The 136,405-nt window shown below is 44.7% G+C and overlaps 1 protein-coding gene across 1 annotated transcript; it reads right to left on the minus strand.

The window, feature by feature from the left end:
* Nucleotides 1-21,944: 21,944 nt before the first annotated feature.
* On the minus strand, nt 21,945-106,682 carry LOC149438564 (tyrosine-protein kinase Src42A-like). Its single transcript, XM_089659691.1, has 9 exons — nt 106,076-106,682; nt 78,192-78,310; nt 76,565-76,725; nt 58,898-59,063; nt 55,257-55,421; nt 47,676-47,731; nt 46,171-46,324; nt 42,637-42,768; nt 21,945-24,057 (listed from the first exon to the last, which is right to left on the minus strand). The coding sequence occupies exons 1-9, from the start codon at nt 106,645-106,647 to the stop codon at nt 23,858-23,860; spliced, it is 1,725 nt and encodes a 574-aa protein (XP_089515817.1). The 5' UTR covers nt 106,648-106,682; the 3' UTR covers nt 21,945-23,857.
* Between the last annotated feature and the right edge of the window lie 29,723 nt (nt 106,683-136,405).

The raw sequence follows: 136,405 nt of genomic DNA on the forward strand, positions 1-136,405 counted from the left end.
CCTCACACACTGCTGGTGTGTTCAATTTTTTGACATAGGGTGCTGGCAGATTACGGGCCTCCCATAGCTGCTGCCAGGCCCCTAATCTGCCATGGGCCCCTATACCGCCTCCTCATGCTGCTGCCAAGTCCAGAGTCTCTCATGGGTCCCTGTACGGCCTCCCATTGCTGCTGTCTCCATCGCCACACTCTGCCATGTGCCACTTTCAGGTCTCCTCACACACTGCTGGTGTGTTGAATTTTTTGACATAGGGTGCTGGCAGATTACGGGCCTCCCATAGCTGCTGCCAGGCCCCTAATCTGCCATGGGCCCCTATATACCACCTCCTCATGCTGCTGCCAGGTCCAGAGTCTCTCATGGGTCCCTGTACGGCCTCCCATTGCTGCTGTCTCCATCGCCACACTCTGCCATGTGCCACTTTCAAGTCTCCTCACACACTGCTGGTGTGTTGAATTTTTTGACATAGGGTGCTGGCAGATTACGGGCCTCCTATAGCTGCTGCCAGGCCCCTAATCTGCCATGGGCCCCTATATACCACCTCCTCATGCTGCTGCCAGGTCCAGAGTCTCTCATGCGTCCCTGTACGGCCTCCCATTGCTGCTGTCTCCATCGCCACACTCTGCCATGTGCCACTTTCAGGTCTCCTCACACACTGCTGGTGTGTTGAATTTTTTGACATAGGGTGCTGGCAGATTACGGGCCTCCTATAGCTGCTCCCAGGCCCCTAATCTGCCATGGGCCCCTATATACCGCCTCCTCATGCTGCTGCCAGGTCCAGAGTCTCTCATGGGTCCCTGTACGGCCTCCCATTGCTGCTGTCTCCATCGCCACACTCTGCCATGTGCCACTTTCAGGTCTCCTCACACACTGCTGGTGTGTTGAATTTTTTGACATAGGGTGCTGGCAGATTACGGGCCTCCTATAGCTGCTGCCAGGCCCCTAATCTGCCATGGGCCCCTATATACCGCCTCCTCATGCTGCTGCCAGGTCCAGAGTCTCTCATGGGTCCCTGTACGGCCTCCCATTGCTGCTGTCTCCATCGCCACACTCTGCCATGTGCCACTTTCAGGTCTCCTCACACACTGCTGGTGTGTTCAATTTTTTGACATAGGGTGCTGGCAGATTACGGGCCTCCTATAGCTGCTCCCAGGCCCCTAATCTGCCATGGGCCCCTATATAACACCTCCTCATGCTGCTGCCAGGTCCAGAGTCTCTCATGCGTCCCTGTACGGCCTCCCATTGCTGCTGTCTCCATCGCCACACTCTGCCATGTGCCACTTTCAGGTCTCCTCACACACTGCTGGTGTGTTGAATTTTTTGACATAGGGTGCTGGCAGATTACGGGCCTCCTATAGCTGCTCCCAGGCCCCTAATCTGCCATGGGCCCCTATATACCGCCTCCTCATGCTGCTGCCAGGTCCAGAGTCTCTCATGGGTCCCTGTACGGCCTCCCATTGCTGCTGTCTCCATCGCCACACTCTGCCATGTGCCACTTTCAGGTCTCCTCACACACTGCTGGTGTGTTCAATTTTTTGACATAGGGTGCTGGTAGATTACGGGCCTCCCATTGCTGCTGCCAGGCCCCTAATCTGCCATGGGCCCCCGTACCGACTCCTCATGCTGTGATGTTGCAACAAGGTGGAATTCAACCCTACATATGTTAGACCGCCTTTACGAACAGCAAAAGGCCATCACAGATTTCCTGATGTTACAAGCGGATAAAGGTACTCCCCTGTGTAACTTCGATGTCAGCCATTGGCAGCTCATGCGTGACACCTGCGCTTGCTCAGGCCCTTTGAGGAGGCCACGCTATTCGTGAGTCGGCAGGACTATGGGATGAACGACGTCATTCCTCTGTTGCACGTCCTGGAACAAATGCTGTTAATAATGGCTGGTCAGGGTGCGGTAGACGTGGCGCACAGATCTCAACGCCACATGACCCCTGTGGGGGCAGGACAGGAAGAAGAGGAGGAGGTAGAGGAGGACATTGGTGCTCAGGAATTATTGAGTGAAATGGGTGGTTTTTCCACTCAGCGGACAGGAGTGGAGGAGCAGGAGCATCTGGTAGAGGAGGAGGAAGAGGAGACAGAGGACCCAGACGCACCGTGGCAGTATGCTGTGGAGATGGAGGCAGGGAGTCCCTCGCATTCCTTGGCACAAATGGCCCATAGCATGCTCGGTTGCTTGCGTAGCGACAGGCGAATAATAACCATCAGACAGAGGGATGACTTTTGGCTGTCCACCTTGTTGGACCCTCGCTACCGTTCAAAAATGGTGGCCTTTTTCACACCTGCTGAGAGGGAGGCCAAAATAACGTACTATAAAAACCACCTATGTAGTCAGCTGGTCTCTGCCTGTCTGCGCCAACGTCCATCCTCAGACACTGTGGGCCCTGTGCGCTCGCGTTACGCTGCCATGGCAGCAGGGGAGGGGTGGGGTGGTAGGAGCAGTGGCAGCTCCACCAGCAGCAGCTGCCTCAGTCTGCAGTCGATGATGAGTAGCTTTCTTCACCAGCGCAGTGAGGAAACTAATAACCAGCCGCAGCAGCATCAGGTGGACCTGGAGCAGGACCTCAAACAACATGCTTAGGCCTACTTGGACAGCACCCTGCCAACCGAGGTAGACAATCCCCTTGACTACTGGGCAACGAAACTTGACCTTTGGCCCCAACTAGCTGAATTTGCCCTTGAAAGGCTGTCATGCCCGGCCAGTAGCGTGGCATCGGAGCGCGTGTTTAGTGCGGCAGGAGGTATTGTAACTCCGCGGAGGACACGACTGTCCACCCAAAGTGTGGAGAGACTCACGTTTGTGAAAATGAATCAGGCGTGGATTAGTCTGGATTTCAAACCACCAGTTACTGACACAACTGACTAAATCCGCCATGAATCATGCCCCAAACATGTGCCACTTTCAGGTCTCCTCACACTGCTGGTGTGTTCCATTTTTTGTCATAGGGTGCTGGCAGATTACGGGCCTCCCATAGCTGCTGCCAGGCCCCTAATCTGCCATGGGCCCCTATACCGCCTCCTCATGCTGCTGCCAAGTCCAGAGTCTCTCATGGGTCCCTGTACGGCCTCCCATTGCTGCTGTCTCCATCGCCACACTCTGCCATGTGCCACTTTCAGGTCTCCTCCCACTGCTGGTGTGTTCAATTTTTTGTCATAGGGTGCTGGCAGATTACGGGCCTCCTATAGCTGCTGCCAGGCCTGTAATCTGCCATGGGCCCCCGTACCGCCTGGTCACGCTGCTGCTGGGTCCACAGTGTGACATGGGTCCCTGTACCGCCTCCCATTGCTCCCACTCTGCCATGTGCCACTTTCAGGTCTCCTCACACTCCTGCTGGTTTCCATTTTGTCATAGGTTGCTGGCAGATTACAGGCCTCCCATAGGTGCTGCCAGGCCCCAAATCTGCCATGCTCCCCCGTACCGCCTCGTCACGCTGCTGCTGGGTCCACAGTGTGACATGGGTCCCTGTACCGCCTCCCATTGCTCCCACTCTGCCATGTGCCACTTTGAGGTCTCCTCACACTCCTGCTGGTTTCCATTTTGTCATAGGGTGCTGTATGGCCTCCCATTGCTGCTGCCTCCACCGCCACACTGTGGCTCCACACTCTGGTTTTGGCCCCGTGACTGGCCAAATGAGTGAAGTGTGCGGTGATTCTAAGATCGACGGCACTCATCTGCATGTCATACTGACTGACAGTATTATTTCTCTTCCCCAGCAGACTCCAAGTGCATTTAAATTAAAGGTACAGTGTTCTGCACTAATATAAAGGCTCTCTGAAGCCTAGAAACACCCTTTTTTAAGTTAAATTCACAGCGAATATATTCGACTCGAATCGAATATTTTCCAATAATTCGCCGAATCAGTCGAATCGAATTTTTGAATACTTCGCTCATCTCTAGTATTATTTTGTTAAAAAAAAAAGCCAAATGTGAGAATATTAATTGGTTTGTGTGAAAGTTATAGAATCTACAAACTACGGTATATGTTTTTGAAAAATGATCAATCCTGATGTACTGACGGCTGATGTCATTTCTTGAGGCCCAAAAACACCATGACCAGGGGCGGACTGACCATTTGGAAATTTGTGCACTGCCCGAGGGCCCGGGGTCAGTAGGAGGCCCCATGAGATGCCCCTGGTACCTTTTTCATAGGCTTTTTTGAGTTGGGGCAAGGACATGGGCCCCATGATTCCCCTATTGCCCGAGGGCCCCATGAGTTGTCAGTCCGCCCCTGGCCAGGACAGTACAGATACTCCCCCAAATGACCCCTTTTTGGAAAGTAGACAGTCCAAGGTATTTAGTAAGAGGCGTGGCAAGTTTTTTAAAGCTGTAATTTTGGTCATAAATTTTTGGGAAAATTAAGAAGTTAATTAATTTTTGTCCACAATTTTTTTTTTAACATACTGTCACCAGTGCAGTACAGCAGCATCATATAACTGGTGTAGCGGTGATCAGGGTCTAGTGATAGTATGTTAAAAAATAAAATACGTTTTAATAATTTTTTTATTCAATTCTTTTTATTCTTTTTTTATCTTTTAACATTTTTTATTTTGTACTATATACAAGCGTACCTCGGTTTACAAACGCCTCGGTTAAAATAATTTTCAATTTACGAATGAAAATCCATTGTAAATAATGCCTCGTTTTACAAATTTTTTTGCAATACGAACAGATTAATTGGTTTTCAATGCATTTACAATTTTTTTTTAATCATGTCCCTGTACAGCACTATCCCTTTAACCACTTTCACCCCCTTCCTGCCCAGGGCAATTTTCAGCTTTCAGCGCTATCACACTTTGAATGACAATTGCGCGGTCATGCAACACTGTACCCATATGAAATTTTTATCATGTTTTTGAGACCGATAGAGCTTTCTTTTGGTGGTATTTAATCACCTCTGGGTTTTTTATTTTTTGTGAAAAAAAAACAACTGAAAATTTTGAAAAAAAAAGTTTTTTTCTTAGTTTTTGTTATAAAATTTTGTAAATAAGTGATTTTTCTCCTTCACTGATATTCATGTACTGTATATCTAGGTGACTGTGCCTGTACCTGCCTCCATCCCACCATGTACTGTGGCGGGTAGGCAGGACGTCCACCTACTGAGGACGGTGTCTCTCTAGGGGCGGGTTGCCGTTCAAAAACGCCACCCACATTTTCTAGTTGTGCGCGCTCCCTCGGAGCGCGCAGCACCGCGATCCGGTGCCCGCTGTGTCCTCCGGACACAGTGGAACACCAATCGTCGGACGGGACCTCTGTGTGAGGTCCCGATCATGTGATCACTGATTGGCCAATCAGTGATCATATGCAGAGTAGTAAGCAAGATGTTACTTGTGACATCATTGCTTACTACGTGTGAAATCTGTGAATGATCACATGGTACAAGGCTATTCACAACAGCCTTGTACCATGTGACAAGCTGTGACCAATCACAGCTTACTGAGTAGTTCTCAATGGCTGTAAGAATGCAGACAGAGAGAAGTAGAAATGATTGCTTTTACAGCATTTATGGGTGTAAAAGCAATCAGTGTAAAAAAAAAAAAAAAAATTCTTCATCACCCCCCACAAGTAGTACAGTGTCACCATGGCAACACTGTACTGCTAGGGTGACAGTATGTAAAAAAAAAAACATAAATAATATAAAAAAAATGTAAAACATTTTTTTAAATATTATAATTTTTGGTTATAAACTAATTTGTGGTATTTTTGTTTTTTTTTACTAGAAAGATAACAGAATACATTTTGGCCAAGATTTATGATGAAATATTATTTATTTGCAAAATGTTATAAAGAAAAACACTTTTTTTCAACATTTTTGGACTTTTTCATTTACATAGCAAAAAAATTAAAAATCCCAGCGATGAATAAATACCACCAAAATAAAGCTTTATCTGTCTCAAAAAATGCTAAAAAATTCATTTGGGTACAGTGTTGCATGACCGCGCAATTGTCATTCAAAGTGTGATAGCGCTGAAAGCTGAAAATTGGCCTGGACAGGGAGGGGGTGAAAGTGTCCGGACAGGAAGTGGTTAATAATATGTTCCTCTTACTCATTCATAAAGGGCAGGGAGAGTATCTTGGTGCCCCCTTATTGTTAAAGGGGGGCTTCCAGATTTCCAGAAGAAATCCAGAAGAAGACCCTCGACCACCATTGAGCCAGGGTTGTAGGGGAGAGACCCTTGTCCTCATAGATGAATGGAATCCCCAGGCATTTGGTTTACAAACAGAACATTGCTGCCAGGATGCCGGCGGGCGCCATTTTTGTTTTTATTTCAACGAGTCGGCATCATCGTGACAACGCTGGATGCCGTGATTGATGATGCATTACAACGATGCGACCATTTTTTTGGCTTTTTTTTTTTTCATAAAGGAGTTGTAAAAAACTTGTTTTTTGTTCAATTAAGCAATTTTTCAAAAGTTTGGTGTCTTTATTTTTTCTAAATGTAACCCATTAGTGAGTGGGTAGGGGAACAAGTACCTCTTATTCATTCACGAGGGGGGGGCAGCATATTTTTACAACCTGTGATTGTAAGATCTTGTTAATAAACTCAACATTACATTTAACGAGCACAGAATGTGTGCAGATCCAGGATCTCAGTTTTGGGATTGTAGGAACCCCTCATAATGGACACGGCATGTATGCAAACTCAAGAACTTGGGTGAAGGGTACGCTCATAATGCACACAGCAGGTATGTAGACTTGGAAAATAAGTGCAGGGATGGTGGGAACTCATCATAATAGGAACAGTGGGCGTACAGACCTGGGAACTCAGCACAGGGATGGTGGAAACCCCTCATAATGGGCACAGTGGCCGTACAGACCTGGAAATTCAGAGCAGGGATGGTGGGAACTCCTCATAATTGGCACAGCAGGCATACAGACCTGGTAACTCAGCACAGGGATGGTGGGGAGCAGGGGCGGACTGACAACTCATGGGGCCCCCGGGCAATAGGGGATTATGGGGCCCCTGTGTCCTTGCCCAAACTCAAAAAAGCCTATGAAAAAGGTACCAGGGGCATCTCATGGGGACCCCTACTGACCCCGGTCCCGCGAGCAGTGCCCAAGTTTCCAAATGGTCAGTCCGCCCCTGGTGGGGACCCCTCATAATGGGCACAGCAGATGTACAGACTCGGGAACTCAACACAGGAATGGTGGAAACTCCTCATAATGGGCACAACAGGTGTACAGACCTGGGAACTCAGCAGAGGGATGGTGGAACCCCTCATAATAGGTACAGCAAGTGAGCAAACCTGGGAACTCAATACAGGAGTGGTGGGAACAGAAGATGTGCAGGACTTGAAAATTATGGTGGTGAGATCCCCTCATATTGGGTACAGCAAGTGTGCGGAATTAGGAACACCACATAATGGGAACAGCAGTTATGTAGACCTGAGAACTTAGAACATGGATGATGGGAACCCCACATAATGGGCACAGCAGATATGCAGACTCCAGAACATAGAGCATAGATGGAGGGAAGTCTTCCTAATGTAAGCAGCAGGTATGTAGACCCAGAAATTCAGCATAGGGATGGTGGGAGACCCTTGTAATAGGCATGGCAGGAATGCAGATGCAGAAACTCATTAAAGGCATGGTGAGACCCCCTCATATTGGGTACAGCAAGTATGTAGATCTAGTAACATAGTGCAGGGATAGTAATAGACCCTCACAATGAGAATGGAAGATGTGCAGACCTGGAAGCTTAGCATAAGGATGGAGAAAACTCCTCATACTTGCTTCAGCAGATGTGCAGAACCTAGCATAGGGATGGTGAGAACCCCTCATAATGGGCACAGCAGGTGTAAAGAGCTGGGAACTCAGAGCAGGGATGGTGAGAGCCCCTCATAATGGGAACAGCAGGTGTACAGACCTGGGAACTCAGCACAGGGATGGTGAGAACCCCTCATAATGGGCACAGCAGGTATACAGAGCCAGAAGCTTAACATAGGGATGGTGATAACCCCTTATAATAGGCACAGCAGTTGTAAAGACCCGGGAACTTAACATAGGGATGGTGAGGACCCCTCATAATGGGCACAGCAGGTGTACAGACCAGGGAACTTAACATAGGGATGGTGAGGACCCCTCATAATGGACACAGCAGGTGTACAGACCAGGGAACTTAACATAGGGATGGTGAGGACCCCTCATAATAGGCACAGCAGGTGTACAGACCCGAGAACTTAACATAGGGATGGTGAGGACCCCTTATAATGGGCACAGCAGGTGTACAGACCCGGAAATTTAATATAGGGATAGTGAGGACCCCTTATATGGGGCACAGCAGATGTACAGACCCAGAAATTTAACATAGGGATGGTGGTAACCCCTGGGCACAGCGGGTGTGCAGACCTGGAAGTCCAAGAGAGAGAGAAGAGACTAGTAGGCGGTTTAACTCTCCAGAATTCCAGAATTCACCAATTGCTGAAAAATCTGTTAGGGCTGAATAAACCTTTAGCTGCAGTCCTTTCAGCATATGATAACCATTGCATGGTGTGTCAGGAACATAATTCAGTATATGTATCCACACAAGTAGCTTCATCAATCACCAAGGAAAGTCAAGGCAGATATTGGTGGTCCAAGAACAGGATCGGTGCGAACGTTTGTACAGCCATGCTGTTATATCTTCCAAATCCAATCCCCGTAGTATCATGACCTCAGGTGATGGTTGTTCACATCTTACATGGGTGAAGGTGAGTCATTTTGAGATGTTAAAAAAGCGCTCTATGTGGGTAACAGATGGGGTCGTAGGTCTCCTCTATAGTTTTAGGCAATAGGAGATGTCTGCCTCTCCAAGATGGCCACCTGGAGCCCATAACAGGGGACACATTCGTCCCCATTGGTTTCCTTCAGGTCAGTGTAAAAATTGTAGCCCGACACCTGCCAGCAATCTGTGTGGTTATAAATTCTGGGGTGTATTCCTGACACTTTAGAGCCAAGGAAGCTACTTGGATACAGTTTACATAATACAGAACAAGTCTAATTGAATGTGACTAATACTAGGTATACCATGACTTGTGTAGCACTACCCCTTTGGGAGCTGCTGAAGATTTTGGGTTCCCCTATTGTCCTGCACAGGCAGGCAACACTCTATTACTTTCCCAAAATTCACAAAAATGCAGAAAAGCCTCCTGGTAGACCTAACATGAGTGGTATCAATTCTATTTCATCACGTATAGGAAAATACATCGATTTTTTTATTTTTCTTACAAACTTTGGTTAATAAGACCCCTGCTTTTTTAAAAGACACCGCTCAGATCATTAATGAACTTTTGGAATTGAGTATAGAAGGGCCCATTTTGATGGTGACAGCCGACATGTCCTCTCTGTATACGATCATTCCCCATGATAAAGGATATGAGGCGGCGGAGTATTTTTTGTGATTGGATGATCAGCTGTCTGAGAAACAGATCCTTTTTGTTTTGGATCTGTTAAAATTTGGGATGGAGCATAATTATTTTTAATATGGAAAACAGTTTTTACAACGAACGGGTGTGGCAATGGGAGCCAAATTCACTCCCAGCCTCTAAACCTCTTTGGGAGGTTGAGGCCGTTCATATGGTGAGACATGACCATCCAATTTTTTTGCCATCGCTACATCGACGATGCCTTTTTTTCTGTGGCCGGGGGTATGTCACATCTTTGCATTCCTTTATTTCTACACTCAACTCTGATACACGGGGTATTCGTTTCACCTATGAATGGAGTGACACAAGTATTCATTTTCTAGCTCTGACCATCTATAGTGAGAATTATTATTTTCTCACCAAAACGTATTTTAAATCCACCGATCGTAATGGTTTTATCCCGATTGAAAGCTGTCATCACCCCACGTGGCTTAAGGGGATCCCGAAAGGACAGTTTTGACGGATTCATTGAAACTGTTCCAAGCGGGAGGATCTCTTTACCCAGGCGGGAATCCTTCAGAATCGTTTCTTGGAGGAAGGATATTCTTCTGAACTGTTGACTAAGGAGATACAGGTGGTTTCCCTTCTTGACAGGGAATCCCTTTTGTCATCTCAGAGAAAACAGGAACATCAGAATACTTTGGAGTGGGCCTTCCTTACCATTTTCTTCCCAGCATTGTTGGATTAAAAACACCTTGAGAAAATATTGGAACATCTTGAGGGAGGATCCTATATTGGGACCGTCCCTTCCAGTACACCCGTCAGTTATTCACAAAACAACAAGGGCTCTGAGGGACACTGTTGCACCCAATATGATTGATCAACCCCATAGAAAACAGATGTTTGAAAACCTTCATGGGTTTTACCCTTGTAAAAAGTGTAATGTATTATGTAGGAGTGCACATACCATCCGTACATCCACTTTTACATCTAACATCACGAATGTTAACTATAATATTCAGGATTTCATCACATGTAGTACTAAGGGGGTTATATATCTCCTGAGTTGTAACTGTGGTCTCCAGTACGTTGGGAGGACCATTCGTCCTCTCAGAGTTCATATTGGGGAACATTTAGCCAACATTAGGAAGGGGTTTCCTTCTCACAGCTTGTCCAAACATTTTGATCTATACCATGGTAGGGATCCATCTACCCTTCAGATCATAGGTATAGAAAAATACACTCCCCATTGGAGGGGGAGTAACATGAAAAGACATATTTCTCGTAGAGAAACACGCTGGATTTTTTACTTCAAGTTCTATCAACCCCTAGGCCTTAACGTTGAATGCGATATTAATTTTTTTAATAATAACAATAATTAAGTTGTGAAATGTATCTATTGTGTACATTGATTTGAATGCTGAGTTATTTCCCATATCGTGTATAGTTATACTCAGGGGCGGACTGACCATTTGGGAACTCGGGCACTGCCTGAGGGCCTGGGGTCAATACGGGGCCCCATGAGATGCCCCTGGTACCTTTCATAGGCTTTTTTGGGTGTGGTTTGAGTGTGGGCGAGGACACAGGGGCCCCATGATCCCCTATTGCCAGAGGGCCCCATGAGTTGTCAGTCCGCCCCTGGTTATACTACCCAATATGTTTCATGAGTTCATTTTAATTTTATTTTTATTTGTATTGTTTATTATTTTTTGGTATATTTTTAATATGAATACTTTGTATCATTTACCGTATTTATGCGAGTATAACGCGCAAAATTTTCAACCAAAAAAAGAAATCAAAGTTTGGGTGCGCGTTATAAACGAGGGTTGGTGTGTGGCGGCCGATCCATTGAGGGCACAGGCGCTCACTGTACGCGAAGAAAAAAAAAAGTCCCCTGTGCCGGCCCCGCCCCTTTAAGGGGCGGCGAAAACAGGGGATCGTTTTTTTTTTCTACGTCCCCTTGTCGCGTACAGTGGGCGGCCCGAACTGGCGAGATGCACTGGTGGGGTGACGCAGTGGCGGCCGGTCCATTGAGGGCGCATGCGCTCACTGTAGAAAGAAAGAAGAAGAAAAAACGTCCCCTGTGCCTCTTCATTTCGTATGGTCGCTTCTTCATTTCCTTTCCTCGCCCACACGTTACGGTAAGCATTGCTGTTTTGCTGTGTTCTTCATTTTATAATCATATTCAGTGTTCTTCATATTATTTATTGATATACTGGTACCTCTACACTGTCTATACTGGTTAGATGGCAACTCAGGGAATCAAGAGAAAACGTTCTGCATATGACGCTTCATTCAAGCTCAAAGTTGTTGGTCATGCTGAAATTCACGGAAATCGAGCAGCTAGCCGAGAATTCACTGTACCAGAGACGAATGTTAGAGAATGGAGAAAACAGAAAGTCGTCCTGAAAGATATGAATAAAACCAAAAAAGCACAACGAGGGTGACAAGCCATGTACCCAGACATGGAGAAGGAACTTTATGAATGGATCATTGACCAAAGAAGTAGTGGGTACATCGTCACATCACTCCACATTAGACTTCAAGCCCAAAAGTTTTGCAAAGATTCAACCTTCAAAGCCTCTAATGGATGGACACAAAAGTTTATGAAAAGGCATGGACTTGTAATACGCCAGAAAACAAAGATAGCGCAGAAGCTGCCAAGTGATTTAGCAGAGAAGATCACTTCATTCCATACCTTTATAATCAACCAACGCAAGCAGATTAATTTTGAACTTTCACAGATAGGCAATATGGATGAGACCCCCATGTGTTTTGACCTACCAGGCAACAGGACAATTGACAGCAAAGGGAAGCACACAGTCCAGATTAAAACCACAGGCCATGAGAAAACTCATTTTACGGTTGCGTTATCCTGTATGGCAGACGGTTTTAAACTTAAACCAATGGTGATTTTTAAAAGAAAGACTATTCCAAAAGGAGTTAAATTTCCACCAGGTGTCGTGATCCATTGTCATCCTAAAGGATGGATGGATGAGAAGGGCATCATTTTATGGTTAAATAAAGTTTGGAATACTAGACCAGGCGCACTACTGAAGAAATCCATGCTTGCATGGGACCAGTTCCGCTCACACCTGACAGACACTGTGAAAGACAAACTGAAAAGTCTAAAGACATTTCAAGCTGTGATTCCAGGTGGACTAACCTCTATTCTTCAGCCACTCGATGTTGTTTTAAACAAACCCTTCAAAGACAGAGTCAGGGAAAAGTGGATTACCTGGATGAAATCCGAAGACAAAGAATTGACTGCAAAAGGAAACCTCAAGAAACCTGGCCTATCTCTCGTGACATCTTGGATTAAAACATCATGGGAAGACATGCCAAAAGAAATGATCATCAAGAGTTTTTTAAAGACAGGCATCAGCAATAAAATGGACGGCACAGAAGACGACCTGCTGTGGAATTCAGACTCAGAAGAAAGCGAAGAAGCTGGAGAAACAGATGTTCCTGCCAACTGGGACACTGATGATAAATTAACTCTAGAAGAATGGGAACAACTCTTTAGTGTATCTGATGATGATGAATCTGACTTTGAAGCATTTTAAATAAATATTGTTACCGGTAATTTTATGTCGGTATTGTGTTTACCTTGTCAATAAATGATTTTTATCATGGCCGCACGTGTTCAACAACGTTTGTCAATTACAATGCTTGGTCTGAGCCGAGGAAAAGTGAAACAAAATTTTATACCGATTTTTAATCGAAAATTAGGGGTGCGCATTATACACGTGTGCGCGTTATACTCGAATAAATACGGTAATTATTTTTAATGTTTTTTAGTACATTTCCGATGTATACTGTATACATGTATTTATGTTTTTGTGGTAACGCAGTTCACCTCTTTTAATTAATTATTATTTTTTATGTTCAGTGAATTTGTTTATTTTACCCATTTGTAGCGTCCTGGTGTATCCACAAGATGACGATATCAGCAATTCTGATTCCCATCAGTTGAGGTAAAAAACACAAAACTAGGACAATGACCTGTAAAGGGATGGGGGAGGAGGAGGCTGGGGACTTATCCAGAAGAACCATCCTAAATGCAGTGTGACCTACCTTTGTAGCCCCTTAAGTAGCTCTGCTAGCTCCAAACTCTAGCTAGCCTAGTCAATAGGTTTACCTTTGTCTGCATGTTGTAGAAACCTGAGCCAAGAAGAACTTCTATGCCTGAATTCTGCAACAACCAAGAATTCCTTCCACTTACCGGGCACTTATACCCCCTTCTTTACCAGGCCAATTTTCAGCTTTCAGCGCTGTCGCACTTTGACAATTGCGCGGTCATGCAACATTGTACCCATATGAAATTTGTATCATTTTTTTCTCACAAATAGAGCTTTCTTTTGGTGGTATTTAATCACTGCTGGGCACTTTACTTTTTGCGATATAAACAAAAAAATTTCAAAAAATGTAAAAAAAAAAATTTCTTTGTTTCTATTATAAAATTTTTCAAACGGGTAATTTTTCTCCTTCACTGATGTGCGTTGATGAGGCAGCACTGATGGGCACTGATAGTCGGCACTGATGGGCACTGATAGGCAGCACTGATGGGCACTGATAGGCAGCACTAATGAGGTGTCACGGATAGGCAGCACTGATAGGCAACACTAATGAGGTGTCATGGATAGGCGGCACTAATAGGTGGCACTGATAGACAGCACTGATAGGTGGCACTGACTGGCATCACTGCTGGGCACTGACTGGCACTGCTAGGCATTGACTGGCGCAACTGATGGGCACTGACTGGCACAACTGGTGGGCACTGACTGGTGGCACTGACTGGCAGCACTGATGGGCACTGGTGGGCAGAGGTGGGTGGCACTGGTGCGCACAGGTGGGTGGGCACAGGTGGGTGGCACTGCTGGGAACAGCTAGGTGGCACTTCTGGGCACAGGTGTGTGGCACTGCTGGGTGGCACAGGTGGGTGCACTGCTGGGCACAGGTGGGTGCACTGCTGGGCACAGGTGGGCGCACTGCTGGGCACAGGTGGGCGGAACTTCTGGGAACAGGTGGGTGGAACTGGTGGGTGGCACTGCCGGGGACCGATCATCAGGGCACTGATCATCAGTGCCGATCCCTGCTCTGACTACTGCCGGTTCTCGGCAGTACGTTCCTCATGCTCTGACAGCGCGAGGAAAGTGCAGCCGAGAACCGGCAATTGCATTTCCCGGTGATCAGCGTGTCATTGGACATGGCTGATCACGTGGTAAAAGGCCGCTGTGATTGGCCTTTTATCACATCACGTCATCAGCTGTGTCCGTAGGACACAGCGATCACGGAGATCGCCAAGTGCGCGCCCCCAGGGGCATGCAGGAGAGTGCGTTCTGGGAGGACATCATATGACGCCCTCCCAGAACTGGCCGGCCGCAGTGTAGCCGTCATTCAGTAGTTAAAGCAAAGTCTTATTGATATATCGTAGATACACAGGTATATGGAATTACAGTGATAGGAGTACCATCTACGCTGATTATCACTAAGTGGAGCTGTGAGATCATTATGTAAACCAAGCATAGCTCTTTCCTATAATAATATAGAACACTAAGGCTCGGTTCACACTGCCGTGAATTGGGATCCGACTTGTGAGAGCCCAAGTCACATGACATGTGAAATCCCATGTTAGTCAATGAGAGCCGTCTTAATTAGCACGACTGAAGTCGCTCCGACTTTAGAAAAGGTTCCTGTACTACTTCAAGGCGATGTCTATCCAACTTGTGCCCATAGACTTTAATGGAAGTCGCCTCCAAGTCGGATCCTCATCTATATTGATGTGATTTGGATCCAACACTACAGTAAGACTATCCAGGCATTCCCTGAAAGTTGCTTCAGAGTAGTTAGTGCTCAAGCCGGCTGTCAAAGTCGCACTGCGGGTCTCAGTAGTGTGAACCAAGAGTACGGGCTTTATTTACTAAAGCTAGTTCACTCAGAATCTGGAGCAGCTGTGCATGGTAGCCAATCAGCTTCTAACCTCAGTTTGTTCAATTAAGCTTTAGCAATAAAACCTGGAATCTGATTGGTTTATAAGCATTGTGGCCACGGTATGTGTACACCACCTGCCGCTGCCTTTGTAACAAAATGGGGAGCAGTCAAGGCACAGTAAAAACACGTCTCAACTGCAAGGAAATCTCTTTGGGATCCCTGAGGCTAATGGGAAAACCCAAAATCCCAGCGTAGGAGTGTATCATGGAGGTGATCCATTACCTTGTTTTTGCAATTTGAACCAGAGTTGCGGAATATTTTTTTGTGTGATTTTTGTTTGTTTGTTTTTTGCTGAAGACAAGCTGTTTTCCGGTTTGCTTGTTTTGTTTGGAATTAAAAAAGACTGTTTGCTTTTACCAAATGATCTTGGGCTCCTCAGGTCACAGTGCTTATCAAAGTTTACTTCTCAATTTCAAGGTGGACAACCTCAGGGCATACAGTTATAGCATAATGATTTCCGGCCCTCCAATTCCAGAGCAAACGTGTAGGTCATATATCACTTCAGAGCAAAATATATTCCATACTTGATCTTGTTGATTGACCACAGTTGGCGTGTTTCCCAACTGGACACACTGCTAGTCCTTTCCACAGTTTCAGTGCTACTTAGGGTGTCAGGACCTCACCAGGTATTTCTCAGATGGGGATCACCAGACACTGGAGTCTTTATGTCTTTGCAGGAAATTCACCACCAAGTCCCACGGGGGTCGACTATGGAGCCCAGCTCCTATATCCTTAGACTCTCCACCCAAACTCTTTCCACCCTGCAACCCACTTACTTTAAAACCTTAAGAGTGCGACTACCCATTGTCCATGTCAGGCATAAATAAGAAGCATATTAACCGCTGGTGAGGTAAAAAACACAAAACTAGGACAATAACCTGGGAAGCGATGCAGGAGGAGGAGGCTGGGGACTTGTCCATAAGAACCATCCTAAATGCAGTGTGACCAACCATTGTAGCCCCTTAAGTAGATCTGATAGCTCCAACCTCTAGCTAGCCTAGTCAATAGGTTTACCTTTCTCTGCATGTTGTAGAAACCTGCTCCCTCTATCCCATCATATTCCTCCAGACGCCGGTCTACTACATTCCCTTATTTACGTATCCCAGTTGGGACCTCACAGGGAAAAAGTCAATGAGGGCTGGCAGCTGGGTAGGCAGAGGACCAAGAGAGAGAGAGAAGGAAAAAAAAATGGGGGGAACCCCAAACCAACCCTACAGTGGTTTCCTATTACCATACAATTACCAGACATTAAGTCCCTTACATTTCCTCCCTAAAACCTTCACATTCCTTCCTCCCCCCTTCACTCCTCCCTCTCTCCACCTACCCCCCCCCCCCCACTATCTCCCCCTTTTATTCACTTACTGCCAACTTTCTTCTCTTAATGCCAGTCTCTCATTAGACCCCACCGACCACCCTGCCATGTCCATCATCTGTAGATCTAATTTATCACAGAAGTCTCTTAATTCTTCTGGAAATCTTAGCCTGGCCGATTTCCCATCTTTCCACCCAATCAAACAAGCTGTAAACCCCCAGTTATATCGGACCCTCTTCTTTCTCATCTGATCTAATAACGGTTTCAATGTTTTTCTTCTGATCAGAGTCTCGGCAGCTATATCCACAAAAACTTGCAACTTCACCTCCCCAAATTTAATTTCGGTAATGTCTCGCAACCTTCTCCATATTTTCTCTCTATCTTCATGATATTGAAAGTGGATGATTACATCTTTTGGAAGTTCTGACGCAGTTCTTTGAATACTTCCAATAATGTACTCTCTCTATTTTTAGGAATTCAGAGTCTGGTATTCCAATCAAAGGTTTAAAGACACTTCATTTTATTGCCTTAGATCTTCTTCACCATGAACTTCTGGAAGTTCTCGTATCCTCAGATTATTTCTTCTCTCTCTGTTCTCCTGATCCTCTAATTTATATGATAGATTCCTCTGTTCCCTTCTCATCTCTTCCACCTGCATTTCCAATTTAGTGATCTGCTGGGCCTGGGTTTCCATCTTCTCTTCAACTTCCTCCACCCTAGTTAGCATTCGACCCAGATCACTATGAATCGCCGCCAATTCATTTTCCATGGAGAGTTCTAATTTTGCACACATTTCTGCCATCTCAAATTTTGTGGGAATTTGTAACATTGCTCATTGTTGATCCACCAGATTTTGCACTATTGCATTATCCATACTTATTGATTCGTTCGTCGAATTTCCCTCTCGCACTCCAAATGACAATCTAGTTTGCTCGCTATCATTTTTCCTACTTCCACCCTGTTGTTTCTCAGGACTTTTTTTTCTTGTATTGGCATATATCTCCTGATTGTATTCGAATTTGGATTTGATTGCGGGGTTTTGACCCCACCTCCCTTTAGCAGATCTGCTCCTCATATTGGTTGAGTTTATCTATGGGAATTCTATTGGATGTCTCTTTTACAATTCAACAATACTGTTATTGATCCCTTAGGGGGCAGAGATACAGTCCCAAGTAAGTAATTAAGAGGATAGACAATTAACGCTTACAGTTTAATCTCTGAGATAACCCCATCCTTTAATCTTCTGCTCGCCCGTCCAGTCCTCCCATATATACATTTCACCCATAACAGGGACAATATTAACAAAAAAGAAAAAACTGCAAATTGTTGACCACGACAACACCCCACCACCATTCGAGCCTGATAACCTGACTCTGCTAGTATATGCTATCCTTTTGTGGTCTCCTCTCCCTGGATATAGGGTCACTTCAAAGGGTATGCTAGGCAGGGCTTCTCTTAGTCCATAGTCCCTTGATTAAGGGTATCTCAGAGTCTCTACTCTTAATTCCTTTGGAAATTTCCTAAGATCTCCTTTGTGCCTCTCCTCGGAAGTGTTCCACCTCCTTTCTCTTCCCAGCCTTATCATGTCTCTAATGACCAGTGACCACTGCCTTATCCCTCTTAGAGCTACAGGGATCCACAGCGGTCTCTTTCCTGTGCTGTCTCCTGCTCTCACACTACACAGGCTGCGTGTCAGTCCCAGCTCTCTTCCAGATCAGCCTATCCCGAGGACTCCTCATATGACCGATGTAGTGCTAACACAGCCTCCCCGGGAACCCTCTTCACTCACCACCTCCACAGCTCTCAGCCTCATATCTCTGCCTCTCTCCCACATCTCTGGCAGCTCCAATGCAGAATGGTGGTATTCCCTGACCACCGGCGACCTGGGCACTTCACTCACCCAGATAAGCGGGATACAAAAGGATACCTCCTCCAGCCACTTCTCTCCCGTGACCGGGAGCTGGTACACGAAAGAGAAAATAAAAGAATAGAAAATAAAATAAAATAGAAAAAAAGGACTAGAGTCAAATAAAGTAGAATACAGCTGTCTTCCGGAATTCAAATTTTGACTAGAATAGAATAGAACAGAATAGAATATAAAAATTAAAGAATAGAATAGAAAATAAAAGACTAGAATATACAAATGAAAGAATAGAAAATAAAGGAATAGAAAAGAATAAAATAGAAAATAAAGGAATAAAATAAAAAAAATATATATAAAAAAATAATATAGCTGTCTTTCAAATTTTGAATTTTAAAAAGAATAGACTTAAACAGAATAGACTACAAAATAAAAGAATATAAAATATAATAGTGTGCCATAAATGTACAGATCTGAGTAGCTGAAATGTGACCTGTAGCAATATGTAATCATAAGTTTAGTTCAGTCCTTATCATTAAAGAAATATTCAGTCATAGGCAGAGGCATATGGTCACTTATTAGCATCTGAAAAGAGACAGAGCTTCCTCAGGCTGGAAGTAGCACCTGGGTGCTAATAAGAGTTTGTCACCTATATGTAATAAGACTTTGCCATCTTCCTGAAGCTTAAAAGAGAAACGCAGACGTTTTCGCTTCATGACACCAGGGGGGCTCCGATTTGTCTAGGGAGTTCTAAAGTATATACATCAAAGGAGTATGTTTCATCTCTCATACAAGCTATTAGTTGCAGAGAGATGAAAATACTTCCTTCTGATGGGGCACTCTGTAGGCTACATCAGCATATAAAAACTATATTTGTGACCTATGTAGAATGCCAGAAAAATGCAGGAAATGGTTATGTGGTGCTGGAGTGCGATAGCGGAACAGTGATTGGTACTGTCGCGATCGGACTGATGCGCTGGTGTCGGAAATTCAATCCCCGACTTGGTGTTTCAAGCCGGTCTTGGTCCAATTGACTTTGGGCAGTTCAGCACCCAGAACAGCCTGTGGGTGGGTACAGGAACACCCCCCAGAGTCGATTGGCCAAGAAGTAATGTCCCGCCTACGTCCATATTCCGATAAATTGAGGAACCTGACATTTGGACATGGAGATTCGTATGGAACCAGTTCGATTGACTGACGGATTGCTGACTATCCCTGACTTGCTCCAGTCGCAGGATAAACCTTGGTAAAAGTTTTTTATTTCTGTTTTTTATTCCCTTTTATTTTATAGTGAATAGTCTATGTGTGTCTTCTTGTATTTTTTGTATTTTCTGTAACTTTTTATATTTTGTACATATTTTATGCACTGCCCACTTTCGGGATATTAAATCTTAAAATTAATAAGTGACTTCTGTGTATTTAAGCACGGGCTCATATCTCTGGAAAGATAAGATTGTATTGTATTTTAGTGTCTTTATATGCTCGGTCAAGTTTATTGCCTATCTGTATGCAATTGCACTGTGTGTTGGCAGATTGCGTGCAGATTGTAAAGGTAACCGATCTGCCAGATGGAGATCTGTATGTGTGGGGTGTCCCAACAGACCGTTCTGCGGATAAACTGTTACCCCCATTTGTGGTGTGCCTGGTGTGGGGGTGTGTGGACATTGGAAGAGTGATTAACACCGGGGTCCTGACTTGAAGGATAGCTGGAGAGATCCTAGAAGGGTGTGTGATTGCTAAGCTGCTCCTCAACTCTAATAAGTGCACCAGATTGGATATAAGATTTGTATCTGCCAGTGTGTGGGGTTGACCAGCTGGATTGGAGTAGAGTCTCCCTCCGGTGGTGGCCAAGAGGTAGTGCGGGCTGTGAAGGTATATCACGGCCGGTCTTATATACGTAGATATATTTAAAGTTAAGTCCCCTTTATTCCATCTTACCCAAAGTCACGGCCACATGTGCGCACCTCGGTTAGCTAGTCACTGTGGGCGTGGCGTGTGGGTGAATCGTTACAAATAGAATAGAAAAAAAGGACTAGAGTGGTATAAATTATTAAATTAACCACTTGAGCTCCAGAGGATTTACCCCCCTTAATGACCAGGACTCTTTTTGCTACTCGGCGCTGCACTAATTCAACTGATAATTGCGCGGTCATGCAATGCTGCACCCAAACAAAATTTACGTCCTTTTTTTCACACAAATAGAGCTTTCTTTTGGTGGTATTTGATCACCTGTGCGTTTTTTATTTTTCACGCTATAAACAAAAAAAGGCCAAAAATTTTGAAGAAAAACAATATTTTTTATTTTCAGCTATAAAAAATATATAGTAAACTCAAAGTTGGTTATAAATTTAGGCCAAAATGTATTCTGCTCCATGTTTTTGGTAAAAAAAAATCCCAATAAGCTTATATTGATTGCTTTGTGTGAAGTTATAGCGTCTACAATCTATGGTATAGATACTGCAATTTACGCCATTTTTCTGCTATACAGCGCTGCGCTAGTTTAACGGACAATTGCGCGGTCATGCAATACGGTACATAAATGAAATTTACATCCTTTTTTTCCCCACAATTTGAGCTTTCTTTCGGTGGTATTTGATTGCCTGTGCGGTTTTTATTTTTTGCGCTATAAAAAAAAAGGCTGACAATTTTGAGGAAAAAAAAACAATATTTTGGACTTTTTGCTATAAAACATGTCCAGTAAAAAAAAATGCAAAAATCAAATTTAGTCATAAATTTCTGCCAAAATGCATTCTGCGACATGTCTTTGCTAAAAAAAAAAACCCAATACGTGTAAATTAATTGGTTTACGTGAAAGTTATAGCGTTTACAAATGGCGGGAAAGATACTGGGATTTTTAGGGTTTTTTTTAATACTAATAATGGCGGCGATCAGCGAATTATGGCGGCGATCAGGGACTTATGGCAGCGACCACCGACTTATGGCGGGACTGCGGCGGACATTCTGACATTGGGGTACTGACTTGGGGTCACTGACATCCCCAAAAACACCAATACAGTGATCAGTGCAAAAAAAAAAAAACTGAAACTGTACTAATGGCACTGGGGAGGAAGGGGTTAACTTTATTTTGCAGGGAAGGGTTATAGGAGTGAGGGGAGTGTTTTACTAGGGGGCGGGGTGTGTACTGGGCGGGACAAGGCTGATCGAGAAAGAGAAACTCTTCTCTCGATCAGCTCACCCTCGAGCTGACAGGGAAGTGACAGACAGCACAGCTACTGCGGCGGTGATCCGTGGGACAAATAGGGCGGCGGCGCGCCTCGTGCGCGCCCCTTATTTGCTTACAAAACACACGTTTTAAAACGTGGTTTTGCCTGTGAATGCCGCCCTTCCACCGTACATGTACAGTGGCTGGGCGGCATGTGGTTAATAAGTCAATTGCCACTGCCCAGGGGGAATAAAACAAGACAATAAAATGTAGTTATGTTTTAATGACCTTTTATATAATATTAACACGTTTTGTAGAACTTTACAGAGCACACCAAGAATCAGAAAACAGATTATCTATAATGGTTTCCTCTCAAAGTGATAAATACACATATAGATACTGAGAATGACACGCGGCATCCAGGACAGGAGAAGTGGGACTGTGCAGAGACCATACATACAGAATAAGAAGAGATACCGAGAATGATACCCGGCATATGGGACAGCAGAAGTGGGACTGTGCAGAGTCCATTCATACAGAATAAGAATAGATACCAAGAATGACACCCGGCATCCAGGACAGGAGAAGTGGGACTGTGCAGAGACCATACATACAGAATAAGGACAGGTATCCAGAATTACACCTCTCATCCAGGACAGGAGAAGTGGGACTGTGCAGAGTCCATCCATACAGAATAAGAAGAGATACCAAGAATGACACCCGGCATCCGGTACAGGAGAAGTGGGACTGTGCAGAGACCATCCATACAGAATAAGAAGAGATACTGAGAATTACACCAGGCATACTAGACAGGAGAAGTGGGACTGTGCAGAAATTACATACAGAATAAGGACAGATACTGAGATCAACACCCGGCATACAGGACAGGAGAAGGAGAAGTGGGACTATGCAGAGACCATCCATACAGAATAAGAAGAGATACCGAGAATGATACCCGGCATACAGGACAGGAGAAGTGGGACTGTGCAGAGTCCATCCATACAGAATGACAGATACCGAGAATGACACCTGGCATACAGGACAGGAGAAGTGGCACTGTGCAGAGTCCATAAATACAGAATAAGGACAGATACCAAGAATTACACCAGGCATACAGGACAGGAGAAGTGGGACTGTGCAGAGTCCATAAATACAAAATAAGGACAGATACCGAGAATTACACCAGGCATACAGGACAGGAGAAGTGGGACTGTGCAGAGTCCATAAATACAGAATAAGGACAGATACCGAGAATTACACCCAGCATACAGGACAGGAGAAGTGGGACTGTGCAGAGTCCGTACATACAGAATAAGAAGAGATACCGAGAATTACACCCGGTCTCCAGGACAGGAGAAGCAGGACTGTGCAGAGTCCATACATACAGAATAATAACAGATACCAAGAATTCTACCTGGAATTGGAGACAAAAGAAGTGAGACTGTGCAGAGTCCATACATACAAAATAAGAACAAATACTGAATACGAACAGATACTGTGAATTCCACTCAGCGTACATGACAAGATAAGCACTACAGCAGTCCTGTATATATTGTATATCTAATATGCAGGATTCCATAGTCAACCATTGAACAATAACACGATTCTTGTAATTTGGGATTTATCTAGAGCTCGGTGCATTGTCAGAACGTACACTCTTGGTAAGTCACATTACCCACCTGTTATTCTGTCCCACCCCATGCAAGGCCTTTACCCTGAGCTGTAAGCTGCTCATCCATAAAGGTCCTCAGCAGTTCTTCAGAGCGACGTTTAGGGGGGACCTTCTCTTATTCTCATCACAACAACAGAATCCTGAAGACTCCCATTCCTCATCCCTTACAAAGGAAGACCATCGTTCTAAGCCAACCATGCAATATATCTCTTCATGTAACAATGTAACATATTAGAATGTCTGGGCTTTGTCCATGCTCCATCAAAGTGAGAAGATGGCCTCCACATCTCCGCTCATCATAAGGACACCAACAGATGTGGCCAAGACATCAGACAGATCTGCCTAGAAGGAAAGAGCAGTGAGAGGAGAGAGCTGAACAAGTCATGATGGCCGTTTTGTATTATATTCCCTTTCGAAGATAATATCTTGATGTGGGGTTAAACCTGAGTCATACTATTATCCCCCTTATGTTTATTATCATCATCTCAGGATCTTGAGGACTGGTCACTCCACTATATCATCAACCAGAATTGGGTTTAGCAGGTCCATGAGAAATCCCTCAATCTCAAAGAAAGAAGGTCTGCTGCTGGGTTGGTGCCTCCAGCACATCTCCATGATGTGTGATACCTCCGGGGGGCTTTCACTTGGAGGTTCCAGATGTTTTCCAACCAGAATATCTTTACGGTAGTCCCCGTTTGTCTTATCTGTGGAGAGAGCAGAGATTAGGTTGTAAGAGGGCCACATCACTGGTCATTACTACATGTGTAGTGAGTGTAGGGATGTGATCCCCAAGGCCGACTTAAAGCTGCACTTGTTGTTTTCAGTTTTGCTGCAGGATTTGCTTAGGACTCTGATGTCAGCTATGATGTCTGATCTACCAGACTCTGTGTGAAGATCCAAAGTCAGAGATCCAACATGGGTTGGCCTTACATGTTTGTGAATGGATGAGCTTGTTGTTAGTGGTTGGAGATAACTAACAAAACATCCTGAGCATGCTTCCGGAGGGAAAAGCACCTTGTCCCCAAGTTACTGAGGACAAGGGCCTCTTCTCCTCAACACTGTCCCTGTGGTTATGGGAGTCTGCCGGTGTGGGAAGGGGGGAGGTGCTTATTGGAATCTGTAAGTCCCCTTTAAGATGAGGGGCCTCCTAAATGAATACACCGAAAATTAGAAAAAACAACAATAAAAAGTCTTACGATGTAAATCCATCATCAATCTCATCATCCAGTGATGCAGATCAACATCAATCACAGTGAACAATGCCTGACACCCACTGAGAAAAATCCAGTTGTCGCAACCCACCCTGTTACGTACTTGCATTGAAACAAAGGGGCAACATTTCTCAGGGGACATCACTGACCAAATATGGTCATACCCATATTTTTGGTAATTTTTTGTTACTTAAGTGCTTTAAAAGAGTTGTCAAAAAGTGTGTGTGTGTTTGCTTGATTTTTTTGTAAATGGGTACTATGTAGTCTTCATTTGTTCACATGGGGAGGGGGGGGGCAGTATGTGTGGTATCCTTTATTGATAAAGGAGATTTTCAGATTCTGACATGTCCCCCCACCTGCAGATGCCCACAACCAACGGGCAAGGTTTTTTTTAGGAAAGGAATCTTCTCTTCATCCAGATTGGGACAAGGTTCTTGTAAGCTCAGATAGGGTTCTGATATGGACATTGAGACAAGGTTCTTGCCAGGACCTCCCCCATGATGAGGCTATGTGGCATGGTATGGTTTGAGTGGGGGGAACTCAATTTACCTCCCTGGTCAGCCAGGCTGCATGCTCAGATAGGGGTCTGGTGTGGACAATGAGGCAAGGTTCTTGAGTGTGGGGGTGGATGGGCACTCGTCTTCCCCTTCCCTGGCCAGCCAGGCTGCATGCTCAGATCTGTTATGGATCACATAGAGAGAGCAGAGGGCGGGGCCTGAACATGGCAGCAGGGGAGAGCTCAATGTAGGAGCTCGTGGACGGAGCTCCGCTGTCTGACCTCCCCAGGCCTCCAAGCTTATCCCCTGAGACATATTAGAGCCCTGCGGTGGGGGACTTACCCAGCCTGACAGCTCCCGGCAGAGGAGAGGTTGATGCGGGCGAGGGGAGAGAGAGGAGCGGCTGGAGACTGGTGGAGGGAGAGTCCCTGGACGCTGGGAGACGAGAGGGGCCGGCGCGATCACGTGACCGGCCGCAAGGCACCACTGGGAGATCGGGAAGCCGGCCGGCCGGCGTTTTGCAGTGAGAGAGCAACGCCGACCTTTTTTCCGGTGGCCGAAACACTCTCCCCCTATCCCCCTAGTAACCCTTGAGCCTAAAAGAAAGTAGAAGGAGAACTATCGAGACCTGGACAAGGAGTCTGAAGAGACCCTGGGGAGTTCCCCCCCATGAATGGACCCTCAGAGGAATTGAGCGAAAAGGCACTCACTGGAAGAGGACATAGGAGGAGGGTGAGTGACTATGAATGAACTGTGATTTGCATTTGAAGAACTATTGTGCTGACCCCCAAGAAATAGAGTGTAAGTGAAAGGGGGGACCCCTGGAGACTGTATAAAAGGTGGAAGAGGCTCGCAGAGAGAAGAAGAGAGGCTTAGGGGGAAGGATGGGAAGAGGAGGGAAGGAAGAAGAGGAAGAAAAGAGAAAAAGGAAAACCAGCAGGGGGACAGGGCAGAGACTTGAAAGTTTAAAGAAATATTTCCCCTCCCCACCCACGAATTTATAAAGGACTATAAGAAGGATAAGTGTCATAGAGAGAAATGAAAAACAAAAGTGTAAAAGGAAGTGGGCTTAAAGGGTCCCAGACTGGTACAATTAAAAAATACACATCCCAAGGAAATGTAACCCCAGAAAGACCCCAGAGCAGGACTGAAAAAGGAGAAGCAGATCTTAGTATGGAAAGAAGCCCTAGAGTATCAATAGGCCTTGATACTAGTAATCAGCAAATATCAGGCAATATAGAGATGGAAAAAGATCTACAAATACCTAATAAAAAAGAAATGGCAGAAATGTTTAAAGAACTGGAGAAAACAATAAAACAGGAAATGGTAAATATTCGCAGTGATCTGGGACACCTGTTGGAAAGAGTTGAAGAAACGGAGGAGAAAGTTAAAGGTCAGACTCAGGCTATCTCTGAACTTGAAAAAGAACTAACTAATATAGGGAAAGCCCAAGAAAAACTGCTATATAAGGCTGAGATACAAGAAAACAAAGACAGGAAGAGAAACATCTTGATACGTGGGGTCCCAGAAAACTCACAGGGAGAAAGTCTGCAAGAGGTGGTTTGTAAAATATTTAACAATATAACAGACAGCTCTGAAATGGAAAGGTCTAAAATAGAAGGAACCTTTAGAAAAGGAAAAATTCTGAGAAATCTGGGGAAAGAAAGGCCGAGAGATATAATTGTTAAATTCTATGAACTTCGGGATAAAGAAAAAATCTGGAAGAAGACTAAGGGAAAATCAGTAATTAAGTATGAAGGAGGAGACATACAGATATATGCGGATCTGGCTCCAGAGACTTTGTGGAGAAGGAGAACTTTGAGACCCCTATTGGAAAGGTTGAAAGAACAAAAGGTGCAATATAGATGGGAGACTCCCGAATGCTTAATAGGATGGAAAAATGGGACTACAGCATACCTCAGGTTTCCAGAAGATATGAAAAATTTTTGTGACAGTTTAAAAATCCAAAGAATGGAAATCCCTGGCTGGGAAGAAGAACAATGGGAAAATAGAACGAAGAGAAAAGAGGACTGGCAATATGTGGGGGGGAGGAGGGGGAGGGGAGGGGGGGAGAGGGATGGAGGAAGAGAAATAGTTTTTTTTTTTTCTCTTCTCCTCTATCTCCTATCCCCACCCTATCGCCCTCGTTTTTGTTTTTTTTTCCCTGTGCCTGTGATAAATCTAGGTGGGGCTTGGGGGTTATGGGGAGGTTAGACAAGGGGAAAGTCGTCCATGGACAGAGTCTTAGCCCAAGGACCAAATGAAAAGTGGACTTTTTAAGCCATAAATGATTAGTAGGCAAATCTTAGGCCTAAAAAGAGGGGGGAGGGGAGGGGGGAGGGAGGGGGTTGGAAGGTTGGAAGGGTGGGAAATGGGAGAGGGGGGTTGTTTTTTCTGCAAGATAAAAGATGATATAAAAGCAAGTGAGAAGGGAGAAGGAGAGAGAAATGAAAAATATAGATGGAGGAGAAAAGAGGAAATTTAAGGAAGATGGAAGAGATTCAGTTTATAACATATAATATAAATGGGTTGAACTGCCTCGGGAAAAGATATAGATTATTTAAAGAACTACACCATAGAGCTGCCTCAGTGATATTTCTACAGGAGACACATCTTGAGATAAATTCAAATGTTAGGCTGAGGTCTAGAAACCACCCAACATGGTACTATGCAGATTCCCCGGTTAAAAGAGCAAAAGGGGTAGCAATAGGTTTGGCAAAGAACATTAGATTTGAGTTGGAAGATAGAAAAACAGATCCAGATGGGAGATTTTTGTTTTTAAGGGGCAAGTTACAGGAGATCGAGTGTACACTGGCCAATATCTACTGTCCTAATAAAAAACCGGAGGAGTATCTGAAAAAAGTGTTGAGGAAGTTGATGGACTTTAAAAAAGGACGTTTGATCCTGGCAGGGGACTTTAACTTTTGTATGGACCCACAAAGGGACGCCACCTCCCATATAAAGACAGAAGGAAGTAGGGCCCTGAAATTATTGAAAAAAGAATTACACATAAGTCAATTGGTAGATGCCTGGAGAATTACACACATGCAAGATAGAGATTATACTTTTTTCTCAAATATGCATAAGAGATACTCAAGATTAGATCATATATTAATAGAACATCAATTAATTGACCACCTGACCCAGGTAGAAATAGAGACAATATCTTTATCAGACCACGCTCCAGTTATTATGAAAATGGAATGGGGGAGGAGGAAAATCGGAGGGCTGGGATGGAAATTGAATGAGACACTCTTAGTGGAAAAGGAAATAGCTCAGAAAATAGGGGAGGAGATCGAACGCTTTTTTAAGGAGAATGAGAAAGGGGAGGTGTCAACGGCCACAGTGTGGGAGTCTCATAAAGCTTATATAAGAGGAATATTAATGGCGATTGGGGCAAGAAAGAAAAAAGAAAGAAGGGAGAAAATGAATGAGCTCTTAGAAGAAATAGGTAAACTAGAACAAATACATAAGAATAGAATAACAAAAGAAATAGAGCTGAAGTTAAAAAAACAGAAAGAAGAACTGAAAGAAATGATAGAAGAGGAGAGGAGAAAAAGTATATAATAGAGTTTTGAGTGAGAGATATAGATGGGGAGAAAGACCTGGAAAGTATTTGATGAGAGCCCTGAGGAAAAAGAAAAATAGAAATTATATAGAAAAAATAAAAGATGCTAAAGGAAACCTGAAACATTCAAATAAAGATATCATCAAAGCCTTCATAGAATATTACAGGAAACTGTACAATATAAGCCCCTTGGAAGGTTCAGAAACTATAGACAGTGAGAAGAACCAGAAAAGAAAGAAATATTTGGAAACGGCTGGGTTACTAACATTAAGTGAAGATCAATTAAACTCCCTAGATGCAGATATCTCACAGGACGAAATAAAATTAGCATTGAAGGGGACAGTGTCGGGGAAAAGTCCAGGACCAGATGCTTAAAAACTACATGAATGCACTAGGTGGAGAGATGGAAGTAAGAAGAGAATCATTACAAGCCCAACTCGTGCTCATTCAAAAAGAGGGAAAAGATCTATCTCAGTGTTCGAGCTATAGACCTATTTCACTATTGAACACAGACACTAAGTTGTATTCAAAGGTCCTAGCAAATAGATTGAAAGAGCTAATGCCTGAATGGATAAATGAGGATCAGGTGGGCTTTGTTCCAGGGAGGGAGGGAAAAGACAATGGGGTACGATCATTGATGCTAATCCAAAAGAGTAAAAAGGGAAAAGAACCGGTGGTGTTACTTTCTATAGATGCTGAAAAAGCGTTTGATAGGGTGAACTGGAGATTCATGATGGATACTCTGGAAGCCTTGGGAATTGGGCCTAGGATGAGAGAGTGGATAGGAAAGCTGTACAGATACCCCTCTGCGGTTATTGGGGTAAACGGGGAGAGGTCAGAACCCACTGAGATGTCAAACGGAACAAGACAGGGATGCCCATTGTCCCCATTGTTGTATGTTATATCACTAGAACCATTATTGTCAACAATAAGGCTGAATAGAGACGTAAAGGGAATCCTGATAGGAGATACAGAACATAAAGTTGCTGCTTTCGCAGACGACTTGCTGTTCTATGTAGGAAATCCCAGGATAACACTTCCAAACTTAATGAAGTCACTAAAGGAGTATGGAGAACTATCGAATTTATAGATAAATCCAACAAAAACGGAGATTCTAAATATAAACATCTTAAAAAATGAAAAAGAAAAGATACAAAAGGAATTTCCCTTTAAATGGAAAGACAGGGATATAAAATATCTAGGAGTAAAACTTACAGCCTCCCACAAACATCTTTATAAATTAAACTATATTTCATTGATTAATGAGTATAGAGACGAGTTAAAAAGATTGGAGGGAGGAACCCCGACATGGATGGGCCGTATTAATCTGGTAAAAATGGTAATAGTACCAAAAATTATATATAGATATCAAATGATCCCAATTAAACTCCCAGAGATTTTCTTTAAAATAATTAAGAAACTGATAACAAAATACATATGGAGGAATAAAAAACCAAGACTGTCATACGAACTGTTAAGCAGGAGGAAAGAAAGAGGGGGTTTAGGGCTCCCAGACTTTAAAAGATATTACAAAGCGGTAATATTGGCAAGAACCATAGATTGGATATTTAATTATAAAAAAAGCTGGGTGAGAAAATAGAGAATGAACTCAGCGGAATAGACTTGGGAAGAATGATATGGGTACCAACACAGTATAGGGGTTTAGATGATAATGTAAATACACACTTTGAATGTTTTAAAGATTTGGGATAATTTACACAGAAGTATGAAATGGACTTTTAATTCCACACTGATTCCACTAAAAAACACGGAGTTTTTTCCCCCAGGCAGAGAAGAAATAGGAGGGAAGTGGTTTAAAAAAGACAAGGTGCAATTAGGAGATATTTTGGTGGGAGATGAAATAGGAGCATTTGGCGAATTGAAAAAAAAGAGGGAGAGATCTTCACTAAATTAGATGAATGGCGGTATTTCCAATTGAGGTGTTTTGTTGGAAGTTTGCCAAGACCTTTAAGGACAAGAGACAATTGGAACTTGTTCGAAAAGATATTGGGAACACAAGGTGATGGGAAACACGGGATTGCTAGAGTTTATAAAATACTCACTGAATTAGACACAAACACAAAGCCAACATATATAACAAAATGGGAAATGGATATGGGAGTTGTGATAGATGAGGAAAAGCAGAGGAGAATGTATAGATTAACTCACAAAAATGTCTCTATGAGAGAAGTAGAGATGAACTATAAGTGTTTGACAAGATGGCACATTTCACCAACAGTAGAAAATAAGATGTGTGGAGAGAGTACACCGTTGTGTTGGAGGGGATGTGGGGAAATAGGCACAATATACCATATATGGTGGGGATGCCCAAAAATCCAGATATTCTGGAAAACAATAATCCACTTAATAAGAAAATTGACAGAAATAGACAAATCTAGATCCAGAAGTATGTATTTTGCATATCACGGATATAACGGTAAATAAATATAAAAAATCAGGGATATGGTACTATATAAATGCTGCAAAAGCCCTGATACCCAAGTTCTGGCGGCGAATAGAGGCACCAAAGGAAGAGGACTGGAGTGAAAGAGTTGAGCAGATTAAAAAGATGGAAAGGATGTGCCATACCCAAGAAGATAAGATGGAGGTTTACTATGGGAAATGGGAGAACTGGGAAAAAGCTAGATTATATATGAAGTATAGGAAAGAATAAAGAAAACAACAGAAAAATGTCACTTGCTGATATAAGAAGACGCAGAGAAAAGGTAGAATAGGCAGAGGGGATATGGGGTGGGGGGCGGAGGTGGGAGGGAAAGGTAGCATAGAGTATATAAAGTAGAAATGTTAGTTAATATAATATTATAAAATATATTTTTATATATATATATTTATATTGTGATGATGAAATGTAATTAAAATGGAAAATTAATAAATATTTAAATTATAAAAAAAAGAGCTGTTATGGATTTTGGAGGAGACACCACAGTTTTTTTGTATTTGTTTAGTCTAGTATGGTCTAGTATGGTCTAGTAACGGTCTAGTATGGAATTTGGGTGGAACCACATATCATTTTGTTTTTTTTTGCTTGGGGTCCCCCTTGATATCCATATCAGGCCATCATCAAGGGTAAGGGTCTGGAATATATTTTTTATGGGGAATCCCCCACGCTATTTCTTTTCAGAGGGTTCCCCTGTTAACCGCTATATAAAACCCTCATCCACGATAAGGATCTGGTATAGAAAAATAGAATTCCTGACTGCTTTGTGTACAAACTGAAGTAAGTGGCTGGGAGCTGCTATTTGCCAACACTTTAAACAGCATTTTTAAAATAAATGTGTTGCTGTAGTCAGGAGTGTAGTTACAATTTGTGCTGCCCTAGTCAACACAAAAAATCTGTCCCCAACCAAGTTCCCCCCCGTTCCTGTCCCCTGTCAACCACATTTCCCCCAGCACCCACTGCCCACCAGCCCCCTCACCTGCAACCCCACAGCCCCTGCGAACCCCCCAGAGAGAGACTCCCTTCTTATGGGCAAGTCTCATGGGCACTCCAATGGGTCCCATCTCTCCACTCTGCCACCCAGCCACGATGTACAAGAGAACCGGTATGCATTCTTCTGGGGGGCAGTGCTCCCCTCACTCCACTCTGCCACCCAGCCTGGTGCCCCAGCGTCCCTTCTTCCAGGGAGTGGCGCCATCCCCCTCAATTATGCCACCTAGGCAAACACCTTGTTTGCCTCACGGCAAATATGCCCCTAGGTTGTGTACAGCATTTTGGATACTGAAAGTGAGGTAGGTATGGGACATTCATTGGGTTTCCTGCCAGGTATAAAAATGCACACATTCGGTCTTAAGTTGCACATTAAAACTAAAAAAAAAAGTTAGTGTCTGTATCTCTTATGTGTTTATCAAGTAAAAGGGAATCCATTGGGAATGGTCTTTACTTTGCCTGCCCAAAGATGGAAACATATTAGCAGGTTTTATAATGATGACTTTATAATATTCTTGCCAGCTACTGGAAAATCTCAGCTGTTGCTCTCCTTTGTCAGCTCGAGAGCTGGAGGCCACTAGGCTCTCTGCCAGAAGAAGGTTACTGGAAATTCTCTGATACATAAGAGGCTCTTAAGGCTAAAAAGCCTGTTCTGGAATTTAAAACCTTTCTGAATTTCTTAAACAGAAGTGGTGTGTGGAAATCCCGGCTGCACCTGCATATCCGTGTTGACTAATCACAAATAACTGATATTACAATACAATTTTTGCAGGAAACATTGGAGAAGAATATGCTTGGGTCCTTGAGAACCAACATTGAGCTTACTGCTGGTAATGCAGATAGCCTTACTATAGCATCTGGTATACATGAAAGCGAGCACTAAGGGGGCACCTGAGAGGCAGTACTAAAGAGACATCTGGGAGTGAGCACTGAGGGAACATCTCCGAGTGAGCATTGAGGGGACATCTCTGCGTGAGCACTGGGGGGACATCTCCAAATGAGCATTGAGGGGACATCTCCAAATGAGCATTGAGGGGACATCTCCGCATGAGCATTGAGGGGACATCTCCAAATGAGCATTGAGGGGACATCTCCGAGCGAGCGCTGAGGGGACATCTCCGAGCGAGCGCTGAGGGGACATCTCCGAGCGAGCGCTGAAGGGACATCTCCGAGCGAGCGCTGAGGGGACATCTCCGAGCGAGCACTGAGGGGACATCTCCAAATGAGCATTGAGGAGACATCTCCAAATGAGCATTGAGGAGACATCTCCAAATGAGCATTGAGGGGACATCTCCGAATGAGCATTGAGGGGACATCTCCGAGTGAGCGCTGAGGGGACAACTGGGAGTGAGCGCTGAGGGGACATCTCCGAGTGAGCGCTGAGGGGACATCTCCGCGTGAGCGCTGAGGGAACATCTCCACGTGAGCGCTGAGGGGACATCTCCGCGTGAGCATTGAGGAGACATCTCCAAATGAGCATTGAGGGGACATCTCCGAGTGAGCGCTGAGGGGACAACTGGGAGTGAGCACTGAGGGGACATCTCCGAGTGAGCACTGAGGGGACATCTCCGAGTGAGCATTGAGGGGACATCTCCGAGTGAGCACTGAGGGGACATTTCCGAGTGAGCACTGAGGGGACATTTCCGAGTGAGCACTGAAGGGACATTTCCGAGGAGACATTTCCGAGTGAGCACTGAGGGGACATTTCCGAGTGAGCACTGAAGGGACATTTCCGAGTGAGCAATGAGGGGACATCTCTGAGTGAGCAATGAGGGGACATCTCCGAGTGAGCATTGAGAGGACATCTGACAGGCAGGACTGTGGGGACATCTTACAGAATTAGCTGTCAGGACCTGGTTTAACTGTTGGTGGCACTGTTGTTCCCTGGGTGGAAAGTTGTAGTTCCAGTGTCCACTAGCAGGTGTCTCCCAACAGCCAGCAGGTTCTAGTAATCAGTGTCCACCTGATGCTGGCTACTGGGAGGATATTTAAGCCCCTCTTCTGGTTTTGATTTGTTTGCTTTGCTAAGTATGATGCTGTTGCCATTTATCTTGCTTCTGCTCCTGATCTTGGTCCTAATCTTGCTCTAGCCCTGTAACCTGTTCCTGATCTCAGTCCTGATTCAACCCATCCTTGCTTCTCTGGTAGACCCTATGACCTGTGCTCCTCATCTTGTGCACTCACTGGGCCACTTTATTAGGTCCACCTTGCTACTGTCGAGAAAATCTCCCCCACACCATGACACCACTAGCCTGAACTGTTGGTACATGACAGGATGGATCCATGCTTTTATGTTGTTTGTGCCAAATTATGACCCTACCAGCTGAAATCCAGACTCATCAGGCAACGTTTTCCCAATCTTCTATTGCCCAATTTTGGTGAGCCTGTGCGAATTGTAGGCTCCATTTCCTGTTCTTAGCTGACAGGTTTAACGCCCAGTGTGGTCTTCTGCTGCTGTAGCCCATCTGCTCTAAGATTTGACATGTTGTGTGTTCAGAGATGGTATTCTGCATACCTTGGTTGTTGGATTTGGTTATTTGTGTTACTGTTGCCTTTCTATAATCTGGAACCAGTCTGCCCATTCTCCTCTAAACTCTAACATCAACAAGGCATTTTCCTCCACACAACTGCCGCTCATATTTTCTCTTTTTTGGACCATTCTCTGTACACCCTAGAGATTGTTGTGCGTGAAAATCCCAGTAGATCAGCAGTTTTTTAAATGCTCAGACCAGTCCGTCTGGCACCAACAACCATGACGCATTCAAAGTCACTTAAATACCCTTTCTTCCTCATTCTGATGCTCATTTTGAACTTCAGCAAGTCATCTTTACCACGTCTAGATGCCTAAATGCATTGTGTTGCTGCCGTGTGATTGGCTGATCAGCAATTTGTGTTACCAAGCAAACAGGTGGACATAATAAAGTGGCCGGTAAGTGTATATCCACTTAAAGTAGAACTATAGGCAAAACTTTATTGTTAACTTTGGATAACTACTGTCCCCATTGGAAAATTTCCCCTCTATTACTTTTATAGGGACAACCCAAAATTTGGGATTTTCTTTTACTTTCACTTTTAATGATAATGGGGTAAACAGGACAAATAGAGAGGTTGAATCTCCCTAACATGGGCACAGGCAGCAAAAAAACTCTGACAAGCTTTCTAATCCTTCTTAACTCTATCCAAAACTAAATAAAAACTTTGCCTTTAGTTATACTTTAAGCTCTGTTACCTCCTTCATAGCCAGGCCATTTTTTGCTATTCGGCACTGCGCTACTTTAATTGTCAATTGCTCAGTCATGCAACACTGTACTCAAATGTATTTATTTCAGGTACTTATGTAGCATCGTCAAGTGCTTTACATATATATTGTACATTCACATCAGTCCCTAACCCTCAAGGGGTGTACAATCTAAGGTCCCTAACTCAAACTCATACATACACATACTAGGGCCAATTTAGAGAGGAGCCAGTTAACCGACCAGCATGTCTTTGGAGTGTGGGAGAAAACCCACACAGGCACAGGGAGAACATGCAAACTCCAGGCAGGTGGTGCTATGGTTGTGATTTAAACTAGTGACCCTAGTACTGCCAGGCAGAAGTGTAACCATTTAGCCACTGTGCTACTCAAATAAAATGTATCATTTTTCTTTAACCCAAATAGAGCTTTCTTTTGGTGGTATTTGATCACCACTGGGTTTGTTAATTTTTTATTATATAAAAGACAGAAAATTAAAAAATATATTTTTGTTTTACTTTTTGCTATAAAACATATCCCATAAAAAATTCTTCATAAATTTTAAGCCAAAATGTGTTCTGGTACATGTATTTGGTAAAAAACAAATTTATTATTATTATTATACAGTATTTATAAAGCGCCAATAGTTCGCTCAGCGCTGTACATTACAAAGGGAGACAGAACATGTGACAGAACAATACCAATACAATGCAAAACATGAGGGGATCAAGGGCCCTGCTCTTTCGAGCTTACAATCTAGGATGATTGATTTGTGTGAAAGTTATAGCCTCTATAAACTATGAGATATCCAGTATATACTGGAATTTACGCAGCTTATAGAGGGACTGTGGTAGTGCAGTGGGTAATCTCACACTAACTGATATCACCAGTGACAGTAATACAGTGATTAGTGCAAATACTATACACTTTCAAAGTACTGACACTGGCTGGGAAGGGGTTAACATTTAGGGGCAATCAAAGGTTTAACTGTGTGCCTTACAATGTGTCATGTGTGCTGCTTTTACTAAGGGTTGTGTTTGTTTTTTTACCCCTGCTTTGAAGGGAGAGAAAAAACAGGCACATTGCTGCTCTCTGTATAGAGCCTTGTACTCTCAGTAAACAAAAGTGGATATATTGTACACATACATATATTGTATATAGTTTGCTAGGTTTCCTGTTACTTAGACATTTTGGTTATATGGTTGTTGTTCACTTGTATCTTCATGTTTGGTTGCTCCTTGTTTTGTGTGCAGATGTCTTTTGTTTTATTAATACATTTTATTCACTATATATATTCTGGTCTCAGTTCCTAAGTGTAGCCACGCAGGTCTGGCCATCTCTGCTACAGAATTCCTGACATGAGCACTGACTGTAAATCTGAAAGCCAGCATGAAAAGTGATTTATGATTGCCAAAACTAAGTGTACATCTGAGTATCAGAAATCTAAGGGCCAGCACTGGGGAGATATCCGAGAGGCAGCACTGAGGAAACATCTGAGAGGCAGCACTGAGGCGACATCTGAGTGAGCATTGAGTGGACATCTGAGTGCTAGAACTGAGAGAATGTCTGAGAGTTAAGCATTGTGGGGACATCCAAGATCCAGCACTGAGGGGACAACTTGAGGGTGAGCATTGAGGGGACATCTAAGAGGCAACATTGAGAAGGCATCTTAGAGTAAGCACTGAGGGAACATCTGAGAGTCAACACAGAGAGGACATCAGAGAGATGCTTTGCTGAAGGGACACCTGAGAGGCAGCACTAAGGGAGCATCTGGGAGGTAGCAGTGATGACATCCAAGAGGCAGCACTGAGATGACATTTGAGATGCAGCACTGAGGGGACATACTGTATGAATGCTAGCAATAAGGAGACATATGAGAGCCAGCCCTATGGAGACATCTGAGAGGAATCCCTGAGGAGAAATCTGAGAAGCACTGGGAAGACATCTAAGAGGCAGCACTAAGGGGACATCTGAGAGACAGCACAGAGGGCACCTTATAATCTGAGAGGCAGCACTGAGAGGACATCTAAGAGGTAGCACTAAGGGGACATCTGAGAAGCGGCACTGGGGAGAAATCAGAGAGGCAACACTGAGGGGACATCTGAGAGGTAGCACTGAGGGCACATCTGAGAGGTAGCACTGAGGGCACATCTGAGAGGTAGCACTGAGGGCACATCTGAGAGGCAGCAATGAGGGGTCATCTGAGAGGCAGCACTGAGGGGACATCTGAGAGGCAGCAATGAGGGGGTATCTATCTGAGAAGCAGTGCTGAGGAGGCATCAGAGAGGCAGCATTGAGGGAACATCTGAGCAAGGATTGAGTGGACATCTGAGCAGTAGCACTGAAGAAACATCTGAGAGCTAGCACTGTGGTGATATCAAAGATCTAGCATTGAGGGGACAACTGAGGATAAGCATTGAGGGGCCATATGACATGTAGCGCTAAGAGGCAGCATTGAGAAGGCATCTGAGAGCTAGCACTAAAGGGATATCTGAGAGGTAACACTCAGAGGACGTCTGAAAGGCAGCACGGAGGGGACATATGAAATCTAGCACTGAGGCAAACTCTTATAGGCAGAGGTCATCTAATAGGCAGCATGGAGGGGAGATCTGAAATGTAGCCCTGAGGGGACATCAGAGAACCAGCACTGTGGAGACATCTGAGCGGCAACATTGAGGGCACACCTGAGAGTCAACACAGAGGGGACATCAGAGAACCAGTGCTAAAGAGACATCTGAGAGGCAGTGTTAAGGAGACACCTGAGAGGCATTTGGGAGGCAGCAGTGGGATGACATATGAATGCTAGCATTAAGGAGACATATGGCAGTCCTCTGAGAGGCAGCACTGTGAAGAAATCTGAGAGGCAGCACTAAGGAGGCATCAGAGAGGCAGCATTGAGGGGACATCTGAGTGAGTAATGTGTGGACATCTGAACGGTAGCATCAAAGGAACGTTAGAGAGATAGCAGTGTGGGGACATCTAAGATCCAGCAATGAGGGGACAACTGAGGGTGAGCACTGAGAGGACATCTGCGAGACAGCACTGAGAGGACATTTGAGAGGCAACCATGAAGTGACATCTGAAAACCAGCACTGAAAGAACATCTAAAAGCTAACACTTTGGGGACATCTGGGGCTCCTGGAAAGTGTCATAAAAATACTTAAATATTAGAGATAGAGATGAGCGAATTTCTCAAAAATTCGATTCGGCTGATTCGGCGAATTCCAGTGTGAAATTCGATTCGATGTGAATTTCTTCGCTACGAAGATGACTTATAAAAAGGGTTTCTAGGCTTCAGAGAGCCTTTAAATTAGTGCAGAACACTGTACCTTTAATTTAAATGCCCTTGGAGATGAGGAAAGAGAAGGAGAAGGAGAAGGATGAGAAGAAGGAGAAGGATGAGGAGAAGGAGAAGGATGAGAAGAAGGATAAGGAGAAGGAGAAGGATGAGAAGAAGGAGAAGGAGAAGGATGAGGAGAAGGAGAAGGATGAGAAGAAGGATAAGGAGAAGGAGAAGGAGAAGGATGAGAAGAAGGAGAAGGAGAAGGATGAGAAGAAGGAGAAGGATGAGAAGAAGGAGAAGGATGAGAAGAAAGAGAAGGATGAGAAGGAGAAGGATGAGAAGAAGGAGAAGGAGAAGGATGAGAAGAAGGAGAAGGATGAGAAGAAGGAGAAGGATGAGAAGAAGGATGAGAAGAAGGAGAAGGATGAGAAGAAGGAGAAGGATGAGAAGAAGGATGAGAAGAAGGATGAGAAGAAGGAGAAGGATGAGAAGAAGGAGAAGGAGAAGGATGAGAAGGAGAAGGATGAGAAGAAGGAGAAGGATGAGAAGAAGGAGAAGGAGAAGGATGAGAAGAAGGAGAAGGATGAGAAGAAGGATGAGAAGAAGGAGAAGGATGAGAAGAAGGAGAAGGATGAGAAGAAGGAGAAGGATGAGAAGAAGGATGAGAAGAAGGAGAAGGATGAGAAGAAGGAGAAGGATGAGAAGGAGAAGGATGAGAAGACGGAGAAGGAGAAGCAGAAGGAGAAGGATGAGAAGAAGGAAAAGGAGAAGGATGAGAAGATGGAGAAGGAGAAGGATGAGAAGATGGAGAAGGAGAAGGATGAGAAGAAGGAGAAGGATGAGAAGAAGGAGAAGGAGAAGGATGAGAAGAAGGAGAAGGATGAGAAGAAGGAGAAGGAGAAGGATGAGGAGAAGGAGAAGGATGAGAAGAAGGAGAAGGATGAGAAGAAGGAGAAGGAGAAGGAGAAGCAGAAGGAGAAGGATGAGAAGAAGGAAAAGGAGAAGGATGAGAAGATGGAGAAGGAGAAGGATGAGAAGAAGGAGAAGGATGAGAAGAAGGAGAAGGAGAAGGATGAGAAGATGGAGAAGGAGAAGGATGAGAAGAAGGAGAAGGAGAAGGATGAGAAGAAGGAGAAGGAGAAGGATGAGAAGAAGGAGAAGGATGAGAAGAAGGAGAAGGATGAGAAGAAGGAGAAGGAGAAGGATGAGAAGAAGGAGAAGGAGAAGGATGAGAAGAAGGAGAAGGATGAGAAGAAGGAGAAGGAGAAGGATGAGAAGAAGGAGAAGGAGAAGGATGAGAAGAAGGAGAAGGATGAGAAGAAGAAGGATGAGAAGAAGGATGAGAAGAAGGATGAGAAGAAGGATGAGAAGAAGGAGAAGGATGAGAAGAAGGACAGTTCTGTGACAGTTTCTGTCTATTTCTGACAGTTCTGGGACATTCACTCCATACAGCTGTTTCAACCGCTGTATGGAGGGAATGTCATGGAACTGTCAGAAATAGACTATTTATGACAGTTCTGGGACTGTCCTTCCATACAGCGGTTGAAACATTGTATCTATTTTTTTCCATAAATGACATTCTGCAAATACACTTAGAGGAGCGCTGCAGATACACTTTTTGCCGCCGGCTTGGAATTAATCTTATTTTCATCCTACTTCTTCTTCTTCATCCTCATCCTCATAAGAAGAAAAAGAAGAAGTAGGATGAAAATAAGAATAATTCCAAGCCGGCAAAAAGTGTATCTGCAGCGCTCCTCTAAGTGTATCTGCAGAATGTCATTTATGGAAAAAAATAGATACAATGTTTCAACCGCTGTATGGAGTGAATGTCCCAGAACTGTCATAAATAGTCTATTTCTGACAGTTCTGGGACATTCACTCCATACAGCTGTTTCAACCGCTGTATGGAGGGAATGTCATAGAACTGTCAGAAATAGACTATTAATGACAGTTCTGGGACTGTCCTTCCATACAGCGGTTGAAACATTGTATCTATTTGTTTCCATAAATGGATCCATTTATGGAAACAAATAGATACAATGTTTCAACCGCTGTATGGAAGGACAGTCCCAGAACTGTCATTAATAGTCTATTTCTGACAGTTCTATGACATTCCCTCCATACAGCGGTTGAAACAGCTGTATGGAGTGAATGTCCCAGAACTGTCAGAAATAGACTATTTATGACAGTTCTGGGACATTCCCTCCATACAGCGGTTTCCGGCAAAAAGTGTATGTGCTGAGTTCCTCTATTCTGCAGATACACTTAGAGGAGCTCTGCAGATACACTTAGAGGAGCTCTGCACATACACTTTTTGCCAGCTTGGAATTATTCTTATTTTCATCCTACTTCTTCTTCTTCTTCATCCTCATCCTCATCCTCTTCTTCTTCTTCTGAGGATGAGGATGAAGAAGAAGAAGAAGAAGAAGAAGTAGGATGAAAATAAGATTAATTCCAAGCCGGCAAAAAGTGTATGTGCAGAGCTCCTCTAAGTGTATCTGCAGAGCTCCTCTAAGTGTATCTGCAGAATAGAGGAACTCTGCACATACACTTTTTGCCGGCTTGCAATTATTCTTATTTTCATCCTACTTCTTCTTCTTCTTCTTCTTCTTCTTCTTCATCCTCTTCTTCTTCTTCTGAGGATGAGGATAAAGAAGAAGCAGAAGAAGAAGAAGTAGGATGAAAATAAGATTAATTCCAAACAGGCAAAAAGTGTATGTGCAGAGCTCCTCTAAGTGTATCTGCAGAATAGAGGAACTCTGCACATACACTTTTTGCCGGCTTGGAATTATTCTTATTTTCATCCTACTGCTTCTTCTTCTTCTTCATCCTCATCCTCAGAAGAAGAGGATGAGGATGAGGATGAAGAAGAAGAAGAAGAAGAAGAAGTAGGATGAAAAGAAGAATAATTCCAAGCCGGCAAAAAGTGTATGTGCAGAGTTCCTCTATTTCTGACAGTTCTCTCACAGCTTCTTCACATGTACAGCGGTTGAAACATCTGTATCCTAAATAGAAACTAATAGATACAATGTTTCAACCGCTAAACATGTGTTCCTTCTGTCAGAGAACTGTCAGAAATAGCGGAGCTCACTGCAGGGACACTTTTGCCGGCTGATCGGGAAATGTTCGATTCGCGCACCCGAAGTAGGCAAAATTTCGGTTTCGCCGCGAATCGAATATTTCCTGAAATTCGACTCGAATTCCGGTTCGCCTGGTTCGATTCGCTCATCTCTAATTAGAGACACAGAGGGTGTCAGGCATCATGAGTCCCACTTTAACGGCACTGGCCCATTTCAGCCACTCTTATAGCATACTTCATTTACATCAGTATCAATTTACTGCACAATTGTCAAAATTCTTTCTGGAGTAAATTGAGAAATGTCAGAAGACAATTCATATACCTATGAAAGGTCTGTGTTGCAAAGATTCTGTCTTTTAAAGGTATTTTACCTCTTGACTCTTTTTGTTTCTGCTTCCTACATGCCACCTGTCCTGACCTTCCGCTTATTCCTTGAATACGTTTTTTCTTACTGTCTGCCCTTACATTCAGCTCTCTATGATCTACAACCCACCCTTACCTTCAACCCACTCTGACCTACAACCCATCCTACCTTCAACATACCCTGACCTGCAACCCACTTTTACCTTAAACCTGCCCCTACCTCCAGCCTGCTTTGACCTTCAACCTATTCTGATCACCAGCCCTTCTTGACCTCTAGTAGACCCTTACCTTCTATCTACCCTGACCAACAGCCCACCCTTAACTCCAGCCTACTCTGACCTCATTGATAATCTGACCTGGTCCTCTCTGAGCTGTCAACACCAAAGAAGTCCTGAATGTCACATGCTATTATCTGTCTGCAGGATAACATCTGCACCACCAGAAGCTGTAGAGAAGACCAGGCACTGCAAGAGTCTGTTCCTCAGTGAGAGACTTCTGCTGCCTATTGGATTAATGTCTATGCTTGGCAAATCCCCAATGCAGTGCCACTGCCACCAGCCACTGCCACCAGCCATGTCACACAAAGTAGGGATGCTTACCTGGAAAAGGTAATTTGCCATAGGACATTATTTCTCCCAGCAGAACCCCGAAGGACCAGATGTCAGATTTGCAACTGTATTTCTGGTGCTGGAAGACCTCCGGGGCCGTCCATTTGATGGGAATCTGAGCACCTGTTAACGAGAAGACAGTTATCAAACTTAGCTGGAGAAATCAAAACAGAAAATTTCCCCTTGTCACAGTGCTGTAATAAACACTTGTCTATACATTAAAGTTTTAAAAAATATATATCTCTCAGCAATGTGCTTCAAAAACATGCTTTGCGACCTGCCAGCTTCTGAACTCCAAAGCCTGCGTAACACTTTAAAAAAATTGGTCGTATTTGTGAGGAAAAAAGTTAACCAAAGAAAACTCTATATGATACTGCAGATTCAATACTGTTTCCCACATTTTATCAATGGGCTGCAATATGCAAAACAAAGTATAGAAGTAATGGAGAGTAGATAACAATATTAGAAATATATCGGTGGAAAAAATTAATGAAGGGTCTACATGACTGGGGTGGGAAGTAGCCCCCAGACAGATATTAACTGCTGATATAGAAGCAATATGCCTTACTTGATGGGTGGTCGAGGGTCAGGTAGTGGGTTAGAGTTAACTGTGGGGCAACTGGGAATTAATTTCACAAGGTCCCTTGTTTACTGTTGATAACAGATATGGATTTTTACATGAATGTCATGGCAGCTTGGAGGGTTAGCAGGTCTTTGGGATGCAGTGGAAAGGTGATATGGTTACAAAGAGGGGAGCCCATCTGGTGGTACGGTGCTCCCCCATTAGTGCCAGTTGGTTCCTTGGGAAGACAGAAATTGTCAATTCTGAAGCAGTCCTTGAACCAGTGGGATGCACCTGGGGACAAGGGTAGATTTCAGTCAAGCTTTTTGCACTAAGTTGTAGACATGTGCAGTCAACTTTGTCCACTGCAGGTGCAGGGCTCGACAACAGTGGCATTACAAGGGGAAAGGAAGTCAAGAGAAAGCCTATTCCTCTATGGTTTTCTGGATCACAGGGGATGCTTCCACCCCATGTTACTTCAGCAGCCATCTTGGAGCCTGGCTCCGAGGCTTGGTGCACATTTGGCTTGTAGGTAGTGTAGGGACAGGTTACCCATCTGACCTGGACAGTGATTATGAGTAGTGATGGGCTGAACACCCCCACTGTTCAATTTGCGGTCGAACATTCGCACCTACCTAAAGTTTGCAAACTTTGAACAGGGACAATTTACTGAGTGGCAACTTACTAAATCTGAGTATGCGGTATTTTAGTAGTGAAACATTCATTCATGGTTCAGCTGTCAGTGGGGTTCCCCGCTGAAAGCTAAATATCAAAAGAATTGTTGGCCTTGCCCAACAATTAAAAAACAAAACAAAAACAACAGCATGGGGTGCCCCCCTCCCATCTATACGAAGCCCTTCTAGTCTGGTATGGATTTTGAGGGGAACCCCCCATGCCAAAATTTAAAAAAAAGGCGTAGGTGCCCCCCCCAAATCCATACCAGACCCTTATGTAAGCATGCAGCCCAGCAGGAAAGGGGGGGGGCGATGAGCGAGGACTCCTCCCCCTCCTAAACCATGCCAGGCCACATGCCCTCAACATATGGGGGGGTTCTTCGGGGCAAGGGGAACACCTTAGCCCCATGTTGATGGGGGACAGGGGTTTTTTCCCCATAATCCTGGCCGGTGGTTGTGGGGGTCTGCGGGCAAGGGGCAGGAAATATGGAAGGCTCCTTTAACAAGGGGGCTCCCAAATCCCACCCCCCATGTGACTGAGTATGGGGTACATGGAACCTCATTCACAAAAAAAAAATGTGTATTATAAAAAGTTAAAAAAATGTCCCCTGAAGTAGATCCAACATCAATCATGATGCCTACCCCCACCGCTGACCCAAATAAAGAAATCCTTTCCTCCCTCGACGCTGGCTCCCGCCGTCTGACAGCTGCTCCACAGTGACAGTTCTTAAAGCGGAATTCCAGTGAAAATAAAAAAAAAAATAAAAGTCAGCAGCTACAAAAACTGTAGCTGCTGACTTTAAAAAAAAGGACACTTACCTGTCCCTTGATCCTGCAGTGCCCCCTCCCCACAGCCCGTTTTACCGGCCACCCTGTGTTCCCAGAACTTTCAGGGTGAGCACCTGGCTGTGACAGCTTGTGGCTCTACAGCCAGGTGCTCACTGAGAATGTGCGAGTAGTGCTGCACTTTTTGAATGCTCCCGTAGTCTTCTGGGACCTGTCATGTGTCCCAGAAGACTATAGGTCGGGAGGGGGAAGGACAACTTCCGCTTCCAATCGCCTAGGCGATCACAGCTGAAATTGGGAGTGGGTACCTGTCAATTTTGAGTACCCGCTCCTCCCTCCGCTCCCCAATGGTGGCAATCCTTAACAGGGAGTGTGGGACCAGTCCTTAGGGTGATGATGTCACAAGGGGCAGGATCACCCCGCCCCTTGAGTCATCATCATGCCCTGTGCTTTGGCCAATCACAATGCACTGTCAGGGTTCGAACATGCAGCCCATCATTAATTAGGAGCAGGGAGAGGTTCCATACGACTAGGGAAAGGATAGGGACACGCCATCCTTCTAGAGACCTCCCCACTTGGGTTGGGGCCAGCCAGGCCACGTTCCGTCCCTCAGGATGCTGTTGGCACATAAAAGACCTACTCTATTACACATTGCATACACACTTACAATCCGTGAGGCATCCTGGTCTGGTACCTTCATGCCAGGTTTGTTGTGAAGTACTGAATTCTACATGACCAGGGGACTAAAGATGGCTTGTTAGTCCCACTAAACCAATACCTACACCCCATACTTAACCCAAGTAACCACACTGACAACAAATGGAGTTAATGGCCCAAAACCAGCCTGTTATTACAACTATCAATAAATCGCATTTTTAAATAACAGAAAACACAGTATAAACATACACTCTTTCAAGGTCCCACTAGGCATCAAGAAAAACGAATATCTGCATCCTGCTTAACTAGGCCTTCAGCCACAACATCACCGACTCGGAGACATCACCACAGATACCCCCACCAGAACAACTGGAAGCCGTACCTCAGACGGGTTCCTACAAAATGCCTTTTCTTGTCCCCACATTAACCAACAAGGACCTTGCACCCCGCCGGATGTCCCCCAGCACCAATATGGCACAACCACCAGCTAGACAAACCATAAAACAACGGGCGGGTGGGAGGGAAGTTTGCCTTGTAAAAACTCTCTTCAGACTGAAAAACTTTGCCCATATCAACCCCCTTTAACCCCTGTCATCCTGGCCCTTCGTTCAGGTCTTCTTTTCTTCTTACTCTGGGCTTTCCTTTAATTAAAGTTCTGTTTCCTGAAACCTCAGGCTGTGTTTACTGTCCCACCACCACATTGCACCTCCTTCCAAGTTGACACCAAAAGCCCCTTTTGATAATCAACAGTCATTTTCTGATCTATTGGTACATTTTTTTTCTAGAAAAAAAATTCTAGGCCGGAGAAAAAGCAAACAGTTCTAGGCTGGGTGTCACTTCAGTTACCTGCAGAGATGGCGATGGAAGAACTCTCCATGAAACGGGCCAGTCCAAAGTCTCCTATCTTACAGGACATCATGGCGGACAGAAGGATGTTCTCTGAGCGCAGATCCCGATGCACACATCCAATTTGTTCCATGTAGGCCATTCCCTGTGAGATCTGGGGAGAGGAGTTCAGCAAACTATGGTCACATCTTCCTGATATTCACTACGGCCATGTAAGGTTCAGTGGCCATGTGCCAAGACCTAGCAAACTCAAGATAGGTTACTAAGATAAGGTGATAAAAAAAGGTGAAATGTGATTGGCTGTACTTTGTATAGTAAATGCTATTCACCCTAAAGTACCCCACACACCGAATAATCAATCGGTCTATCCATTTTCATCCTGATGAATCAGGTCCTGCATAGAGTGGACTATTCATGGATTCACCATTGATGGAAACTGCTAAAGGGGACTCTTGGACGCTCTAATAACTCATTTCTGCATGCCGAGCTCTGTTGCCTATCCTCAGAGATCAGCGGGATTGGGCTGATAAGAGTTCATCTTAGAGAATCAATTCACTCAAAAGGGATGTTCTCAGTGTTCCATGTATGCTGTAGAGTTGAACCCCCTGATATCCTCAGGGACTCTTGGTGAGTCGAGATCTGTGCACTTTACGCTACATTTACAGCATTGAAGAAGGTTCCCATCATCCCTGCACTGTATCCCAAGGTCTGTACATCCTCTATGTCCATTATGAAGGGTCCCCACCATCTCTGCACTGAGCTCCAGGGTCTGCACGCCTGCTATGCACATTATGAGGGGTTCCCACCATCCTTGTGCTGAGTTCCCAGGTGTGTACACCCACTGTGCCCATTATGAGGTGTTCCCACCATCACTGTGCTGAGCTCCCAGGTGTCTACACCCACTGTGCCCATTATGAGGGGTTCTCACCATCCTTGTGCTGAATTCCGGGTCTGTACACCTGCTGTACCCTTTAGGAGGGGTTCCCACCATCCCTGTGCTGAGTTCCCAGGTTTGTACACCCGCTGTGCCCATTATGAGGGGTTCCCACCATCCCTGTGCTGAGTTCCCGGGTCTGTACACCTACTCTGCCCATTATGAGGGGTTCCCACTATCCTTGTGCTGAGTTCCCGGGTCTACACGCCTGCTATGTCCATTATGAAGGGTTCCCACCATCCCTGTGCTGAGTTCCTTGGCCTGTACACCAGCTGTGCCCATGATGAGGGGTTCCCACCATCCCTGTGCTGAGTTCCCGGGTTTGTACACCTGCTGTGCCCATTATGAGGGGTTCCCACCAGGGGCGGCCTGACAACTCATGGGGCCCCCGGGCAATAGGGAATCATGGGGCCCCTGTGTCCTTGCCCAAACTCAAAAAAGCCTATGAAAAAGGTACCAGGGGCATCTCATGGGGCCCCCTACTGCCCCTGGGCCCTCGGGCAGTGCCCGAGTTTCCAAATGGTCAGTCCGCCCCTGGTTCCCACCACCCCTGTACTGATAGCGTGCTTACCTGTACTGCAAAGTCCACCAGCTGGGGAAACTCCAAATTTCGCAACTTCTGGTGCTCTGCCAAAAGAAAAGAGAGATGGAGGATGAAGATATTGATCTTTCACTATATGTTAGTAGCAGGTCCAAACTAAAGAAGAATAGGATGCCACCAGGGGAATGCTGGGAGCTATACCCGAGGTGTACTATACTACACTACACCAATCAGCCATATGTTTATGACCACTAAATAGTAAAGTGATACCACTGATTATCCCATTACAATGGGTGGGCTATACTGGGCAGTAAAGTAAACATGTTGTCCCTGAAGCTTATGTGTTGAAAGAAGAAAAAAATGGACATCACAATATGTTGTGCATGGGGCTTGGGGCTTCCCATGCTGACCTGTGTCCATTGCCAAAAGTGCCTACAATGGGCATGTGAGCATCAGAATTTGAGCCAGGAGCAATGGAAGAAGGTGGTCTGGTCTGATGAATCACAAATCCCTTTAACCCCTTGGCGCCGGTGCCTCCGGCCCTTTAAGTGTTTCAGAAGCCAGGAGGCGGGGCGGGGTTTAGGGTTGTCACAGCGGTCACATGATCGGGAAAGGTTCCGATCGAAAGAGGAGATCGGGACCTTTCCGTGAGTACTGGACATGTGTGCTGGGAGCGCACATATGTTCTTTTATAATAGAACGCAAATGTGCGGCCGCTCGGCGTCTAGGGCCAGATCCCGGGAGGCCGCACATTTGTGTTCGGCCGGCGTGAAGAGGTTAAGGGCCTATTAATTGGTTTGTGTGAAAATTAGAGCATCTACAAACTATGGGATATATACTGGAATTTTTATTATTTTGTTTACTACTAATGGCAGTGATCAGCAACTTATAGTAGAATGGCGATAGTGCGGATGGCAATCTGACACTAACTTCCACTGGGTAGGAACTGACATCACCAGTGACACTAATACAGCCATCAGTGATAATTCTATACACTGTCACTGTGCTAATGACACTGTGCTGGGAAGGGGCTAGCATCTCGGGATAATCCCTGATGTGCAGGGAGAAGATGTACAGAGCCCTGTGTTGTTTATCAACACAGGGCTCTGGGCTGTGATTGGACACAGCCGATCAGCAGGCCCTGGCCATAAATCATTGGCCGGGACCTGGTGACAAACTCTCTGTGTGTCTAATCACAGCCGGGTCAGTCGGTGAGGGTGCCTGCTTCCTGAACCTGGAAGCAGGGAGTGACGTACAGGTACGTTGCTGTGCCTGTAGACGTTGCCCGTGTGCAGTACAATGCAGCCGGGTGGTCCAGAAGTGGTCATTTTTTGCGTCACGGTGCTGTGTTATTTTAACTGAGACTTGCACGGTCATGCAGCGCTGCACCCAAATAAAATTTACGTCCTTTTTTCCCCACGCATTGAGCTTTCTTTCGATGGTATTTGATCGCCTATGCTACAAAAAAAAGACCGACAATTTTGAGAAAAAAGCAATAGTTTTGACTTTTTACTATTAAAAATGTCCAGTAAAAAAAAACAAAAAAACTAATTTCCTCATAAATGTAGGCCAAAATGTATTCCGCTCCATGTCTTTGCTAAAAAAAAATCCCAATCTGTGTAAATTAATTGGTTTACGTGAAAGTTATAGCGTCTACAAATGGCGGTATAGATACTGGATACAAGCATACTATAGTGAAGCGCTATATACCATAAAAAATATTTTAAAGTGCAACAATGTGCATCAATATATGGTGCCAAACCTATGTGATCGTAGGTCTTATTAAATTATCAAAACTTATATAATAAATACATAAAAACCACTCAAATAAATCACAGTCAAAGTGATACGTGAAAAAAAATGTGACCAAATTAAGTGTATTTACAGTGGGGCAAAAAAGTATTTAGTCAGCCACCAATTGTGCAAGTTCTCCCACTTAAAAAGATGAGAGAGGCCTGTAATTGGCATCATAGGTAGACCTCAACTATGAGAGACAAAATGAGAAAAAAAATCCAGACAATCACATTGGCTGATCTGGAAAGAATTTATTTGCAAATTATGGTGGAAAATAAGTATTTGGTCAATATGAAAAGTTCATCTCAATACTTTGTTATATATCCTTTGTTGGCAATGACAGAGGTCAAACGTTTCCTGTAAGTCTTCACAAGGTTGGCACACACTGTTGCTGGTATGTTGTCCCATCCTCCATGCAGATCTCCTCTAGAGCAGTGATGTTTTGGGGCTGTCGCTGGGCAACACAGACTTTCAACTCCCTCCAAAGGTTTTCTATGGGGTTGAGATCTGGAGACTGGCTAGGCCGCTCCAGGACCTTGAAATGCTTCTTACGAAGCCACTCCTTCGTTGCCCGGGCGGTATGTTTGGGATCATTGTCATGTTGGAAGACCCAGCCACGTTTCATCTTCAATGCCCTTGCTGATGGAAGGAGGTTTGCACTCAAAATCTCACGATACATGGCCCCATTCATTCTGTCCTGTACATGGATCAGTCGTCCTGGTCCCTTTGCGGAGAAACAGCCCCAAAGCATGATGTTGCCACCCCCATGCTTCACAGTAGGTATGGTGTTCTTTGGATGCAACTCAGCATTCTCTCTCCTCCAAACACGACGAGTTGTGTTTCTACCAAACCGTTCTATTTTGGTTTCATCTGACCATATGACATTCTCCCAATCCTCTTCTGGATCATCCAAATGCTCTCTAGCAAACTTCAGACGGGCCCGGACATGTACTGGCTTAAGCGGGGGGACACGTCTGGCACTGCAGGATCTGAGTCCCTGGCAGCGTAGTGTGTTACTGATGGTAGCCTTTGTTACGTTGGTCCCAGCTCTCTGCAGGTCATTCACTAGGTCCCCCCGTGTGGTCCTGGGATTTTTTCTCACCGTTCTTGTGATCATTTTGACCCCACGGGGTGAGATCTTGCGTGGAGCCCCAGATCGAGGGAGATTATCAGTGGTCTTGTATGTCTTCCATTTTCTAATTATTGCTCCCACAGTTGATTTGTTCACACCAAGCTGCTTGCCTATTGCAGATTCAGTCTTCCCAGCCTGGTGCAGGTCTACAATTTGTTTTTGGTGTCCTTTGACAGCTCTTTGGTCTTCACCATAGTGGAGTTTGGAGTGTGACTGTTTGAGGTTGTGGACAGGTGTCTTTTATACTGATAACAAGTTCAAACAGGTGCCAATGATACAGGTAATGAGTGCAGGACAGAGGAGCCTCTTAAAGAAGAAGGTACAGGTCTGTGAGAGCCAGAAATCTTGCTTGTTTGTAGGTGACCAAATACTTATTTTCCACCATAATTTGCAAATAAATTCTTTCCAGATCAGCCAATGTGATTGTCTGGATTTGTTTTCTCATTTTGTCTCTCATAGTTGAGGTCTACCTATGATGCCAATTACAGACCTCTCTCATCTTTGTAAGTGGGAGAACTTGCACAATTGGTGGCTGACTAAATACTTTTTTGCCCCACTGTATCAAATATACACATATATTACACTCTGCAATAAATGTGTGCAATAAATAATTTCAATATTGCACCTTTTCACAATATTCTCATTTTCTGAGATTGTGGATTTGGGGTTTTCATGAGCTGTAAGCCATAATCATCACAATTATGACAAATCACGGCTTGAACTATCTTGCTTTGCATGTAATAAGTCTATCTCATATATTAGTTTCACCTTTTAAGTTAGTGCACTGAAATAAATGAACTTTTCACAATATTCTAATTTTTAGAGTTTCACTTGTATATATATATATATATATATATTTATTGAAATATATTTTTAAATATATTGAATATGGCCAAAATTGTAGTATTTCAAAATATATTTCGATATATTTGGGAAGAATATTTAAAAAATATATTTAATATATATATTTTTTTTTCCATGTGTGTCACAAGCACCGTTGAAAGACAAAAAGCTTTAAAAATGGATATATATCGTTTAATATTTAGTTTTATCATTCTCTTTTTTTTGTATTCCGGCATCTCTTTAAGTGGAAACACTTCAAGCTGCAAAAACCTGAAGTGCAGCATTCTTAAGGTGAAAAGAACATTCACATCTGAATGGAGGAATGCAGTGTATGTGTGGATTGTGGGATGGTGGCAAAAAAGGCCCTGAAGGAGTCATTGTGATAGATGTCACAGAAGGGAAAGTTCGATTGAGGAGCAAGAGCCCATTAGATATGTGACATCATGACAACGTGTCACCTCCACCTGTGTCGGATTTAAAGATAAATTCCTGCTGATATTGGTGGCACCACATAGGAAGTGAGGGAAAAACAAAAACGGGGGCACAGACAGAAATAAAAATCCAACGGTGGTTCTAACTTTCTCCTACTCTATTAAAGAAAAGCCAGTAGTCAGTATAGCAGGAAGTGAAGGGAAATGTCTCCAACAAAGCCCCATATAGCAGTAAAAACCAGACAGGAGTTCCAGTCTTGTCCCCCCATTCAAAACTCAAAAAAACATTTGCTTCCACATACATTTTAACCTCTTCAAGTCCGGACACTTTCACCCCCTTCCTGTCCAGGCCGATTTTCAGCTTTCAGCGCTATCACACTTTGAGTGACAATTGCGCGGTCATGCAACACTGTACCTATATGACATTTTTTAGCATTTTTTTGAGACAGATAAAGCTTTATTTTGGTGGTATTTATTCACCACTGGGATTTTTTATTTTTTTGCTATATAAGTGAACAAGTCCAAACACTGGAAAAAAAAGTGTTTTTCTTATAAAATTGTGCAAATAAATAATCTTTCTTCATAAATCTTGGCCAAAATATATTCCGCTATCTAGCATTTATAGGTAAAGTTGGTCCAGGGAATATCCGATTGCCTCTCGGGGGATCAGGAAGGAATTTTTTAATTTTTTTTTAATGGTTGAACTGGATGGACTTTTGTCTTTTTTCAGCCAGAATAACTATGTAACTATCTTTTAGTAAAAAACAAAAATAACCCAACTTTTTTTTAAACAAAAATTATAATTTTTAAAAAATTTTCTTTTCAATTTTTTTTTATATTATTTATTTTTTTTTTAACATACTGTCACCCTAGCAGTACAGTGTCACCATAATGACTGTACTACTTGTGGGGGAGTGATGAAGATTTTTTTTCTTTTTTTACACTGATTGCTTTTACACCCATAAAGGCTGTAAAAGCAATAATTTCTCCTTCTCTCTGGCTGCATTCCTGCAGCCATTGAGAAATACTGTGTGAGCTGTGATTGGTCACAGCTTGTCATATGGTACAAGGCTGTTGTGAATAGCCCTGTACCATGTGACCTCGGTGATCATTCACAGATTTCACACGTAGTAAGCAATGATGTCAGAAGTGACATCTTGCTTACTACTATTCATGTGATCACTGATTGGCCAATCAGTGACCACATGAATCGGGACCTCATACAGAGGTCCCGTACAGTGATAGGTGTTCTGGACACAGCGGGCACCGATCGCATGCACAGGCAATGGATGCGGGGGACGGGAAGAGGTTAATTGCTAACTGGCCCTGAATTCATTCATCTCTAGCCATTTGCCAACCACAATGCATATCAGGGGCAGACTGACCATTTGAGAACTCGGGCACTGCCCGAGGGCCCAAGGTCAGTAGGGGGCCCCATGAAATGCCCCTGGTACCTTTTATAGGCTTTTTTTGAGTGTGGGCAAGGACACAGGGGCCCCATGATCCCCTATTGCCCGGGGTCCCCATGAGTTGTCAGTCTGCCCCTGATGCACATATAAACATTGTGGTTTGCAAGTGCTTTGCCGAGGTTATGGTTGAAGAAATCAGCCATATCCCCCCAGTATCTTTTGTTTTTCAGCTGGTGGACAGCTTTCTTATGAACGTAGTCCAGGGGGCTCATTAGCCACTAGATTGATTTCAGTAGCGTTGGGAGGGGACATTTTCTCGGGCTTACCCGATTCATTACCATTTCAATCGGTGTGCCCGAGAAATGATACGATGGTGCGGTCGGCTGCTCACAGAGGCAATGAGAGACTCTATTGTCTCTGATCGCCTCTATGGTCATGATGTCATGACGTCACTTCTGGTCTGGGGCGGATGTAAACAATTTTTCAATTTTTTTTTTAAGGAAAAGATCAAAAATTGTTTTTTTCATCTTTTGCTTTTTAAGGTACAGGAGAGATCTGGGGTCTTTTTGACCCCAGATTTCTCCATAAAGAGGACCTGTCATACATATTTCTATTACAAGGGATGTTTGTATTCGTTGTAATAGGACTAAAAGAGATTTAAAAAAAATAAAGGGACAGTGTGAAAATATATATATTTTTTTAAATTAACACGCCCCCAACCCTCATAGAAGTGAACGCAGACGTACGTCATGCACACATATGTAAATGGTGCTCGCAGCACACATGTGAGATATCTCCATGAATGTTAGACTGAGAGCTGTAATTCTAAGCTTCCTCTGTAACTCTAAACAAGTAATCGTTAAAAATGTTTAAAGCATCACCTATGGAGATTTATATGTACTATAGTTTGTTGGCAATTTTATAGTGCGACATGTTAGGTGTCTATTTACTTGCCGTAACATCATCTTTCATATTTTACAAAAAAATTGTGGTATATATTGTGTTTTTTTTTTTAATCCATTAAAGTGTATTTTTTCCCCAAAAATTGTGTCTAAAAAAACCATTGCACAAATACCATGTGACATAAAAAAAATTGCAATAATCACCATTTCATTTTCTAGCGTCTTTGCAAAAAAAAAAAAAAGTATATATATATATATATATATATATATATATAAAATGTTTGGGGGTTATTTTCATAGCAAAAAATACTGATTTCCACTTGAAAACAAAAAGAGCCAGAAAATGCTTGGTCTTCCAGTGACTAGTAGATATTGTGCTCGGTGGGTTTTATTTGAACTTATGCAACAACATTTTTGGATGACCCCTTAGGTGTAGTAGGCACGACTCCTCCAGACTGAAGGTTTGAAGGCTCATTTACACCAGTGTGCTGAGCAGGGACGGACTGACAACTCATGGGGTCCCCAGGCAATAGGGGATCATAGGGCCCCTGTGTCCTCACCCACACTCAAACCACACCCAAAAAAGCATATGAAAGGTACCAGGGGCATCTCATGGGGCCCCCTACTGACCCCGAGCGCTCGGGCAGTGCCCAAGTGTCCGAATGGTCAGTCTGCCCCTGGTGCTGAGATACCATGAGCATTGCCATAATGTGCATTGGGGGCATTGTTGCAATGTGGTGTAAGGTATTCCAGAGGTCCATTCCCATCAGCCCAGTGAGCTATGGTGCAGTAAACACATGTACATTGGTTGGCGTGTCAATGTGCATTGCTGGCCAAAGCACGACAGCAGACAAAGTGTTGTGAAGGGTCTCTCTCATGCCATCCTAATGTACCTTCCCAGCAGGGTTGCATTGCTGTGGACTGATGTGCTTTTCAAAGTGCTTTGCTCGGCCAGAAATGATGCATGCACAATTTTTGGTCTGCTGGAGGTTGTTGCAACCTCCGCAGTGGGTCAGACCAGTGGGAATGGACGTAAATGTGCCTGCAAATATCCTTTGAACACCAAGGTATGTGAACACCCCAAGGGCCCAGCAGTTCACCTCTCAGGTATTTCTTCAACGTTCCATGTTTCATGTATTCGGTGACAATGAAGACCGGTTGTGACTTCAGACAAACCGCATACAGCTTCAACAACCTTTCATGGTTGAGTCTCCACATGGTGTTTGCCTCCTCCTTCAGTGACTTCTGCAGTGACTCTGCCGGCACTGGAGATGGAAAGACAGCAGGAATGTCATTTCAGTCCCTAAATGTAATACCCTCTGTCTTCCTGTAGAACCTTCCTAATGTCTACCTCATGTCTGTGTGCTGCATACAGTCTAAATACTTCAAATCTGCTCCCTGCCTTATTTCTTAGGATTAAGCAAAATGACATCTATTACAGTTTTGAAATATTTTTATCAAATATCTGTCTATCTACATACCAAGGAACCTTCTAAGGTTGGTGAGTCAGATATTTGGTTGGGCTGAGGGTCAGGGCAAGGGGTAAATATGTGGAAAACACTGCTGTGGTTTGTTAGCCTCTAGCCTGCAAGGCATTAGAAAAAATAGTAATATGGTCCTCTAAACTCCAAACTGTGGTCTATGTGCCAGATGAGGCCCTTTGTCTGCCTTTATTTGGCTCTATTCCTCACACTGACACCAACAATGGAGCATAATTGCTCCCAATGATGTCAGCGATGGAACGTTATTTCTTCCATTGATGCCAACAATGGGACACTATTCCTCCCATTGATACAAACCATGGGGCACTATACCTCCCATTGATACCAACCATGGGGCACTATTCCTCCCATTGATACCAACCATGGGGCACTATTCCTCCCATTGATACCAACCATGGGGCACTATTCCTCCCATTGATACCAACCATGAAGCACTATACCTTCCATTAATTCCAACCATGGGGCACTATACCTTCCATTAATTCCAACCATTGGGCACTATTCCTCCCATTGATACCAACCATGGGGCACTATTCCTCCCATTGATACCAACCATGGGACACTATTCCTCCTATTGCTACCAACCATGGGACACTATTCCTTCCATTGATACCAACCATGAGGCAGTTTTCCTCCCATTGAGACCAATCATGGGACAATATTCCTCTTTTTAAATCCAATGGTGGAGCAGTGTTTTCTCCCACTGATGCCAGGACATTTTCTACGTACACTGGCCACAGTCCAGCCTTCTAAGGCCTTAAGAACAGTAAACTGACCCTTTGTTTAAATAGTTTGGAGACCCCTGTTCTAGTGCATTCCAACCTGACTCTACAGAAAACCACATTATTCCTCCCATTGATACCAACAACAGGGGAACTATTCCTCACCCTGACACCTACATGGGAGCATAATTACTCCTGATGATGCCAAGTGATGGGAAGTTATTCCTCCCATTGATACCAACACTGGGACACTATTCCTCACCCTGACACCAACATTGGAGCATAATTTCTTCCAATGACATCAGTGATGAGATGTTATTCCTCCCATTGATAACAGCAATGGGGTACTATTCCTCCCTATAAATACCAATGGTGGGGCATTGCCAGGAGCGGACTGACAACTCATGGGGCCCCCGGGCAATAGGGGATCATGGGGCCCCCGGGCAATAGGGGATCATGGGGCCCCTGTGTCCTTGCCCAAATTTCCAAATGGTCAGTCCGCCCCTGGGCATTGCTTACCCCCTTTGACTTTGGGGCATTTTGTATTCCCACTGGCCACTGTCCAGCCCACCTAAAGTATGAAGTACAGTAAATTGGCCATTTTTGTTAGAAAGGTTGAAGAACCCTGTTGTAAACAAACAGGAATTACAATGCATAGGCAAACAAATGCCATTTCTGCCAATAACTGAACTACAAACAAGCAATTTTTAGAATACATAGTCAACAAATAGGCAATCCTGAAAACATGTCAGCAAATACTTGGCAATCATGACAACTTGAGAGCAACAAATTGGCAATTATGACAACGTACAGGTAACAGGCGGGCAACTAATGGGCAATGATAATAGGGTAGCAAAGGAGAAACCAATACTTTATAAGAGCAACAAATGGGCAATCATAACAATATGTAGCAATAACAACAACAGTAACATTTCCTTTCAATGGAATATGACGTCACTGGATATGGACTTGATGGCCTAAATGTGCCACTTATGCTGGTTTTCCATGTAGGTTCAGCCTTTCCTATAGCACAGTCCTTGACCTTGGGATGTTAAAGGCTCTGATAAGGTGAGGAACCCCTTCTGTGGATCTTTTATGGGGAAACATTGGGTGCTATCTAGCCCCACATATAACAGTGCAGCCAGGGTGATTTTTCTCAGAAGTGATTTCCTTGTCTGGAGTCTGCTTATCAAGAAGTAAGTAAACACATGGAGCTGTGGAATTGTATTTTCAAAATGAACCACTCACTCCTTGGTAGGCAGGCTCCAGACAAGGTGACTTCTGAAGAAAATAACCCTGGCTGCATTGCTATATGCAGGGCTAGTTAGCACCCATTGTTTTACCCCAAAGACCTCCACATAAGGGTTTCCTTGCCATATCAAAGACTTTAACATTCCAAGGTCAGGGAATTTATCTCTCTTTTTTTAATATATATATAGTATACTGTATTATGAATATGTAGCACCCTCCTAGGTAGCTAGGGGGACTCTGATTGCTGGTTAGGGCTGATTAGCAGCCTGGGTGTGATAGCTAACGGGTCAAATTGCGGTCAGAGCTGAGAGGCTCTGAAGACTGCCCTCTGGAATTTCCCCTTGCTCTAGATCTTTGCAAAAAAAGGTCTAGAAGCAGTGGGTGGATCTGAGGAGTGACTGACCAGGATTCTTGAAGGATCTTTGCCAATCCCCAACAGGAGGCTTGGAAAGGGGCTGGGACAACCTTTAAGAGTTTCTGAACCTGTTCAGCAGTAGGAGAGATTGGGTGGAAGATGGAGAAGAGAGGCTAAGGTGCAGGAACCTGGGAGGAGGCCCGGGGATAGGGCTTGCCTTCAGGAGATTTGCGGAAAGGAGGAAAGATGTACCTCACCAGCTCTCTTAGAAAGGACATCCTGTGAGGTAGGGAAGCAGTGGCCCAGCTAGAAGTCCTGGTAGCAGCCACTGACCCATCAGCAGCACAGAAGAGGGACACTAAGTACTTCTACACCCCCTAGGCCAGTAAGGGGTAAGAGGCACTCTGGTGAGAAACTGGATTAGCTTTTTACCCAGGACTGTTCACATTGCAGTGGCAGACACTGGATCTCCTGCCCAGAGAAACACTCAAAACAGCTGGATGAGGAGAGGATTCTCTGGGGTGGTACTACAGGAGATGTTAGCTAGCTCTCCAAGACAGTCTGTGCTGTTAAAGAGACCCGTGGATAGTTCAGGAAGATTGTCCTCAGTTCCTGTTCCTTGGGTATCCCATACACTCCTTACCCTATCCAAGTTAAATTTTCCTAGTAAAACTTCAAAACAAAGCTCAAGGTCTGGTTACTGCCTCCTAAAAGTAAAGTCTGTGTGCAAAATGCGTGTTGCCTGGCTGTGCAAAACCATACAGGGACCTGAATTACTCAGCAACTCCTAAGTGGGTGGTGCTACAAACATTATAATATGATTTATGGTATATGAAGAATATTTAAATTATTAATATAGGGGATGCAGGTTACAGGGTCATAGGAGAATTTGGCAGTGGATTTGGGATCACCTTGAAGCTCCTTGATGGCGACTTCTGTGGTTCCATTCCAGAGTCCCAGCCACACCATGCCAAACTGGCCCTTGCCCAGTTTCTGGACCTTCACGATAGAAGTGGGGTCAATCTCTAGCTGGTCGACCATGGTGTGGGAGATGCTGTCTACGGGTGGGAGGTCCAGCTGTAAGAACATCAAATTAGGGTTGATGAGAAACCACGAAGCTGTAGACAAACATTTTCTTTCTGACTTTGTTCCTTCAGATGGAAAATTAGAGATTTGGATTTATGAAGACACAAAGAGGTACAGTACAGAGATTGAGACTAGAGATGAGCGAATCGAAGTATCCGAAGTGGAATTCGAGTCGAATATCGGAAAAATTTCGATTCGTGCCGAATCCGAAAAACAGCCTAATTCGGACGCGCGAATCGAAATTTTTCCGAAAATGGCGGCTGACATGTGCGGCGACGGAGCGGGGATGTCGGGGAAGGCGCGCAGACAAGGCGCGCTGCCCCATAATGCATTCCTCAACGACATGTGATCGCATCAGCCAATCAGCAGCCAGCCAGCCAGCACTGTGTAATGGTCGAGGTATATATAGCGGCCATTTTGGAAATCTTCATTTGCCTGCAGTCATTGAACAGAGGCAGACCGCTCTGTACTAGGGACAGGGACAGAGTTAGGGCCACAGAAACGAGAATTGGGGACAGAGAGAAGTTACTTAGGGACAGAGAACCATTACTCAGGGACACAGACTTGTTAATGAGGGCCACAGAATCGTTATTTAGGGACAAAGAAACGCTAGTTAGGGCCACAGAATTCATACTCAGGGACAGACAGAATTTTCACTCAGTGCCAGAGAATTGTTACTTAGGGCCACAGAAACGTTATTAGGGCCACAGAATTTTTACTCAGGGACAGACAGAATTGTTACTGAGTGCCAGAGAATTGTTACTCAGGGACAGACAGAATTGTTACTGAGTGCCAGAGAATTCTTACTCAGGGCCACAGAATTCATACTCAGGGACAGACAGAATTGTTACTCAGCGACAGACAGAATTGTTACTGAGTGCCAGAGAATTGTTACTCAGGGACAGACAGAATTGTTACTGAGTGCCAGAGAATTGTTACTCAGGGACAGACAGAATTGTTACTGAGTGCCAGAGAATTGTTACTCAGGGACAGACAGAATTGTTACTGAGTGCCAGAGAATTGTTACTCAGGGACAGACAGAATTGTTACTGAGTGCCAGAGAATTGTTACTCAGGGACAGACAGAATTGTTACTGAGTGCCAGAGAATTGTTACTCAGGGACAGACAGAATTGTTACTGAGTGCCAGAGAATTGTTACTCGCACAGACACAAAATTGTTACTTGCACAGACACAGAATTGTTACTCGCACAGACACAGAATTGTTACTCGCACAGACACAGAATTGTTACTCAGGGCCACAGAATTCATACTCAGGGACAGACAGAATTGTTACTGAGTGCCAGAGAATTGTTACTCAGGGACACCTAATCGTTGAATTAAATAGTATGTCAGACAACATGCAGAGGAGTGGCAGAGGAGGCAATGTTTTAGGAGCGAGCAGACGTGGCAGCAGAGGAAGGGGTCGAGGCAGCAGTATTCGCAGCCAGAGGCCAGTGCTCCCGGTGTCATCCAGCGGTCGTGTCTCCACCGACAACCCTGCCGTCATTGATTGGTTGGCTCGGTCGTCTTCCTCTTCCCAGGTCACCTCTGACACCTACAGCCAATGGTCGGTGGGTACGTCAGACACAACCGTTAGTTGGCATGGCCCGGGACCAAGCCCACTGAAATCACGTGTCCTCTACCTGCCCCTGTCCTTTGCTGTTCCCTCACCAAGCGAAGTATCGCATGCTGTGGGCTCAGCCCCACTGTACAGTGAGGAAGAGCTAACAGAGGGCGGTCAGGAACGGGGGGAGACATCGGCCTTTTCAGCAGCCAAGCGAACAAGTACTGGCGAGGAGAGTGGCTCGGTAGCCGGTCTAGAGACAGGTCTGTCTCCTGACCCAGACGCAGCCGAGGGGGCTAGTAGTGAGGCGGAGACCCTACTTGATGATGAGGAGGTTGATCGCACTTGGCAGCCTCGTCGTCATCAGGCAATTTCTTCCGCATCATCAGGAGAAGAGGGTGGCAGCTTGGCAGCGAGCAAAACAGTCGGTGGGTTGCCCAGGAGACAGCAGCAGGGTCGCATCAGTGTCAGTGGAGCCAAACGTCCACGGAGTAGAGCACCAGCTCCACTGCAGCCTACCACCACGGCCAGTAGTGGTGCCGGTGCGCACGGAGGAAGTAGCAGTCAGCCAGTGAAGAGTAGCGGGGGCAAAGTTTCCTACTCGGTGGTGTGGCAATTTTTCCTCAAGCCGCCCGAGGAAGTAAACGTAGCCGTATGTCGACTATGTGGCCAGAAATGCAAGCGTGGCCAGGGGGCCCATGTTGGGACTACAGCGTTGCGTCAGCATATGCAGCGTCACCATTCGGTGGCCTGGGAAAACCGTGATAAACATACGGCGGTTCTGCCTGCCCCAGCCCCCGCTCCATCACCCGCTCCGTTACTTGCTCCGTCACCCGACGTCGTCAATCGCCCTCTATCAGCCAGTCAAGGCTCCAACACCTCTGCTGAGGGGAGTTGTCGCTCATTGGCATCTTCCGCTCGTTCAGATGCTCCTTCTCCTGCTACTCCTCTTCTCGGATTCCGTCAACAGTCTTTCTTGGAATCCGTATCCAAGAGACAACAGTTTGCGAGCACGCACCCGACGGTGCAAAAGCTGAACGTCCTCCTGTCCAAGTTGCTGGTGCTGCAGTCCCTCCCTTTCCAACTGGTGGACTCAGCACCTTTCCGAGAAATGATGGCTTGTGCCGCGCCGCGGTGGAGAGTGCCAAGCCGTCATTTCTTTGCCCAAAAGGCAGTGCCAGCCCTGCATTCACATGTAGAAGAGATGGTGGGCCAGTCTTTGAGCATGTCGGTCTCTGCCAAAGTGCACGGCAGCGCCGACGTGTGGAGCTGTAACTACGGTCAGGGACAGTACATGTCATTTACGGCCCACTGGGTGAACGTGGTGCCGGCACAGCCGCACCAGCAACTTGGACAGGTCACGACGCTTTTGCCTCCACGTTTGCACGTCCTTGGTCCAGCAAGCATGTCCGCCTCTACCACCTCTTTTTCCGCCGTGTCCTCAGCCGCCACCCCCGTGCCAAGTCCCATTACCCGACCGGCATATCACATGTGCAGGGCGCAACGGTGTCACGCTGTGCTGCACCTGGTATGCCTTGGCGAACGTAGTCACACAGGGGAGGAACTGCTGAGTGTAATGAACAGAGAAATCGACAGATGGCTGTCTCCGCGCAAACTAAAAATCGGAACCATGTTGACTGACAACGGAAAGAACATGGTGTCTGCTCTGCGTCAAGGAAGGTTGTGCCATGCGCCATGCATGGCTCACGTGTTCAATCTGGTTGTCAAGCGGTTCCTAAAATCCACCATCCCACTGCAAGACATCCTTAAAATGTCACGTAAACTGTGCATGCATTTCAGCCATTCCTACACCGCAAAGAACACCCTCATTGAGCTGCAGCGGCAGAACGGAATTCCACAGCATCGCCTGATCTGCGACGTTGCAACAAGGTGGAATTCAACCCTACACATGTTAGACCGCCTTTACGAGCAGCGAAAGGCCATCACCGATTTCCTGATGTTACAAGCGGATAAAGGTACTCCCCTGTGTAACTTAGATGTCAGCCATTGGCAGCTCATGCGTGACACCTGCCGCTTGCTCAGGCCCTTTGAGGAGGCCACGCTATTCGTGAGTCGGCAGGACTATGGGATGAACGACGTCATTCCTCTGTTGCACGTCCTGGAACAAATGCTGTTAACAATGGCTGGTCAGGGTGCGGTAGACGTGGCGCACAGATCTCAACGCCACATGACCCCTGTGGGGGCAGGACAGGAAGAAGAGGAGGAGGTAGAGGAGGACATTTGTGCTCAGGAATTATTGAGTGAAATGGGTGGTTTTTCCACTCAGCGGACAGGAGTGGAGGAGCAGGAGCATCTGGTAGAGGAGGAGGAGGAGGAGACAGAGGACCCAGACGCACCGTGGCAGTATGCTGTGGAGATGGAGGCAGGGAGTCCCTCGCATTCCTTGGCACAAATGGCCCATAGCATGCTCGGTTGCTTGCGTAGCGACAGCCGAATAATAACCATCAGACAGAGGGATGACTTTTGGCTGTCCACCTTGTTGGACCCTCGCTACCGGTCCAAAATGGTGGCCTTTTTCACACCTGCTGAGAGGGAGGCCAAAATTACGTACTATAAAAACCACCTATGTAGTCAGTTGGTCTCTGCCTTTGTGCGCCAACGTCCATCCTCAGACACTGTGGGCCCTGTGCGCTCGCGTTCCGCTGGCATGGCAGCAGGGGAGGGGTGGGGTGGTAGGAGCAGTGGCAGCTCCACCAGCAGTGGCTGCCTCAGTCTGCAGTCGATGATGAGTAGCTTTCTTCACCAGCGCAGTGAGGAAACTACTAACCAGCCGCAGCAGCAGCAGCAGCATCAGGTGGACCTGGAGCAGGAGCTCAAACAACAGGCTTGGGCCTACTTGGACAGCACCCTGCCAACCGAGGTAGACAATCCCCTTGACTACTGGGCAACGAAACTTGACCTTTGGCCCCAACTAGCTGAATTTGCCCTTGAAAGGCTGTCATGCCCGGCCAGTAGCGTGGCATCGGAGCGCGTGTTTAGTGCGGCAGGAGGTATTGTAACTCCGCGGAGGACACGACTGTCCACCCAAAGTGTGGAGAGACTCACGTTTGTGAAAATGAATCAGGCGTGGATTAGTCTGGATTTCAAACCACCAGTTCCTGACACAACTGACTAAATCCGCCATGAATCATGCCTCAAACATGTGCCACTTTCAGGTCTCCTCACACTGCTGGTGTGTTTAATTTTTTGACATAGGGTGCTGGCAGATTACGGGCCTCCTATAGCTGCTGCCAGGCCCCTAATCTGCCATAGGCCCCTATATACCGCCTCCTCATGCTGCTGCTAGGTCCAGAGTCTCTCATGGGTCCCTGTACGGCCTCCCATTGCTGCTGTCTCCATCGCCACACTCTGCTGCCATGTGCCACTTTCAGGTCTCTTCACACTGCTGGTGTGTTTAATTTTTTGACATAGGGTGCAGGCAGATTACGGGCCTCACATAGCTGCTGCCAGGCCCCTAATCTGCCATGGGCCCCTATATACCGCCTCCTCATGCTGCTGCCAAGTCTAGAGTCTGTCATAGGTCCCTGTACGGCCTCCCATTGCTGCTGTCTCCATCGCCACACTCTGCCATGTGCCACTTTCAGGTCTCTTCACACTGCTGGTGTGTTAAATTTTTTGACATAGGGTGCAGGCAGATTACGGGCCTCACATAGCTGCTGCCAGGCCCCTAATCTGCCATGGGCCCCTATATACCGCCTCCTCATGCTGCTGCCAAGTCTAGAGTCTGTCATGGGTCCCTGTACGGCCTCCCATTGCTGCTGTCTCCATCGCCACACTCTGCTGCCATGTGCCACTTTCAGGTCTCTTCACACTGCTGGTGTGTTAAATTTTTTGACATAGGGTGCAGGCAGATTACGGGCCTCACATAGCTGCTGCCAGGCCCCTAATCTGCCATGGGCCCCTATATACCGCCTCCTCATGCTGCTGCCAAGTCCAGAGTCTCTCATGGGTCCCTGTACGGCCTCCCATTGCTGCTGTCTCCATCGCCACACTCTGCTGCCATGTGCCACTTTCAGGTCTCTTCACACTGCTGGTGTGTTAAATTTTTTGACATAGGGTGCAGGCAGATTACGGGCCTCACATAGCTGCTGCCAGGCCCCTAATCTGCCATGGGCCCCTATATACCGCCTCCTCATGCTGCTGCCAAGTCTAGAGTCTGTCATGGGTCCCTGTACGGCCTCCCATTGCTGCTGTCTCCATCGCCACACTCTGCTGCCATGTGCCACTTTCAGGTCTCTTCACACTGCTGGTGTGTTAAATTTTTTGACATAGGGTGCAGGCAGATTACGGGCCTCACATAGCTGCTGCCAGGCCCCTAATCTGCCATGGGCCCCTATATACCGCCTCCTCATGCTGCTGCCAAGTCCAGAGTCTCTCATGGGTCCCTGTACGGCCTCCCATTGCTGCTGTCTCCATCGCCACACTCTGCTGCCATGTGCCACTTTCAGGTCTCTTCACACTGCTGGTGTGTTAAATTTTTTGACATAGGGTGCAGGCAGATTACGGGCCTCACATAGCTGCTGCCAGGCCCCTAATCTGCCATGGGCCCCTATATACCGCCTCCTCATGCTGCTGCCAAGTCTAGAGTCTGTCATGGGTCCCTGTACGGCCTCCCATTGCTGCTGTCTCCATCGCCACACTCTGCTGCCATGTGCCACTTTCAGGTCTCTTCACACTGCTGGTGTGTTAAATTTTTTGACATAGGGTGCAGGCAGATTACGGGCCTCACATAGCTGCTGCCAGGCCCCTAATCTGCCATGGGCCCCTATATACCGCCTCCTCATGCTGCTGCCAAGTCTAGAGTCTGTCATGGGTCCCTGTACGGCCTCCCATTGCTGCTGTCTCCATCGCCACACTCTGCTGCCATGTGCCACTTTCAGGTCTCTTCACACTGCTGGTGTGTTAAATTTTTTGACATAGGGTGCAGGCAGATTACGGGCCTCACATAGCTGCTGCCAGGCCCCTAATCTGCCATGGGCCCCTATATACCGCCTCCTCATGCTGCTGCCAAGTCCAGAGTCTCTCATGGGTCCCTGTACGGCCTCCCATTGCTGCTGTCTCCATCGCCACACTCTGCTGCCATGTGCCACTTTCAGGTCTCTTCACACTGCTGGTGTGTTAAATTTTTTGACATAGGGTGCAGGCAGATTACGGGCCTCACATAGCTGCTGCCAGGCCCCTAATCTGCCATGGGCCCCTATATACCGCCTCCTCATGCTGCTGCCAAGTCTAGAGTCTGTCATGGGTCCCTGTACGGCCTCCCATTGCTGCTGTCTCCATCGCCACACTCTGCTGCCATGTGCCACTTTCAGGTCTCTTCACACTGCTGGTGTGTTAAATTTTTTGACATAGGGTGCAGGCAGATTACGGGCCTCACATAGCTGCTGCCAGGCCCCTAATCTGCCATGGGCCCCTATATACCGCCTCCTCATGCTGCTGCCAAGTCCAGAGTCTCTCATGGGTCCCTGTACGGCCTCCCATTGCTGCTGTCTCCATCGCCACACTCTGCTGCCATGTGCCACTTTCAGGTCTCTTCACACTGCTGGTGTGTTAAATTTTTTGACATAGGGTGCAGGCAGATTACGGGCCTCACATAGCTGCTGCCAGGCCCCTAATCTGCCATGGGCCCCTATATACCGCCTCCTCATGCTGCTGCCAAGTCTAGAGTCTGTCATGGGTCCCTGTACGGCCTCCCATTGCTGCTGTCTCCATCGCCACACTCTGCTGCCATGTGCCACTTTCAGGTCTCTTCACACTGCTGGTGTGTTAAATTTTTTGACATAGGGTGCAGGCAGATTACGGGCCTCACATAGCTGCTGCCAGGCCCCTAATCTGCCATGGGCCCCTATATACCGCCTCCTCATGCTGCTGCCAAGTCCAGAGTCTCTCATGGGTCCCTGTACGGCCTCCCATTGCTGCTGTCTCCATCGCCACACTCTGCTGCCATGTGCCACTTTCAGGTCTCTTCACACTGCTGGTGTGTTAAATTTTTTGACATAGGGTGCAGGCAGATTACGGGCCTCACATAGCTGCTGCCAGGCCCCTAATCTGCCATGGGCCCCTATATACCGCCTCCTCATGCTGCTGCCAAGTCTAGAGTCTGTCATGGGTCCCTGTACGGCCTCCCATTGCTGCTGTCTCCATCGCCACACTCTGCTGCCATGTGCCACTTTCAGGTCTCTTCACACTGCTGGTGTGTTAAATTTTTTGACATAGGGTGCAGGCAGATTACGGGCCTCACATAGCTGCTGCCAGGCCCCTAATCTGCCATGGGCCCCTATATACCGCCTCCTCATGCTGCTGCCAAGTCCAGAGTCTCTCATGGGTCCCTGTACGGCCTCCCATTGCTGCTGTCTCCATCGCCACACTCTGCTGCCATGTGCCACTTTCAGGTCTCTTCACACTGCTGGTGTGTTAAATTTTTTGACATAGGGTGCAGGCAGATTACGGGCCTCACATAGCTGCTGCCAGGCCCCTAATCTGCCATGGGCCCCTATATACCGCCTCCTCATGCTGCTGCCAAGTCTAGAGTCTGTCATGGGTCCCTGTACGGCCTCCCATTGCTGCTGTCTCCATCGCCACACTCTGCCATGTGCCACTTTCAGGTCTCTTCACACTGCTGGTGTGTTTAATTTTTTGACATAGGGTGCAGGCAGATTACGGGCCTCACATAGCTGCTGCCAGGCCCCTAATCTGCCATGGGCCCCTATATACCGCCTCCTCATGCTGCTGCCAAGTCTAGAGTCTGTCATGGGTCCCTGTACGGCCTCCCATTGCTGCTGTCTCCATCGCCACACTCTGCTGCCATGTGCCACTTTCAGGTCTCTTCACACTGCTGGTGTGTTAAATTTTTTGACATAGGGTGCAGGCAGATTACGGGCCTCACATAGCTGCTGCCAGGCCCCTAATCTGCCATGGGCCCCTATATACCGCCTCCTCATGCTGCTGCCAAGTCCAGAGTCTGTCATGGGTCCCTGTACGGCCTCCCATTGCTGCTGTCTCCATCGCCACACTCTGCTGCCATGTGCCACTTTCAGGTCTCTTCACACTGCTGGTGTGTTAAATTTTTTGACATAGGGTGCAGGCAGATTACGGGCCTCACATAGCTGCTGCCAGGCCCCTAATCTGCCATGGGCCCCTATATACCGCCTCCTCATGCTGCTGCCAAGTCTAGAGTCTGTCATGGGTCCCTGTACGGCCTCCCATTGCTGCTGTCTCCATCGCCACACTCTGCTGCCATGTGCCACTTTCAGGTCTCTTCACACTGCTGGTGTGTTAAATTTTTTGACATAGGGTGCAGGCAGATTACGGGCCTCACATAGCTGCTGCCAGGCCCCTAATCTGCCATGGGCCCCTATATACCGCCTCCTCATGCTGCTGCCAAGTCCAGAGTCTCTCATGGGTCCCTGTACGGCCTCCCATTGCTGCTGTCTCCATCGCCACACTCTGCTGCCATGTGCCACTTTCAGGTCTCTTCACACTGCTGGTGTGTTAAATTTTTTGACATAGGGTGCAGGCAGATTACGGGCCTCACATAGCTGCTGCCAGGCCCCTAATCTGCCATGGGCCCCTATATACCGCCTCCTCATGCTGCTGCCAAGTCTAGAGTCTGTCATGGGTCCCTGTACGGCCTCCCATTGCTGCTGTCTCCATCGCCACACTCTGCTGCCATGTGCCACTTTCAGGTCTCTTCACACTGCTGGTGTGTTTAATTTTTTGACATAGGGTGCAGGCAGATTACGGGCCTCACATAGCTGCTGCCAGGCCCCTAATCTGCCATGGGCCCCTATATACCGCCTCCTCATGCTGCTGCCAAGTCTAGAGTCTGTCATGGGTCCCTGTACGGCCTCCCATTGCTGCTGTCTCCATCGCCACACTCTGCTGCCATGTGCCACTTTCAGGTCTCTTCACACTGCTGGTGTGTTAAATTTTTTGACATAGGGTGCAGGCAGATTACGGGCCTCACATAGCTGCTGCCAGGCCCCTAATCTGCCATGGGCCCCTATATACCGCCTCCTCATGCTGCTGCCAAGTCTAGAGTCTGTCATGGGTCCCTGTACGGCCTCCCATTGCTGCTGTCTCCATCGCCACACTCTGCTGCCATGTGCCACTTTCAGGTCTCTTCACACTGCTGGTGTGTTAAATTTTTTGACATAGGGTGCAGGCAGATTACGGGCCTCACATAGCTGCTGCCAGGCCCCTAATCTGCCATGGGCCCCTATATACCGCCTCCTCATGCTGCTGCCAAGTCTAGAGTCTGTCATGGGTCCCTGTACGGCCTCCCATTGCTGCTGTCTCCATCGCCACACTCTGCTGCCATGTGCCACTTTCAGGTCTCTTCACACTGCTGGTGTGTTAAATTTTTTGACATAGGGTGCTGGCAGATTACGGGCCTCCCATTGCTGCTGCCAGACATGTAATCTGCCATGGGCCCCCGTACCGACTCCTCATGCTGTGACGTTGCAACAAGGTGTAATTCAACCCTACATATGTTAGACCGCCTTTACGAACAGCTAAAGGCCATCACAGATTTCCTGATGTTAAAAGCGGATAAAGGTACTCCCTGTGTAACTTAGATGTCAGCCATTGTCAGCTCATGTGTGACACCTGCGCTTGCTCAGGCCCTTTGAGGAGGCCACGCTATTCGTGAGTCGGCAGGACTATGGGATGAATGAGGTCAAATCGGCCATGGGCCCCCGTACCGCCTGTTCACGCTGATGCTGGTCCCACAGTGTGACCTGGGTCCCTGTACGGCCTCCCATTGCTTCCACTCTGCCATGTGCCACTTTGAAATCTCCTCACACTCCTGCGGTTGTCCATTTTGTCATAGGTTGCTGGCAGATTACAGGCCTTCCATAGGTGCCACCAAGCCCCATATCGGCCATGGGCCCCCGTACCGCCTGGTCACGCTGCTGCTGGGCCCACAGTGTGACCTGGGTCCCTGTACCGCCTCCCATTGCTCCCACTCTGCCATGTGCCACTTTCAGGTCTCCTCACGCTCCTGCTGGTTTCCATTTTGTCATAGGTTGCTGTATGGCCTCCCATTGCTGCTGCCTCCACCGCCACACTGTGGCTCCAAACACTGGTTTTGGCCCCGTGACTGGCCAAAGGAGTGAAGTGTGCAGTGATTCTAAGATCGACGGCACTCATCTGCATGTCATACTGACAGACAGTATTATTTCTCTTCCCCAGCAGACTCCAAGGGCATTTAAATTAAAGGTACAGTGTTCTGCACTAATATTAAGTCTCTCTGAAGCCTAGAAACACCCTTTTTTAAGTTAAATTCACAGCGAATTTATTCGACTCGAATCGAATATTGTCCACGAATTCGCCGAATCAGTCGAATCGAATTTTTCATTTCTTCGCTCATCTCTAATTGAGACATGAGTCATGGTTAAAATCTTGTTGAAAACATTTGATAGGAACATTTGATGGACAAACATTAAATGACTACACATTGATTTGACCAGCAGCCTACTTCTTCAGGATATAGCTGGAGGTAAGTATACTGTATATATATATAAAGTATAAACATCAATCCAAGTCAATAAAATTTGTTGTCACCATATGTGCCTGAAATCCTTTCTAATGCCTGGAGAGGGATTGCCGTTGATACTAAGCACAACCACAATTAAAATGTATTAAGTGGTACAACACAAGGGGAACGATTCTACCCTTGTGTGCCACTTATTTAGAGATATAAAGGAAAGCTCAGAGAATTAAAAGGCTTAAACACTAAGATGGGGTGTCATATGAAGTCTCCCAAGAGTATCCAATGAGTCATATATAGGTTCAGCTTGTAGCGCCCCCTAGCTGTGAGTTCTTCTAAACATCTGCTCACAATTCTAGGTGATGATGGTCCCAGATCCACAGCCTACGGGTTTTACAAGGAAACACTCTCACTTCCACAAAAAGGGTCCCTTAGATTTCAGTGCATTCAGGTTTCATTCATAAGGATCCCAAGGCTGGACCCACAAGGCATGGGGGGCCCAGGTTATATGGCACACGGTTTAACCAGGAGACCCTTTTTACTGCAGTCATGTTGGCAAGACCTTATTCACTAGGCCAACCTCCCATTTCACAATGAGTGCCAGTTTTCAAAGTCTTTGTTCCCCCAGATATAGGCTTACCCTCTCTATCCATGGGAATATTGGGAGACTCAGTCCGATATTGTCCTTTAACAATAATTATTTTTGCATAACAATGTTAACCCATGTATCATCTCATATTCTCTGGCTGGCCTGATTTAGATCTACTGCCTATGTGAGGGATTCAGTTCAGCTCCTTTTCTACTCTGGTCCTCCAGTTATAAAGGCTCCACTTCTCTGAGGGGAAGATTCTTGGCTTACCCCCAAGGGAAGAAGCTTAAGGGTGACTCCTTTGCATCTTTCTAGAACAGGGACCTCATTCCACTCAGGCAGAAAAAAATGTTCTCTCTTGGTCCATCATTGACTACACCACCATATCCCAACTCCTGTCAGAGTACCCACCTGCACCCTCAGGAGGTGTCAGAACCTGCCCCACACCTGAGGAAGCAGAAACTAACTGGCAGTACAAGCTGGAAAGCTAAACTCCCAGAGACTAAAATTTCACAAAAGGGAGCCCATACACAAGAACGAGTGTGAATACCCTTGGGAGACTTCCCGTAACACATCATCTTAGTGTTTGATGCTCTTTTTGCTTTCTTTTACTAATAGATGACATGAAAGGATTGGATATGCTGTATTGTGCCCTTTGTGTTGGACTTTTGAGTCTATATGAATCATGGTTGCTCTTGTTATCTGCAGAAGCCCCCCTCCAGGCATGTGGAATGGTCACAGGTCAGGTGTCTTCACTGAGAATGATGTTTATACATGATGTATATACTTACCTCCAAGGCTTTTTGCAACAGGAACACGATTAAATGCAGTTTCGGCACTTCCAGCATTAAATGTATGTAATGGTAAGGTGTGCTGGACAGTCCATTGTTGTTGACTACTGGAGGATCTATTGTTGCAGGGGCAGAGCTATTGTCAAAGGGAGGTCTATTTTTGCAGGGGGAGAGTCTTATGTTGCTGGGGTGGTCAATAGTTGTTGGGAGTGATCCACTGATGATGGAGTTGTCTACTGATGCTGGGAAATCTATTGTTGCTGGATGGGAAGGGACCTTATGTTGCTGGGATTGACCTACTGTTGAGGGAGGGTGTCTATTGGTGCCAGCTGCTGGGAAATTTATTGTTGCTGGTGGTGGTTTTTGTTGTTGTGTGCAGGGGCAGACTGACCATTTGGAAACTTGGGCACTGCCCAAGGGCCCAGGGTCAGTAGGGGGTCCCATGAGATGCCCCTGGTACCTTTTTCATAGGCTTTTTTGAGTTTGGGCAAAGACACAGGGGCCCCATGATCTCCTATTGCCTGGGGGCCCCATGAGTTGTCAGTCCACCCCTGGTTGTGTGGTCTATTGGTGCTGACTGCTGGGGGAATCTGTTGTTGCTGGGGGGAGTCTTATGTTGCTGGGAGGGATCTTTTGATACTGGCTGCTGGAAATCTATTGTTGCTAGTTGGGGCCCATTGTTGCTGGGAGGTATTTTGTTGCTGAGGGAGTCTTAAACTACTGGGGGAATCTATTGTTGCTGGCTGTGGATGATCTACTTTACCACTTTATTTATTTTATTTCAGGTACTTATATAGCGCTATCAATTTTACGCAGCGCTTTACATATATATTGTACATTCAGTCCGTAACCCTCAAAGCGTGTACAACCTAAGGTCCCTAACTTACATTCATATACTAGGGCCAATTTAGAAACAAACTAATTAACCTTCCAGCATGTTGTTGGAGTGTGGGAGGAAACAGGGGTACCCGGAGGAAACCCGCACAGGGAGAACATGCAAACTCCAGGCAGGAGGTGCCGTGGCTGAGATTTGAACCAACAACCCTAGTCCTGCCAGGCAGAAGTGATAACCATTTAGCCACTGTGCTTTTACTGTTGTCATTAACAAATTCCATACAAATTACTTAGCACCGCAAGTGATACTTGGTTCTGTATTCTCTAAAAGGGGAAGTAGTAGGTGGGTAGGGGGTGGAACCAAGGGAAAGTGCTCGGTGGTTGGTAGGGGGTGGAGACAAGGGGTACCTGCCCCTATTCTCTGAGGAAAAGGAAAGCCCTGCCTACCTCTCACTATCCCTAATACAATTCTTCCCACCATATGTTCCTATCAAATATTTTCTACAAAGTTTAATGGACCTATATATATGTATTGGTCCATGTGGGATGTTATTAGGATAGGCCAGCAGAAGAAGACTAGAAGGTTTTATTGACAAATTCTACGATAAATTCATTATTAATTGTTTGGATTTTTAAAATGATTTTGGTAGTAATAAAGGTTTCGATTTGAGTCATGATATTATTATTATTCAGTATTTATATAGCGCCAATAGTTTGCTCAGCGCTGTACATTATAGTGGGAGACAGTACAATAACAATACAATGCGATACACGAGGGGTTCGAGGGCCCTGCTCCTTGGAGCTTACAATCTAGGAGGGAGGGGATAGTACAGGAGGAAATAGCTGTGGGGGATGGAGTGGTGGGAAGAGCGGAGGATATCAGCAATTAGGTGAGGGCTGGGTAGTCTTCTCTGAAGAGATGTGTTTTCAGGGTGCGCCTAAAGGTGGGGAGGGTAGGTGACAGTCTGATGGATTGGGGTAGCGAGTTCCAGAGGATGGGGGAAGCCCTGGAGAAGTCCTGGAGACGGGCATGGGAGGAGGAGACCAGGGAACTGGAGAGTAGGAGGTCTTGTGAGGAGCAGAGAGTGCGTGTTGGGTGGTAGATGGATATCAGGTCAGTGATGTAGTTTGGGGCAGTGTTATGAACTGCTTTGTACGTCAATGTTAATATTTTGAATTTTATGCGTTGGGCAATCGGATACCAGTGGAGGGATTGGCAGAGGGGGGAGGCGGATACGGAGCGGTTGGTGAAGTGAATGAGTATGGCCGCAGAATTCAGGATAGACTGAAGCGGGCATAGCATGTGTTGGGGTAGGCCGGCGAGGAGGGAGTTGCAGTAGTCAAGTCGTGATATGATAAGGGAGTGAATAAGTTGCTTTGTGGTTTCTGGAGTTAGGAACGGTCGTATTTTGGAGATGTTGCGGAGGTGGAGTCTGCATGAATTTCTCAGCGATTGGATCTGGGGCTGGAAAGACAGATTGGAGTCAAAATATGTTTTGATCTTTGTACTGTATATTGGAAGTCCTCTTTGTAATTATTGAAAACTCTCCGGGATGTTGGTAGGAGGCTTTCCTCTTTAGAACAGCAACACCATCTTTGTTAAGACATCATCCCGGGTCCCCATCTAGTTTTTGGACTTAAATGCCAACACGGAGATGACGCAAGCATCTAAATCCTGTCTGACACAGATCAGCCCCTTAGCTTGCGACTTCCAACAAAGTTGTAATGTTGAACTCTGATTATTGCGGAAGAGGAGGCTGGGAAAAATGTTTACTCCTGCCTAATACAAAGTTACAGTCTTGCAGTCTGATTATTGCAGAAGTGAAGACTGGGAAAATGTTTCCTCCTGCCTAATACAAAGTTACGATGTTGATGTCATACTCAGGGGTTAGTCTTGGAGACCAGTAGCTATAGCAGTAGAGGGGCTCCCACCAACCATCTGGATAAGTGCATAAGCAGGTTGCCCTGGTGGATGATGTGGGCTCACCTGAGGTGTGGGGTCTAAGCCCTAACCAGAATTCACCAGAGCTCCTGATGGTGCAAATGGGTATTGCTGCATGTTACTACTACATTGCAGTCCTCAGGAGTGCCCCACCAGGAGGTGAATAGGTCAGGGTCCAATAACAGATGTAGCAGGTAGGGATCAAATAGAAGCATAGTCGAGGAACAAGCCAAAGGTCGGTAACCAGTTGTTTGCGGGTTGGGATCAAATGGGAGCATAGACAAGGAACAAGCCAAAGGTTGGCAACAAGAGGTTGCAGGTTGGGATCAAGCAGAAATGTAGCCAAGGTACAAGCCAAGGGTCAGTAACAAGTGCTTTCAGGTTGGGATCAAGCAGAAGCGTAGCCAAGGAACAAGCCAAATGTCAGTAATAAGTGGTTTCAGGGTAGGATCAAGCATAAGTGTAGTCAAGGAACAAGCCAAAGGTCGGTAACAAGTAATTGCAGGGTGGGATCAAGCAGAAGAGTGGTAAAGGCACAAACCAAAGGTTGGTAACAAGTGATTGCAGGTTGGGATCAAGCAGAAGCATAGTCAAGAACAAGCCAAAGGTCAGTAACTAGTGGTTGCAGGTTAGGATCAAGCAGAAGCATAGTCAAAGAACAAGCCACAGGTTGGTGACAAGTGGTTGCAGGTTGGGATCAAGTGGAAGCATAGTCAAGGAACAAGCCAAAGGTCAGTAACAAGTGGTTGCAGGGTGGGATCAAGTGGAACTATAGTAAAAGAACAAGTCAAAGGTCTGTTACCAGTGGTTGCATTTTGGGATCAAACAGAAGTGTAGCCAAGGAGCAAGGCAAAGGTCGGTAACAAGTGGTTGCAGGTTGGGATCACGCAGAAGCATAGCCAAGGAACAAGCCAAAGGTCGGTAACAAGTGATTGCAGGGTGGAATCAAGCAGAAGCGTGGTAAAGGAACTAGCCAAAGGTCAGTAATGAGTAGTTTCAGGTTGGGATCAAGCTGAAGCATAGTCAAGGAACAAGCCAAAGGTCAGTAATGAGTGGTTGCAGGGTGGAATCAAACAGAAGCATAGCAAAGGAACAAGTCAAAGGTCAGTAATGAGTGGTTTCAGGTTGGGATCAAGCAGAAGCATAGTCAAGGAACAAGCCAAAGGTCAGTAATGAGTGGTTGCAGATTAGAATCAAGCTGAAGTGTAGTCAAGGACAAGCCAAAGGTCAGCAAGTACTGGTTGCAGATTGGGATCAAGCAGAAGCGTAGTCAAGGACAAGCCAAATGTCAGTAATCAGTGGTTTCAGGGTGGGATCAAGAAGAAGCATAGTCAAGGTGACGCCAACTCGCCAAAATAAAAAGAAACTATGCCTACCGACCTATCCGCACCCTCCAAGCACTCTCTGCTATCTGACATTTGGGAGTCAGATGTAAAGAATTGTGCTGTGCTGTCACCGCTAGCTCCACCCAATTGTACTGTGATTGGTCAAAGCATTGCACCTGACCTGTGGTCAGGTGCATTGCTTTGGCCAGTCACAACGCACTGTGAGAACACAGTGAATTGTGGGGATCCTTAACGCATTTACCATTCATGTGTGCGCTGACCACATGAACGGCAGATGTTTGAGTCAAACTTACATTCAAGTTGAACATCAAGGCCATCACTATTGTTTATTTCAGGAACTCGGAACTTGGATAAGGTATGGGGGTGCATGGGAAAATGAAGAAACTCTATAGAAGCAGTTAGGGGGCCTGCTAAGTCTCTGGCTGCTCAGGGTATCAAGGTTAGTGAATTTGTGTGCTCCTGGCTGTCTTGCACTACACAGAGCTTGAGCTCTGTCCCAGACATGGGAGGCATTGCATTCCACTGTCCTCTCCTTTCCTTCGGGGTGATGGCTGGTATTCTACACACTAAAAGACCGAGATCGCCTGCTGTGTTGGTAAAATGAAAAGGTGCAAAGCCAAGACCACAATAACCCAAGCACAGGAACTTATGGAGCTGCATGTGAAGAAGTAACTGGGAGATTGAGAGGATGGAGTCTCTTGGGGTATAGGTCATGTAACATTACATGGTCAGTGATTGGTTCAGAACAGTACTGTATAGGACATATTCTGAACCTGGTAGATGAATTATGGAGGAACTGGGCGTGGTCCAAAATGCTAAACCTTGACCTGTCCAATGAGGCATGTTCCTCTGTATCTGAAAGGTGATCTACTGATAATCACATAGTCCACCATCTAACCTTGACGCCATCTAACCTTGACACAGGGCTTGTCCAGCTTTGTACAAAGACCATCCTGTTTCTCCAGGTAATATTGGACCAAATCCTTAATGGTGGGGAAGGAGACTCGCTGAACCAAGCAGAAGGAGTCATGGAACTCATGTATTCGGTAGTTCCGGACCTCTGAGCTGTCACGCACTGCAAAAGAAGAGGACAAAAGCTGGTCACCATGGTGTATCTTCCATATAAAGCCAAAGGGATACCTTGTTGTGAGTTTATAAAAATAAGCTTTTTTTCTTAATTTTTTTAAAGGACAAACAAGGTTTTTTTTTTTAATGATATTGTCTTGCAAAATTTATTTTATTTTGTTATGCATTCCAAAGATCCATTGACGAAGCGACAAGCATGCAACAAAAAAAAAAATCAGAAAACTGACCAGTGTTGATGAAAAACTGTAGAAATAATAATTATTAAAATAAAAACAACAATAATAATCATACAAATATTATTATTGTTGTTATTGTTGTTATTATTATTATTATTATTATTAATAATATTATCATTATTATTTAAAAAGTATAAATGTAATTCTATCATTTGTCCTATTTAAAACGACACCAAAATTATGTTTCTGTCGCAAAAGTATTGCAAATATATTTACAAATACAAAAGGCAATTCTATTTTAATTTTGCACTTTTTTAAAATGCCGAGCCAAAAAAACTCCCTAACAAATACAATTTAAAAAAAAATTAAATACGAATAAAAATAAATAATAAACAAAAAAAATCAGCAAGAAAATAATAGTTGAGCAAGGAAGGAAATATACATTCAGTATATTTTTATACTGTTTTATAAAATTATACATTTTTATAAAATGTTTTAGTGAAACTGATGAATAAGATTGTATTATGGATTGATTTTATAAACTATTGTACTGTATGCTATATTAGTAGTTTTTATATTTAATTGAATAAATAAAGTATTTTTTTTAATAGTTGTGCCTTAAAAATCCCCTCTTTCACAATCCGCTACTAGAAATTTACAATACAGGGATGTGGCACTTTACAAATTATTTAGGGTTATAAACAATGTTTCTTTGTATCTCTCTATCTCCCCCGGATCGATGTTTATAAACAATGTTACTTTGTATCTCTCTATCTCCCATCTGATCGATGTTTATAAACAATGTTACTTTGTATCTCTCTATCTCCCGTCTGATCGATGTTTATAAACAATGTTACTTTGTATCTCTCTATCTCCCGTCTGATCGATGTTTATAAACAATGTTACTTTGTATCTCTCTATCTCCCGTCTGATCGATGTTTATGAACAATGTTACTTTGTATCTCTCTATCTCCGGTCTGATCGATGTTTATAAACATTGTTACTTTGTATCTCTCTATCTCCTGTCTGATCGATGTTTATAAACATTGTTACTTTATATCTCTCTATCTCCTGTCTGATCGATGTTTATAAACATTGTGTCAGGTGGTTCATTTTTGTCAGCAGCAGCTTCTACAACTTCTGTAATTACACAGCAACTCTTGAATGCTTTTTTGACAATTGGAAATGTAAGGCAAATGCAATGGAAATTGGTAGGGTGGAGTTTCGATCTAAAGTATTATCATTATTCTGGATTTTTCAACTTGAGAGCCAGACCTACCGGACAGATAATAATAGTCGTCATTTTTCTTCTTCCACACAAGGTAGGAGCCAGTCCCATTCTGCTCCTGCATAAGGTAGCGTTTGGCATCCATCTTTGTTCCCAGATCAAAATACCAGCTGTGAACAGAAATAGAGAGTGCAATGTCAGTATACAGCCTATATGGGGTCTGTAAATCCTTGGGGTTTGGACAGGCTAGATGGACAGGATAAATCTTTGGGGTTTGGGCAGGCTAGATGGACGGGATAAATCCTTGGAGTTTGGGCAGGCTAGATGGACAGGATAAATCCTTGGGGTTTGGGCAGGCTAGATGGACAAGATAAATCCTTGGGGTTTGGGCAGGCTAGATGGACAGGATAAATCCTTGGAGTTTGGGCAGGCTAGATGGACAGGATAAATCCTTGGGGTTTGGGCAGGCTAGATGGACAGGATAAATCCTTGGGGTTTGGGCAGGCTAGATGGACAGGATAAATCCTGTAGGGATGGGCAGGCTAGGTGGACCAGATAAATACCAGGGGTACAGGAAGGCTAGAAGGATTGGATAAATCCTAAAGGTTTGGGCAGGCTAGATGGATATATGGGCAGACTAGATGGGCTAGATAAATCCTAAAGGAATGGGCAGGCTAGACATGCTGCATATATAATAAAAGGTGTGGGCATGCTGGGTGGACTGAAATCCTAGAGGTACAGGAAAGCTATAAAGACCAGATAAATCATAGGGGTGTAGGCAGGCTAGGTATAGTGGATGCATTTGATACTCTGAATAAATCCCAGGGGTACGAGTAGGCTAGATGGACCAGATAAATCCTAGGAGGATGGACAGGATAGATGGATTGAATAAATCCCAGGAGGATGGGCAGACTATGTGGATCGGATGAATCCTAGTAAGATGGGCAGGCTAGATAGACCAGATAAAGCCAAGGTATACAGGTACGCTATAGTGACTAGATACAATATAGGGGTATTGGCAGGCTAGATGAACCAGATGTATCCAAGGGGTACAAGCATGACAGAAGCACAAGCAGAATAGATGGACCGGATAAATCCAAGGGGGGTGAGCAGGTTAAATGGACCAAATAAATCCTAGGGGTACAGTTAGACTATAGTGACTAGATAAATCAAAGGGTTAAGGGCAGACTAGTTGTATGGGACAAGTCCCAGGGGTACCAGTAGGTTAGATGGACAGGAAAATTCCTTGGGGTACGAGCAGCCTAGATAGACCAGATAAATCCTGTAAGGGTGGGCAGGGTAGGTGGACAAGATGAGGAAAAATAGATGGACTGGATAAATCCTAGGGGCACGGGCAGGTTAGATGGATGTATGGGCAGGCCAGATGGACCAGTTAAATCCTAGGGGAATGGGCAGCCTAGACAGATTAAATATATATTAAAAGGTGTGGGCAAGTTAGGTGGACTGAATAAATCCTAGTGGTAAAGGCAGGCTATAGGGACCAGATAAATCAGGGGTGTGGGCAGGCTAGATGTACCGGATGAATCAAAGGGGTACGAACAGGATAGATAGTCCCAGGGGTATGGGCAGGACAGATGGACCAAATAACTCCTAGAGGGATGGGCAGGCTATATGGACCAGACAAATCTTAGGAAGATGAGCATGCTAGAAAGACCAGATAAATCCTAGCAGTACAGGTACTCTATAGTGACTAGATACATTATAGGGGTATGGGAAGGCTAGATGTATCAGGTGTATCCAAGGGGTACAAACAGGATATAGTCTGGATAAATCCCAGGGGCTATGGACAGGACCCTGGGGCTGTGGAGACATGAATAGAGAAGAGTAGGGACTGGAAAGCTTTGGGTCCCCAGGCTTGTGGAGACATGAATTGATGTCGGTAAGGGCTCGCAAGGTCAGGGTCTCCAGTTTTGTGAAGACATAAATAGAGAAGGGTAGGGACTGGAGAGGTCTGAGTCCCCAGGCCTGTGGAGACATGAATTGAGGTGGGTAAGGGCTGGGAAGGTCAGGGTCTCCAGTTTTGTGGAGACATAAATAGAGAAGGGTAGGGACTTGGAAGGTTCTGGTCATCAGGGCTGTGCAGACATGAATTGAGGTGGGTAGGGGCTGGGAAGGTCAGGGTCTGCAGTTCTGTGGATAGATGAATATAGAAAGTTAAGGAATGGAGAGGATTGGGTATTCAGATATTTGGGGACTGTTAGGGACCTGATCGGCAACTCCTATCCTTATATTGATCAGTGTTTCCAAACGAATGAAGTAGGGAACAGACACAACACATATACACTCAGCATCTTTACAAATCACTGTTCCAATTTAAGTTTTTTCAGGAAAAAAATTAAGAAAATGAATTTTTGTGCAAACACACATTTTCTAAAACATAAAAGATGAGGTTGCGTCGAGTAAATTGATACTAAACATGCCGCATCCTAAAAATGTCCTGTGATATCACAAAAAACTACGGTATTCAAAAACCTCCATAGGTGGCGCTTTAAAATCATTTACAGATCATTCGTTCAGAGTTAACCAGGAGCTCTTGTGCTAGAATTATTGCGCTCCCTCTGGCCTTCACGCTGATATGTCACATGTGTGCACTTTTTCACTTATCGATTAGCAAGGTGTAGGTCCTTGGGCCTGCCCTGAAAGCCCTGGGGAAGGGGGGGGAGGCATGTGGCCTTTTGGTCAGGGTCTCCTCCTTTCATAGGGACTCCCTTCGGGGAGCCCCACTAAGTACTTGGGGTGGCCTTGCTTCAGCAGGCCTCCTGAAGAAAGGGGTCCACCTGGTTTTGGCCAGGTGGGCCAGTGAGTGCCTCAGTCCCTGTCAGGAGCCTTGTACACGGGGAGATCAGGGCTAGGGCCCTTTCTCTTCAGTGGAGGGCTAGACGTACACCCTGTGCACTTTTCTGTGTGCTTCACTTCCACACGGCAGAACAATATATTTGAAATATATTTTAAAAATATTCTTCCAAAATATATTGACATATATTTTTGGCCATATTCCATATATTTCAATATATATATATATATATATATATGTTGAAATGCGTTTTTATTACAAAATATAAGAAATATTTTTTAAAATACATTTTCAAATATACTGTATGTTTTTAAAAGTACTTTAAAGTTGCATTTTTGGAATGCATTTACAAATATATGTAAAAATATATGTTAAAATTACTTTTTTATATGTTAAAAAAAATCTGAAGAATATATTTAAAAAATATATCATTTTAAAAATAGTTTTCATATATTCTGTAATATATATTAAAAACGCATTTCAAAATGCAGTGTGTATATATATATATATATTTATATATATATCTTTATATATCGATTCCTGACCATGGTGCCTCCTGCATGGAGTTTGCATGTTCTCCCTGTGCTTGCGTGGGTTTCCTCTGGGTGCTCCAGTTTCCTCCCACACTCCAAAGCAGGGGTTGGCTGAAAACTCATAGGGCCCTCGGGCAATAGGGGATTATGGGGTCCATGTGTCCTTGCCCACACTCAAAAAAGCCTATAGAAAAGGTACCAGGGGCATTTCATGGGGCCCCCTACTGGCCCCGGGCCCTCGGGCATTGCCTGAGAGCTCGAATGGTCAGTCCGCCCCTGCTCCAAAGACATGCTGGTGGGTTAATTGGCTCCTGTCTAAATTGTCCTAGTTTCATCCCTGGCCATGCGGGATCTCCTGCATGGTGGGGGTTGGGGAAAGACCTGGAAACCTACCCTGTAAAAATTGCTAAGAGAATTCATGGAAAAAGTCGCTTAAGAGTGACGGTCCATGCAATTGCCAAGGGTCAGATACGACTGAATGGATATATATATATACAGTATATATATTGAAATATATTTTTAAATATATTTCATACAGCCATAATTGTAGTATTTCAAATATATGTCAATATATTTGGAAAGAATATTTTTTAAATATATTTCAAATATTGTTTTCTTCCACGTGGGTATTAATAACAGTTAACAGTTAATGTTTGTGTGTGTGTGTGTGGTGGTGGGTTCCTATTTGTAAAGATCCATGTATTTTATTTTTTTTTATTTTATTTAACCACTTGAGCTCCTGAGGATTTACCCCCTTAATGACCACGCCTCTTTTTGCTACTCGGCGCTGCACTAATTCAACTGATAATTGCGCGGTCATGCAAGGCTGCACCCAAACGAAATTTACGTCCTTTTTTTCACACAAATAGAGCTTTCTTTCGGTGGTATTTGATCACCTGTGCGCTTTTTATTTTTCACACTATAAACAAAAAAATGCAAAACATTTTGAAGAAAAACAATATTTTTTACTTTCAGCTATAAAAAATATATAGTAAACTCAAAGTTTATAAATTTAGGCCAAAATGTATTCTGCTCCATGTTTTTGGTAAAAAAAATCCCAATAAGTGTATATTGATTGCTTTGTGTGGAAGTTATAGCGTCTACAAACTATGGTATAGATACTGCAATTTACGCCATTTTTCTGCTATACAGCGCTGCGCTAGTTTAACTGACAATTGCGCGGTCGTGCAATACGGTACATAAATGAAATTTACATCCTTTTTTTTCCCACAAATTGAGCATTCTTTCGGTGGTATTTGATCTCCTGTGCGGTTTTTATTTATTGCGCTATAAAAAAAGGGCTGACAATTTTGAGGAAAAAAAACAATATTTTGGACTTTTTGCTATAAAACATGTCCAGTAAAAAAAAAATGTAAAAATCAAATTTAGTCATAAATTTCTGCCAAAATGCATTCTGCGACATGTCTTTGCTAAAAAAAATCCCAATACGTGTAAATTAATTGGTTTACGTGAAAGTTATAGCGTTTACAAATGGCGGGAAAGAAACTGGGATTTTTAGGTTTTTTTTATACTAATAATGGCGGCGATCAGTGACTTATGGCGGCGATCAGCGACTTATGGCGGGACTGCGGGACTGCGGCGGACATTCTGACATTGGGGGGTAATGACCTGGGGTCACTGACATCCCCAGTGACACCAATACAGTGATCAGTGAAAAAAACAAAACACTGACACTGTACTAATGGCACTGGGGAGGAAGGGGTTAACTTTATTATTCAGGGAAGGGTTAATTGTGTGAGGGGGAGTGTTTTACTAGGGGGCGGGGTTTGTACTGCAGGGAACACCGCTGATCGGGACAGATAAACTTTTCTGTCCCGATCAGCGTGTCAGGAGCTGTCAGGGAACTGACAGAAAGCGCAGCTACTGCAGCCCTGCTCTCTGTCAGCGATTGCCGCCGATAGCGACCGGCTGTGACCTGGCGACTGACATCCACGGCTGTGATCGGCGGGACAGGTAGGGCAGTGGCGCGCCTCGTGTGCGCCCCCTACCTGTTTTAAAAACACGGGTTTTAAAACGTGGTTTTGCCCAGCCGTGCCGCCCTGCCGCCGTATTTCTACAGTGGCTGGGCGGCATGTGGTTAATTTAATTATATATTTTTTATTCTGTTTCTATATGTGGACACTGTAACCCTTCATGCATGGGGATATTTGTATAATAAGATTATTTGCATAATGTATTGTAAAAAGGAAATATCGGAATAATTTATCATCTAAGAACGGGTTTCCCTATTATAACATGTGAATTTTGAGTTATTTGAGGTACTCATGTAGCGCTGTCAATTTACACAGCACTTCACATAGACAGTACATTCATATCAGTCCCTAACCCTCAAGGGGCGTACAATCTAAGGTCCCTAACTCACATTCATACATACACATACTAGGGACAATTTAGACAGGATCCAATTCACCTACCAGCATGTCTTTGGAGTGTGAGAAGAAACTGAAGTACCTGGAGGAAATCCACACAGGCACAGGGAGAACTCCAGGCAGGTGGTGCCATGGTTGGGATTTGAACCAGTGACCCTAGTACTTTTCTTTTCTTTTTTGCAAACAAATGACGCTAGTAGAACTTTTTGGATATTCAGACAACGTGGGCATCTTGTATCTTCTTTCCCAGATGGCCACTGCGGTCATTTTGTATTTTACTTCCAGTTCCGGAGTATCCATTGGTATTTAACCCCTTCAATACCGGGCACTGTTACCCCCTTCCTGGCAAATTTTCAGGTTTCAGCGCTCTCACAATTTGAATGACAATTGCGCGGTCATGCAACACTGTACCCAAACTACATTTTTATCATTTTGTTCACACAACTAGAGCTTTCTTTTGGTGGTATTTGATCACCACCGGGGTTTTTATTGTTTGCTAAATTAACAAAAAAAGACCAAAAATTTGAAAAAAAACTCGTTTTTCTTTGTTTCTGTTATAAAAGTTTGAAAATAAATAATTGTTCTTCATAAATTTAGGCCTAAATGTATTCTGCTACATTTCTTTGGTGAAAATAACCCAAATCAGTGTTTATTATTTAGTTTTCAGGAAAGTTATAGAGTTCACAAACTATGGGATATATCTGAAAATTGATCAATCATGAAGTACTGACAGCCAATGTAATTTCTTGAGGCCCAAAAATGTCAAAACAGTACAGATATCCCCCAAATGTCAGGACGGTACAGATATCCCCCAAATGTCAGAACAGTACAGATATCCCCCAAATGTCAGGACAGTACAGATATCCCCCAAATGTCAGGACGGTACAGATATCCCCCAAATGTCAGAACAGTACAGATATCCCCCAGATGTCAGGACGGTACAGATATCCCCCAAATGTCAGGATGGTACAGATATCCCCTTAATGTCAGAACAGTACAGATATCCCCCAAATGTCAGGACAGTACAGATATCTCCCAAATGTCAGGACAGTACAGATACTCCACAAATGTCAGGATGGTACAGATATCCCCCAAATGTCAGAACAGTACAGATAGCCCCCATATGTCAGAACAGTACAAATATCCCCCAAATGTCAGGACAGTACAGATATCTCCCAAATGTCAGGACAGTACAGATATCCCCCAAATGTCAGGACGGTACAGATATCCCCCAATGTCAGAAGAGTACAGATATCCTCCAAATGTCAGGACAGTACAGATATCCCCCAAATGTCAGGCCAGTACAGACATCCCCCAAATGTCAGGACAGTACAGACATCCCCCAAATGTCAGGACAGTACAGACATCCCCCAAATGTCAGGACAGTACAGACATCCCCCAAATGTCAGGACGGTACAGACATCCCCCAAATGTCAGGACGGTACAGACATCCCCCAAATGTCAGGACGGTACAGACATCCCCCAAATGTCAGGACGGTACAGACATCCCCCAAATGTCAGGACGGTACAGACATCCCCCAAATGTCAGAACAGTACAGATAGCCCCCAAATGTCAGAACGGTAGAGATATCCCCCAAATGTCAGAACAGTACAGATACCCACCAAATGTCAGGACAGTACAGATATCCCCCAAATGTCAGGACGGTACAGATATCCCCCCAAATGTCAGGACGGTACAGATATCCCCCCAAATGTCAGGACGGTACAGATATCCCCCAAATGTCAGGGCGGTACAGATATCCCCCAAATGTCAGGACGGTACAGATATCCCCCAAATGTCAGAACAGTACAGATATCCCCCAAATGTCAGGACAGTACAGATATCCCCCAAATGTCAGGACGGTACAGATATCCCCCCAAATGTCAGGACGGTACAGATATCCCCCCAAATGTCAGGACGGTACAGATATCCCCCAAATGTCAGGACGGTACAGATATCCCCCAAATGTCAGGACGGTACAGATATCCCCCAAATGTCAGAACAGTACAGATACCCACCAAATGTCAGGACAGTACAGATATCCCCCCAAATGTCAGGACGGTACAGATATCCCCCAAATGTCAGGACGGTACAGATATCCCCCAAATGTCAGGACAGTACAGATATCCCCCAAATGACCCCTTTTTACAAAGTAGACAGTCCGACATATTTCATAGGAGGCATGGCGAGTTTTTTGAAGTTGTAATTTTTTGTCATAATGTTTTGGAAAATCAAGAAATTAAAAAAATTATTTTCACAATTTTTATTTTTACATACTGTCACCAGTGCAGTACAGCATCAGCATATAACTGGTGTGGCGGTGATTTTTTTTGGGGGGGTCAGGGAATTGTGCTAATAGGAATGATTGGAGAATATTTGTGCTAGGAGGGGAATTTTTTTTGGGGGGGGGTATTTGTGTTAGGAGGAATGATTAGGGGTTATTTGTGCTAGGAGGGAAATTTGGGGGATGGGGTGATTTGTATGAGGAGGGATGATTGGAAGTGTTTGTGCTAGGAGGGTTTTTTTTCAGGGAGGAGGGGGGGAATTTGTGTCAGGAGGCAATTTGGGGAGAATTTGTGTTCGGAGGGGATTTGGGGGATCTGTGATAGGAGGGGGGATTTGTGCTTGGAGAGGGAATTGGAAAGTGTCAGGAATGGACTTGCCAATAATGGTGGGACTCACCTGCCTTGTGGGCTGCAGTACCAGGGCTGGCCAGCGGGTGCTCTCAGCAATCAGAGACTCAACCCTGCAGTCAGCCAAACACCTGAAGCTGATTACGGAGGTGTATTTAAGGGATGGCCAGACCTGCAGTCTGGGCCTTGGTGTGTGTTTTTCCATGGGCCCCTGTATCTTGTTACCTGCGTTCCTGTTCCTGTCCCTGTCTGACTGATTCGTTGCTGACCCTGCCTGATCCTGACCTCTGCTGACTTCTCCTGTTTGATCCCTGGCTTGTGACCCCGACCACTCTCTGCCTGACCCCCTGTACCTACCTGCCCGTTAGTTGCTGTACCCGGCTCGTGACCTGACTACTCTCTGCCTGCTCCTCCTGTTCCTACCTGTCCGATTGTTATTGACCCGGCATGCCTGACGACGCTTGCATTGTATGTATTGTTATCTGTGGGTGGTTTGGTTTGGTTCGTTTGCACTGTGTTTATGTTTTAGTATTGCACTGCGTTTATGTATTGTTAGTGTTAATAAATTATATTGTTTATAACAGCAATGGGCAAACTACGGCCCGCGGACCTTTTAATCCGGCCCGCGGATGTGGCTGTCAGGATGTGTGTAGGCGGGGCAGCGTGACGAACGTGAGGGGAGGGGAGCTAGGCTCCTCTCACAGTCCGCCCTGAAGACCGGAACGGCGCGGGAACACGGCGAGAGGAACGCGCGGAGCAAAGGTAAGTGAATTGACACGAGGGACTTGGCTTACTACTTGGGGGGGAATAGTACTGTGGGGGATGAAATACTATATGAGGGATGAATTAATATGGGGGATGAATTACTATAGGGGGGATGAATTACTATAGGGGGGATGAATTACTATATGGGGGATGAATTACTATATGGGGGATGAATTACTATGGGGATGAATTACTATATGGGGGATGAATTACTATGGGGGATGAATTACTATGGGGGATGAATTACTATGGGGGATGAAATACTATATGAGGGATGAATTAATATGGGGAATGAATTACTATAGGGGGGATGAATTACTATATGGGGGATGAATTACTATGGGGGATGAATTACTATGGGGGATGATTTACTATATGGGGGATGATTTACTATATGGGGGATGAATTACTATATGGGGGATGAATTACTATATGGGGGATGAATTACTATGGGGGATGATTTACTATATGGGGGATGATTTACTATATGGGGGATGAATTACTATATGGGGGATGAATTACTATATGGGGGATGAATTACTATATGGGGGATGAATTACTATGGGGGATGAATTACTATGGGGAATGAATTACTATGGGGGATGAATTACTATGGGGGATGAATTACTATATGGGGGATGAATTACTATGGGGGATGAATTACTATATGGGGGATGAATTACTATATGGGGGATAAATTACTATGCTTACTATGGGGGAATATTACTATACTTACTATGGATGACACATACACATCATTCATCTACTCTTGGTCCGGCCCCCGGGTCCAATATATGAACCCATTGCGGCCCTCAAGTCAAAAAGTTTGCCCACCCCTGGTTTATAACATATCTGAAGCCTGCGTTTCCCTGCGTCAGTTCACATACCTCTGGTCATACCCGGAGCCCTGACAGAAAGGTTTGTGTTAGGAGGGGGGATGGGGGGATTTGTGCTAGGAGAGTAAATTGGGAAGGTTTGTGTTAGGAGGGGGATTTGGGGGGATATGTACTAGGAGGGGGCATGGGGAGGGGAGGAATTTGTGCTAGGAGAGAGGATTGGAAAGGTTTGTGTTAGGAGGAGGATTTGGGGGGGGGGATTTGTACTAGGAGGGGGCACATGGAGGGGGGGGGGGAATTTGTGCTAGGAGAGGAGATTGGAAAGGTTTGTGTTAGGATGAGGTGATTGGGAGGATTTGTACTAGGATGGGGGATGGAGGAGATTTGTGCTAGGAGAGGGGATTGGGAAGGTTAGTGTTGGGAGGGGGGATTTGGGGATGGATTTTTGATAGGAGGGGGGATTGGGGGAGGTTGCTGAGAGGGGTCCTTGGAGTAGGGGGAGAGGATTTGTACTCAGAAGGAAATTTGGGGGGTAGAGAATTCGTGCAAGGTGGGGTGATTTTGTTTTAGGGGGGGATTTTTACTTAGGGGATTTGTAGGGAGAGAGGGTTTGAACTGGGAGGAGGGAAGGAGTGAGAATTTATGTTTAGGGGCAAGCATGCAAATTAGTGCTCAAATCTTTTCTTTTTTTGGGGGGAAGGGGGCATTTTTGCTGACACCTAATGCTCATACAATTTGGTGGGGCACAGTTTGGTATGGGCTCTAAATGACCTTGTCCCGGCACTACCACCCCAGCAACAACAGACCCCCCAGCAGCCAGCATCAATAGACAATGGACCCCTCCCGACCCCTCCTCCATCAACAATAGATCCCCCACCAGCAGCAATAGATCCCCCACTAGCAACAATAGACCACCACACAAAAATAAACCCCTTTCAGTGACAATAGATCCACAAGCAGCCAGCAACAATAGATCCTCCAGCACACATTCAGCACTGGAGGTGCCGGAACTGCATCCCCCCACAATCCTGCTGAAAAAAGCCTTGTATATAGCATATCCTATATATGGTGCTGGCAACTTTTTTGTGAAAAAAATATTTCTAGTGCACCAGTTTTTTTTCCTTGTATAAAAAATGGGCAAATTTCTTCTCGGGACTCAAAAAAATGCAAAACATTACTACAATGTGCAATGCATAGGCAAAGCTTACAAAATAGAGAAGGTACAAGTTGTCAGAGGATATGACTAGAGGAGGGTAAGGTAGGTCGGGGTCTTCAGGAGTGCAGGGACATGAATAAAGAGGGGCTGGGGGTTGGGGAGGTCTGGTCCCCGGGGCTCAGCACATTCAGAATACAGACATGGACAGGTCAGCTGTTGTCATTTCAGGGAAGTTTTCAAAAATTCCCCAGCTTGTCTGATTCCTACGTCACTTACTGTAGACTCACCGAGCCGGTTTAGAGTGTTTGGGTTGGGCGGAATTCAACGTTCAAGTTGGGTGTAAGCCAGGGACAGGGATTTCCCCCCCTTCCCCGTCAGGCGTATTTAATGCCTTTCTGCTTCCTACAGTTAGCAGAAAAGGGAAAACTGAAAATGTCCTCATAAGTCCTTCTTTCTTTAACCGCTTGGCCACTGCCCTATAGTAGAACTACTGCTACAGGGCGGCAGGGCTGCGTGAAATCATGTACTGTATATGTGATTTGCATTTCCAAGTAGGGGGGGTGCGCGCGTACGCCGCCCTACTCGTGCCACCATTGATGGCTATGGATGTCAATCACCGGGTCCCGACCGGAGATTCCCCACGCTGCCCTACTAGCTGGAGATTCCATGCACCGCCACCTCCCCCGCCTATGGATGTCAATCAACGGGTCCCGGTCGGAGATTCCGTGCACCGCCCTACCCGCGCCGCCATTGGCTGCTATAGATGTCAATCACCGGGTTTCGGTCGAAGATTCCCCATGGCGCCCTACTGTCCGGAGATTTCATGCACCGACCCCCCTCCCCCCGTACCACCATTGAAGGCTACAGATGTCAATCACCGGGTCCCGACCGGAGATTCCCCACGCTGCCCTACTATCTGGAGATTCCATGCACCGCCCCCTCCCCCTGCACCAGCATAGACGGCTATGGATGTCAATCACCGGGGCCCGGTCAGAGATTCCGTGCACCGCCCTACCCGCGCCGCCATTGGCTGCTATATATGTCAATCACCGGGTTTCGGTCGGAGATTCCCCATGCCGCCCTACTGTCTGGAGATTCCACGCACTGACCCCCTCCCCCTGTACCACCATTGAAGGCTACAGATGTCAATCACCGGGTCCCGACCGGAGATTCCCCACGCTGCCCTACTAGCTTGAGATTCCATGCACCGCCCCCTCCCCCTGCACCAGCATAGACGGCTATCGATGTCAATCACCGGGTCCCGGTCGGAGATTCCGTGCACCGCCCTACCTGCGCCGCCATTGGCTGCTATAGATGTCAATCACCAGGTTTCGGTCGGAGATTCCCCATGCCGCCCTACTGTCTGGAGATTCCACGCACTGACCCCCCTCCCCCTGTACCACCATTGAAGGCTACAGATATCAATCACCGGGTCCCGGTCGGAGATTCCCCACGCTGCCCTACTAGCTGGAGATTCCATGCACCGCCCCCTCCCCCTGCACCAGCATAGACGGCTATGGATTTCAATCACCGGGTCCCGGTCGGAGATTCCGTGCACCGCCCTACCCGCGCCGCCATTGGCTGCTATAGATGTCAATCACCGGGTTTCGGTCAGAGATTCCCCATACCGCCCTACTGTCTGGAGATTCCATGCACCGACCCCCCTCCCCCTGTACCACCATTGAAGGGTACAGATGTCAATCACCGGGTCCCGGTCGGAGATTCCCCACACCGCCCTACTAGCTGGAGATTCCGTGCACCGCCCTACCCGCGTCATCCTTATTGACTACGGATGTCAATCACCAGGTCCTGGCGGCTATGAATGTCAATTATCTGGTCTCGGACGGAGATTCCCCACTGGCATGAGTAACACTGACAGGGGAGAGACCTGTGTGTAAACAACACAGATTTCTCCCCTGCCAGCAAGGACATGCTGCTTTGTATCTCTCTGCAGAGCATGTCTCCTTAGTAAAACACACACAGCACAGAGTTAACCCTTTGATCATCCCTCATGTTAACCCCTTCCTGCCCAGTGCCATTAGTACAACATTTTTATTAGCACTATTCCCTGTATTGGTGTCACTTGGGATGTTAGTGACACCAAGTCAGTTCCCCTACAGTGTCAGAATTCCCACCGCAGTCCCGCTATAAGTCGCTGATCACCGCCATTACTAGTATAAAATAAAAAAATCCCAGTATCTATAGCGCCATTTGTAAACGCTATAACATTCACGTAAACCAATTCATTTACACGTATTGGGATTTTTTTTTAGCAAAGACATGGAGCAGAATACATTTTGGCCGAAATTTATGACAAATTTGATTTTTAACATTTTTTTATTGGGCATGTTTAATACCAAAAAGTCAAAAATGTGGGTTTTTTTTTTCAAAATTGTTTGGTCTTTCTTTGTTTATAGCATTTTTTCAAGCATTTTTTTTCAAGCGTTTTTTTTTCAAGCGTTTTTTTTCAAGCGTTTCTTCAGGTGTTTTCAGCTCAAACAGCAGCTATTTCTATTTGTACTGGCCACAGCAAAAAATGCCTAAATGAAAAATGCCTGAAAGAACACCTATAATATTTGCAAATGAAAAAAAAAATGAAAAACGCCTGAAACAACTCCGCTCAGTGTTAATGGAGCCTAAACCTAGACTTAATATCAGTATTTATTGCTAGAAAATGTCTTAGAACCCTCAAACAATATATATATATATATACAGTGGGGCAAAAAAGTATTTATTCAGCCACCAATTGTGCAAGTTCTCCCACTTACAAAGATGAGAGAGGCCTGTAATTGGCATCATAGGTAGACCTCAACTATGAGAGACAAAATGAGAAAACAAATCCAGACAATCACATTGGCTGATTTGGAAAGAATTTATTTGCAAATTATGGTGGAAAATAAGTATTTGGTCACCTACAAACAAGCAAGATTTCTGGCTCTCACAGACCTGTACCTTCTTCTTTAAAAGGCTCCTCTGTCCTGCACTCATTACCTGTATCAATGGCACCTGTTTGAACTTGTTATCAGTATAAAAGACACCTGTCCACAACCTCAAACTGTCACACTCCAAACTCCACTATGGTGAAGACCAAAGAGCTGTCGAAGGACACCAGAAACAAAATTGTAGACCTGCACCAGGCTGGGAAGACTGAATCTGCAATAGGCAAGCAGCTTGGTGTGAACAAATCAACTGTGGGAGCAATAATTAGAAAATGGAAGACATACAAGACCACTGATAATCTCCCTCGATCTGGGGCTCCACGCAAGATCTCACCCCGTGGGGTCAAAATGATCACAAGAACGGTGAGCAAAAATCCCAGGACCACACGGGGGGACCTAGTGAATGACCTGCAGAAATCTGGGACCAATGTAACAAAGGCTACCATCAGTAACACACTACGCCGCCAGGGACTCAGATCCTGCAGTGCCAGACGTGTCCCCCTGCTTAAGCCAGTACATGTCCGGGCCCGTCTGAAGTTTGCTAGAGAGCATTTGGATGATCCAGAAGAGGATTGGGAGAATGTCATATGGTCAGATGAAACCAAAATAGAACTGTTTGGTAGAAACACAACTCGTCGTGTTTGGAGGAGAGAGAATGCTGAGTTGCATCCAAAGAACACCATACCTACTGTGAAGCATGGGGGTGGCAACATCATGCTTTGGGGCTGTTTCTCTGCAAAGGGACCAGATCGACTGATCCATGTACAGGAGAGAATGAATGGGGCCATGTATCGTGAGATTTTGAGTGCAGACCTCCTTTCATCAGCAAGGGCATTGAAGATGAAAGGTGGCTGGGTCTTCCAACATGACAATGACAATGATCCCAAACATACCGCCCGGGCAACGAAGGAGAGGCTTCATAAGAAGCATTTCAAGGTCCTGGAGGGGCCTAGTCAGTCTCCAGATCTCAACCCCATAGAAAACCTTTGGAGAGAGTTGAAAGTCCGTGTTGCCCAGCGACAGCCCCAAAACATCACTGCTCTAGAGGAGATCTGCATGGAGGATGGGCCAACATACCAGCAACAGTGTGTGCCAACCTTGTGAAGACTTACAGGAAACGTTTGACCTCTGTCATTGCCAACAAAGGATATATAACAAAGTATTGACATGAACTTTTCATATTCACCAAATACTTATTTTCCACCATAATTTGCAAATAAATTCTTTCCAAATCAGCCAATGTGATTGTCTGGATTTGTTTTCTCATTTTGTCTCTCATAGTTGAGGTCTACCTATGATGCCAATTACAGGCCTCTCTCATCTTTGTAAGTGGGAGAACTTGTACAATTGGTGGCTGACTAAATACTTTTTTGCCCCACTGTATATATATATTTTATTTTTATTTATTTATTTTTTTATTTTTTTAAAGCAGAGGCCCTAGAGAATAAATTGGTGGTTTTTGCTTTTTTTTTCATGTCACACAGGATTTGCGCAGCGATTTTTCAAACACAATTGTTAGAAAATACACTTTTTTGAATGTTATTGCAAAATAACACAATGCGTAACCCAATTTTGTTGTCAAATATAAAAGATGATGTTACGCCGAGTAGATAGACACCAAACTTGTCACACTTTAGAACTGCACACACCCGTACAACGGCAACAAATGTCGTACATTTTACTGTTCATAGGCAACGCTTTAACAATTTAAATTTTTGCACACGTTTGAAAAATCATTTTAGGCCTGAAGATTACACAACCCCCCCCCCCCAACAAGATATATTTTCTAAAATATATATATTTATTTTTTTTTTTTCCCTGAAAGCAGACACCCTAGAGAAAAAAGATTCGATCAATGCCGATTTCGACTTTATTCGGTTGTTTGACGTGCCAGCTGGTCGCTCGGGTCTCCCGGTGGGATGGAAGATCCCGAGAGAGATGCGCAAGGTGCAACCCTTCCATTGTTTGTACAATAATCGAGCGGCTAGTTAGCTGCTCCGATTGCTTGTACAAGAGAGCCAACTGGCGGCTCTAAAAAGGCTCTGGGGTGATGCAGGCATCACCCAACTCTAGGCACCAAAAGTCCAGTGACGTACGAGTACATCACTGGTTCAAAAATAGATTTTAACCATTTTGCTACAAATTTTGTATTGTTTGAAGTAGAATTATCTCCTGTGATCCTCGGCTGTTTTATTATTCTTAGTTTTTCTTAGTTGGAAGGGATAAAACCCTTGTCAGTTTAGATTTTGTGTCCCAATGGGGAGAATATAAGTAGCTAGCGGAAAGAAAATATCTGGTGGTCAACGTGAGGGAAAAAATGCCTTTTATCAGTTTCCATGGAAGGCATGGTGGTCTGAGAAAAAAAAAACAATAAGGCCTAGTGTCAGTGGGGGCTGGATGGTTACACTGGAGGTCAGAAGAGCTAAGAGGGTACCATGGTGGTCAAAGAGAGCCACTAAGGAAAAAAATAGACTGGTGTTAGGGGGGGCTGGAGAGATAAACTGGAGGTCAGAAAGGCTGGGAGGGTACCATGGTGGTCAAAGCGAGCCACTAAGGAAAAAAAATGGACTGGTGTCAGTGGGGGCTGTAGGGTTGCATAGGAGGTCAAAAGGGCTGAGGGGGTACCATGGTGGTCAAAGAGAGCCACTAAGCAAAAACAAAAAGTGAACTGGTGTCAGTGGGGCCTGGAGGGTTACATTGGAGGTCAGAAAGGCTGGGAGGGTACCATGGTGGTCAAAGAGAGCAACTAAGGAAAAAAAATGGACCGGTGTCAGTGGGGGCTGGAGGGTTACACTGGAGGTCAGAAGGGCTGAGAGGGTACCATGGTGGTCAAATGGAGCCACTAAGCAAAAAAAAAAAGTGGACTGGTGTCAGTGGGGGCTGGAGGGTTACATAAGCGGTCGGAAGGGCTGAGTGGGTACCATGGTGGTCAAAGAGAGCCACTAAGGAAAAAAATGGACTGGTGTCAGTGGGGGCTGGAGGGTTACAAAGGAGGTCAGAAGGGCTGAGAGGGTACCATGGTGATCAAAGGGAGCCACTGAAGCAAAAAAAATGGAGTGGTGACAGTGGGGGATGGAGGGTTACAAAGGAGGTCAGAAGGGCTGAGAGGGTACCATGGTGGTCAAAGGGAGTCACTGAAGCAAAAAAAAAAAATGGACTGGTGACAGTGGGGGCTGGATGGTTACATTGGAGGTCAGAAGGGCTGTGAGGGTACCATGATGCTCAAAGGGAGCCACTAAGCAATAAAAAAAAAAATGGACTGGTGTCAGTGGGGGCTGTAGGGTTGCATAGGAGGTCAAAAGGGCCAAGGGGGTACCATGGTTGTGAAAGGGAGCCACTAAGCAAAAAAAAAAAAAATGAACTGGTGTCAGTGGGGGCTGGAGGGTTACACTGGAGGTCAGAAGGGCTGAGAGGGTACCATGGTGGTCAAATGGAGCCACTAAGCAAAAAAAAAAAGTGGACTGGTGTCAGTGGGGGCTGGAGGGTTACATAAGCGGTCGGAAGGGCTGAGAGGGTACCATGGTGGTCAAAGAGAGCCACTAAGGAAAAAAATGGACTGGTGTCAGTGGGGGATGGAGGGTTACAAAGGAGGTCAGAAGGGCTGAGAGGGTACCATGGTGGTCAAAGGGAGCCACTGAAGCAAAAAAAAAATGGACTGGTGACAGTGGGGGCTGGAGGGTTACATAGGAGGTCGGTTAGGGGCTGCCAGGGTACTATTGTGGTCAGTAGGGGCCTATATTGGAGGCAACAGAGGTTGAAAGAGTACATTGGTAATCAGTGGGGGCTGATGAGGTACATTTGTGGTGAGTGGGGGCTAAAGTGAACATTGGTGGTAAGTGTGGAGGACTGGAGGAGTATTTTGATAGTCAATGAGTGTTGTGGAGTGTTCCCGCCCTTAGCTCTAGGGCACAGACTAGATCTGCAGGACACCAGGATTGTGTTTCATCTAGATCAGTTTCTTAGAATCTGGGGCAGTTGAGGTAATACAGTAGAGTTCAAGGCACATCGTGCCACAGCACACCTTTGTGCTGTTAATAAAGGTGCACATTTTTTCCATTTACTGTGGTGTGTTGGCACTGATGAAGGAGCTTTCAGTCAGCGTTTGGTTTCAGGTGGCCCTTTCTGAATGGTGAAGTCTGAGATCAGTGTTTTATTGGCATATGGGAAAAACTCTGGCAGAGAAAGTGTTAAATTCTGTGACAATACTGTGAATTGCAGGTCCGCTGCAGCTCTGAAGAAATGGTGAGGACATGTTTTTGGCATTTTACTCACAAGAGTAGGGACTGGCCAGAGAGGGATCACTTTGACACAGTTAGCCACAGAGGAATCGCTTTGAGGCACTTGGCTAGAGAGGGGTCTGTTTTTTGCAACTGGCCAGACTGGGATCACCTTGACACAATTAGCCAGAAAGGAGTCGCTTTGACACAGTTAGCCAAAAATGTTTCACTTGGCCATAGGGATCACTTTGATGTAGCAGGCTAAAGAGTGATCACTTTGATGCAGCAGGCCACAGAAGGATCACTTTGACACAGTTGGCCAGAAGGATCACTTTGATGCAGCAGGTCAAAGAGCGATCACTTTGATACAGCAGGCCAAAGAGTGATCACTTTGACACAGTTGGCCAGAAAGGGATCACTTTTAACAGCCAGAGAGGGATCGCTTTAATGCAGTTGGTAAGTGAGGGATCACTTTGACACAACTGGCTAAATAGGAATCACTTTATGCAGCTGGCTGGAAAGAGAGAGAGAGATCACTTTGACACAGTTGGCCAGAGGAATCACTTTGATGAAGTTGGCCAGAAAGGGATCACCTTGAAACAGTTAGCCGTAGAGAGATCAAATCAATACAGCTGGCCAGAGAGGGGTCACTTTAAAGCAGTTGGCCAGGGAATGGTCACTTTAACACAGTTGGCCAGAGAGGGATTACTTTGATGCAGTTGGCCAAAGAGGGATCACTTTGGTATAGTTGGCAACACAAGCATCACTTTGGTGCAGTTGGCCAAAGAGGGATCATTTTGGTACAGTTGGCCAAAGAGGGATCACTTTGACACAGTTGGCCAGAGAGGGATCACTTTGATGCAGTTGGCCAAAGAGGGATCACTTTGGTACAATTGGCCAGAGGGATCACTTTGGTACAATTGGCCAGAGGGATCACTTTGATGCAGTTGGCCAGAAAGGGACCACTTTTAAAAAGTTAGCCAGAGATGGATCAATATAATTCAGCTGTCGAGGGAGGGATCACTTTAATGCAGTTGCCCAGGGAATGGTCATTTTGACACAGTTGGCCAGAGAGGGATCGCTTTGACACAGTTGGCCAGGGGAAGCACTTTGATGCAGTTGGCCAGAAAGGGTTCACTTTAATGCAGTTGGCTATGGAATGGTCACTTTGGCTTAGTTAGCTAGAGAGGGATTACTTTGATGCAATTGGCCAGGGAATGATCACTTTGACAGAGTTGGCCAGAGGGATCATTTTGACACAGTTGGCTTGAAAGGGATCACTTTGAAACAGTTGTCCAGAGAGAGATCACTTTCATGCAGTTGGCCAGAAAGGGATCACTTTGAAACATATGGCCAGAGAGGGATCACTTCAATGCAGTTGGCATAGAGGGATCACTTTAATGCAGTTGGCAGAGAGGGATCACTTTAATGCAGTTGGCAGAGAGGGATTACTTTAATGCAGTTGACAGAGAGGGATTACTTTAATGCAGTTGGCAGAGAGGGATCATTTTAATGCAGTTGGCAGAGAGGGATCACTTTAATGCAGTTGGCAGAGAGGGATCATTTTAATGCAGTTGGCAGAGAGGGATCATTTTAATGCAGTTGGCAGAGAGGGATCACTTTAATGCAGTTGGCAGAGAGGAATCACTCTGATGCAGTTGACCTGGGAATGATCACTGACACAGTTGAGCAAAGAGGGATCACTTTGAAACAGTTAGCCAGAGAGGGATCATTTAAATCCAGTTGGCCAGAGAGGGATCACTTTGACACAGTTGGCCAGAGAGGGATCACTTTGGCACAGCTGGACATGGATGGATCACTTTGATGCAGTTAGCTAGAGAGGGATCACTTTAGGGCAGTTGGCCAAGGAGGGATCACTTTGACACAGCTGGCCAGAAAGGGATCACTTTGACGCAGTTGGCCAGAGAGGGATCACTGACACAATTGTCCAGGGAATGGTCACTTTGGCACAATTGTCCAGGGAATGGCCACTTTGACACAGTTGGCCAGAGAGGGATCACTTTGGCACAACTGGACAGGGAGGGATCACTTTGACACAGTTGGCCAGAGAGGGATCACTTTGGCACAGCTGGACAAGGAGGGATCACTTTGATGCAGTTGGCTAGAGAGGGATCACTTTGGGGTAGTTGGCCAAGGAGGGATCACTTTGATGCATTTGGCCAAGGAGAAATCACTTTGACACAGTTGGCCAGAGGGACCACTTTTAAGCAGTTGGCCAGAGAGGGATCACTGACACAGTTGTCCAGAGAATGGTCACTTTGGCACAGTTGGCCAGAGATGTATTATTGTGGCACAGCTGGACAGGGAGAGATCACTTTGACACAGTTGGCCAGAGAATGGTCACTTTGGCCCAGTTGGCCAAAGACGTATTATTGTGGCACAGCTGGACAGGGAGAGATCACTTTGACACAGTTGGCCAGGGAATGGCCACTGTGACACAGTCGGACATGGAGGGATCACTTTGATGCAGTTGGTTAAAGGGGGATCACTTTGGGACAGTTGGCCAAGGAGGGATCACTTTGATGCAGTTGGTTAGAGGGGGATCACTTTGGGACAGTTGGCCAAGGAGGGATCACTTTGACACAGTTGGCCAGAGGAATCACTTTTAAGCAGTTGGCCAGAAAGGAATCACTTTGGCACAGTTGGCTACAGAGGGATCACTCTGGCACAGTTGACCAGATATGGATCGTGATGATCTAGTTGGCCTGGCTGGAACCCGTATTTCAGTATACAATGTGTAAGCCAAGAATTCCTGTTTTCTACAACAGTTTACTAGAACCATGAGTGTGTATGGCAGTGTCTATAGGATCCAGGGGCGGAGTGACAACTCATGGGGCCCCCGAACAATAGGGGATCATGGGGCCCCTGTGCCCTTGCCCAAACTCAAAAAAGCCTATGAAAAAGGTACCAGGGGCATCTCATGGGGCCCCTTACTGACCCTGGGCCCTCGGGCAGTGGCCGAGTTTCCAAATGGTCAGTCTGCCCCTGATATTTTCCCGAGGTGGGGATGGAGCCTGTAGGTGCGCAGTGACCCCCCCCTCCGAGCCACGAGTGGAAGATGTCAGTAGGTGGTGTAGGTAGAGACATCGGCCTGACATATTTTTTCCACAATTTATTTAATTCCGGCTGAACAGTTACATATTGTCGATAATAAAGTGTATCTAAACCCAAGAAGAAAAATGTCATCTATTGCAGATTACCAGTCCTTGGATGGGATGGCTGCATTCGTTTTCTCTTTTCAGGCCTGTTTCCTTTCACCTGGTGATCCCGCCAGTAACACACCTCCTGTCCTATGGTGACAACACTCACTCACTGGCCTGTGTCTATGGAGAAGCAGCTTTGTACTGGACAGGACTACAGTGAGTGAGTGTCACACTAAGGTAAGACTACAGAGCCCCTTCTCTGTGTTATGGAAATGAGAAAAAGGAGAGGTGTTCTGTAGTCCTATCCTCTCTATCCTCTAGGATAGGACTACAAAACACCCCCCTACCAATTCTCATGTTCGTAACAGACTAGTACTACAGAACATCTCTCCTTCTCATCTCCAGAACACAGAGGAGGGGTTCTGTAGGCCTTAAATAGTGTGACAGCACTGTATTGCATTTGTGGAGGAGCAGCGTTGTCACTCTAGGATAGAACTACAGAACACCTCCATTCTAATCTCCATAATGTAGAGTGGAGGCATTCTGTAGTCCTGTCCTAGGGTGACAATGCTGACTCACAGTTTTGTACCTGTGGAGGAGCAGCACTGCCACCTTAGGATAGAACTACAAAACAGCTCTATTCTAATCGCTGTAACATGGGGTGGAGGTGTTCTGTAGTCTTGCCCTAGGATGACAATGGTTGCACACTCTATATATAAAGGAGCAGTGTTGCCTTTTTAAAATAGAACTACAGAATACCTCCCCCTCTTCTCATCCTCCATAACAAAGGGGGAGGTGTTCTGTAGCCCTATCCTTCGGTGGCTCTCTCACTGTGCTGCATCTGTGTGGTAGCATCATTGTCATCCTAAGACAGGGCTACATACCCCCCCCCCCATATTATGGGGATAAGCAAAAAGAGGAGGTGTTCTGTAGTCCTATGCTAGAATGAGAATGATGCTACTGCAAAGATTCAGCACAGAGAGAGCAAATTGCCACCCAAGGACAGGGCTACAGAACACCTCCCCTCTCTGTTATGGAGATAAGCAAAAAGAGAAGGTGCTCTGTAGTCCTATCCTAAGATGACAATGATGCAGCTGCAAAGATTCAGCACAGTGAGAGAGCATTGCCACCCAAGCGAAGGGCTACAAAACACCTCCCCTCTCTGGTATGGAGATAAGCAAAAATAGGAGGTGTCATGTAGTCCTATCCTAGGATGACAATGATGCTACTGCAAAGATTCAGCACAGTCAGAGAGCACTGCCAAACAAGGACAGGACTACAGAACACCTTCCTCTGGTCTCATCACTATAACACAGGGGAGGTGTTCTGTAGTTCACAGATGTATCAGAGTACAATACAGCATGTCCCTTTTTATCTTTTTTTTTGCATTACACGTGTGAGATTTGAAACCAACAGAATGTAAGGCGAATTATCTTGCAGCCACTGGAACCGCGCAGCTGCTGGTGTGAATGAGTCCTTCGGGTGGGGCTCATTCACACCTAGTGCACTGATCAGCCCCAGGACCCGGCAGATACTATCTCCGTCTATGTTCCCAGTTCATGACAAAAGCATTGTGTTGGCAGGCGCTGGAGAAATATCTGGACGTACAGCAATTCTTTGCGGCGCAACACGTTACGTTGCGTCTCAACGCGTTGCCACGGCTGGGAATACATAGACGATCAAAAACAAAGCAAGCATTGCAATGTGTCTTAAGCCATGCCCCTTCACACCACAGGCTGGTGCACATGCGTTACGAGTAACATACGCTGTGTGGTGTGAATGAGCCCCAACAAAGGCTTTCACAGCCTATCCATGTACAACCTCTCAGACTCTTCAACACAGAGGAACCCTTGAAATAACTTTCCGGGGCTTGAGGACCTAAAAATGACTAGATCTACAAATCCCGATACATTGGTGTGATGGTCAGTGGGAAGAATGTCCCTTACATTGCCGATCAGTGGGAAGAATGTCCCTTACATTGGTGATCAGTGGGAAGAATGTCCCTTACATTGGTGGTCAGTGGGAAGAATGTCCCTTACATTGGGGGTCAGTGGGAAGAATGTCCCTTACATTGGTGGTCAGTGGGAAGAATGTCCCTTACATTGGTGATCAGTGGGAAGAATGTCCCTTACATTGGTGATCAGTGGGAAGAATGTCCTTTACATTGGTGATCAGTAGGAAGAATTCCCCTTACATTGGGGATCAGTGGGAAGAATGTCCCTTACATTGGTGGTCAGTGGGAAGAATGTCCCTTACATTGGTGATCAGTGGGAAGAATGTCCCTTACATTGGTGATCAGTGGGAAGAATGCCCCTTACATTGGTGATCGGTGGGAAGAATGTCCCTTACATTGGTGATCAGTGGGAAGAATGTCCCTTACATTGGTGATCGGTGGGAAGAATGTTCCTTACATTGGTGATCAGTGGGAAGAATGCTCCTTACATTGGTGATCGGTGGGAAGAATGTCCCTTACATTGGTGATCAGTGGGAAGAATGTCCCTTACATTGGTGGTCAGTAGGAAGAATGCCCCTTACATTGGTGGTCAGTGGGAAGAATGCCCCTTACATTGGTGATCGGTGGGAAGAATGTCCCTTACATTGGTGATCAGAGGGAAGAATGTCCCTTACATTGGTGATCAGTGGGAAGAATGCTCCTTACATTGGTGATCGGTGAGAAGAATGTTCCTTACATTGGTGGTCAGTGGGAAGAATGCCCCTTACGTTAGTGACCGGTAGGAAGAATGATCCTTACATTAGTGGTCATTAGCATGAATGTCCCTTACATTGGTGGTCAGTGGGAAGAATGCCACTTACATTGATGATCAGTGGGAAGAATGATCCTTACATTAGTGGTCATTAGCATGAATGTCCCTTACATTGGTGATCAGTGGGAAGAATGCCCCTTACGTTGGTGATCGGTGGGAAGAATATCCCTGACATAGGTGATCAGTGGGAAGAATGTCCCTTACATTGGTGATAAGTGGGAAGAATTCCCCTTACATTGGTGATCAGTGGGAAGAATGTCCCTTACATTGGTGATCAGTGGGAAGAATGTCCCTTACATTGGTAGTCAGTGGGAAGAATGTCCCTTACATTGGTGATCAGTGGGAACAATGCCCCTTACATTGGTAATCAGTGGGAAGAATGCTCCTTACTTTGGTGGCGAGTAGGAAGAATGCTCCTTACATTGGTGATCAGTGGGAAGAATGTCCCTTACATTGGAGGTCAGTGGGAAGAATGTTCCTTACGTTGGTGATCAGTGGGAAGAATGCCCCTTACATTGGTGATCAGTGGGAAGAATGCCCCTTACATTGGTGATCAGTGGGAAGAATGCCCCTTACATTGGTGATCAGTGGGAAGAATGCCCCTTACATTGGTGATCAGAGGGAAGAATGTCCCTTACATTGGTGGTCAGTGGGAAGAGTGCCCCTTACATTGGTGATCAGTGGGAAGAATGCCCCTTACATTGGTGATCAGTGGGAAGAATGTTCCTTATATTGGTGATCAGTGGGAAGAATGTTCCTTACATTGGTGGTCAGTGGGAAGAATGTCCCTTACATTGGTGGTCAGTGGGAAGAATGTCCCTTACATTGGAGGTCAGTGGGAAGAATATCCCTTACATTGGTGGTTAGAGGGAAGAATGGTCCTTACATTGGTGATCAGTGGGAAGAATGTCCCTTACATTTGTGGTCAGTGGGAAGAATGCCCTTACGTTGGTGGCCAGTAGGAAGAATGTCCCTTACACCGGTGGTCAGTGGGAAGAATGCCCCTTACATTGGTGATAAGTGGGAAGAATGCCCCTTACATTGGTGGCCAGAGGGAAGAATGCCCCTTACATTGGTGATCAGTGGGAAGAATGTCCCTTACATTGGTGATCGGTGGGAAGAATGTCCCTTACATTGGTGATCGGTGGGAAGAATGTCCCTTACATTGGGGATCAGTGGGAAGAATGTCCCTTACATTGGTGATCAGTGGGAAGAATGCTCCTTACATTGGTGATCGGTGAGAAGAATGTTCCTTACATTGGTGGTTAGTGGGAAGAATGTCCCTTACATTGGTGGTCAGTGGGACGAATGCCCCTTACATTAGTGGTCAGAGGGAAGAATATCCCTTACATTGGTGGTCAGAGGGAAGAATGCCCATTACATTGGTGGTCAGTGGGAAAAAATATCCCTTACATTGGTGGTCAGTGGGAAGAATGCCACTTACATTGGTGATCAGTGGGAACAATGCCCCTTACATTGGTAATCAGTGGGAAGAATGCTCCTTACTTTGGTGGCGAGTAGGAAGAATGCTCCTTACATTGGTGGTCAGTGCGAAGAATGTTCCTTACATTGGTGATCAGTGGGAAGAATGTCCCTTACATTCATCGGTGATCAGTGGGAAGAATGTCCCTTACATTGGTGGCAAATAGGAAGAATGCTCCTTACATTGGTAATCAGTGGGAAGAATGTCCCTTACATTGGTGGTCAGTGGGAAGAATGTCCCTTACACCGGTAACTAGTGGGAAGAATGCCCCTTACATCAGTGACTAGTGGGAAGATTGCCCCCTATAATTGGTGGTCAGTGGGAAGAATGCCCCTTACATTGGTGGTCAGAGGTAAGAATGCCCCTTACATTAATTGTCCGTGGAAAGAATGTCCCTTACATTGGTGGTCCGTGGAAAGAATGTCCCTTACATTGGTGATCAGTGGCAAGAATGTCCCTTACATTGGTGATCAGTGGGAAGATTGCCCCTTACATTGGTGGTCAGTGAGAAGAATGTCCCTTACATTGGTGGTCAGTGGGAAGAATGTCCCTTACATTGTTGATCAGTGGGAAGAATGTCCCTTACATTAGTGATCAGTGGGGAAAATGCCCCTTACATTGGTGGCCAGTAGAAAGAATGATCCTTACATTAGTGGTCATTAGCATAAATGCCCCTTACATTGGTGGTCAGTGGGTAGAATGCCCCTTACATTGGTGGCCAGAGGGAACAATGCCCCTTACATTGGTGGCCAGAGGGAACAATGCCCCTTACATTGGTAATCAGTGGGAAGAATGTCCCTTACATTGGTGATGAATGGGAAGAATGCCCCTTAGATTGATGATCAGTTTTAAGAATGTCCCTTACATTGGTGGTTAGCGGGAAAAATTCCCCTTACATTGGTGATCAGTGGGAAGAATGCCCCTTATATTGGTGATCAGCGGGAAAAATGCCCCTTACATTGCTGGACTGTAGGAAGAATGATCCTTACATTAGTGGTCATTAACATGAATGCCCCTTACATTGGTGGTCAGTGGGAAAAATGCTCCTTACATTGATGGCCAGAGGGAACAATACCCCTTACATTGGTAATCAGTGGGAAGAATGCTCCTTCCATTGGTGGTGAGTAGGAAGAATGCTCCTTACATTGGAGGTCAGTAGGAAGCATTTCCCTTACATTGGTGGTCAGTGGGAAGAATGTTCCTTACTTTTGAGCTCAGTGGGAAGAATGCCCCTTACATTGGTGGTCAGTGGGAAGAATGCCTCTTACATTTATGGTCAGTAGGAAGAATGTCCCTTACATTGGTGGTCAGTGGGAAGAATATCCCTTACATTGGTGGTAAGAGGGAAAAATGCCCCTTACATTTGTGGTCATTCTGAAGAATGCCCCTTACCTTGGTGGCCAGTAGAAAGAATGATCCTTACATTAGTGGTCATTAGCATGAATACCCCTTACATTGGTGGTCAGTGGGAAGAATGCTCCTTACATTGGTGGAGAGTAGGAAAAATGCTCCTTACATTGGTGGTCAGTGGGAAGACTGTCCCTCACATTGGTGGTCATTTGGAAGAATGCTCCTTACGTTGGTGATCAGTGGAAAGACTGTCCCTTACATTGGTGGTCAGTGGGAAGAATGCTCTTCACACTTGTCTTTGGGATGAACTCACCCCTTTCAGATAGCTGTAAAGATCAATGGTATTAGTGCAAACTTACTGTATCTGAGAGGCAGGAATTGCTTGTTTCTCAAGGAACCCCTAGCAAGCTCTTGAAGAACTCTTAAAGTAAATTTCGAGTCTCCTGCTAAAAATGAATATATCTACAGTGGGAAGACTGTCCCTCACATTGGTGGTCAGTGGGAAGAATGCTCCTTATAATTGTGGTCATTGGGAAGGATGTCCCCCCTTACAGATGGCTAAAAGAACAATGGTGTCAGTGGGAACTTGTCTGAGAGATTGACATTGCTCAAGGAACCTCTAACAACCTTTGGAGAAACTGTAGAGTTCCATGGAACCCTGGTTGACAAACCCAGTATTAGAGTGATCGGGTTTCTGCATAAAGCAGTGGATGTGGCTTTTATCAAGAATTCTCTGTTAGAGAATCACCTTTATTTCAAAAGCATGCACCTGGAAGATTCCCTGCAGGGAAGGTTTGGTGAAAGTCACATTCACTGCTTCAAGAATAGACCCTATCAAGTGCCCAGTGATGTGGAAACTGTGATAAAACAATGTGCACCATGACTTACTCCTCAGCCTCGAGACTCCCGGCGTTGGCCAGGAAGGTCCGTGGGATGTAGCCGGTTTTGCACTCCCCATCGTCACTGAGAGTCCTGGCCAGAATCCATGTTCCCTTCTCTTGCAGAACCTCCAGCTTCTCACCCTTGTGGACCTCCAGGTCCTCATCAGAACGTGGCTTGTAGCTGTAGGTGGAGACCTTGTGGGACAAGTACGCTATCCTTTCGGATTGCCTCTTCCCTGAAGCCTTTATGTTGACTGGAATGCTGGGTTCTCCTATGCTGAAGGCAACGGTTTTAGGTTTCGATGTGCGCCTGTCGGGGTTGGGTGGTTCTCCATTGGGGCTGTCAACAAAGCTTGGGTTATCCTCACCATTGAGAAAGCTTTCCAGCTTTACCACCGAGAGCCCTCGGCTCAGAGTGTGGGTTTTGTACTCCTTAGGCCCTTCCACCGGCGAACCTGGCTTGGGGTTACCTGTCGAATAGGTCATGGAACTGCTGTGTCCTATTTGTGGGATATCCACAGAGTGGCAGCACATGCAGGGGCAGCACCCGCAGTATTGCTTGCAGCACTTCAGCCCCATCCTGAGTGAAGTGTGAAGAGTGCGGAGTGCTCAGATCTCAGCACCGGACTGACAGTACGAGGAAGTCAGTACTGCAAGAATGTGAAGTGGGGGTGGGCAGGTCTTACAAAGGCTGTGACAACAACTACAAAGACCTGCTTCCTCATTCAGACACCTGACCTGCATCACACCCTGTACACCAAATACAAATCTCATTCTGTGTGTGCACAGCGCCACTTCTCAGTGCTTCTTCTAATTCTCAGCAGCTGTTCTTATACCGAATGTACTGACTCTACACAGTACCATCTTGTCCTGTATGCCGGGTGCAATTCTCTGTATCTGTTCTTATTCTGTATGTGTGGAAATGTTTATTTGTAAAAAACAAACAAAAATACATAGTAATAAAACTGTAACCGTCATAAAAAAAAAATATGAAAATAACACAAATGCAATGATTCTTCGGGTCAAAAACTCAGCAGTTCAAAATAAAGGAAAGTTATAAATAGAATTTGCATGCTATAAATAAACTCCGTTCCATAATTTTGTATTCCTCCAACATTTCTGCATCTCCAAACTCTTTATCCATCTCAACTCTGATAGAACTAAATCTGCAATTTTCCTAGATGGGAAAAATTCATTGTGCTTGGCCACTTTAGTTCTTGCATGCCAGTGGTAGTATTTGACTACAGCAATGATGATATGGTATTCATATCCCCCCTTTTGTATTATACATGGTGATCATACCCACCTTATGTATGATACATGGAGATCATATCCCCCTTATGTATTATACATGGAGATCATATCCCCCTTATGTATTATACATGGTGATCATATCCCCCTTATGTATTATACATGGAGATCATATCCCCCCTTATGTATTATACATGGAGATCATATCCCCCTTAATTATTATACATGGTGATCATATCCCCCTTATGTATTATACATGGAGATCATATCCCCCCTTATGTATTATACATGGAGATCATATCCCCCTTATGTATTATACATGGAGATCATATCCCCCCTTATGTGTTATACATGAGATCATATCCCCCTTATGTATTATACATGGTGATCATATCCCCCCTTATGTATTATACATGAAGATCATATCCCCCCTTATGTATTATACATGGTGATCATATCCCCCTTATGTATTATACATGGAGATCATATCCCTCCTTATGTATTATACATGGAGATCATATCCCCCCTTATGTATTATACATGGAGATCATATCCCCCCTTATGTATTATACATGGAGATCATATCCCCCCTTATGTATTATACATGGAGATCATATCCCCCCTTATGTATTTTACATGGAGATCATATCCCCCTTATGTATTATACATGGAGATCATATGCCCCTTATGTATTATACATGAAGATCATATCCCCCCTTATGTATTATACATGGAGATCATATCCCCCTTATGTATTATACATGGAGATCATATCCCCCCTTATGTATTATACATGGTGATCATACCCCCCTTATGTATTATACATGGTGATCATACCCCCCTTATGTATTATACATGGAGATCATATCCCCCCTTATGTGTTATACATGGAGATCATACCCCCTTATGTATTATACATGGAGATCATATCCCCCTTATGTATTATACATGGTGATCATATCACCCCCTTATGAATTATACATGGAGATCATATCCCCCTTATGTATTATACATGGAGATCATATCCCCCTTATGTATTATACATGGTGATCATACCCCCCTTATGTATTATACATGGAGATCATATCCCCCCTTATGTGTTATACATGGAGATCATACCCCCTTATGTATTATACATGGAGATCATATCCCCCCCCTTATGTATTATACATGGAGATCATATCCCTCCTCATGTATTATACATGGAGATCATATCCCTCCTCATGTATTATACATGGAGATCATATCCCCTCTTATTAATTATACATGGAGATCATATCCCTCCTTATGTATTATACATGGAGATCATATCCCCCTTATGTATTATACATGGAGATCATATCCCCCTTATGTATTATACATGGAGATCATATCCCCCTTATGTATTATACATGGAGATCATATCCCCCCTTATATATTATACATGGTGATCATATCCCCCCTTATGTATTATACATGGAGATCATATCCCCCTTATGTATTATACATGGAGATCATATCCCCCTTATGTATTATACATGGAGATCATATCCCCCCCTTATGTATTATACATGGAGATCATATCCCCCCTTATGTATTATACATGGAGATCATATCCCCCCTTATGTATTATACATGGTGATCATATCCCCCTTATGTATTATACATGGAGATCATATCCCTCCTTATGTATTATACATGGAGATCATATCCCCCCTTATGTATTATACATGGAGATCATATCCCCCCTTATGTATTATACATGGAGATCATATCCCCCCTTTTGTATTATACATGGAGATCATATCCCCCCTTATGTATTATACATGGAGATCATATCCCCCTTATGTATTATACATGGAGATCATATCCCCCTTATGTATTATACATGAAGATCATATCCCCCCTTATGTATTATACATGGAGATCATATCCCCCTTATGTATTATACATGGAGATCATATCCCCCCTTATGTATTATACATGGTGATCATACCCCCCTTATGTATTATACATGGTGATCATACCCCCCTTATGTATTATACATGGAGATCATATCCCCCCTTATGTGTTATACATGGAGATCATACCCCCTTATGTATTATACATGGAGATCATATCCCCCTTATGTATTATAAATGGTGATCATATCCCCCCCTTATGTATTATACATGGAGATCATATCCCCCTTATGTATTATACATGGAGATCATATCCCCCTTATGTATTATACATGGTGATCATACCCCCCTTATGTATTATACATGGAGATCATATCCCCCCTTATGTGTTATACATGGAGATCATACCCCCTTATGTATTATACATGGAGATCATATCCCCCCCTTATGTATTATACATGGAGATCATATCCCTCCTTATGTATTATACATGGAGATCATATCCCCTCTTATTAATTATACATGGAGATCATATCCCTCCTTATGTATTATACATGGAGATCATATCCCCCTTATGTATTATACATGGAGATCATATCCCCCTTATGTATTATACATGGAGATCATATCCCCCCTTATGTATTATACATGGTGATCATATCCCCCCTTATGTATTATACATGGAGATCATATCCCCCTTATGTATTATACATGGAGATCATATCCCCCCTTATGTATTATACATGGAGATCATATCCCCCCTTATGTATTATACATGGAGATCATATCCCCCCTTATGTATTATACATGGAGATCATATCCCCCCTTATGTATTATACATGGTGATCATATCCCCTTATGTATTATACATGGAGATCATATCCCCCCTTATGTATTATACATGGAGATCATATCCCCCCTTATGTATTATACATGGAGATCATATCCCCCCTTATGTATTATACATGGTGATCGTATCCCCTCTTATTAATTATACATGGAGATTGTATCCCTCCTTATGTATTATACATGGTGATCGTATCCCCCCTTATGTATTATACATGGTGATCGTATCCCCCTTATGTATTATACATGGAGATCATATCCCCCCCTTATGTATTATACATGGAGATCATATCCCCCCTTATGTATTACACATAGAGATCATATCCCCCCTTATGTATTATACATGGCGATCATATCCCCCTTATGTATTATACATGGTGATCATATCCCCCCTTATGTATTATACATGGAGATCATATCCCCCCTTATGTATTATACATGGTGATCATATCCCCTCTTATTAATTATACATGGAGATTGTATCCCCCCTTATGTATTATACATGGTGATCGTATCCCCCCTTATGTATTATACATGGTGATCATATCCCCTCTTATTAATTATACATGGAGATCGTATCCCCCCTTATGTATTATACATGGAGATCATATCCCCCTTATGTATTATACATGGAGATCATATCCACCCTTATGTATTATACATGGAGATCATACCCCCCCTTATGTATACATGGAGATCATATCCCCCTTATGTATTATACATGGTGATCATATCCCCCTTATGTATTATACATGGAGATCTTATCCCCCTTATGTATTATACATGGAGATCATATCCCCCCTTATGTATAATACATAGAGATCATATCCCCCCTTATGTATTATACATGGAGATCATATCCCCCCTTATGTATTATACATGGAGATCATATCCCCCCTTATGTATAATACATAGAGATCATATCCCCTCTTATGTATTATACATGGAGATCATATCCCCCTTATGTATTATGCATGGAGATCATATCCCCCTTATGTATTATACATGGAGATCATATCCCCTCTTATGTATTATACATTGAGATCATATCCCCCCTTATGTATTATACATGGAGATCATATCCCCCTTATGTATTATACATGGAGAACATATCCCCCCCTTATGTATTATACATGGTGATCATATCCCCCTTATGTATTATACATGGAGATCATATCCCCCTTATGTATTATACATGGAGATCTTATCCCCCTTATGTATTATACATGGATATCTTATCCCCCTTATGTATTATACATGGAGCTCATATCCCCCCTTATGTATTATACATGGAGATCATATCCCCCCTCATGTATAATACATAGAGATCATATCCCCCCTTATGTATTATATATGGAGATCATATCCCCCCTTATGTATAATACATGGAGATCAGATCCCCCCTTATGTATTATACATGGAGATCATATCCCCCCTTATGTATTATACATGGAGATCATATCCCCCCTTATGTATTATACATGGAGATCATATCCCCCCTTATGTATTATACATGGAGATCATATCCCCCCTTATGTATTATACATGGAGATCATCCCCCCCTTATGTATAATACATAGAGATCATATCCCCTCTTATGTATTATACATGGAGATCATATCCCCCTTATGTATTATACATGGAGATCATATCCCCCTTATGTATTATACATGGAGATCATATCCCCCTTATGTATTATACATGGAGATCTTATCCCCCTTATGTATTATACATGGAGATCATATCCCCCCTTATGTATTATACATGGAGATCATATCCCCCCTTATGTATAATACATAGAGATCATACCCCCCCTTATGTATTATACATGGAGATCATATCCCCCCTTATGTATAATACATGGAGATCAGATCCCCCCTTATGTATTATACATGGAGATCATATCCCCCCTTATGTATTATACATGGAGATCATATCCCCCCTTATGTATTATACATGGAGATCATATCCCCCCTTATGTATTATACATGGAGATCATACCCCCCTTATGTATTATACATGGAGATCATATCCCCTCTTATGTATTATACATGGAGATCATATCCCCCCCTTATGTATTATACATGGAGATCATATCCCCTCTTATGTATTATACATGGAGATCATATCCCCCTTATGTATTATACATGGAGATCTTATCCCCCTTATGTATTATACATGGAGATCATATCCCCCCTTATGTATTATACATGGAGATCATATCCCCCCTTATGTATAATACATAGAGATCATATCCCCCCTTATGTATTATACATGGAGATCATATCCCCTCTTATGTATTATACATGGAGATCATATCCCCTCTTATGTATTATACATTGAGATCATATCCCCCCTTATGTATTATACATGGAGATCATATCCCCCTTATGTATTATACATGGAGATCATATCCCCCCCTTATGTATTATACATGGTGATCATATCCCCCTTATGTATTATACATGGAGATCATATCCCCCTTATGTATTATACATGGAGATCTTATCCCCCTTATGTATTATACATGGATATCTTATCCCCCTTATGTATTATACATGGAGCTCATATCCCCCCTTATGTATTATACATGGAGATCATATCCCCCCTCATGTATAATACATAGAGATCATATCCCCCCTTATGTATTATATATGGAGATCATATCCCCCCTTATGTATAATACATGGAGATCAGATCCCCCCTTATGTATTATACATGGAGATCATATCCCCCCTTATGTATTATACATGGAGATCATATCCCCCCTTATGTATTATACATGGAGATCATATCCCCCCTTATGTATTATACATGGAGATCATACCCCCCTTATGTATTATACATAGAGATCATATCCCCTCTTATGTATTATACATGGAGATCATATCCCCCTTATGTATTATACATGGAGATCATATCCCCCTTATGTATTATACATGGAGATCATATCCCCCTTATGTATTATACATGGAGATCATATCCCCTCTTATGTATTATACATTGAGATCATATCCCCCCTTATGTATTATACATGGAGATCATATCCCCCTTATGTATTATACATGGAGATCATATCCCCCTTATGTATTATACATGGAGATCTTATCCCCCTTATGTATTATACATGGAGATCATATCCCCCCTTATGTATTATACATGGAGATCATATCCCCCCTTATGTATAATACATAGAGATCATACCCCCCCTTATGTATTATACATGGAGATCATATCCGCCCTTATGTATAATACATGGAGATCAGATCCCCCCTTATGTATTATACATGGAGATCATATCCCCCCTTATGTATTATACATGGAGATCATATCCCCCCTTATGTATTATACATGGAGATCATATCCCCCCTTATGTATTATACATGGAGATCATACCCCCCTTATGTATTATACATGGAGATCATATCCCCTCTTATGTATTATACATGGAGATCATATCCCCCCCTTATGTATTATACATGGAGATCATATCCCCTCTTATGTATTATACATGGAGATCATATCCCCCTTATGTATTATACATGGAGATCTTATCCCCCTTATGTATTATACATGGAGATCATATCCCCCCTTATGTATTATACATGGAGATCATATCCCCCCTTATGTATAATACATAGAGATCATATCCCCCCTTATGTATTATACATGGAGATCATATCCCCCTTATGTATTATACATGGAGATCATATCCCCCTTATGTATTATACATGGAGATCATATCCCCCTTATGTATTATACATGGAGATCTTATCCCCCTTATGTATTATACATGGAGATCATATCCCCCCTTATGTATTATACATGGAGATCATATCCCCCCTTATGTATAATACATAGAGATCATACCCCCCCTTATGTATTATACATGGAGATCATATCCCCCCTTATGTATAATACATGGAGATCAGATCCCCCCTTATGTATTATACATGGAGATCATATCCCCCCTTATGTATTATACATGGAGATCATATCCCCCCTTATGTATTATACATGGAGATCATATCCCCCCTTATGTATTATACATGGAGATCATACCCCCCTTATGTATTATACATGGAGATCATATCCCCTCTTATGTATTATACATGGAGATCATATCCCCCCCTTATGTATTATACATGGAGATCATATCCCCTCTTATGTATTATACATGGAGATCATATCCCCCTTATGTATTATACATGGAGATCTTATCCCCCTTATGTATTATACATGGAGATCATATCCCCCCTTATGTATTATACATGGAGATCATATCCCCCCTTATGTATAATACATAGAGATCATATCCCCCCTTATGTATTATACATGGAGATCATATCCCCCTTATGTATTATACATGGAGATCATATCCCCCTTGTGTATTATACATGGAGATCATATCCCCCTTATGTATTATACATGGAGATCATATCCCCCTTATGTATTATACATGGAGATCATATCCCCCCCTTATGTATTATACATGGTGATCATATCCCCCTTACGTATTATACATGGTGATCATATCCCCCTTATGTATTATACATGGAGATCATATCCCCCTTATGTATTATACATGGAGATCATATCCCCCCTTATGTATTATACATGGAGATCATATCCCCCCTTATGTATAATACATAGAGATCATATCCCCCCTTATGTATTATACATGGAGATCTTATCCCCCTTATGTATTATACATGGAGATCATATCCCCCCTTATGTATTATACATGGAGATCATATCCCCCTTATGTATTATACATGGAGATCATATCCCCTCTTATGTATTATACATGGAGATCATATCCCCCCCTTATGTATTATACATGGTGATCATATCCCCCTTATGTATTATACATGGAGATCATATCCCCCCTTATGTATTATACATGGAGATCATATCCCCCCTTATGTATTATTCATGGAGATCATATCCCCCCTTATGTATTATACATGGAGATCATATCCCCCCTTATGTATTATACATGGTGATCATATCCCCCCTTATGTATTATACATGGAGATCATATCCCCCCTTATGTATTATACATGGTGATCATATCCCCCCTTATGTATTATACATGGAGATCATATCCCCCTTATGTATTATACATGTAGATCATATCCCCCCTTATGTATTATACATGGAGATCATATCCCCCTTATGTATTATACATGGAGATCATATCCCCCTTATGTATTATACATGGAGATCATATCCCCCCTTATGTATTATACATGGAGATCATATCCCCCTTATGTATTATACATGGAGATCATATCCCCCCTTATGTATTATACATGGAGATCATATCCCCCTTATGTATTATACATGGAGATCATATCCCCCCTTATGTATTATACATTGAGATCATATTCCCCCTTATGTATTATACATGGAGATCATATCCCCCCTTATGTATTATACATGAAGATCATATCCCCCTTATGTATTATACATGGTGATCATATTCCCCCTTATGTATTATACATGGAGATCATATCCCCCCTTATGTATTATACATGGAGATCATATCCCCCCTTATGTATTATACATGGTGATCATATCCCCCCTTATGTATTATACATGGTGATCATCTCCCCCCTTATGTATTATACATGGAGATCCTATCCCCTCTTATGTATTATACATGGTGGTCATATCCCCCTTAATCTCCCTTCTCAGTAGAGAATTAATTCAGTTCCTCTAATCTTTCCTCATAGCTGAGCTCCTCCATGCCTCTTTTCAGTTTGGTTGCCCTTCTCTGTACTTTCTCCAGTTCCCCAATGTTCTTTTTGTGAATTGGTGCCCAAAACTGAGCTGCATATTCCAGATGAGGTGTTACTAATGATTTGTACCGGGGAAATGATATCTCTCTCTCTGGAGTCTATACCTCTTTTAATACAAGAGAGGATATTGCTCGATTCAGAAACTGCAGCTTGGCATTGCATGCCATTATTAAGCTTGTGAATTACCGGAACCCCCAAATCCTTCTCCACCATTAACCCCCCCAGTTGTACCCCCCTAGTAGGTATGATGCATGCGTATTCTTAGCCCCCAAGTGCAGAACCTTACATTTATCAATATATTAAAAAGTAAGGGTCCCAACACTGAACCTTGGGGTACACAAGTAATAGCACTGAACCTTGGGGTACACCACTGATGACCCTAGACCATTCAGAGTATGAATCATTAACCACTGAATACGATCCTTTAGCCAGTTTTCTAGCCATTTATATACAGATGTTTCCAAGCCAGTAGACTTTACAATCCTACACCCACAGTTGATCCAGAAGAAGTCAAAAAACCCAGCAAAGCATGATCCAATTTGCTCCTGCAGGGGTGGCTGTGGACGTGGTATACTTGGACAAAGGGGTGGCTGTGGATGTGGTATACTTGGACAAAGGGGTGGCTGTGGATGTGGTATACTTGGACAAAGGGGTGGCTGTGGATGTGGTATACTTGGACAAAGGGGTGGCTGTGGACGTGGTATACTTGGACAAAGGGGTGGCTGTGGTATACTTGGACAAAGGGGTGGCTGTGGACGTGGTATACTTGGACAAAGGGGTGGCTGTGGACATGGTATACTTGGATTTTGCAAAAGAGTTTCACACAGTTCCCCACACATGGCTAACAAGAACAGTGAATGTATGACCAAACTCACATACCTTGATCTACCAAAGACTTTTTTCAATAAACAATTCTTTAGATTTATAAAAAGTGAACAATGTTCACAGTCACCCCTCTGTCAAGTATACCACGTCCACTGCCACCCCTCTGTCCAAGTACTGTATACCACATATACCACCACCACTCTGTCCTAGTATACCATGTCCACCACCACCCCTCTGTCCAAGTATACCACATCCACTGCCACCCCTCTGTCCAAGTATACCACATCCACAGCCATCGCTCTGTCCAAGTATACCACATCCACCGCCACCCCTCTGTCCAAGTATACCACATCCACAGCCACCCCTCTGTCCAAGTATACCACGTCCACAGCCACCCCTCTGTCCAAGTATACCACGTCCACTGCCACCCATCTGTCCAAGTACTGTATACCACATATACCACCACCACTCTGTCCTAGTATACCATGTCCACCGCCACCCCTCTGTCCAAGTATACCACATCCACTGCCACCCCTCTGTCCAAGTATACCACATCCACTGCCACCCCTCTGTCCAAGTATACCACATCCACAGCCATCGCTCTGTCCAAGTATACCACATCCACCGCCACCCCTCTGTTCAAGTATACCACGTCCACAGCCACCCCTCCGTCCATGTATACCATGTCCACAGCCACCCCTCTGTCCAAGTATACCACGTCCACAGCCACCCCTCTGTCCAAGTATACCACATCCACAGCCACCCCTCTGTCCAAGTATACCACATCCACTGCCACCCCTCTGTCCATGTATACCATGTCCACAGCCACCCCTCTGTCCAAGTATACCACGTCCACAGCCACCCCTCTGTCCAAGTATACCACGTCCACAGCCACCCCTCTGTCCAAGTATACCACGTCCACAGCCACCCCTCTGTCCAAGTATACCACGTCCACCTGCACCCCTCTGTCCAAGTATACCACATCCACCACCACCCCTCTGTCCAAGGTTTTGCTCACCTCCTCATAAAAAGAAATCAGATTTGTTTGACAACTTCTGTCTTTCATGAATCCATGCTGTCTGTTGCTTAAAATATTTTTTTTTTCCAGCAAGAACTCATCTATGTGTTCCTTTATAAAACTCTCCAATATCTTCCCAACTATAGAAGTTACACTAACAGGTCTATAATTACTTGGGAAAGATTTTGACTCCTTTTTAAATATCGGCACCACATTGGCCTTACACCAATCCAGTGGTACTATGCCAGTCATTAAAGAGTCCCTAAAAATTAGAAACAATGGCTTTGAAATGACAGAGCTGAATTCTTTAAGGCCCCGTGGGTGTATGCAATCTGGTCCAGGTGCTTTATCCACCTTTATTCTGTCTAAATATTTCTGGATCATATCAATTGTGAGCCAATGTGGATCATCTAGAGCTGTGTCAATACCATGCCCATTATGGACAAGAGCTCCCCCATGCTCCTTTGTATACACAGAGCTGAAGAAGGTATTATATAAATTTGCCTTCTCTTTGTCCCCAGTCACCCATTCTAAATTATTTTGTAAAGGGCCTACATGCTTGGACCGAACCTTTCTACTATTAATATATTTTTTGGGGTTGGTCCTGCTATCTTTTGCAATCTATCATTAATTTTCAATTTTTGTAACCTTGATTGCCTTTTTACATCTTCTGTTATATTCTTTGTAATGTTTCAACGATGATAGCGTTCCTTCATTTTCATTTTTATATTTAATAAAACCTCTTTTCTTATTATCTGTAGCTTTTGCAACTTTGGTCGTAAGCTACATAGGTTTGATTTTTAGCCCTTTAAACTTGTTGCCCATGGGAATATACAATATTTTTCAGTGTTGTCACATACAGTCTTTTTGAAAAACTCCCATTGCTGTGTTGTGTTCATCGATGCCAATATTCCCTCCCAGTCTAAGTCTTGACGATCAGCTCTCAGCCTTGGAAAATTAGCTCTTTTAAAGTTGAGCATTTTTATTTTTCCCGTATGTGCTTTTTGTTTACATCTAACAATAAATGAAATCATGTTATGGTCACTGCTACCAAGAAGTTATTTTATATGAACATTAGTAATAAGCTCTGCATGGTTTGAGCTTACCAGGTCCAGCAGAGCATCATTCCTAGTTGGAGCCTCTATGAACTGTACCAAAAAATTGTCCTGTAGTAGGTTTAAAAATGTTTGCCCTTTAATTGTTCCTGCAGTGCCATTACTCCAGTCAATTTCCGGGTAGTTAAAATCCCTCATTATTATCACTGTCCAAGCCCTTGAAGCCCTTTTGATCTTTGCAAGAAGCTGAGTCTCCACCTCCTCATTAACACTGGGAGGCCTATAACAAACTCCCATGATTACCTTTGTAGTACACACTCCCATGTGCAGTTCCCTCCATAATGCTTCAGCCTCATCACATTCTCCATCAACTAGGTCCTTTTTCACACTCTCTCTGAGATCACAGATCACTTCTCACATAGAGACAGACACCACCACCTTTCCTTCTTACCCTGTCTCTCTGAAAGAGAACATAGCCAGGAATATGAATGGCCCAGTCATGTGAAGAATGAAGCCAAGATTCAGCAATACCAATTAAATCATAGTTCTCTTCAGGCACCAAACCTTCCAACTCCCCTATTTTGCTTGGCAGACTTCTGGCAAAGGTGAACAAACACTTTAATTCATGGACACCTTGTGCACATGTATTTTGCATTTTTTTTTATTTTTGTACAAATGGTACCATTTCCAATGGTTGTTTGTAACATGGGTACCTTGTTATCATCTTCCATAGCCCTCCCCTCATCTTTCCCCATTCCACCCACCAATAAGGACTGACCCATGTCTGATCTGTCTATTCCATTATAATCTAATTCTCCTTCCCCCTCAATCTTAGTTTAAATACTCCTCCAGCCTTCCCATAAACCTCTGTCCAGCACAGCAGACCCCCTTCCATTTAGGTGCAGGCCATCTCTAGCATACAGGTTGCACCCCAATGAGAAGTCAGCCCAGTGCTCCAGAAACCCAAAACCTTCCCTCTTACACTAGGTCTTTAGCCATGCATTTAGCTCTCGAATCTTCCCATCCTTCCTGAGTTGCGCATGGTACAGGTAATATTTCAGAGAATATCACCTTGGAGGTCCTTCTCTTCAACTTGCAGCCTAATTCTTTAAATTGATTCTTAAGTAGCCTCCACCTTCCATGTATGCTGTCATTGGTTCCAACATGGACAAGACATCTGAGTCATGCCCAGCCCCTTCCGGTAATTTATCAACCCATTCCACCACATGCCAAACCCTGGCACCAGGGAGACAGCAAACCATTTGGTTGAGGCGATCCTGGCAACAAATAATTCTATCAATCCTTCTGATTATATAATCCCCTATTACTACCAACTCTCTAGGCCTTCCTGCACTACCCTCACCACCCTTTCCAGATGGTTTGCCCTCCCATCTGTTAGGGATAGCAGTGACATCCAGGGCTGCCACCACTGAGCTTGCCACCCCCACATTTTCACCCAACTTGGCAAATCTGTTTGGTTGCTCAAACCCAGGGCTGGCCTGGGTTTGAGCAACCAGTTATTAATTTTTTGGTCACCTCATCCTGACAATTCTCAAAGGGATAAGGTGCCCCCGGAGATCCATAATCTTGTTTAAATACTAGGGAATTGTATCTGCTATACTGATACTGACTTATCTCAGATTTTAGTTGATCAATTTTCCACCTTGCCTTCACCCCACCTGAATAAAGGGACTTCAGCTCTTTCAGAAGCTTGAGATAATGACTATATTTACTTTTCCCCACCTAACTGACAGCTTCTTCAAGAGAGAAGAGATGTCCTTTTTAACATCCTTCCACCAATCCGCAGTACAGTCATAGAAGTCTAGACTCTCTGCCAGGGGCGGACTGACAACTCATGGGGCCCCCGGGCAATAGGGGATCATCGGGACCCTGTGTCCTTGCCCAAACTCAAAAAAGCCTATGAAAAAGGTACCAGGGGCATCTCATGGGGCCTCCTACTGACTCCGGGCCCTCGGGCAGTGGCCGAGTTTCCAAATGGTCAGTCCGCCCCTGCTCTCTGCATGGTGTTGCAAGAGGGTTTGTAGTTGTTGCTGCTCCAAAAGATTGGAGTTGAGCCTCCATAGCCCCCTACCCATATCAGGATGCTTACAGGTTTCCAGGCAAAAGCATAGAGCCACATGATCTGAATAAGATACCAACTTCTCACTCATACTGGTCACCAATTATGTAGGCCATATCTAGTCTGCTCCTAATATTAACACAGCACTTAAACAGGTTTACAAAATAATGTGATTAAGAACTTTGGAGTCACTACGCACCACTCTACCAGAAGAACGATCACTTAGTGTTCTAGCAACATTAAAGTCTCCCACTATGATCACAGGGACTGATGTAAAGAGATATGGGTTTACATAATTAAATAAACTGATTATTTCCGATATTGTTTGGGGCCCATATACTGTATGTTAATTAACCAGAGTCTCCTGCTATTAATTTTTACCCCCAACAAAAGACATCTACCCATTGATACCTCAGTGAGTCTGTTTACCATCACATTCCTAGTATTAAAGACGATGGCAACACCCACATAGGACCAAAAAGAGGGTCCTGCATGCCACTCCCTCTCTGCCTCAGATGTTAGGTGCATCTCTTGTAAAAATAGACATCAGTGTCTAGGTACCTAAGGTGTTCAAAAACTGCATGCCTCGTCCTCCTGTTTTTTTATACTGTTTACATTGCTAGAGAAAACCCTGCCATCACAGCAAAGAGGATAAAAAACAAGGCCCCCATCATTATAGGTCAGAATCCGAGTCACTCTTCCGGCTACAAGTTTCCATATCAGATTCTGTAGATACAGGGGCAAGGGTTGTCCGCCTCTTAGTGGGCAGGCCATTCCTTGAGCCAGCTACATATTCCCTTTCTACTCTTTTTAACTCTTGCTCCAGTTGGGGTTCTAGAACACAGGAGTTGGCATCTGATTCTGAGAAGACATCATACCTGTTGGTGGAAACTGCCATACCCACTTCTGGTGTCCCTCTCACTTTCTTTGCTGTCTTCTGCACTAGGGTCCAATCACTTTCAGGTTTACAGGTAAACTTGTCTTTACTATTCCTTGACCAGAATGTTCTCCACAAAGGCAGGAACTGAAACAGTTGAAGAATGCACAGCTGGCTATTGCCCCCTGAACACTGCCTTCCCACCCAAGGGTGGCCCCCTGGACTTCTGAGTCTACCTCCCCCATAGTTAATATAGCCCCATCCATTAAGGATTCCTTCTAGATGTTCTGCTGCAGCCAACGGTTCACCATCTGCAGATACCTCACCCATGTTATGGAAGGCCACCAGGCAATCTCTGTGTAAATGGCCAAGCCTACCACATACTGTAGATTGCACTTAAGGTGGAAATGCACTACATCTGTGTGCCACAAATCAAATAGGCTACATAATTCATTTTTGTTATTAAAAACAAACTCCTCCATCCATCCATGTCTCCATGCTTTATTTTCCTGAGAAATCATTTTGAGAAACACCTCCTTGAATTTCTGGCAGTGACCATATTGCGTAAGGTCAGATAATTCACTCCTGGGATGTATGACATTTGCCTTGGCATGGAAACCAGGAAGTAAATGAAGGAATGCAAAAAAAAAAGTTTAAAACAAGTAAATATGATATACTTTCCTATCTATTTACTAATGCCAGCAGCATAAGGAATAGAAATAGCCCATGTTGATTGAGAGAGTGAAATTCCGCTTTAACTTTCTCACAGTTAGAACTGACATGGCCAGCCTCCCCACTACACTTCAAAATCGTACAAACACTCACTACATGACTGGATTTACCATTTAAAACATAACCTGGGCTGACCTGCATAAAAGCAAACTTCTTTCTTCTGCCCAATAAAAAAGGAATTTGGCAGGTGATGGGTGACATTGTTGGTTTGCCTCAACTCAACCAGAACCCTCCAACCACCAGTCCAGAGCCCATCACTGTCTTTAGTTTTTGTCAATTTAGAAGCCATTTCACAATGCCTTCTGAGCTAGATTACAATATCCTGTGGAGGGCACAGACTCGTTCCAGAAAATGATATTAACATTTGCTGTGTCCGGTTTGGAGATGGGAATGAAGATGAAATTCTTCCACCCCTCTTTGTCCTGAAACCTACTGAAGTTGGCCCAGAACCTGTTTAAGTCAGACATGAGCTTAGAGCGGACTACATAACCTTGTCTATCTGGGATGTTGATGACTACCAGTATACCTGCAGGCACAAACTCCATCTGCTGATGCAATTACAAGCCTCCTATCCAGGAGCTCCTCTCTGGAACCCCTATGTTTAAACCTAACCACGTTCCTCCTCTTAAAGGCCTGACCAGTATATCTGCAGGCACAAACCCCATCTGCTGACGCAACTGCCTACTTACAAACCTCCTATTCAGGAGCTCCTCTCTGGAACCCCTATGCTTAAACCTGACCACGTTCCTCCTCTTAAAGGCATGACCAGTATAACTGGTACTGGTGGAAAAAGAAGGGGCCCACAATTCCAGGCATTCCGAGGAAGGACATGACCAGATGGACCACCATTCCCTTGTGAAGCAGGTGGTGGATCAACCAAAGAGGGGGGAGTCATGATGGTTATTCTGAACGGACTCCTCCATTGACACATTCTGGTCATTACCCCATTCAGACATACCAGCATCAATATTGATCACATTAGAACTCCCTACATCAACATTAGTGATATCAGCATTGTCCATCACATCACTACTAGCAACACCAGCCTCATCCTCATCACCAGTTGGCCCAGAGTTACTCCCATCATGAACACCAGTCCCCCCAGCATGGCTCCCATCATGAGAATTGGGGGTAGCAATACTGTTCACATGATCAATATGCTGGGAGTCCACCATATCACTCCTCTGAGTCTCCTGTACTTTGAAGGTTTGCTGGGTTGAACTGATGCTCCTAATATCCCCCAGAGCTGGACCTCCAGCAGATAAATCAGCTCCAACCTGGTGTTGCTCCTCACTGTCCCCCAGAGGCTTTCTTTCAGGAGACATGTTTAATGGCAGTGTGCGTTGGACCAATTCCCTGGAGTCTGACTGTGAAGAAGACTCAGTCCTTCCCTCAAACCAATCACTATTCTGGTACACCTATCTCTCTATCTCCCATCTGATCGATGCTTATAAACAATGTTACTTTGTATCTCTCCATTTCCAGTTTGATCGATGTTTGTAAACATCGATACAGCTCCCACACTGGTCCCAGTTCATCCAGAACAGCATTAAAGGCCCTCAATACACCAGCCAGTTCAATGCCCAAGCAGTTTAGCTTGCTGTCATATAAGCTTTCCTTCTTGCGGTTGGCAGCCTTGAGTCTATAGACAGAGTCAATCTGTTTCTGGATCTTCACCTTGGTCTTCTTCAGGGTCTCCATTCTCTTTACCATGGAAGGAATCCTATCAGCCAGGTGCAGCACCAGTTCTGGCTTTAACCCTTTGAGGACCGTAAGATTTTGGAACGCCAAAAGAATCAATTTTTTTGTTTTTAAAGTTCGTACGCTTCAGTTGCTGTAACTAAGCCATTTCATGAAATAATTGGCAAAAAGCTAGATCCATTTGTTGTTTGTTGATAAGAACTAATATTTTGACTCAAACCAAAAAAAAAAAGAGTTTTAAGTTCTTAATCAGATGATACACGCAATTAAAAACATGGGACAAATGCGTCCCTTGGTCCTCAAAGGGTTAACCCTTTTTGCTTCATGTCTGCAGGATGTTTGAAATCCTGATCCCCATCAGCAGTACTGAGATGAGGGTCTCTGCTGGGTGTAGAAGGTTTCTCTGGGGCAGATTGTGGAGGGTTATTGCCCCATCACCATTATTCTGCTGCAGTTTAGAGTGCGATGAACGGTCCAGGCTGCTTCCCACCATTACGCAATGCTATAAGTTCTCTTTAATGGTTTTCTATTCCAGTGAAATCCTTGTATATTTGCGAGGAATACTGGGAGCAACAGATGCCTCTGCTCTACTCTGCACTGTGTGGGCTCCACTCTGAACTGCATAGTCTCTGCTCTGCACTGTATGAGTTCCGCTTTGAACTGTATGGGCTCCACTTTGCTGGGATTACTGTGGCTGCAATGGCTGACTGCCTTGAGCTGCACTTCCAGAGCTTGGACTGTGTTGGGTGACATTATCACATTGCTGAACAGTAGGAACTGCATGAGCTCTGCTCTGCACTGTAAGATCTCTGCTCTGCACTGTAACAGCTCTGCTCTGCGCTGTATGAGTTCTGCTCTGCACTGTAGAGCTCTTCTCTGCACTGTAGAGCTCTTCTCGGCACTGTATGAGCTCTGCTCTGCACTGTAACAGCTCTGCACTGTATGGACTCTTCTCTGCACTGTAAGAGCTCTGCTCTGCACTGTAACAGCTCTGCTCTGCACTGTAACAGCTCTGCTCTGAACTGTATGAGCTCTTCTCTGCACTGTAACAGCTCTGCACTGTATGAACTCTTCTCTGCACTGTAAGAGCTCTGCTCTGCACTGTATGAACTCTGCACTGCACTGTAAGAGCTCTGCTCTGCACTGTATGATCTCTTCTCTGCACTTTAAGAGCTCTGCACTGTATGATCTCTTCTCTGCACTGTAAGAGCTCTGCTCTGCACTGTATGAGCTCTGCACTGCACTGTAAGAGCTCTTCTCTGCACTGTAAGAGCTTTGCTCTGCACTGTATGAGCTCTTCTCTGCACTGTAACAGCTCTGCTCTTTATGAGCTCTGCTCTGCACTGTAACAGCTCTGCTCTGCACTGTAAGAGCTCTTCTCTGCACTGTATGAGCTCTTCTCTGCACTGTATGAGCTCTTTTCTGCACCGTATGAGCTCTTCTCTGCACCGTAACAGCTCTGCTCTGCACTGTATGAGCTCTTCTCTGCACTGTAAGAACTCTACTCTGCACTGTAACAGCTCTGCTCTTTATGAGCTCTGCTCTGCACTGTAACAGCTCTGCTCTGCACTGTAAGAGCTCTTCTCTGCACTGTATGAGCTCTTCTCTGCACCGTATGAGCTCTTCTCTGCACTGTATGAGCTCTTCTCTGCACTGTAAGAGCTCTACTCTGCACTATAACAGCTCTGCTCTGCACTGTATGAGCTCTTCTCTGCACTATATGAGCTCTTCTCTGCACCGTATGAGCTCTTCTCTGCACCATATGAGCTCTTCTCTGCACTGTATGAGCTCTTCTCTGCACTGTATGAGCTCTTCTCTGCACTGTAAGAGCTCTACTCTGCACTATAACAGCTCTGCTCTGCACTGTATGAGCTCTTGTCTGCACCGTATGAGCTCTTCTCTGCACTGTATGAGCTCTTCTCTGCACTGTATGAGCTCTTCTCTGCACTGTAAGAGCTCTACTCTGCACTATAACAGCTCTGCTCTGCACTGTATGAGCTCTTCTCTGCACTGTATGAGCTCTTCTCTGCACTGTATGAGCTCTTCTCTGCACCGTATGAGCTCTTCTCTGCACTGTAAGAGCTCTACTCTGCACTATAACAGCTCTGCTCTGCATTGTATGAGCTCTTCTCTGCACTATATGAGCTCTTCTCTGCACCGTATGAGCTCTTCTCTGCACTGTATGAGCTCTTCTCTGCACTGTATGAGCTCTTCTCTGCACCGTATGAGCTCTTCTCTGCACTGTATGAGCTCTTCTCTGCACTGTATGAGCTCTTCTCTGCACCGTATGAGCTCTTCTCTGCACTGTAAGAGCTCTACTCTGCACTATAACAGCTCTGCTCTGCACTGTATGAGCTCTGCTCTGCACTTCCATGTGGGCTGAGAGGAGATAAAGCCATAGGGATTTCAAATCCCCAGCTTTTCCTTCTGTGACAGCATGGGATCGGTGCAGGGAGGTTTCCTGTACTGCTACTGTGTGAACTCAGGCTATGACAGGCCTGGGTTCATACAGGAGCAGTGGGGAAAATGCATGCAAATTCGACAGGAATTCCATTCCTGTTCAAATCGCATGCTATTCTCTGTGGTGCAATTTGCACCCATACATTTTGTATTGGCGCAAAGTATGTTTCGGGTATCAGGAGCATTTTCACGAGTACTGGGAAAACACTTGGTATCGGCACCGATACGGGTACTGGTATCTGTGCATATCTAGCTCTTATTATTCTATTATTTTGTATCTGTCCTGTTGAATGTGTCATCTTTTAGAGCGGATTCACAAATGTGTGCTTCGACTTGAAGCGCGGGTTTCACAGCTAATTGATATAGTAGTTGTTCAGCGGGTCAGGTCAAGTTTACATCACGTTCGGGACAGGATTAGCACAGGATTTTATCCTGTTCACACATGTGCGGTTTAGAAACGGTTCCCACAGAAGTCAATGTATGTATTTTGGCAGTGAAAAAGTCTCACATATTGGGTAACCCCATACTTAGGATGAGTAACAGAATGTGTGTAATTTATGCCCCTTGGGCCTCGCTATATATCTTGGCAGTAAAAAGGCCTCACATATGAGGTATCCCCATGCTCAGGATGAGCTTTGGGGTGTAATTCTAAGTATGCCTATGCTGTGTGTTATATCTTATTGTGGAAAATCTTTTTAATTGACAGATGTGTTTAAAAAAAATACAATTTATTTTCTTTATTTTCCAAAAACTTGTGGCAAAAAAAGTGATCTTCAAAAGGCTCACCATGCCACTAATGTATACAATTGGAGGGTCTACTTTGCAAAATGCGGTCATTTTGTTGGTGTTTCCACAGTCCTGGGGCTCCAGGACCTCCAAAAATGTGATAGTCAGGAAATCAGATGCATTATTTACTCCCCTTGAAATCCAAAAGGTGCTCCTTGGATTTTGGGCCCCTCTATGCATCTCGGCAGTGAAAAAGTCACACACGTGTGATATCCCCATATTCGGGAGGAGTAAATGAGTGTGTTTAGGGGTGTAATTATAAGTATGTCTATGCTCTGTGTGACTTGTTAAAAATGACAACTTGGGGAACTAAATTCAAATGTTATTTTGCTTAAGAATTTTCCCAAAAAAGTGTGGCATAAAAATTACACCTTCTAAAAACTAACCATACCTCTTACTAAATACCTTGGGGTATCTACTTTCCAAGGAGGGGTTAGTGTCAAGTTGTTTGTCCTGTTCTGGCATTTTTAAGGGTCTATCTCATTTTAGAAATGAGATAGGCAGTCAGGCCTATATATGTTATTTTAATTTTATATATATTTTTATATAATTTTTATATATAAATCAAAAAAACAAATCATTGTATATTATACTGTATATAATCCATGTGAAAGTTATAGTGTACAAACATGGTATATATATTTGAGATGTATTTATATATATATTACATCTCAAATATATATACCATCATGTTTGTACACTATAACTTTCACATGGATTATATACAGTATATACAATGATTTGTTTTTTTTTTGTAGCAGAATGTATTGTGGCTTAAATCTATCAGATATTATTTATTTGCAATGTTTTATAACAGAAACATGTTTTCTTTTAAATAGGAAAACATTGAAAATTGAAAAAAAAAGACAGCTCTCTCTGTCTTTAAGAAAATATATAAATATATAAAATTAAATTGGGTTCAGTGTAGTACGACAGAGTAATTGTCAAGAACCAAAGCACTGGAAACTAAACAATGGCCTGGGCAGGAAGGGGGTGAAACATGTTGGTCATCTAAAAAGATTTTCTTTTTCCTTCCTTTTTGATAATCCCATTGACGGAGTCATATAACTTGCTTTCTACTAATCCCCATCTTCAGCTTCCCAGTCATCCCCATCCTCCACTACACCCTCTGCTGAGCCTCTTTTAGCCTAAAATGGTTGATCACAGGGAAGCTACATGTATCCTTTCCTGTATAGGCCTGGGAGTGGAGACAAATGTACATTATGAGATTAAAGAGCCTTTTCTTTGTTTTATTATGTTTCTTTTAATCAGGTGAGGTATGTGGATAGAATAGGTTAGTCTTCAGCGAGAAGTGTGTGTGTGGGGGGAATGTCAGTTTCGGAGATACTATGGTTTATCCTCTCTGCTCTACATAGAGGCGAAGGCTTATTGGCTGGAAAAACTGGTTCTTCTTGAATCACAATGGCTGACCTGAGCTGATTGTATTTATGCTGGCTGGGAAATCACATTCCTTACATTCTCCATAGTCCACTCATACGTTTATATAGCACTAACCTATACCGCAGGGCTGTACAGAGAACACTGAGCCAGTCACATCAGTCTCTGCACCAGAAGAGCTTACACTCTAATGTCCCCCCCACAGTCACACACTATTATTATTATACATTTATATAGCTCTGACATATACTGCAGGGCTGTACAGAGAACACTGAGCCAGTCACATCAGTCTCTGCACCAGAAGAGCTTACACTCTAAATTTCCCCCATAGTCACACACTATTATTATTATACATTTACAGGTATATAGCTCTGACATATACAGCAGTGGTGTACAGAGAACACTGAGCCAGTCACATCAGTCTGTGTACCAGAGGAGCTTACACTCTAATGTCCCCTCCCCCCCAGTCACACACTATTATTATACATTTATATAGCTCTGACATATACTGCAGTGCTGTACAGAGAACACTGAGCCAGTCACATCAGTCTCTGCACCAGAGGGGCTTACATTCTAATGTCCTCTCCCCCACAGTCACATCAGTCTCAGTACCAGAGGAGCTTACACTCTAATGTCCCCCCACAGTCACACACTATTATTATACATTTATATAGCTCTGACATATACCGCAGTGCAGTACAGAGAACACTGAGCCAGTCACATCAGTCTCTGTACCAGAGGAGCTTACACTCTAATGTCCCCCCACAGTCACACACTATTATTATACATTTATATAGCTCTGACATATACCGCAGCGCTGTACAGAGAACACTGAGCCAGTCACACCAGTCTCTGTACCAGAGGAGCTCACACTCTAATGTCCCCTCCCCCACAGTCACACACTATTATTATACATTTATATAGCTCCGACATATACCGCAGTGCTGTACAGAGAACACTGAGCCAGTCACACCAGTCTCTGTACCAGAGGAGCTTACACTCTAATGTCCCCTCCCCCACAGTCACACACTATTATTATACATTTATATAGCTCTGACATATACCGCAGCGCTGTACAGAGAACACTGAGCCAGTCACATCAGTCTCTGCACCAGAGGAGCTTACATTCCTATGTCCCACCACAGTCACACACTATTATTCTTCTACTTTTACCCTGATATTGGAATTCCGCCCCCGGGTGTGGAGTAGTCTCTGATTTTTCTCATTGTTGTTTTCTCTCTTTAGACATTTCTTGCTGATCTCACAACTTTTTCTGCATCTTCTACATAATGTGAACAGGTGAGATTCACAGATAGTGACTGTAGACCAACACTATTCTATACATTAAATCAGGGTTATTGTTGTGTCTCAGCCCTCATGACCCCTCATCCATGGTAATCCCTTGTCCCCTTCTGATAGGCAGGCTTCAGGCTCTTCCACCTTCCTCATCCTCTAAAGGATATCCTTAGCATGATGTCTGTATGTTTGACTTGATAAAGTGATTTTGGTGCTGTTTGTTCTTGGTGCTGTTAAGATTAAATATTTTGGGGGCTTTTAATGGTTTATTTATCTGTTTCCACTCAAAATTCACCTAATTTTCATGCAACATTTACCCAACTTTCATCCGAGATTTACCCATCTTTCACCCAACTTTAACACAAGAATCACCCAACATTCACACAATTTTCCTCCAAGAGCTACCCAACTTTCATCCAACTTTCACCCAATCTTCACTCAAGGGTCACTCTCACACAAGATTCATCCAACTTTCACACAAGATTAACCCAACTTTCTTCCAGAATTCATTTATTTTCCACACAACATTCAATTAGAAATACAAATTAATCTTGTGAATTTTTCCAAGTTAATCTAGCATGGAAAAGAAGTGGTGGGTTAGGGGGTCAGTTTCAAGGGATGGGTTAAGAGTTTCATGTTATGCTGGTCATTCATGTAATAATACGATTGCAAGACATCACAACTGATTTGAAGTCCTCTAGAAAGGTGGTTCCCAACCACCGGCCCATGACCCACTGCTGTCCATAGCGTCCCTCCTCTTGGGCCTCCAGCTAGCTGCAGAACCTTAACATGACTCCCAGCTTCCGGAGTGACTCCCAACCTCCTATAATGGCCTACAGTGCCCTTCAACTCCTTACGGTGCCTCCCCCAGACCCCCTAAGAGTCCTCAGTACCCATCAACTTCCCACTAGCTCCCATAGTGCCACCCATCCTCCAATAGTATCCCGCAGTGCTCCTCAACCTCTCACAGTGCCCTCAGGCCCCCTAAAAGCTAGTATCCACTAACCTCCCACAGTCCCCCCCAGCCCCCTACAGTAACCCCTAACTTTTTGCAAAGCCTCCAACCCCCATTGTACCCTCAACAATGTCCCACAGTTCCCCCCAGCCCACAAATTTCCCTTCAGTCTCCTACATTGCCCTTGCAAAGCCCCTAGCCTTCTGAACAGCCCCCCAGCCCCCTCCAGACAACGCATCCCCTGCAGTTAACCCCCCCAAGCTCCCTCCAGATACCTCTATTCTCCTACAAGGCCACCAAATGTGCTGCAGAGTCTCCTAACCCCCTCCAGAACCTCCATTCCCCTCATCTACACCGAGTCCCATACAGAGCATTTCAGCATTTCAATATATTTCTGTTATTGTGAGAGAATAAACTTTTGGAAGAATTTACCAGGTCTTGGTTTTTATAAGAAAGAAAAATAAAAAGCGCCCAGACCTAACACAGTTAATCCTTTAATAAATAAAATAAAAACTTAAATCGTATCAGGTACCACAAGGACAACATTCTCTCGACAGGTGTGGGAGCGCTCTCATGCCATCCAACTGAGTCATACCTCAGGAGCATCTAAGAGATTTTCAGCAGAAAGAAGAACCCATATCTCCTGGCTGTACCTTGATATTGATAAGTATTTTATACATGTGAACGCATTGATTTAGGTTTTTATTTGATTTATTAAAGGATTGGGTGAGCTAGATTGGGAGGAGCTGATACACCCGTGCAAGACTGAAGGGGAGGAGCTGGTACACTTGTGCAAGACTAAAGGGGATGAGCTGGTACACCTGTAAAAGATTGAAGGGGATGAGCTGGTACACCTGTGCAAGACTGAAGAGGAGGTGCCAGTACACATGTGCAAGACTGAAGGGTAGGAGCCGGTACACCTGTATAAGGCTGAAGGCAAGGAGCCGGCACAACCTTGCAAGACTGAATGGGAGGAGCCAGTACACCTGCGCAAGACTGAAGGAAAGGAGCCGGTTTTGGGTTCTACCACCTTCCTTGAGCTCTAAAGGAGATCCTTAACCACTTCCCGACCGGCCGTTGCATATAAACGGCCGGACGGTGGCACTGCAGGGTTGGGTGGCCGCTTATAAACAGCCTCCCCGCACCCTGCTTGTGCGCGCTCCCTGGGAGCGCGCAGCACCGCGATCCGGTGCCCGCTGTGTCCTCCGGACACAGTGAAACACCAATCGTCGGACGGGACCTCTGTACGAGGTCCCGATCATGTGATCACTGATTGGCCAATCAGTGATCACATGCAAAGTAGTAAGCAAGATGTCATTTCTGACATCATTGCTTACTACGTGTGAAATCTGTGAATGATTACAGAGGTCACATGGTACAAGGCTATTCACAAAAGTCTTGTACCATGTGACAAGCTGTGACCAATCACAGCTCACTCAGTACTTCTCAATGAGTGCAAGAATGCACACATAGATAAAGAGAAATGATTGCTTTTACATCCTATATGGGTGTAAAAGCAATCAGTGTAAAAAAAAAAAAATAAATCTTCATCACCCCCCACAAGTAGTACAGTGTCACCATGGTGACACTGTACTGCTAGGGTGACAGTATGTAAAAAAATAAAATAAAATAAAAAATAATAATATAAAAAAATTAAATAAAAATGTAAAAAAAAATGTTTAAAATTATAATTTTTGGTTATAAACTAATTTGGATTTTTTTTTTTTTTACTAAAAAGATAACGGAATAAATTCTCTCCAAGATTTATGATGAAATATTATTTATTTGCAAAATTTTATAAAAAAAACACTTTTTTTCAAAATTTTTGGACATTTCATTTACATAGCAAAAAAAATACAAATCCCAGTGGTGAATAAATACCACCAAAATAAAGCTTTATCTGTTTCAAAAAAATGGTAAAAAATTCATTTGGGTACAGTGTTGCATGACTGCACAATTGTCATTCAAAGTGTGATAGCGCTAAAAGTTGAAAATTGCCCTGGTCAGGAAGGGGGTGAAAGTGTCCGGTCTGGAAGTGGTTAACATGACATCTGTATGTTTGATTTGATAAAGTGATTTTGGTGCTATTAAAATTGAACATTTTTGGTGCTCTTTCACCAAATTTTCATGAAACATTTACCCAACTATCATCCTCTTGCAGTTAAATAGCCCTCATGGTCCCACCCTCTGGGCTGCCATATGTAACACTAAAGGAGCACTTCCATTGACTCTACTTTGACTTCCGGTGTTTACGTGCGGTCGGAGGCCATGACATCACTTCCAGTTCCTTCCAGAAGTGCCTCATTCTAATGGCGGGACTCACACTTCACCACTTGGATGTCCAGGTGGCAGGTGTGGGTGAAGTATGGGGGATGGCAGACAGGGGGGTAACTATCCCATGCTTTACTCTACTTGTAGGCACCCTTTGCTGTGTCCTGCACAGGATATTGTTACAGGCCTAACCTATTGTAATTGGTGTGGTGGGGTCAAAACCCCATGACATTTTGACATGTAAAAATTGCGACATTATCATGGCCTCCATTGGAATATCATAGAAATTCTGCATTCTTTTGCTGTTCTGGCAATACCTGGAAACTGTTCTCCACCTCTTATTTGTTACTTCCAATTAACCAAATAATAACTTTGCCACTCTATGTGGTCTTGGTGTGTTTGGGTACCAACCAATGGGTCCTGCCCACAAGCATCTCATGCCAGGATGTAGATGCTGACCTTGGATGATGGCTGAACAAAGATGGCGCCATCCTTCTGGCGAGAGAAAAGCAGATGCCGTCATTGTTAGGGGGAGTATTGTGCCATCTGGGAGAGGTAATAAATGCATGAAAGGGTTACACTGACACATTACGGCAACATGCACACAGATATCTGATGCTAGGCTGGCTTCAAATAAAAAGAAAAGAGTCACACTACCAGCATTCACTACATTGGCTCAGTGTGATCGCATGACCTCATCACAAAGTCAGCATTCACTCCATTTGCTTAGAATAATCAAAGACCTCATCACAAAGCCAACTTTCACTATACTGGCTGTGAATGGCTTCATCACACTTTGGGACTGTGTGCATGTTGGATGAAATATCTACCATTGTCTGGTAGGTATATAGCACTGAACCAATGAGAATAAGAATTAGTTCTAATGAATATAGAAGAAAATGTTTTCTCGAAAATGATCACAATAGTCAAATTACTCAACAGATATCAGGTTTTGGGTATGTGGTTAGGAGTACCTAGTGCAAATATTCATCCTGCTTGAAAATTCTTTAGGAATATTTATTGGTTAAGAGTATCAGATACAGCCCACATGTTTAGGAGGAAAGAACTTCCTTTCTTCATGACAAGAACTGTGGTTTGCTGAAGAGTCAGGTTGGAATGCTCAAGAACAGGGGTCTCCTAAGTTTTTAAACAAGGGACGGCTTACTGTTCTTCAGGCCTTAGGGGGGCTGGATTGTGGCCAGTGTAAGTAGAAAATGCCCTGGCATCAGTGGGAGTAAACACTGCCCCATCATTGGTTTTAACAGGAGGAATAGTGCCCCATGGTTTGTATCAATGGGAGGAATAGTGTCCCATGGTTGGTATCAATGGGAGGAATAGTTACATAGTTACATAGTTAGTCTTGCTGAAAAAAGACAAAAGTCCATCCAGTTCAACCATTAAAAAAAAAAAATTATAATCTTACACTCACAGTTGATCCAGAGGAAGGCAAAAAACCCCAGCAAAGCATGATCCAATTTGCTCCTGTAGGGGAAAAAAATCCTTGCTGGTCCCCTGAGAGGCAGTTGGATATTCCCTGGATCAACTTTACCTATAAATGTTAGTTAAATAGTGTCCCATGGTTGGTATCAATGGGAGGCACAATGCACCATAGTTGGTATCAATGGGAGGAATAGTTCCCCATGGTTAGTATCAATGGAAGGTATAGTGCCCCATGGTTGGTATCAATGGGAGGTATAGTGCCCCATGGTTTGTATCTGTAATGGAACCGGACTCCTACTGCACTAGGGTATTTCCGTTAGCCACCCGCTTCCCTGTCCGAACACAGATCCACAGACACCACCGCTGACCATACAAGATGATACAGCACCAGACTTGTATTAAAGCAGGAAATGGACTGCTTTATTTAACATAGAAACAAGATATATACACAGGGTGGGGAAATACACCCAGTAACAGGAAACACATCAGCAGGCCATCCCATCAGGTGGAAGGGCTGCCAGAAACACCCCCCCACCAAGCCAGTACAAACACATATATCCCATAATAGTTTTCTCCCAAGCAAGACACACAATAGAACAATGGGACCACGTGGCAGTAAACAATGAACAACCCCCACACCCCACCTATACATGTTTACACAATAGCAGGACATTTCACCTTGTACCCCTAACAGGCACAGGGTGACTTACACATAAGAGAGATATGGGGAGCTGAGACAGGGGTCTCCCCACCCCTCCAAAGTGAGCTGTGTTCCATACGCCCCCCACCCAAAGTAACTCCTGGCACAGTATCAATGGGAGGAATAGTGCCACATGGTTGGTATCAATGGGAGGTATAGTGTCCCATGCTTGGTATCAATGGAAGGTATAGTGTCCCATGGTTGGTATCAATGGGAGGTATAGTGCCCCATGGTTGTTATCAATCAGAAGTATAGTGCCTCATGGTTTGTATCAATGGGAGGAATAGTGCCCCTTGGTTGGTATCAATGGGAGGTATAGTGCCCATGGTTGTTGGAATCAATGGGAGAAATAGTGCCCCATGGTTGACATCGATGGGAGGTATAGTGTCCCATGGTTGGCATCAGTGGGAGGTATAGTGCCCTATCATTGGCCTTAGCAGGAGGAATAGTGCCCCATTTATGGTGTCAGTGGGAGGAATGGTGCCTCATCATTGGTTTCAGTTTAAGAAAGAGTGTCTCAAGGGCCAGAGGGAGGCAAGTAAAGGGTCATCTGGCTCCTGAGCTGCAGTTTGGAGACCACTGCACTAGAAAGTCTGAGTTAAGGCTGGATTAGGGCTAGCATGTCCTAGTACCAATAATATCAAGCTGGCTGTCCACATTTTCATTAGACACTAGTCTAAACCCAGGTGTTTTTGTGGTTTCCACCCTGCTTCTATTACAGACCATGGGGTTTATTCACTAAAACTGGAGAGTGAAAAACTGGTTCAGCTGTACATGGTAGCCAATCAGCTTCTAACTTCAGCTTGTTCAATTAAGCTTTCACAAAAGAACCTGGAAGTTGATTGGTTCCTATACAGAGCTGCACCAGATTTTGCACTTTCCAGTTTTAGTAAACCAACCCCCATGGCTCAGACACTGAAGGTAATCCCTTTTCCTAGAATCATGTTGGTGGTGTCTGCTTC

This window comes from Staurois parvus, unplaced genomic scaffold, assembly GCF_062004578.1.
Source record: "Staurois parvus isolate SC_StPar_1 unplaced genomic scaffold, SC_StPar_1.0 ptg001181l, whole genome shotgun sequence".
Taxonomy (NCBI): Eukaryota; Metazoa; Chordata; class Amphibia; order Anura; family Ranidae; genus Staurois; species Staurois parvus.

What these genes read in the sequence shown, in the direction of transcription:
- LOC149438564 (XM_089659691.1), bottom strand. Translation starts at nt 106,647, where the DNA reads ATGGGGCTGAAGTGCTGCAAGCAATACTGCGGGTGCTGCCCCTGCATG. An exon ending in TGGACAAGCCCTGTGTCAAG is followed by an intron (nt 59,064 to 76,564) that starts GTTAGATGGCGT and finishes ATGTTCTTACAG; the next exon opens with CTGGACCTCCCACCCGTAGA. An exon ending in TGGCAAATTACCTTTTCCAG is followed by an intron (nt 24,058 to 42,636) that starts GTAAGCATCCCT and finishes CTCTCTCCACAG; the next exon opens with ATAAGACAAACGGGGACTAC.